This window comes from Eulemur rufifrons, chromosome 7 (assembly GCF_041146395.1).
Source record: "Eulemur rufifrons isolate Redbay chromosome 7, OSU_ERuf_1, whole genome shotgun sequence".
NCBI classification, from domain to species: domain Eukaryota; kingdom Metazoa; phylum Chordata; class Mammalia; order Primates; family Lemuridae; genus Eulemur; species Eulemur rufifrons.
The window spans coordinates 118168620-118312798 of NC_090989.1; the positions used below are offsets into that span (position 1 = coordinate 118168620).

At 38.1% G+C, this 144179-nt stretch overlaps 2 protein-coding genes across 9 annotated transcripts; one reads left to right on the forward strand and one right to left on the reverse strand.

Moving 5' to 3' along the window:
- Positions 1 to 12330: 12330 nt before the first annotated feature.
- Positions 12331 to 117699, reverse strand: ARMC8 (armadillo repeat containing 8). Of its 8 annotated transcripts, XM_069473185.1 has the most exons (23): positions 117363 to 117585; positions 116465 to 116540; positions 96794 to 96870; positions 84807 to 84878; positions 83272 to 83414; positions 83070 to 83167; positions 79236 to 79328; positions 73953 to 74033; positions 71563 to 71638; positions 71375 to 71465; positions 68408 to 68468; positions 66132 to 66332; positions 62905 to 63000; positions 45303 to 45385; positions 44908 to 44989; positions 40311 to 40397; positions 38044 to 38136; positions 35497 to 35646; positions 34402 to 34497; positions 25222 to 25317; positions 20815 to 20887; positions 19307 to 19400; positions 12331 to 14871 (listed from the first exon to the last, which is right to left on the reverse strand). In XM_069473185.1, exons 2-23 carry the CDS (start codon positions 116465 to 116467, stop codon positions 14838 to 14840), a joined length of 1980 nt encoding a protein of 659 aa, XP_069329286.1. In that variant the 5' UTR covers positions 116468 to 116540; positions 117363 to 117585; the 3' UTR covers positions 12331 to 14837. The 8 variants fall into 8 exon arrangements, with proteins under 8 accessions (XP_069329286.1, XP_069329285.1, XP_069329288.1 ...); XM_069473184.1 differs by lacking the exon at positions 116465 to 116540 and having other exon boundaries at positions 117363 to 117661; XM_069473187.1 differs by lacking the exon at positions 96794 to 96870 and having other exon boundaries at positions 116465 to 116604; positions 117363 to 117661.
- A 10057-nt stretch (positions 117700 to 127756) lies between these two features.
- Positions 127757 to 138651, forward strand: DBR1 (debranching RNA lariats 1). Its single transcript, XM_069473193.1, is given in 9 exon segments — positions 127757 to 127943; positions 127946 to 128063; positions 128648 to 128772; positions 130570 to 130650; positions 133023 to 133108; positions 134615 to 134839; positions 136869 to 136949; positions 137193 to 137338; positions 137821 to 138651. Coding segments are annotated over 9 exon segments (1638 nt in total). The 5' UTR covers positions 127757 to 127867; the 3' UTR covers positions 138521 to 138651.
- The last annotated feature ends 5528 nt before the right edge of the window (positions 138652 to 144179 follow it).

The window sequence follows — 144179 nt, forward strand, 5'->3', positions numbered from 1 at the left end:
ATTCTGGAGAAACCTGAACGATATCCCTCCAAAAGGAGAGATTGGAGACTGATAGAATTCAGACAACTCAGGAGAGAGAGGAGATTTAACTCAGCTTGGAATCTAAAACAAGAAATCTCTCTGCAAAGAAATGTCAGCAATTGGCCAGGCGCGGTGGCTCACGCCTATAATCCTAGCACTCTGGGAGGCCGAGGTGGGAGGATCGCTCAAGGTCAGCAGTTCGAGACCAGCCTGAGCGAGAGTGAGACCCCCTCTCCACTAAAAATAGAAAGAAATTATCTGGACAACTAAAAATATATATAGAAAAAATTAGCTGGGCATGGTGGCACATGCCTGTAGTCCCAGCCACTCGAGAGGCTGAGGCAGAAGGATTGCTTAAGCCCAGGAGTTTGAGGTTGCTGTGAGCTAGGCTGATGCCATGGCACTCTAGCCCAGGCAACAGGGCGAGACTCTGTCTCAAAAAAAAAAAAAAAAAAAAAGAAATGTCAGCAATTGGCTTTGATTTGCTTGAGGGCGGGACACATACCTGAGGCTCGTTGTCAGAGAGTGTATTCCGTTCCTCTGGCTGCCCTAACAAATAACCACCAGTGGGGAGGCTTGAAACAACAGAAGTTTATTCTCTCACAGTTCTGGAGGCAAGTCTGAAATCAAGTATCAGCTGGCTGGTGCTGCCCCCTGAGGCTCCGGGGACTTCCTTGCGTCTTCCAGCTTGCAGGGGCCACCTGGCATTCCTTGGTGGCTTGGGTTTGTGGCTGCATCACTCCAGTCCCTGCTTTCGTTCTCGCGTCGCCTTCTCCTCTGCCTCTATCTGTGACGAATCTCCCTCTGTCTCTCTCTTATAACGACACTTGTCACCGGACTTAATCCAGGAGAAGCGCTTCCTCTCAAGATCCTTAACTTAAACATATCTTTTGCCAAATAAAATCATATCCACTCTTTTGGCATTTAAGACACTGTTCATAGATTCTGGGGACCAGGAAGTGAACGTTTCTTTGGAGGGCTGTTTTTTCACCCTGCCACAGTGGGATGCTGTAGCCTGTTCACACTAGCTTGCAAGACCTTATGTTGTAAAACAGCCATATTAAAAATTTAATGACATAAAATTACACTAAATTGCATGAAAACAAAAGTAATAAGTATTCAAAATATATCACTTTAACTATTTTACTACATTTTGCTATCATCTGTGATCCTCGAGGTTACGCTGGAAACGCTATGTCATTGTGCACCACTGCACATGTCTTTCCAACTCTGCCTTCAGTGACGTCACATTGGTGGCTTGGAATCCGCCACAGGAGGGGTGTTTACACTACGGAAATTGGTAAATGCTCCAGCTCAGGGCTTTTTGCTTTGGAGAGCCACTGGAAAGGGTGGTCTCCCTGCAGGGTGACAGAGATGGCCAGTATCTCAGGTCGACTCAGGGAAGAGAGCTGTGGGGAAGCTACGCCCCTGCTCCCTGCAGGAATCCCAGGTAGCAAATGCTGCCCCCTGTGGGTGGAGAGAAATAGGGTCACTGTTCCTTAAATGAGGAGCCTCCACAGAGACGCAGTTGCCAGGAGCTAGGCGTTACCTCACACCCAAGGCTGGCAGGAGACGGGCATGGGCTGGGGGATGCCCAGGCCACGTGGTGTTCCAAAGGGTGTGGCAGGAATGAGAAGCCTGTGAGGAGCCCCGTCCCAGCTGGAACATTTGTCGCCCTGTGTGGCCTTCAGAGGGCAGCACTGAGCTCGTCTGAGGGAGGAGGCTCGCTCCTGGACAGCCATGAAGACCACCTGGCACGTACTCAACACTTACGGTGGCCTCACACTGTGCCAAGAGCTTTAGGTATGCTCCTTACCTCAAACCCCCACAACCCCACAACGCAGGTGTTATTGCTGTCATTTAACAGATAAGGAAACCAAGGCTCAGAGAGGTTGAGTCACTTGCCCGAGGTCACAGAGCAGGTCACTGGTGGAGATGGGATTTGAGGCCAGGTCTGACGCCAGAGCCTCTGCTCCCAACCACTATAACATCCTTCCTTCCTTCTGACATTCATTCATTCGTTCAACAACTAGTGAGCAAATTTCTCACGGAGAACACAGAATTTGGAAGGAATAAGAGTCACGTGCTGTGGTGGCCGCACCCGCGTGCCGGTTGTTTGGAGACAGGCCCAATTTTCCATACTCTGCCTGGCTGTCAGCACGTCTTGGAGTTCCGTCTGGGAAGTGTGGCCCCTGCAACTGAGGGTACGGAAAGCGTGGGGGCAGCCACAGGAGGGTAAAGAAAGCACTGTGAGCAAAAGGGGGTCAAAGGAAGATCTCTGCCTACTGGGAAATGCAGGAGGCGAGACCTCCAAGAATGTATCGAGATACTTTCCCCTTGGCCTGGGCTCTCCATGCTGAGCACCTGCCACCTGGCCCTCTGAGGCTTGCTGGCCAGCTCAGGTAAGACACTTCCTCCATGCCCACCCCTGGACCACTGTTTTCTTGTTGCCTCAGGCAGAAGTTTTGGCTCTGCAGTCTGCCTGGCCAGGACACTGGTCCTTCCTCCCCTTGCAGTCACCTACTCTGCCCCAAGGCCTCTTTAACAGGGTGGAAGCATCAGGATCATTCCGGGGGACTGTGGAGTTCCTCCTCCTCCGTCCCTCTCCTCCCAGGCGCATGGCGCTGTCCCTCCTTCCCACCCTGGACCAGCCAAGGTGCTGCGAGGCCTCTGCTGGCCTGGCTGGGGCTCTGGTTAGCGTTGCTCAGGGGATGCTCATTTGGGGGTCTGGGGTGGTGTGGCATTTGGGTGTGGGGGCTAGAGGCTCTCAGGGAGGCTGAGAGCTGAGGCCGCTTCTGGGGAGGGCTCGAGGGGCGGTTTTGTCTAACCAACTGGGGAAGAGTCACTGAGTCTCCAAGGCAACTTAACCAGAGAGGAAGATGTCTCTAGGTAGAAACTCGGGCTCCACACAGCTCACACAGCAGCAGGGGCAGAGCCCAGTGTTTTCAGGAAAACAGCACTGGGGGTCATAGGCCAGTAGACTTGGAAGGTGGTGGGGTGGGGAGAGCGCTGGGCTACAGGACTGTCCACCCTGGGAGGCCACAGGGTGGAGGAGGTAGAGCCTAGCAGGGAGAGGGTGGAGTGACGCCCAGGGAATCCTGGAGGCTGTGGGTGCTGGGGATGGGAGGAGCTTGGCCTCCGAGAAAGAACCAGGATTGCTTGTAGATGGAGAAGGTAGCCACCCGTGAAGTGTGGCCTGAGAAATGCTGGGAAAGCCTAACTGGGCCCCACTGACCTACTGTTGCTGTCTAAAATTCCACTGCAGGACTCAGCTCCTAGTAAAGATTCCTGGGAAACATCTGGCTTTTTGAGCGGGGTGCTGGAGAGAGATGAAGGTGGAGAGAAGTCCCCGACAGGCATGTCCCCACCGCCCCACCCAGGGCAGGCCGAGGTAGGATGAGCTCTGGAGAGCCCCTGGTGCACCAGGGGAAGTGGGCCAAAGGCACCTTAAGGTGGAAGGTGTAGGTGATGAGATAAACAAAGTTACTTAGAGCTGATGGACATGAGGATATGGACTTTTAGTTTCTTGTGTGTATGTCTTCCCAGGAACAGTTGCCGCAAGGATCACTACATACCACAGATGCTGCATGACACCAGGAAACAGGGCCTCATCTCCTTGTGTCCATGTGCCCAGGTGATGGTGCACTGGGCATCACCTTGGGTACGGAGGCATGGCCGGGGAGGCCATGGATAAAGGGAATTCTAAGTGTGCACAGCTTCTTGGACGTCTGATTGCCTGGTTCTCACGACTGCTGCCCTCATTTAAGACGCAGGCACTCACACACTACGGTGGGGTAGGACCCAGGCATCTTGGATTTTCACATGGAGAATGAATGGATGCCTCCTTTCTCTGCCCTGCCCACATGGAAGTTTTGCCCCCACATGAAGACAAATCTAGTGCTGGTGGGTGACCACGGTGGATGTCAGGGATTGGGCTGCTCAACCTCCGCCCCACCCTCGTAGGGAGCTTTCTTTCCTGCACTGCAGAGACTGAAAGGCCACACATTCTGTTACCCAGACTCCCTTGCAGTCGGGCTTTGGGTGCAGACTGGATTCTACCGTTTGGATGCACTCCTGGAAAGGCTGGAAGGAAGTGGTGGAGGCCGTCTTCCTGCACCTTTTAGCAATCGTATTCCAGTGCACAGGCAAAGAGGTGGAGGTGAGAGGCGTTCTGTAGCAGGCTCCAGCATCCACTTCCTAGCTTCCTGGGTCTGAATGGCTGCTGTGGCAGACGTGGTGGCTGGACTCTGACTCCAATGCCCAGTCACCAGCTTTGTGATGGTTGAGAGGTGGCTGTGACAGTGGAGGCAGCCACAACGGTGACAACATCCTGACCCCTGCTCCAGTTGTGGTTCTTGAACTCACAAACCCGGTGGCAGCCTCCAAGGTCATGGTATTCTAGAATTGTCCCTTGAGGCTCAGCCGGGAGCACACTCCTCCAGCCCTTCCAATATTTTTTCTTTAAGAAACTTTCTACTTTGAAATAATTATAAATTCACAGAAGTTGCAAAGATAGTACAGGGAGGTCTTGTGTAGCCTTCATCCAGTTTTGCCCAGTAGTTACATCTTCCCTAATTGCAGTACAATATAAAAACCAGGAACTTGATGGTACAATGTGTGTGATTCCATAGTCTTTTTATTACATGTGTACATATCAACCTGCATATCAACCACCATGGCAATCAAGATATACTGTTCCATCACCACGAAGCTCTCCTGCACCCCATATAATCACACTCACCCCCTTTACTCCCTCCCATCCGTAACCCCTGGCAACCAGAAATCTGTTCTCCATCTCTGGCATTTGCAAGAATGTCATACAAATGCAATCACACAGCACATAAACTTTTGAGATTGGCTTTTACCCCTACTCTTCACAATGTCCTTGAGATCTGTCCAAGTGGTACTGTATGTCAGTAGTCCATTCCTTTTTATTGCCGAGTAGTGTTCCAGGGTACGGACGTACCACAGTTCAACGACTTACCTACTGAAGGACATTTGGGTCATTTCCATTTCTTGGCTATTGTCAGTAAAGCTGCTTGGAATATTTGTGTACAGGATTTTGTGTGAACATAATTTTCATTTCTCTGGGGTAAATGCCCAGTAGTCCAATTTCTGAGTCATATGGCAAGTACATGTTTAATTTCTTAAGAAACTGCCAAACTATTTCCCAGAGTACCATTTTACATTCCTAGCAGCAATGTATAAAAGATCCAGCTTCTCTGTTTTTCTGGCATTTGGTATCGTTGCTATTTCTTATGTTACCAGAGGCATGACTGAGTCTTCCCTGTCCACCAGTTTCTTTGTATTTCCACTTGGAAAATGCGGGTGCTTTGAGGATGCTGGGGGACTATCAACCTCACGGTTATACAGCAACCCACCCCCCACGCCCATTCTCCATTAGCTGGAAAAGGTAGTGTTGCCAAATATTCATTGTTTAATGGATATTCAAGTTTAAGTGGTGTCCTGTATTTTTGTTGCTAAATTTAGCAACCCTAGATAAAGGTTGAACTACTTGAACCAGTCAAAAGTCTGACAGTACCACACTCAAAAACAGATCATTTGCATACTTTTCCTAGATATAAGCTCCCAGAAGCAAAGATTACATCTTTTTGTACTTTTTATTCCCAGGATCCAGGACAGAATTTCTCAAATTCTAAATTAATTGTGTGTGACTTCATGAAGTTTTTTCTTTTTTGAAAAGAGAAATGAAAATGCTTTGGTTAAAGGACCCGCACAAAACAGCTTATATCACTGTCCAGAGTGGGGTGGGGGGGTTAAAAATGTTAATTAGAATTTATTAGGCTTTTAAAAACTCAAACATAAAAACTAATGAAAACAGAAACAACACAGGAGGCTTCAGGCCATGTCCCTTTAAGGTGACTTACTGTGCCCGCCTGCTTTCCCACGCAGGCTCAGCGTGGCCAGAGCTGACTGCGTGGCCACCGTATTCTGCTGCTGGAGAGGGGCCTGGAGCCTCACAGCCGGCACACAGTGAATACAGTGGATGACAGAGAGTTTCCAAGTCCAGCTTCTGTAGTTTGAGTAGCATTGTTTTTTGCAACATGTGATCTTGCAAGAGGATTGACCTGTGTCTATTGGCCAATCTCGGTTGCTTAATGGCAAGCATCCTCATTATTTTGTCCAGTTGGTTGCAGTAGACATTCACTGTAATCGACTGACCAGGTTTCATGAAGCCGTAGTGGATAATACCAGCGCTGGACCACCAAACACACACCATTAGCTTTTTTTGAGGAATATTCGGTTTTGGACTGTGTTTCAGCACTTCTTTATCCAACCATTGTACGGAATGCTTGCGATTGTCAAAAAGAATCCATTTTTCATCACATGTAACAATACGGTGTAGCAATGGTTTGCCTTTATGTCAGGACAGAAAAGAAAGGCAAGCTTCGAGATGATTTCTCTTCCGATGCTCGTTTAATTCATGCGGAACCCATCTATCCAGCTTCTTGACCTTGCCAATTTGTTTTAAATGGTCCAATATTGTTGGAAGAGTAATGTCAAACCTTGCTGCTAATTCATGTGTAGGTTGAAATGGATTCTCTTCCACCACAGGTTTGAGCTCATCATTATCCACCTTGGTCTCAGGTTGCCCATGTGGCTCATTTTCAAGATTAATATCACCAGAATGGAACTTCTCAAACCATCAAAGTACTTTGTGTTCATTAGCCATGTCCTTCCCAAACACTTCCGTTGTGGAGCTGTCTGCGCTGCATTGGTTCCATGACAGAACTCATATTCAAAAATAACACGAATCTTTGACTTATCCATGTTTTCACAAAAATTGCTCTAAAAAACATTTGAAAGATAATCACAAGCCAAAACATGCATTTAAAAGAATGAGGATGTACCTTCACAATTAAAAAAACAAAACAAAAGAAGTGTCAAAGTGAAATGTCAGAGATATTAACTGTCAAACTTCGTACTTAAGGAAATCAGGCATTCCATACTTAATAACATAACAAATGCCAGCTCCTATTATCATTGCTGCTGTTCTTGGTATTTCCTGCAAAGAGAAAGCGATTTCACAGGAATGCAGAGTGCTGATTGGTAGTTGGTGATCATGTTGCCAGAAAGCAAAACATTTCTTTTCAAATGAAACAATCGTTTCTTTTATATTTTGCCAACGTTCCCAGTCTCCGTGCTCAGTGCGGCCCAGAAACGCCCTTTAATGCTGCCCGTGGAAGCCGGGACAGGGAAGCCGCCCACAGACCACTGGCATTGGGCTTCCACCGTTGGAAGTTTTCAGACAAAGACACACAAGCCCCTCAGGGTAAGTCATCAAGGCAGAGTTGGTGTTTATTAAATCTGAGCTGAAAAGGAGTTTGTGACTGTGTTTGGGTGTGTGGGGGGACTGATAATAATTATTTGGCAAATAATTATTCACTCTAATAAAGTCCTTTTCTGAAAATTTGGGTCATTATATAACTTGAGTATCAATACTAAACTGTTCTGTGTTTTCACAGAATAACAGTGTCGCTTTTTAACACTTCATTAAATTTTTTGCTGCTTCTGATTTTGGAGTCATATATTCATTGCAAAAGAACTTTTGCATTTCCCTATGGAAACCACTGGGAAAACTTAATGAACTTTCCGGAGGCCTGTTTCAAAGCCAGTTGGAGGCCAGATGTGGCTCCCTTACATGCTCCGTGCCTCACAGGCCCCACGCCAAGCCCCTAGAGGGTTGCTGAGAAGCACGGGCTGCACAGAGGGGCCTCTGCCTGGAGCCTGCTGTGACCCTCAAATCCCTCAGCCCCACGTTTGAGGTGATAGTTTAGGACCTTCCCCTTCATGGGGAGCAGCCTCTGGGAAAGGAGGGCTGGGTCATCACTACCTCCAAATCCAGTTGAGAACTCCAAGGGGTCCAGAGCCCACGTGACTCAGCCCATTCCACATCCAGTGGGAGAACTGGGTCTGGCCTGTGCTGTTCCTGTCCCTGGGTTCCATGTCTCTAGTCTGAGCCTGAGGTGAGGTAGAAGGGGTTGGGGATGAATATCCCGGGAAAAACCAAACGATGTGAGAGCTGGATTCTTGGGAGAAGGCCACATGACGCTCTGAAATGGTAATAACCTATGTGTGTCTAAATGTTTGGGTTTTAACCACTACATTTGTCTAAATGTTTGATATGCTCATGGTCTCAAGATCTGAAATCCAGCCAAGTCAGAATAGGCGGACAGAGGGCAAGGCAAGGCGGGCAGGAGCTGACCTGTGCTGGCTCTTGCTTAATCCTTGCCACTGCCAGCTGAGGAACCAGCTGCGGGTGCCACGGAGTTTAGGGAGTCCGGAAACCCTGGGAAGTGTTTCTCCCTGTGGAGACTCTGGAAGGTGAGCCCTACAGAGCCAGCTTTCCTCCGGGCCTGCCCTCAGAGAGAGCCCATGATGCATTTTGCTGTGTCCAGGTTTCACGGGATATCTTCATCCGTTTGGGGTAATTAAAAGCAAATAAGTGTAACTGAGGGTCAAGTCTAAGGCAGGTGACTCTGTTGGGAAATACTGATTGGGACTGTGGGGAAGATTGTGAACCTGACTTTTGGCCTGAGGTGATAACAAGCAAAGGGTCTGAGCCTGGGCCACATCCTGGGAATACGCACACAGCCTCCTAAGGACACTAGTTTAAAGCAGCCTTGTTGGGGTGCGATGTTCTGCCCATTTGTTTTGATGTGTCATGCCCTCTCAGTTTGGGGGGTACTTTCAACATATCCAGTACTTTTCCTGCTAAGAAAAAGGCACTGGGGGAGGAGTCAAGGTCTCTGGAGACAGCAATCCTGGGTTTGAATCCTGGCTCCACTACTCCCCAGCTGAATAGCCTCCAGAAAATTTCTGACCTTTCCTGGGCCTCAGTTTCCTCATCTGTAACATTGGAGATGATAGACCCATTATAACCCCAAACTAACAACTGCAGAATAGTAATCTTCCTCATAGAGCTGTTGTGAAGATGAAAAGAGACAGGACGTAAAGCTCTTGGCCTGGTGCTGACATGTTAGTGCTCAAGGAATGCTACTCTTTCTAATTAATCCCTAGTCCCTAACACATGCCTTCGGCTCCCCTTTGCCGTCCCTCCCACCCTGACCCCTAACTTCACGGGCAGTGGTGTGGTTAGACCTCCCTCTTCCTGTTTCTTTGTGGATATGGGTGGGGCAGGACTGGGACAGGGCATCCTGCAGAGCGTCTGTCATCCCACAGGCGGTGAGGCTGAAGGAGCGGCGGGCCCCACTGAGGCGCTCGGCATCGCCAGGACGTGGAGTGAGATGGCTGTGCTGCTCTTCTGGAGCACGTGACCAGGGTGAGATGGCAGCGCACTCGGCTCTGCTGCACAGAAGGGACCTCCCGAATTGGAACCTATTATTTTAAGCAACAGTACTTTTTTAGTTTAGCTGTCTTTCATGGACAATGAAAATACTAGTATACACTTTCCTGCCTTATTTAAATAGTGTATAGAACACACACTTTTTTTTCGGTCTCTGGGATTTTACAGAATAAATGGACATCAGTTATTACACTTTGCTGTGAGATATGGTGTCATCTCAGAGAATACTGTATTACATGGGACAGTGCTTCCCCAACAATAAATCTACTATATGGGTGAAACGATTTTCTTGCTTAACTTAGTAACAATGACTTGAAAACAGTGCAACAAGACTGACTATGACACTTGCAGGCACACTGATGTGGAGGTAGATACAAATCAGCTTTGAGGACCCGCTCGTGCCGCCTGCCCAAGTCACGTAACAGTCACCGAATGCTGCCGGACACGCCCATCTGTGGTTCTCCACGAGTCAGGGCATGTTCATAAGCAATGCACGGAAGTTACGTTTGGGACCAGGGTTCATCTAATATACTTCATGCTTTCCTCCCCCATTTTTTTGGTTTCTAATTATGGCTGAAGTTTAATTTTAAAACCTGAGAGCTCCTAGTGGGGCCAGGTTGCCTTCAGCTTTCACCAAATTGCCTGGCATAGCCATCCCTCCATGGTTCGTCCCTTAATGGGCACAAGACTTCAGTAGAAAGTAATTATGACCCCCTGGGAATATTATCACACAGTGTCACTACTTGTTACCAGTTCGCTCTTCAGTATGTTTGTAAATTCATCAAGTCCAGGCCTATTCATTCCTTTTGGAGGAAAAGGCCATGTTCTTCTACACCATGAGGCAAATGCCGCCATCTCCTTGTCATTTGCTGGTTTTCTCTAGAAGAGGTCACGCCTATGACTTGAAGCATTCTTAATGGGCAGTTAGCTCCCAGAAGACCTCTTCATGGGTACATTACACTTCCTGTCAGCCTGGCATGAGGCACTGCGTGCTAGGCCCTGTGTTGGTCCTAGGGACAGAAGGATGAGTTAGGCTGTTTAAAGGTGGGAGCCAACGCCCACGACATTGGGTGGGCCCTACTGTTTAAGGCTAGTGTTTACCATGACCTTATGTGACCCCCGCATGGAAACACACATGTCCATAGCACTCATCAAGATCTATACTGGGCCCCCACGAGAAACAATGTGCTCAACAGAGCCCTCATCAACAGGATCTGTCAGAAAAGCTGGGTCCACTGTTTCAGACCCCCAGACACAGCCCATCATGGGGCTGTGCTCTCCTCTTTGTGAGTGGGCTTTGTGCCCACCTCATAGCTGGCAAACAACTTGGAGAAGCACTAGAGGCCTATGTCTGGGCTGCCACATCACAGGAGTTGTGTGGCTCTGAGTGAGCTACTTGGAGGAGGGAGTGCACCCAGCTGACAGCTATCTGATCTCCCCCGCATCCAGGAAGCCAAGGATCTTTCATCACTGGTGATAAGAGATGGAGCCACCAGGGCTTCTGAAAGCAAGAGAGAGGGGAGGAGTAGGTGGGGGAACTGAGCCTGTCAGCAACATGTGTTTGTCAGTGATGGATCTTTAACCCTTCCCAGGAAGCAGCTGGGGTCAGAGCAGGGCAGGTGGAGGGCAGGAGAGGTGCTGGGTGACAGGACCACAGTAGGAAGGGTGATGACATGCCCCTTTCTCTCATTACTGGTAGCTCAGGGATGCTGTGGGCTACAGCAATGTTGGGCATCTCTTTCCTAAGAGTCCAGAAGGTTCACGGCATAAGGAATGCAGGGAGGGTAGGAGGTTTCTTCAGAGTGGCCCAAATGTCAGCTCTCTCTCTGAGGATGGAACGCCTTGGCAGAGACCCTGGGCCTGGTTTCCCACAACAGAAGCAAACCAGGGGCTGCAGGATGGGTGCTGCTTTTGGCTTTAAAAGCTCTCAGCTCCTGGGTGTGAGTGCCTGACAGGAAGGAGGGCAGGCTCAGCCCCACGGAATCAGGGAGAGTGGTTCTATTCTAAAGACTTGCTCTGGCCTGCCACTCAGCGAGAGGATTAACTGCTTGGCAAAGCCACAGCCAGGAGCTACAGAGATGGAGGGAGGAAAGGTGGCTCAGTAGTCTACTCTATGACCCTTGGGAAGCTCCCTTTTAGCTTTCCCTGAAGTCAGATCCTGGACCAAAACTTCTCTCATGCTGCAAATAAACATGTGCCTCTCTGCCCAGTAACCAGGGAAGAGTAGTGTAAAAGGGCAGGAGGGGGCAGCACCAACCCTGATCCCAAGTGACATGGTGTTGGGACCTCTTTTTGTCAGCCCTCCATCAGCACCTGGGGAGGGAATCCCCCTTTCCTTTCCTTTCTTAGGCCTCACCTCCAAGTTCTCCCTGTGGCAGTTATGGAAAAGGTGGGCCTGCACGGCCTTCCTCCTGTTCTCCTGGCCTCACCTTGGGTCCTCTGAGATCCCCTCCACTAGAATTCCCTCCCTTGCTAGCCCCCTATGCTATGGGGGCAGGTGTCCTTGGCTTTCTGTTTCAAGTGAGGTCCTCAGATAGGAGGTACTGTCTACATTTCAGAGCTGGGGGAAAGAAGGCAGTGCACAGTAAATGTCAAGAGCACCTGTGGGTCCTTGCAGAGGGACAGCAGCTGCTCATCCACTGTGCAGCTGGCCATTTGCCAAACGCTGGGTCCCAGTCCAGCAGGAGGTGGCAGTGGACTGTGGCATACCTATGGGAAGGAGAGGATGGAGGGGGTGTCTTGGTGGCTGGGAGTGGCCACTTGCAAAGGGTCTGCTGGCCTTCAGGAGGTCAAAAAGAGAGGGGTTCTCAAACTGCTGTAGCTGCCTCAGGAGCCATAGTTACCTGAAGGCACCAGCCCCCACCCTGAAATGCAAAGCCATTTCCCAGCCCTTCATTCACCAAGAATCACAGTTTTCAAAAGCCAGTACACATTATCTTCTAATGTTTCCTAATGTTTTAGACATTTGGAAAACAGACTCCTTTTTAGAAGTTGCCATGATTTTTCTTGGCTTTTATTAGCATGTGTTAAAATCATATTATCCAAACACTACCAGAAGAACATGTATTGTTCTGAATAAAGTGCTTAAGGAAAAAAATGCAACTTATTAAATTGGACATTCTTTTCTAGTTCATAAATTTTGGGTTACAATCAGGGCACAAAAGGAGAAACAGAATGCAGTATTAGAGAGAGCGAGAAGCTTAGTTAAGAACTTGGGTGTAGACATTAGACCATGTCCCATTCTTCCCACTTCCTTGCTGTCTGAACACTGCACCTGCATAAAGCAGCAAACAGCTTTGTTTTAATAAATACATTTCCCTTCATTCAAATCAGAGAAGTTAATTATAGTAAAGCATTTTTTATTTGACCATCTGTTTATACCCACAGGCAAGATTTATCCACAGAGTTTAAGTGAGAGTGTTATTTCATTGGGCCTTCAACTTTCTAATGCTACTTGGGTTCAAGATTGTCTCAGCAATTAATTATTGGTTTCTTTGTATTTACTGGGTACTTTTTAATACCAACACTATGGTGTTACCCACGCCAACGACGGATATTTTCACAGTACTAGAAATGAGTGGGCCTAAATAAGGCTTTATTCCCAATAAACTAGGTTTCTTTAAATTGTTTTTCTCATATTAGCAGTCTGATATCTGCACAAAACCCAAGTCCTGTTGTGACAGATTTTAAAATAAGTGATATTCTGAAAAAATAATAACTTGGAAATCTCTGTGTTTGAATCTTGGGTGGTCATGTTGAGAACAGGAAAAATTGTATTAAATACATTTTAAAAACATTCACTTGCAATTGAACATATTTAATCTTCCAAGGAAGGTGCAGGTTGGTGATAGGGTGGCTGTGACATGAGCAACCCCATCAGGGGTGGCTGGTAGGCAGGGGTGGGGCCCCGTCACTGGCACACACTCACCACAAGTTTCTGGACTGCGGACCTGGCATCCTGGCCATTATGCCTTTGACTTACTTTTAGCAAAGAGAAAGGAAGGCTGGTTCTACCTCCAAACAGCCAAGAGCAACCTCTGTTGAGTTCACCTTGCAGCTGACCTAGAAGTCGGAGCCGATGCCAGCGCTAAGGGATGCAGAAGGGCCAACAGCACTCACTGTAAAAAGAAGCCATCTTCAGGCACCCTGGGGAGATTTCCTTCCCCACTCTCAACTTGAATGCTTTTAGTTTCATGCAGGAAAAGAGCTTAGCTGCATCTTTTACTAAAATTTCAATCTCATTTTACAGAAGCATACCAACGAGCAATCCTGAGCAACTAGTGTAGATTTTGCTGAATATAGCTAAGAGAAAGACAGCTTTCTAAACTATCCTGTTCTTTGCTTCTTTCTACAGATGTATCTGCAGAACATTCTTTAGTTTCACAGTGATATATGCTGTTTCAGGAAGCACAAGGTGATCTGTTTCCAGGAAGTGATGACCTACTTTTAGTTTGAGCATAAGGTTCCATGACTGGTTCTAATCCAGCCAGATATTGCTACACCAATGGCAGGATTTAGGACAGTTGGAAGGTTCTCAGTCCCCAGTTCCTGTCAAGGGTAGCCTCCCAGAGTCATGGCTGGGCTTTCGCTATCAGTAGTTATATTTCCCTTTGATGGTCCAAAGAACCTACGGTGAATCTGTCACCTCACTATACTCTTCCCTGTACATCTGACTTGGAAGCCTGAGAACGTATTGAATTAGGCTGAAAAAAAGCTCTGTACCTGCTAATATTGACGGCAGTAAGATGCTAGCTTACTATTTTGCACAGCACCATGTATAGTGCCTGTTATTCAGGCCAACTATAGCCAACTTTTTCTTTGTCTTTTTTTTTTTTTTTATAAAGAAAATCTATGTTAAGTTGAGGTTCAGAAATGCATATATTTTTTACTTACAAATATTCATCTGACCAAAATTCAACATAACCTTTATGGAACACTTAACAATTGTTTTGTTTTTAAAATAACATTTCATTCAAACTGTATATAATTCAGTAAAGTTTTTTATACAGCAAGCAATGCTTAAACCCTGGAAAATCTGTAGAAAAGAGATTTTCACACAAAATAAGAAAAGAAAAATCTGAGGTATCCCACACACACACATCCATTCATTCTGGCCCACGTGCACACACGCACAAACACTCTTGCGCATGCCTGTGTGTTCACACAGACATGTTCATTCTCACAAAGTGGCTGCAGCATAGGCAAAAAATTGTAGGTCCAAAGGAAAATGATTGATTGTTCTAATAAAGAGTCCAGGTAGCTCAGGAAAAAAACCAAAACAAAACACAATAGTCCTCTGAGGAAATCACTACCTCAAAAAAAAGTTCTCAAGATGAATTTGAGATCTAAGCCTACTAAATTGCTTTTGCAAAACAGCTCCCTGCAGTCCAAGGTGACTTGTGCAAATAGAAGGAATCAAATGAGGCTAGTTCCTGCACGTCCTTAAACAAGGATGCGGGATGCTCGCAGGTGCCTGGGGGTGCTCCCATCATGCCAGGTATTGCTGCAGTGCTGTCTTTGCCCTGAAATCACAAAGTTCCTGTTAGCCATCATCTCAGCATTATAATGGAGGGAAAAAAATCTGTGGCTATGATGGTAGCTGGGGAGGTCTAAAAAAGTAGATTCCCAGAAGGAACTGGGGTGAGCCCAGGTGGGCACCCACCTCAAGGAGCAGTGAGCAGATATCTCAACCCCACTCTGGCTATATTCTTTCTGTGGTTCTCTCAGAGGGCTCTTCTTGCTCTTAAACCTGCTGTGGTTCAGTGACATTCCACATTCCCTTGTAAGTGCTGACATTCTATAGTTTTCCTTTGTCACTGACATATAGTTGTGATGGATCTGGAATTCTTTACTTTCTCTTACTGCCATTTTACATAGTGGATTTTACATAGTGATGCACAACACTAAGGGAGGACAACGTAGGATTCTGGGAAGCTAAAAGGAAAACTGATCAAGGAAAAAGGTGTTGAGGTGCTGATTAGAAGGTGCATGGCGATGTGGTTCCAATGTCTTAGGACTGTGGAAGAAGGTTACAATCTCATCTTGTTCTTTTCATTATACCTGATGACACCTTAGCTGGTCAATGTGGGATGTAGCCTGTTATGGTGATTGGGGAAGAAAGTGGCTAGGTGGAGGAAAAAAGAGAAAATGTGAACAGTGACTTCACCCAGCAGTCCCCAATCTTTTTGGCACCAGGTACTGGTTTGATGGAAGACAATTTTTCCATGGACCGAGGGTCAGGGGCGTGGGGGGTGTCGTGGGTTTGGGTAGGTAGTGTGGAGCTCAGGAGCTCAGGTGGTAATACATGGCCCACTTCCTAACAGGCCAGGGATCGGTACTGGGCCAAGGCCGGGGATTGGGGACCACAGATTAAGCTATCCTGATCCTTGCAAAAGTGACCTCATTTGAGTTGGGCCCAAGGAGGCCTCCTTTATTACTCCCATCACAAGCTTGGTAAAGTTTCTAAGCATGCTTCAATTATGGGAGTTAAGAAGTCAGGTCTTACCAATGGTCTCCCCTTCTAAGATGCAGAAAGAAAAGGCTAAAATTTTCAGGTACTATTAGCTGATGAAAGTAATACCAAGTAGACTAGGCATGCAATAAGCTGGACTCAAGGGCAGTTTCTACAGTGAAGTAATGGGTATCATCTACAGTTTTTAAAGTAGTATACTAAGGAGTATTCTTGCAATTATGTAAGACTCTCTAAAGAGGATAGGTGTGAATAGTCCAATTCACCAGAACAGAAAGCCCTAGACAGACTGTTACCAAGTTATGAGTGAGCTGGGTTCTACAAGGACATTTTCAGAAGTAAGTTTATGAATGATGCCACAGACCATCCATCTGACTCCCCAAATCCATAAAGAGGCTGAGAAGAGTAGTTCTGATGGAGGTGGGAACCTCAGGCCCCTGCAGTCCTGAGGCCTTCTGAGCCTGGGGTGGAGAGGACTAGTTAGCAATAGCTCCTCATCTGTAAGTGTCTGAAAGTCAAAGGATCACAAGGCCTTCAAGATAGACTGAACCTGACCAATGTCTTCTTTAGGTGACAGACTTCTATTGTGCCATGATGGGAATGTTCACATGAGGGTCTTGATTGACATCTTGTATTACTCTTTAAAGCTGCCAATTCAAATTCCTTCTGGATCTTACTCAGAGGTTGGCTATGTTTGATTATTTTGGGCTTCAGAGACTGTACTTATATTACCTTTCTATTACCATCTAAGGAGTCTTTTAGATGGATGGTTTTGGAGTCAAGATTACCTTTCTTTAGATGGACTTAGGTTGGCTACTTCAGACCTTGATTTTTTTAATGGGGATTTAAGTTTAAGAAGAGCTGAAAACTTATGTGCCACACAAATTTGGGGAAATAGCACCAGACTGGTCTAAGCAACGCAGGCCAAGGCCAAACCTATCCCACCTCAAGCTGGTAAAGCCATTTAGCATTCTAGATCATTCCAGAGATTATTTTAAGTAGAACTGTTTTCACTTCTGAACAAATATGAGAGAAAACCTCCAGTGAACAATTTGGCTCTCAGATAGAAGAGATGGGCTGACAGAGCCCATCATTTAAGCCAGCAGTTGTGGAGGGGGAAGCAGAGTTCCACTCTCAAGGTACAAGCTCAAATCTAGCCTTCAGTATGCAGCTGGACCTGACTTTTATTCAGGGATTTGTCTCTTTAACCTACAGGATGGTAAGCTTCAGGAGGCAGAGGCCCGGTCTGTTTTGTGTGCTGCACAGAATCTGGGACAGCCATTCACTTGAGCAGTAACTAAGTGCCTCTTCCCTTCAGTGGAGAAGCCAGACAAGTTGACAGCTAAGATACAGTGTGATGTGTTCCACAGATGCTGTGGGAGCACAGAAGGAATCTCTGGCAAAGCCTGGGGTGGGGAGGTGCAGAAGGGTTCAGGCAAGGCTTTCTGGAGGAGGTGACAACCTGATCTGAGTTTTGAAGGATGAGTGGCCATTTTCTAGGCATTCTATTCTCTTGCTTTCAGGACACCTTATGTGGCTGGGTCTCTGCCTACCTCACTGTTCCTTCTGCTCCTTTGGTGCATCTTTCTCATTGTCTTCTAAATGTTACAGGGCCCCAGATCTTGGTCCTTAGCCTTCCTCTCTCTTTTTACTCATCCTAGGTGACTTCACCCTGCTCCATGGCTTTAAACACTATCCAAATTTATATCCCAACCCTACTCTCCCCTGAGTCCCATGGATATCAAACAGGCATCCTAAAGTTGGCATACCCAAATAAGAACTCTTGACTCTCCCTAACCCAACACACATCTCCTATATTCCTCACCATCTTGGCAAATGGCAAGTCCCTCTATCAGTTGCTCAGGCTAAAACCCTCGGCATTTTCCTTTCGTCTCTTTAACATCCTATATGGAATCTGTGAGCAAGTCCTGTTGGCTCTATCTTCAGATTAAACTCAGAATCTGACTACTTCTCAATACTTCAACCACTACCACCCTCATACCTTACCTACGTTATTGCGATAGCCTTTAACTGGTCTCCCTGTCTCTATTCTTGCCCTTCTACAGATGATTCTCTACATAGCCACCAGAGCGATCTTTTAAAAATTCAAATTAAATAATGTCTCCTCTGCTAAAAACTCTTCAATGACTTCCTATTAAACTCTGAATAAAAGCCAAAGTCCTTGCCATAGCCTACAAGGCTCTTCATGATCTGGCTCCTCCCACCTATTATCACTTTCCCCCTTATTATTCTTCTCCAGCCCCACTGGTCTTACTGTTCCTTGAATATGCCAAGTTCACTCTTGCCTGAGGGCTTTGAAGCTACTGTCCCCTCCAACTGGGATAATCTTCCTCTAAATGTTGCCGAGATGAAATCTCCCTCATTTCATCCAGGTCTCTGATCACAAGTTACATCCTCAGAAGAGAGGTCTTTATTGACTAACCTATTGAAACTTTCTTTACTCTACATTCCCTTACTTTGCTTTATTTTTCTTCATGGTACCTCTCATTACCTGATATTGTGTTTCATATTCATTTGCTTATTGTCTATCTCCTGCATTAGAATGCAAATTCCATGAAGGAAGGGCATTCATCAATTTTATTTACCATTATATCTCCATGCCTACAACAATGCCTGGTAGAAGGTAGGTGTTAAAAAGAAGTATCTGTTGAATGAATGGAGACCCAGAGAAGAGGGGATTAGGATAGCAAATCAGATGGAACAGAATGTATAAATGCATGAAGGTGTGACACTATACATGGGCGCATACAGCTGGCACACAGGGTGAGCATGTGGGGTGAAGGATAACAAGGGTAGGGCCAGACCATGGGGGTTGAAGGGCTTCTGGGCCATGCTCCAGAGTCTGGAGAATGAACGAGCTGATGTTCCCTGCTTTGTTATTATACACAGAAGTGAGCTGGAAAAGGAAGGCTGTCACAAGGGAGGATGTACAGCTAGGAAAAACATTTTTGGATATTTTGAGGTTAGTAGGGTCTTTGGTTCTAACTCTTGCCTCTCCCAGGAAATGGTGAGCTCTTTGAGGACAGGAACTCCTTCGTGGTCACTGCTGTATTCCTTAGTTACTGCTGTATCGCCCAGCAGGCAGGCCAGGCTGGCACAAGGCAGGTGCTCAGTGAGGTTTTGAGCTAATTAATGTTTTCACTATTGGCTTTTCTACTTTCCAAAAGGCCACATGCATTTCTACTCTAATGATCAAGGGAATGTAAAGGAGTGGCCTCTGGATTCTATCCACTAAGATGGCCCAGACTCACATTAATTCAGAGTAAGGTGAGTGTCTTTAATAACTTGGTAACTATTAGTTTATATCTCACTCAAATGTTACACAGTTGGCTCACAGAAAATTATAAACGAAATCTAAGAACCTAAAAGATTTTAAGTTTGGCCATATGAATCACTAAGCAGCTCAAATCCTTTCATAAAAGACTCCAACACAGCTCAAAGAAAGGCTATTTTATGTTGATACTCACTTGTCACAAAGGTTTGAATCTGGTGACTGACTCAGTTTGTGTAGAATATCTACGATGCCCATGTCTCGTAATTTATCCTGACGTTCTTGTGAACCTAAAAGATTAAAGCTAGCAGGTTACTGGGAATATGTCCCAGGCAGCTGCTCTTTAATGTATAATCAACAACCTAGAGCCTTACCAGTGTCCTTCCCTCCCCACCCCTTCAGCCCCCTTGTTCTCTACCCTCCCCCGATGCAGCTTGATGCTCCTCATGCCTGGACTCTCCAGCAGCCTTCTACCTACTTGCAGTCCATCCTGGGTTCTGCTGCTGGACTAATTTCTCCATGGATTATAGGGTCAAGGTCAGATTCTTCAGCCTGGTACAAGGCCCTGGGCCAATGACTCCCAACTTTAGTCACTTTTTTCAGGACATACCCACAGCCCTGGCATGGCCAGGCTCTTCTTACCCCAAACAGGTCTTGTTTTACCCCTTCTATTCTCTTCTACCCTCCTCTGTCCTCCTAGCACTTTTTGCTATCTCTGAGCTTGCATAATTGGCAGTTCCAATTTCATAGCACTCTGTCCTATCTTCCAATTAGACTAAGACCTCCTTGAGGGTGGCTTTGTCTCCTTGATACACAGCTGGTACGTGGTATCTAGGTCTGTGGGTTGAATACAGTTTCGCCTCCTTGTACTTTGTTTGGGACACAGCTGCTGAGCAGAGTAATCCCCTGGAGTCTTCCCCACTGAAGTGCCTACAGTGACTCACTCATGCACTGGCCCTCTCTAGACCCAGTGAACAAGAATCTCTAAGGATGGAGCCCAGAAAAAAACCTGCATTTTAAAAAGTTTCCCAGGTGATTCTAATGCAGCCAACCCAGCACTGAGACCCACTGGTCTCCTAAATTTGTTTGCTACCTTGGCTGTACACTGGAATCACCTGGGGAGCTTTAAGAAACTCTTAGGCCTTGGTTGGAGCCCAGCCCCAGAGATTCTGATTTAATTGGCCTGGTGATTCTAATATGCAGCCAAAGTGAAGAACCTCTGATCTGTAGAGGACTCCAACTGGCTATTTAATCAGTCATATTGTATGTCCCATTTCTCACCAAGGCACCTTCTTCTCCCCATCATGCTTATCTGCCTTTAGTCCTCAAGTGTGCTTCCTCTGCTCATAATGAAAGGCTCATGCCCCCACTCACTCTCTCCTCTCATCTACATCAAGTGCATCTCACCATCCACCTCATCAGCTCTCTCAAGGTCAGGGACTTTCACTTCTCACTCTCAGCCCCTATAATCTGATATAGTGTTGGCTCCAAAGTAGGGGCTCAGTGTCAGCTGTCCAGCTGCCTCAGGCTAGTCCCATTGATTCTCACACCAGGGCGATCCTGTAGGGTGCTTGGGCCAGGTAGTCTAGTGAGCCAGGCCTCTGCCCAGGATCTCAGGGGCACCTGCTGTCTTCCCTGTGTAACTTTCTTCCAATAACTTTCTTCCAATAACTTTCTTCAAAATAAATCTCACCAATCTCTTACCTTCCTCTTCATTCCATATGAGGTTTGATATACAAAACATAGCGGCAAGCTGCAGTTTCACATGTGAATGACCCTATTGATGCACAAAGGGGAAAAAAAAAATCCAGGTACTCATTTTAGATCATTTTTTTGGTGACCTATCATAGGCAATTTCAATTGTCTGAAAGTTTGAGGCAGAGGCCTTAAACTCACATGTCTTGAGAGGCCATGAAGTTAACACTAATGAGTGAAAGGGTTGGGCTAACGACAATAAAGAATGATGGAGAATGTGGTAAATTGAGGAGTGTAAACCTTGCTAAAAGACGTTCTAATTCAAATTTTAAAAACCATCTGGCTGGCCAAACAAAACATCTCTGGGACCATAGGCACAGTATGCAATTTATGACTCAACCGATGCACACAGAAACACTGGCATATGACAATGCTGTGCTTTTGACTAGGCTATGTTTTCAGGACACTAGTAGGCAACAAATTGGGTGGATGAACATTTGGTGTTTATCTCTTAAGCTACTGATTATCTCATTCAAAGGAACCAATAATTCCTTTGGAGAAGAAAGTGAAGATATGGACAGGAAGTTGCGCAACAACTAGACTTTCACACACAATTTATAAATGGTTTACTCCTCTGACACCACTTGCTGAAAACAAGAATCATTATTTGAGGCCAGGCGTGGTGGCTCATGCTTGTAATCATAGCACTCTGGGAGGCCGAGGCGGGTGGATTGCTCGAAGTCAGGAGTTCAAGACCAGCCTGAGCAAGAGCAAGACCACCCCCCGTCTCACTAAAAATAGAAAGAAATTATCTGGCCAACCAAAAATATATATAGAAAAAATTAGCCAGGCATGGTGGCACATGCCTGTAGTCCCAGCTACTGAGGAGGCTGAGGCAGAAGGATTGCTTAAGCCCAGGAGTTTGAGGTTGCTGTGAGCTAGGCTGACGCCACGGCAGTCACTCTAGCCCGGGCAACAGAGCAAGACTCTGTCTCAAAAAAATAAAAAATAAATAAAAATTTTTAAAAAAAGAATCATTATTTAAAACATTCAGCTTCTGAAATAATTAAATTACTCCTATTTCTATAGAAACATCCTAAAAAACTTGATCAAATCTCTAGTTGATTTATCAAATGTCTTCACTATGGCTGAGTAGCCTCCTATTCTTCTAAACACAATTCTTGTTTATTTTTCTTTGTGTACTGAAAGTACAACCATTTCTGGTTAAGTTGGAACATTTATCCACATAGAGTGCTTTCTCCTAAATGAAAGAGGATCCAATAGTAAAACAATCTTTATAGATGATTTTCCTATTGGCTAATTAAAAAAATTCCCAGTACGTTCAAATAATTTGTGTACATCTGAAGGAATATCAATGGCAAAATATGCTCTATGGTTTCTTCAAGGCTAAGACAGACTTATCTTCTCATGTAGGACTATACCTCAACTAAGCACAGACAAAGAAATGCACATGGCTTCCTCCATTAGAATTCTATGATTAGTGATTTATTCTTCTTTTACTTCCTAACACTTTTAAGAGATGTCCAGTTGGGGCTGCACTAAGACAAAACAGAAAAAACTTATCATCTGCTCCCAGCCTCAGATGATCAAGGAATATTTGTTGAAAAAATGAACTTGTACATACTATAATAAATAAGCACTTACTATATGTAAGTTTATTCATCATTCATTCAAAAAATATTTTTTGAGGAAACAAATTGCTGTGGTAGAGAAAACTGGTGGAGAGGTGGAAACTCCATTTAGGTGGAGAGCACAGAAAAGGTCTCTTTGAAGAAGGCAACATTTAAACAGAGACTTAAAGAATTGGAAGGTGCCAGATGTGCAAAGAGCAAGGGGCTAGGAATTCCAAGGAGGAAAAGTTCTTGAAAAGATCTGAGGTAAGAAGGGGCTGTATGTTCAGAGAAGTAGGCATGGCCAAATTGTGGGCCCTTGTAGGCAGAGTAAGGACTCCAGATTTCATTCGGAGTTGACAGGAAGGCCTTGAAAGATTTCAATCGTGGAGGGACACTCGGGCTGATGGGATTGGAGTGACAGTGCAGAAGTGTCTGGGATGCTAATATTATCATAAACAGGCATGAGATGCTGTGGCTTAGACTAAGGTGGAGGCAGTGGTGACAGACACAAACAGATTCAAGATCAGTTCTGGAGGAAGGGCTGATAGGACTTGCTGATAAATTGGAGGAAGGAGGGGACAGAGCTGGAGAAATCTAGATAGACTCCAGGTTTGAGCAATGGGATAACTGGCAGAGCTAGACTATATTAAACAAGAACAACCAGGAGAGGAGAAATTTAGGTATAGGGGAGATATTTAAGAATTTATATTTAAACATCAACTTCAAAGGCTATCTAGACAGCCACATGAAGATGCTGAGTAGGCAGGAGGATGAGTCCAGACTTCAGAAGAGAGGTCTAGGCTGGGGTACACATTTAGAAATCACCAGCATAGACATGACAGCATAAGGCCCTAGGGGTGACTGAGATTCCCCTAAGCCAGTGGTTCTCAACTATGTCTGTACATAAGAACCACCCAGGGAACTTCAAAAAGTTCTGATGTCAAGGCTACATCCCAGGCCTATTAAATCAGAATATTGAGAGGGAGAAGACAAAGCAACAGCCTTTGAAAGCTCCCTAGGAGGTCCTATTGTGCAATCAATGTTGTGAACCACCGGTCTCAGGAGAGCATGTAGGAGGGAAAAAGAGGGTCCAGGGGTAGGTGGGGAAGTATGGTGTCACAGAAGCCTAGAGAAAAGGACATTTCCAAGCGGAGGAAACAGTCAGCTGTGCTACATGGGGTTAGAGGAGGGGAGAAAAGTATCCTTGGATTTGGCATCATGGAGGTCATTGGTGACCCTGACTAGAACAGTTTCAGCTGAGTGATGGGGGCAGAGGCCAGAAGAAGCAGATTAAAGAGTGAATTTAGAAGTAATGAAGGAGACAGTATATGTAGAAAAGATGCTTTTAAGAAGTAAGGCTTTGAACAGCAACACAGAAATAGGTATACCTTGATGAGTATGAGAAGTTAAGGAAAACTTAAAAGACTACATATACTATGTGGCTCTGGTATTCGAAAGATAAGGGAATTCCTGGTTGAAGCAGTAAGGTTTTCATTTAACAAATATTTATAGAGCATATGCTAAGGGCCAGGCACTGTAAAGGTGCTGGATACAAAATTGTACACAAAAGCGACAAGGTCCTTGTCCTCATGGAGCTTATGCTTTAGTAGAAGAGACAGCCAGTAGGCACACAAAGAAATATATATCACTATAACTGAGCTAAGTGCTCTGAAGGAAGGGAACAGAATGCAGTAATAACAAATAAACCATACAGGTAAGAGCCCAGAGAGGAAGTGTCAGTTCAGTTGAGATCTGAAGTATGAGAAGGAGTGGGGAGAAAAGTCTTCCATTCAGACAAGCCAGCATGTGTGAGGATCCTGAGGCAGGAAAGAGTACAGCCTTTCTGAGGAATTGAAAGAGGCCAGTGTAGTGAACTAAGGGAAGAGAAGAATGAGATGAGTTGGGGATATAGATGGGTTAGGTCACGCAGGACTTGACGGGCCATCATGAGGGAGTATGAACTTAATTCAGGGGGTAAGAGGGAGCCACTGAAGGATTTTAACTTGTATTTTCTCAATAACACAAAAAGTTGAAAGTGATGGAGGAGAGAAGAGGTGAGGTCTAAAGAATGAGGAGCAGGTAAGAACCTGTTCTTGTGGAGCATGAGGGTGCCAGCTTAGTCGAGAATCACTGAAGGACACCAGGCAGGGCTGAGCTGAGTGTCCATTTGGGTTTTGTAAATGTGAGCCACTCAGCTTTGATATGACAGGCAAAGAGAAGACAGATCAGTGTGGCACGGGGAGGAGGAAGGGTTCCTCCATGGTTAGAATTTTGTTAGGAGACATTGACAGAGTGAAAAGAGGAGGGGTGTTTATTAATATACAGATTTTGGCAAGGGGCAGTTTCTGGTGATAAGATGCAAGGTATGGCCATGGCAGTTGGTAGCAGATTGTGTTTGGAAGCAAACACGTCAAGGAACTATGGTACTGGGGGCTAGAGAGTTCATCCACCATGGGACTGAAGCCTTGAGAGGGAAGATGGCAATTGGGGGTACTGCAAGAAAGTCAAGAGCCCAAGAGCCCAAGTCTTCACTGAGTAAGAGGGAGGCAATCAGTACATGACAAGGAATGGGGTGTGGGGTGGCAGGGGATAATATTAACAAATGGTACAAGCTTTAAGGAGTTAGTTTTTTTTTCTTTTTCTTCAGGATGGAAGAGAATTCCTTGAATCTGTCACAGAGTAGTCTATTCTCTTTTTAAAAATTTATGCCTGATTTGTTTTGAGCTAACAATGCTATAGTCTATGTCTTCTAATTCTGCATTGAAAGGAGACAAGGGCTCACCATATAATACTTGATTTTCTGCAGGATATCATCATTGGTCATAATAAGTTCTTTTGCTGTTGTCCCATCTGCTATGTTGGCTAAGATGCACAGTGTCTGGAAAAGAACATAAGGCCAAGGATCAGGAAAGCTCTGAAGTCCCCAGAGTGAAACTCTCTCAAGAGCTTAGGCAATTTCTCACCTGAAGGTACATGGATTCTCACAGGTTACACTCTCAGTGACACCTTGCCTCCTGACATCACTACCAACAACAGTAACCATATCCAAGCAAAATCTACCTTAGGCAAAAGAGAACTCAAACATTTTGGTTGTTTCTTGCTGGGCACTAAATCATAGCTGGGCAAAGGCAGCCATGTTGTATAGGTCATACTATCAAACAAATTAAAGGTAAAACATAATTTATGATAATATTTTTTTCTTGAAAGGTTCATTTCTAAGAGAAGCTCTTGTGACTAACCCAAGGTTTCTTCAAAACTGTAGTCTCTTTGGTGAAAGCTTTGTAGGTGTTGCAATGCCCTTCCCTTCCCTAGGCGTCTACCTGCTACTTGCTCCTAAGCTCATGACCTTCTAGGTGAAGGCCTAGACCCTGTCTCCTAGCCATACTTGGCCATGTGCAATTAGGACTTCATGATTTTTTGGAACCCTGTTAGGGGAAGAGAAAAGAAAGCAAAATATGTGAAGAAGTCCAAGTCGGCCTAATGTAGAGATTGGAGGGAGCCTGTGCCAGCTGGCAGGGCAGGACATCTTCTTTTTTTTTTTTTTTTTTTTAATTTCAGCTCATTACGGGGGTACAAAAGTTCAGGTTATATATATTGCCCATGCCCCCCCATCCCCCCGAGTCTGAGCTTCAAGCGTGTCCATTCCCTAGACAGTGCTCATCGCACTCATCATGTAGGTGTACACCCATCCCCTCCCCCCATCCCCCCAAGTCAGAACTTCAAGCGTATCCATTCCCCAGACAGTGCACATCGCACTCATCAAGTAGGTATACACCCATCCCTTCCCCCCAGCCCCGACCTCTGTCCGATACCCAATTGGTGTTATTCCCAAATGTGCACTTAAGTGATGACCAGGGAAACCAGTTTGCTGGTGAGTACATGTGGTGCTTATTTTTCCATTCTTGGGATACTTCACTTAATAGAATGGGTTCCAACTCTCTCCAGGAGAACCAAAGAGATGCCATATCACCGTTATTTCTTATAGCTGAGTAATATTCCACGGTATACATACACCACATTTTGCTAATCCATTCCTGAATTGATGGGCGTTTGGGTTGTTTCCACATCTTTATGCAAATCAAAACCACAATGAGATATCACTTAACTCTAGTGAGAATGGCCTTTATCAAAAAGTCCCAAAACAATATATGTTGGCGTGGGTGCGGAGAGACAGGAACACTCATACACTGCTGGCAGGACTGTAAACTAGTGCAACCCCTATGGAAAACAATATGGAGATACCTTAAACAGATTCAAGTAGACCTACCATTCGATCCAGCAATCCCATTATTGGGCATCTACCCAGAAGAACAAAAGTCATTCTATAAAAAAGACACCTGCACCCGAATGTTTATAGCAGGACATCTTAGGGATAATCACCGCACCAGTGACTGCAATCTTCTTCTCAGAGGAAGAGACTGTTCCTGTCAGCTGCTCCATACTCACAGCTAGACCAGTAGGAGGCAAGGGTTAAGGTAAAGGTGAAAGGACTGTGGTAGGGATACCAAGCCAGAGGCAGACTCAGCAATTCAGCATTTACTAAGTACCTACCATGGGCATGCCCTCTGCAGGGCTTCAGGGTAAGATAGGGATAAAACACATGCCCTGACTTTGAAACTGTCACACAATTACATCTCACTGTTACCGAAGTAAAAACAGACCCAAGAAAGCACAAAGTAAGAGCACTTGTTGGTTACTACAAGGGTCGGTGAAAGCTTCTTGGAGGAAGTAACAGTCAGTCCTAAAGCACAGTCAGGAATCACCCAAAGGCATGCGAGGGGAGGAGGGGGTATAGATTCAAATAATTCTCTCCAACTTTAACCTTTTATTTTGCAAGACTTAAGCTAATTAAGCTAACTGAAGAGACTGTTTTCTTAAAATGGCCCAAACCCTCAAATATCCTAAAGGGTGTGTAGTTTTATTTCTCCTAGATTACCATACTGCAGTAACTAGATGATTAGGGAGTGAGTCCTGAGATGTGAACTAGAAAGGCTGCCTCTGAGACAGATACAGACAGGGCAAACGAAATTTATAACTCAAGGGCTAAACATGTACTGACAGACTATTTATTCCAGGGCAGTTAGATTATGATGAGGAGACCTCTATATGCCCCAGAAGAGGGATAGAGATAATTTGGAAAAGACGTCAGATTTCAAAGTGATCTGGTTAAATAAGCACTGGTACACTGTGAGCCTGTCAAAAGTCTGCACTTTTTTTGGTTAGTCTCTTGTGGGGAAAGATCCTACGAAGGGACAGACATGAACATGATGAGTGTAATTAACAGGAGTAATTAATTTGGGAAGGAATTGATAGTCACCTGTTTTTAAGGAGACCAAGTTCAAGATGACATCAGAACCAAGTGAGTGACGGTTGCTCCACTCACATTCTAGCCCCACCTGAGCCTACAGTATAAGGTCATTGAATACAATGTGTCCAAGTCCTTTCCTTCACCCCCTTCCCAAGACATCCCAATATATCTTGAGATTCTTACAACCCATATCTGGCAACATCAGACTCACTAACACAGGCAAAAATGAAATTATGTGTGGAACTACCACATACCTTCTAGTTCTTCTTGAATTCCTTCATATGATTATAGAAAGATTTAGCAAGCTTTACAATAACCTCACCTTCCAAGAGCAAGCCAGCAAGATTATATTCATTGGTGGTAGTGATATAATCCTTACCAACTAGGTTCTACCCAGTTTTATTAAGACAAAACCGAAATGCAGAGTGAGACCAATTAATGGGAACAGAAGTAAAACCTGGCTGGGAGGTAGGAAGGAGCAATACATGGAAGAATCAGGTTTTCTCTCTCTTGTTCTCCACCTCCCCGTTACCCCCATCCCATTTCTCACCAGGAAGACTCACTCCTGTGAGTTGGCCAGAGCAGCTTAAGAGGAAATAATGGAAATAACCCTAACCACGAATAAGAATTTTAATAAGGCTTCATAACCAAGGTATTCATGAGGAGAGGAGGAAATGCTAGACATGTTTAGACTCACCTAAGGAAGAGCTACCTCTCTTTTATCTACTAAGCCAGAATATAAAGGGGAATTTCAGAGAAGATTCATCAGAATAAACTAGGTTAGCAAGAGAGGTGAGTGATTTCCCTTTTGGTAGTGTTAGAATATATCCATGCATCCTGAGGCTTGAACAGCATGAGAGGGGAGCTACAGATCTGCTTTGAAGCTCATACAACCCTACTGTAAATATTCCTATAGAGACAAGAAACTACACATTAAAGATACTAGTTATTGGGCAAAGTCAATTCAGTATATGAGCTAAGGAGCAGATAAAAACTATATACACACCCACATTAGTGTATACATATTAGTATACACACTAACTGGAATAACTGGAAATGAACAAAATAGAGGACTGGCAAACTGTGGTCTGTGGGCCAAATCCAATCCACTGTCTGTTTTGGTAAACAAAAGTTTTATTGGAAGACAGCCATGTCTACTTGCTTACATATTGTCTATAGCTGCTTTCATGCTACAACAGCGTAGGTGAGTAGTTGCTAGAGATTAGAGCCTGTAAAAATTAAAATATCTATCTTGCCCTTTTCTGAAGCAGTATGCTAAACCCTGAAATAGAGAATAGAAAAATAAAGAAAGGGAAAAAAATCAATGAAACCAAAAGCTGATTCTTCAAGATCAAAAAAATTGCTAAATCTCTAGTTAGAATGATCAGGAAAAAAGGAATTACCCATATAAAGAACAAGAGAACGGACATTACAAGGGTATACTACAGACTTCAAAAAGATAATCAGAATATTGTGAACAAGTATATTCAATAAATTTGAAAATTTAGATGAAATAAATAAATTCCTTAAAAGACACATAATACCAAAGCTCACTCAAGAAGAAATAGATAACCTGAATAGTTTCTATTCTATTTAAAAAAATTGAATTTGACTGCAGTGAGAATGGTTTATATTAAAAAGTTCCAAAACAACAAATGTTGGTGTGGATGTGGAGAGATAGGAACACTTATACACTGCTGGTGGGACTGCAAACTAGTACAACCTCTATGGAAAGTAGTATGGAGATACCTCAAAGACTAAAAGTAGAGCTACCATTTGATCCAGCAATCCCACTACTGGATATTTACCTGAAGGAAAAAAAGACATTCTATAAAAAAGATACCTGCACTCAAGTGTTTACAGTAGCACAATTCACAACTGCAAAGATGTGGAAACAACCCAAGTGCCCATCAATTCATGAGTGGATTAATAAAATGTGGGATATGTATACCATGGAGTACTACTCAGCCACAAACAAAAAATGGTGAACTAATACCTCTTGTATTAACCTGGATGGAGCTGGAGCCCATTATTCTAAGTGAAGTATCATAAGAATGGAAAAACAAACACCACATGCACTCACCATTAAACTGGAACTAATCAATCAACATCATGTGCACATATGGATATAACATTCATTGGAAATCAAGCAGGTGGGAGGGGGAAGGAGGGGATGGGTAAATTCATACCTAATGAGTACAATGCACACTATCTGGGGGATGGGCATGGTATAAAAGCAATTTATGCAACCAAAATGTTTGTACCCCCATTCTGAAATAAAAGAAAAATTGCATTTGTAGTTAAACATGTTTCCACAAAAGAGACAGTATACCCAGATGGCTTCAAGTGGTACATTCTACCACCATTTAAGAAAAAAATAGCAATTCTTCACAAATTCTTGCAGAAAACTGAAGAGGAGGAAACATCATCACTCCATTCCCCAAGGCAGCATTATCCCAATACCAAAAGCAGACAAAGACATTACAAGAAAACTATTCATCAGTATCCCTCATGAATATAGATGTGAAACACTCCTTACTAAATTTCAGTAAATTGTAGCCAACAACATATGTAAAGGATAATACATAATAACTAAGTAGGGTTTGCCTCAAGTATATAATATTAGTTTAATATATGAAACTCAATCAACAGAATTTACTACATTAATCAGAGGGGAAAAAAGATTTCAATAGATGCAGAATAAATGATTGAAAAAAAATCCAGTATCTATTCATTATAAAAACTCAATAAATTAGGAAGAGAAAGAAATATCTTTCCCTTTACCTAAGAAATATATGAAAAACCTATACCATACATATTCAATGGTGAAAGGCTAAATGCTTTCCTCTAACAGAGTAACAAGGAAACATGTCTACCCTAATCTTATTATACTAGAAGTTCTAGCTAGACACTAAAACAAGAAAAATAAAATAGCATACAGATTGGAAAATAAGAAGTAAAACTGTCTTTATTCACAATGTGATCATCCACAAAAAATTCTAAATAATCCACAAAATAGAAGGAGTTTAGCAAAAATGCTGTCAAAAACCATAAAACATTTATAAGAAGAATTAAAGAAGACCTAAATAATTGGAAAGATATTATGCATTCATGGATTGGAAGACTCAATATTGTTAAGGTGTCACTTCTTCCCAAATTGATGCCCAAATTCAACACAATCCCAATCAAAATCCCAGTTGTTGTTTTGTTTTTTTTTTAAAGAAATTGGGAACACAATTATGAAATACAGTAAAATCCACTCTTTTGGTGTTGGTTTTATTTGACAAATGTAAAATTTGCCAAATTTTTTGTCAAAAAATGTAAACATTCTTATAACCACCACCACAATCAGCATTCAGCATATAAAGCAATTCTATCACCTCCTCCCTCCCCAATATTCCTTTGCTATCCTTTTATAGTAAAATCCTCCTCCCTCCCTACCCCTTTAAGCCCTGGATACCTTTGATTTGTTCCATCTCTATTGTTTTGTCTTTTATAGACTGTCATATAGATGGAATCATATGGTATCTTGCCTTTGAATCTGGCTTCTTTCATGTAACATAATGAATTTGAGATTTATCCACATTGTTACATGGATCTGCAGTTTGTTCTTCTTTATTGCTGACTGGTATCCATTATATGGATGTACTATAATAGTATATATTCATTCCTCAGTTGAAGTTACATATGGTTTGTTTCTAATTTTTGCTAATTACGAATAAAGTTATAAACATTTATATACAGGTTTTTGCATGAACACAGGTTTTCATTTTATGTGAATAGAATTGCTGGGTTATATGGTAAGTATATGTTTAACCTTATAAGAAACTGCCAAACCATTTACAAAGTGTCTCTATCATTTTGTAATCTCCTAGATGCTCTGCATCTTTGCTAGCAATTGAATTGTCAGTTTTTAAACAATTTTAGCCTAGATTCTAAAGGTTGTCTAGTGATATTTTATTGTGGAGTGTCCATTCCTATCTTTTGCTCAGTTTTTTATTTGGTTGTTTTCTTGTGGTTTTGAGTTCTTTATATATTCTGGACAAGTCATCTGTCAGATACCTATCAGATTCACAAATATTCCTTACAGTGGATAGCTTGTTGTTTCATTCTCTTAACAGTGCCTTTCACAAAGCAGAAATTTTACATTTTGATGGAGACCAATTTACCTTTCTTTTCTGGATGATGTTTTTAATGTCATATCTAAGAACTCTTTGCCTAATCTATAAGATCTCAAAGATTTCCTCCTCCATTTTTCTTAAAGTTTTATAGTTTTACCTTTTACGTTAGGTCTATGAGTATATTTTTATTTAAGGTGTGAAATATAGTTCAAAGTTAATTTTTTTGGCAATTGCACTGCACCTTTTCTTGAAAAGATCATTCCTTTTCCATTTAATTCGAGAAAGAATGGTGTTTGTACCTTTGTAAACAATCAACTGGCCACATATGTGTGGGTCTACTTCTGGACTCTCTAATTTGTTCCATTGAAACATGTGCTTTTTGCTAATAGCATTATAGTAAGTCTTCAAATCAGGTACTGTGAATCCTCCAACTTTGTTGTTTTTTTCCTTCAGAATTGTTTTGGCTATTTTATTTCCTTTGCCTTTCTATACAGATTTTAAAATATTAAAATTATATTTTAAAATCCATATCTAATGACAGAAATTTTAGATATTTATATCTATAGTAATATTTATAAAAAATTATAAATATTTTGATTGAGATTGTGTTGAATCTATAAATTCACTTGGGGAGAATTGACATTTTAACATGGTTTATCTCTCCATTCATTTAGGTCTTGGATTTCTTTCACTGTCAGTGTTCTGTAGGATAATTTTCAGTACACAAGATCCCTTAGACTTTTTTCTGAGCTACTGCAAATAGCACTGTTTCAAAAAATATTTCAGCTTCCAACTGTTCACTCCTAGTATATAAAAATATAATTGATTTTTCTATTTTGTGATCTAGCTTATTTATTTGTTCTAGGTTTTTTTGGTGAGCCCATGGCATTTTCTATATAGACATTCAAGTTGTCTGGAAACTTTTATTTCTTCCTTTCCAAACTGTATGCCTTTTATTTCTTTTTCTTGCCATATTGAACTTGGTAGGAATTCTAGTACAATGTTGAACAGGAGTGGTATGAACAGACTTGTCTTGTTCTTGATTTAAGGGCGGTGATAGCTATGTTCACTATCTTGATTGTGGTGATAGTTTCATAGGTGTATACACGTCAAAATTTATCAGACTGTATACTTTCAATATATGTAGCTTACCATATGTCAATTATATCTCAATCAAAAAAATAATTTATCAGATGCTTTTGAGAAGCATTAAACTTCCAACTAACAACCAGATAGTTTAGCCTCCCATACTTGCCTACTTTTGGATCATCTCCAAAATCTGTATGAGAGAGTATAATTTGTGTCCTGCAAAAAATACACTTTGTTGTTGGTCTTTTCTTCTGACCTCATCTAAATATTACCTCACCTGTCTGTCTTTTACATTTCAAGTTTGTGAAATTCTATGCAGGTGAGCTGTCTTCATTGCCAGAATTCATTCCTATGCTCTCACAATACAATGGTTTTTCTGAACAATGTATTTCCTCATTGTTGTGTTCAGTAATGGTTCTCATCTCTTCTAATTTCAGTGATGCTAGTAACACTTTTTTCTGTGTTAAGTTTTTGTTCATCAAAACATAGTGTTTATTATTTAACACAAATCACCTAAAATGTTCATCTTAAAACTACTTTGTCAAATCTACCACCTTTTTGTTCACAAATTCAATTACAGCTCCTAAGTCCTACCATGCTTACTTCTTGGACTGCTCTTACAAAGCCTGGTGAATTACTCTAACTTAGAAACAGAGAGGATGAGCATGAGCTCTGCAATTAGACTCTTTGGGTCCAACTCTCTGCTTATGACCCTGGGCAAATTTCTTTCATAAATATAGATATATTAATAAATGTATAACTCAATGAATTTTGAAAGTGAACACATCCATGTAAGCCAACACCTATATCAGAAAATTGAACTCAGTATTTCAGATTCTATGTTAAAATCTGAAGTTTGCAGGTGACCTTTAGTTTTGTGGCAAAATAGAATATATACATTAAAACTCCCATGATACATCCCAGAAAAACACAGAAAAGTAATTCCCAAACTGTCCCCTGATAAATGCACAGCCTCTGTACTTTTATGACCACCTAAACTTTCCTTACTGAAACTGAATGAAAGTAGGGATATGGGATGGGGAATAAGATGCCTAAGTGTAAAGAGAACAAAACTGTCTTTGGAAAAAGGAATTTACAGCAATTGAAGTTCAGAGCATGGTGGCAGAGAGGGCTAAATATGGTGAATCCTGGAAAAAGGATTGACTCTAGGATTAGGAAAGGTGGATGCTCCTGTAGAGACAGGGACAGGTGTATAGTGCGTGACACAGAGGGCAAATCTACAGACTGGTTGTTTTCCTCTATTCCAGGAAGAAGAATTATTGAAGCGAGTTTAAGGGATGGTGAAGGATCTTTCTTCCGGTCTCTAGATCATGTCCCATCTTATGATCTCATCTTCTGCAGATTTGAATATTTCAGGAGACTTCTAAGAACTTTCCTTGTGCTTATATTCAAAAAATGTCCCCCAAGAAAAAGGAACACATACCTGCTCTTTAACCTCAATGTTATGCTCCCCTTCCAGAATAAGGGTGACGGCTTGCATAATTTGCTTTCCATGAGTACTCATTATTTTATCTATATGCTGTAAAACAATGGGAAATCCATAATTAGCATCTGGGAAACAAAGAAAGGACTATAGGAGAGAATGGAAAGCTTCTAAAAGTTAAAACAATACAATTCACAACTGCTTTAAGCAGAACACCATAGCATACAGAACTAGATGCCAAAGAATAGTGTTTATTGTATTTTGAAGCTGCAGTTTGCCTTCAAATACATATATTTTTATGACTTGAACATAAAGAAAGCATAAAGTTGACCTTACAGAATACAGAATTACAATAATTGGGGGGTCCTCATGCCTAAAGACATATTAAAGTAAAAGGAAGCACAAAAAATGGATAGGGTGGGGTAGCAGGGAAGCCAGAGACATGAAAAATATGGTATCGATTTACTAATACTATCTTGGGGCACAAATGCACAAAGACGACTCAGAAGACAAGTAGAGGCACAAAGAAGGGAACCACCTAGGTTTCCTCATCTACTTGAAGGCCCCTGATGCTGTTGCTCAGGGAACATTAGAGAACAACATCAAAAGGGATCCCACTAGCAAGGCTCAGCCTCTCCTATTCTGATGTGTACCTACTGCTCTCTATACCAACATCTTTGGAGTTCAATCCTGTAAATGTGGACAGGAGGTTGGTCTATGGAATGGCTCTGAGAATCCTTTAAAGGGAAAGAAGTAGAGGCCCCAGAGATAAGTGATTTAGGCAGATGAGAAAACTGATCCTGGCCAGCAAACCAGGTAAGAATAAAGTAACAAACTGAGGCAGGCACATATCCAGCATCGAGGGAGGAGAGGGAGACAGGACAGGCAGTGCAGGAGTGGAGGATGGGGGCTATGTGGTGAAGCTGCTCCCAGAACACCTATGAAGGTGACAGGTTTAGACATCGACTCCTTGCTTCTCTGGGAAGGGGCAGTGTTTGAATCACATTCATGGGCAGATGTTGATGAGAGCAGAGAAACAGCAATGTTTTGCAATGTAGGGCTAGCTAATCTGGAAGCCTGGGTGATTCTACTTACAGGCCGAGTAGAGAGGAGATTTCTAAGAAGTCCCAATGTCTTCATCAGCACATTCAAATCTGAATCTGATAATAACCGGAATAGCTGTTCAGTACTCAAGCTTCGTAAAATATCTGCTTTTATTTTTTGTTCAGCCTGAAATGCCATATTCTGAAAGGATTAAAGAAGTTGCAAGAATCATGTCTACAATTACTTTATTAAATATTTTAATAGTATTCTGATCATTTTCAAAGTACAAACAGAATCTGCAGAAAATCCTTAAGTCACACTATTTTTCTGATTCCTGTTAATTACCTATATTTCTGTCAAGAGAAAGGTAACTGTCACTCCTAGATATACTTTTATATGAGAAATATAATTGCTTTTAGCATTTTGATATCTTAAGATTTCTCAAATAAATACAAAATCCATTTATTACGTGTGAGAATATCTTTATGGTTATCAAGTTGCCTTCTGTGTACTATAATAACAAAATGACTATTAATGACTATATTGTGCCATGCCTTTTGAAAATGGTTTCAAAGTACTCACTTATTACGGATGAAAATAAACAGTGGGTTTTGTTAACTTTTCTATCATGACAATATCTGTTGTGTTCACAATACTGTGCTAGGTCTTGGTCTGGCTGGGCGATATCATACAGGAACCTTTCCAGTGGTTAGGAGGTGTGTCAGAGCTACTAGCAATCCCAGATCCTAGAGATTTATTATAATATTACCCTCCAGGAACTTATTTTAATTAATCAAGGAACAAGTTATCTAATGATGCAAGGCAGCATGGCAGAACAAAAAGAATACTTGCTGGGTATCAAAAGACCCAGGCCAAAGATGATTCCAAGGTTTTATATTTTGTGGACAGAGAACATAGCAAGTGGTAATATAGAGACTGATGAGAGTAAGATAGTTTGTATAGATTTGAGAAGTGGAATAAGTTCAATTTCCAACATTAAAGCTATGTATGTCAGGGAGCTCTCAAATGAAGTCTCACAGGCTGTTTAAGTAGTAAGATCTGGGGAATAGGTAACAGTTACATCTAAATATGTCGATTTCAAAGTAACCTCTTCTGTAAGAGGGAGTTGAAACCCTGACAGTAGATGAAGTCTCTGAAACTGAAGTGTGAAGGAATTGAAAATTGGGAACTGAAACTTGAGGGAATGTCCCCTGAGAAGGTTGAAAGTAGGCTATGTAGAAAGTTAAAAAAAAAAAAAAAAATTAAGTCCTGGGAAAGAGTTTCAAGAAAGAGATGTGCTAAAAGCCATGCAAAGTTAAGGAGAAAAATAACTATAGAACTACTGAATTTAGTGCTTTCTTAGAAGATGATTATTTCTATCCCAACGTTCATACAAAAACACAGCAGATATAGCATGGAACAGGGAGAAGAGTATAGGCTTGACAGGTTTAGAACCCGTATTCCATTATTAGCTGTGAGGCCTTCACCTTCATAATTCATTTGCCCTCCCCAAGTCCTAGTTTTCCACCTGTAAGGTAGATATGTACCAATATAACTTAAAATAAGAATTAGAGATAACAAATATAAAACATCTAGCTTAGTGTCTGGCACACAGACACTAATTTATACCATAAATACTATAATTATATTTTTAAAATCCATGTAGGATTACTCCACTTTCAATTTCAATAAGATTTATTAGAGTAACCTTAAGGAAAAATAGTTCCCTGACCCCACAGTTATAAAGTTCTAGCATCTAGATTATAAATTATTTACTAGAAACTGTTAAGAAATTAAGTGTTATGCACCAATTCCATTACCTTGGGTAAGTTATCTAATCATTCTCTGAAAAATGATAAGTGTGTGAGATAATACATGTTAATTAGCTTGATTTAGCCATTCCACAATGTATACATATTTCAAATCATGTTGTATACCATAAATATACACAACTTTGTTTGCCAATAAAAGAAATAATCATCCTGTGCCTTCGTTTACTCATCTGTAAAGTACGATTTTATGTAATCATACTTTATGTAAATTGTAATAAGTAAAAAATATTCCCTAGCTTATTTCATAGAGTTGCTCTAAAGAGCAAAGGAGATATGAAAGTGCTTTGTAAAGTAGGGAGCTCTTCACAAAAATACCAATACGTTCATGATAAGGAAAATTTGTTTTCCCAAAATTAGATATATTAAGTTTTAACACCTGTTCACTTTTCTTAATAATAAATAGGAGAACCGAGGCATACAGTGGCCAAGCAACTTGCCTACAGTTAAATCTGAAAGCTGAAATCTGAATACTAAGTCTTCTCTGCTGTCCCCAACCCCCGGGTCTGCAGCCTATTAGGGACCAGGCATAGCAGAGCACCCTCCTCCACCCCACCCCCATCCTGGAAAAATTGTCTTGCATGAAACCTGTTCCTGGAGCCAAAAAGGTTGGGGACCACTATTCTAGGTCCTAGGTCATTAGAGAACGTGGCCAAAATAGCAAGATTTACAAAGAAGAAAATTCCAGATATTGCAAATAGTATTTCTAACTTTGAAATAGCTCTATTATCTTTATAAATTATGACATATATAAAGCAGTGAAACGTACCATTAAAGCCCAAATTCCATTCACTCGTAAAGCGGGATTTTCACTCTGGGTTAATCCACACAGTAGTTCTACAGCTCCTGATTCTAAAATCGGCTGTCATTGGAAAGGAAAACAATACAGGATTAAGGCCAGGTTTGCAGACCAAATGTGAATATACCCTAGGGCACTTTGCCTAAGATTTCTTCCTCACTCTTATCCAATTCTAAGCAATTTTCATAAGCAGGGAGTGATGCAATCATAAAAATCACCTTGAAAAGGGCAAGGACAATTATTCTCTCACAAATCAAAAAAACAAAACAAAAACCCAAAAACAAAATAAAACTCTGCCATTTCCTTTCACACATACCCTTATGAACCCATTACCTAGCTCCCAACTCTCATTCTGACTATCCTCTAAGACTCTGCCGCTCTCTGCTTTGTTTATGGATGTATCTTATGTGTTGCTTACAAACTGTGACCATGAAGCAATATAGTTGGTGTTTAGGAAAGAAATACAATGGAACTTAGATAACCAAATTACCTCCTTCCAAACTGTCAATCCTATTCCAAACGTGCAGCAAAATTGATCCTTTAGGACTATTTTCAGGACTACTTGTCAATCATACAAGTAAGACAGTCTTGTCCTTTTATAGTCATGCCACATTTTACACCTAAAATACTGTGTTTTACAATTACTTTATTTATGATACTTGACTGAAAATGGGTTTTGGAAATTTCTAAAGAAAATCTGAACCTTTGAAGGTTAAGATTTACCATCACCAATGAATGCTTAAAGGCCATCTGTCAAGTGGATTCTAAAATGTCATAAGCAATTTAGATTTATATACCTAGAAAAGGGTAGTGCTTTTCAAGATGACATTTTTGAAAAGGGGTACACATGTCTCTATTTGTACAAATTATGTTTTTTTAACTTTTTATTTTGAAATAAGTTCAAACTTCTAAAGCAGCAAGAATACAATGAACTACCATATATTCTTTTCTCAGATCCACCAATTTTTAACATTTTGCCATAGTTGCTTTATCATCATCTCTCTTGTTCTGTACCCACATCATTTATCTTTTTTGAACCATTTGAAAGTGCATACATCATACCCCTTTACCCTTAATACTTCAATGTATATTTCCTACGAATATGGATATTCTCTTAGATAACTGCAGTACAGTTCAAATTCAGAAAAGTTAACATTAAATTAAAACAATATTTTTATTAAATCTATAGTCCAATTTTGTTACTTGGTCCAAAAATGTTTTTATAGCATTTCCCTTTCAGTTCAGAATCCAGTTTTATTTTTAATATAAAAAAACCAATCATATTAGCAATTTCCTAACCAGATCCTAAATATTCTGGAGGTAGACCCAAAGCAACGTAAAAGCTATTTGGGATGATTGATGGTGGTGCATTGACTGCAAACACATTATCATCAGGCCAAGATTGCACTCAGGGCAGAGAACAGATGGAAGCTCTGTTCAGAGTAACAATCAGTCTCTCCCCACTGGTTCAAAGATTTTTGCTTGCTGAATAACTGTCTTGGAACCTCCACCTTGTTAATACTACCTTTCTAATTACAGTCAAAGCCTACAGGTGCTATAACGTAGAAAATAAATTCAACAAAAATTGGACTACTATATGCACAATAAACTTGAGTTCATGATGGAGTAGATTAGAGATATAATAAAACTAACTTTATAAGGTTCTCCCATCATTTATTGAAATTTATTTTAGTCTTCCTTATTAAAACACAATACATGCTCTTTTTGTTACATGAATATATATTTTTAAAAAACCCAAACAACAATACATGTAGAAAAGGGGGGAGGGGATCTTCACATTCAGTCCCTCCCCAAATAACTACCATTAACACTTAACATTAACAGATTTTTTTTTTCTGGTAACAGTAGTTATCTTGCTGAAATGACTTCAAATCCTCGTTTACAAAATTTAGTCTTAATTTATTCTTTAGTAAATATAGTTTCAAAATATTCTATAATTTGTGAGAAAAATTATTTCTTACATTTGCAGTTTTGGGCAGTTTAGACTGACTTTAAGCTGTAATATCTTTTAAATAAGCTGAATATGCTAGGTAGAATAAAAAGAATGGAAAATAACCATATTTAAAATGAATGATTTATCCCCCCAAGCAAGTTAAACAATTCAGAAGTATTTTTTAAACTCAATCCACAAATTTCAATGTCAACTACTCTAAAAAGTATTTGACTAAGCTCTAGATGGACTGGGCAAAGTCTAGGAAGAGAAAATCAATACTAACCTCTTTGCTTGGAGAAAATTCAAGAAGAAGATTACATAGCATGGAAGATGCTACCACTAGGATTTCATCTGGTGCATTCTGTAAAACCTACGGAATTAAAATGGAGATACGATTAATGATTTGAAATCATGAAAATGAGATCATAAAATTACTAAATAAAAACAAAAATAATTATCTTTCAACCTGATTTCTCATATTGGAGAGATAGTTAGGAAAGATCCACTTGATACCGTTATCAGCCTTTACCTAGTGGTATAATTATGACTGACAAAGGCCTTCATATCTATCTTGCTTAGAGAAGTTGCAGCCTCACTGGAGATTGCTGAAGAGGAGGCAGATATAAGTCAGGGAAAGGGTACTCTATATGAAAAGCGTGAAGACCATGGGACTGCTTTGGGGCAAGCTAGCTCATTCTACTCCATCAAATCAGGTCACTTATGAATCTACAGAATTGCCCTAGACCTTGACCAGGAGGATTGGTGGATCAAGCTACTACTCCACAGGCAAGGCAATGTAGAAGACTGGTTCTCAGGACTGGAATCACACAGACCTGGCTCCAACCCTGACTCCTCCACTAACTGGATGTGTGAACCTGAGCACATTTCTTAATCTCTCTAAGCCTGCATTTCCTTCCTCATTTATAAACTGAGAAAAACAACACCTCCTTGATGGAACTAACTAGGATTAAAAGTGACATGGTGAATAATAAGGGAAGCACCATAGCAGTGAAATGAAAAGCAAAGATTGCTTGGATGCAAGTTTCAGCTCAAAAACTAAAGAGGTAAATGAATTCCTCAGCTATAAAATGGGGAAAACAGCACTAGCTCCATAGGATTGTAGTGAGAATTAATATACGGAAAAGATTTTAGAATAGTAACTGGCACATAGTAATAGCTATATAAGTAAGGTTTTAAAATAGGTTATTTACAGCCATAAACTGCTATTGTTATCAGGCACAGTATCAGACACATAACAGGTATACAGTAAATGAATTGCCATGGACTTTTGCTGAACTCAGAAGACAACACAGCATGATGATATATGTTAGTTGCTATTAGCTATTATCAGAACCTGTCATTTCTAGATTGTAAGAGATAAGGCTTCAAAAACACCATTACTTATATGCCATAACCATTTCGACTAAATCTTCTGCATTCAGGATCGGATCAGACTCAGGCTTATGATCCTGAAAGGAGTCCTAGGAGCTTTAGTTATGCAAACTGGAAATGGCTAATCAGAAAAAATTCCAGAGAGTTATATCCCCTTTCCTCAGCTAAACCAAGTCTAAAGTTCCCAAGTTAAGAATAAGCAAGAATTATAAAGTAGAAGCAGCTCTCCTAAAACACTTAACTTTCCTGTGAATTGTTAGCTGATAAAGATCAAATCTCACATATTGGCATGTTGATCCATGTCTGCCACCACCATCTCCTGTTTGCCCTTCCCTTGCCTTGCCCTTCCTACATCTTTTAGGTACATCTCTACCCAAGCTTTAAATTACCCCAGCCCTTCCAGTTAGAAGTTATTCTAACCTCTTCTGAGCTCCCACTGCCACTGTCTGTGACCTCTCTTAGATCCTTATGACTGTTACCTATTGAAATGCTTTATGTAGTTATGCCAAGCTTCCCTTTTATTAATAAAGATTCTTGAAGAAATAATCTGTATATCTATGGAATTTATACTGACCTGTAACAACCCAATGACACTGCACAAAATGGGTGCTCAATAAATGTTTATAGTAGAAATAATCATTTTCCAAAATTATACTACTTAGAATCATTGGCTGAAATAAGTGAGTGCCTACCAAGTCTTCAAAAAGTTGTTTTGGTTGATATGATTCATTTTTTAAAATATTTATTGTTTTATAGAGATTAATTTGTTTTTATCAAGTTTTATTTTCAAATTAGATAATATGTAATGATAAACTAAAACAGAAGAGATGGTATGAACTTTTTAAAAGCATTTATCAGTGTAATGTAAGATGTAACATGTGAAATTCAGAAGTTGACAGCTAACACTGACCAAATAGAATTTCACCAAAATAGGCACACACAAAAAAAATCATAAATAAAAATTTTAATTAAAATCAAATGCTGGCCAGGCGCGGTGGCTCACACCTGTAATCCTAGCATTCTGGGAGGCCGAGGCGGGTGGATCACTCGAGGTCAGGAGTTTGATACCAGCCTAAGCAAGAGCGAGACCCCAACTCTACTAAAAATAGAAAAGAAATTAGTGGCCCAACTAAAAATATATAGAAAAAATTAGCCAGGCATGGTGGCGCATGCCTGTAGTCCCAGCTACTCGGGAGGCTGAGGCAGAAGGATTGCTTGAGCCCAGGAGTTTGAGTTTGCTGTGAGCTAGGCTGACGCCACGGCACTCTAGCCCGGGCAACAGAGGGAGACTCTGTCAAAAGAAAAAAAAAAAAAAAAAAATATATATATATATGTATATATATATATATATATATATATCAAATGCCTATTCTCCTGCAGTTTGCTAACCAACAGTTCTTTAACAGAAAAGCAAAAGGGGGAAAAACATCAATAGATACACAAACAGCCTCTGAACTAGGAACCAAAAAGTATGTGAAATAAGTTATCAGTTTACTTCCAAGCTTTTACTACTATACTTCAACTATCTAACAACATCGTAGTTTGAGAGTAATTTACCCACATGTACCCAAGTACACAAAACCCTTCCAGATTGCTCACCAGAACTTTTCCCAGGGAGAACTATAGAGAAACCACATGTTATTCCACTTCTGATTTGTACGACAGAGGGGTACCGAGCTGAACAATAAGAGAAAATGGCTCTGGATGCAGAGAGAGTTTGGGAAGCAGGAGAGCACTTAAACAAAATTTTGAAAGGATAATCAATAAATCAAGATCAAGTTGCTATGGAAAAGGTGCAATCTAAGAACAAGAAAGAGTGTGAACAGTAAAAGAAAACCCACTTAACTGAAGAGATCCTTAAAAAATCCAGACATGCCAAATCTGGCCCCCATGGTTTTGGATAAGGGATTGTGGACCTGAAATGGACTTTTGTTGGTGGGAGCTGTCCCAGTCCATAAGCTACTGTCTTCTAAGTGTGGAAAGGCACGGATACTGTAGTTTTTGGAGAGTGAAGTAAATAACCATTCTGAGATTTAGGGCTCTTAATGAGGTTCAGGAAGCAAAATCATATCAGGGAATGAGGAATATTCAAAAAAGCTGACATATATCCAACAGGGTGAAAAAAGGCGAAACTCAGGAAGTGTGCCAATGCATGGGAATGGGTCAAGTTAAATGTCACACGCTGCTTAGGTAGGCCCACTGGAAAGGAGAAATTGAAACTTATACTGTCTTAACAAGCCTCACAAGGCCATATCACGACATTCTTTTAGGCTAGAAACCTTTTGGTGTACCCCTGACAGCTCCTGAATAGTGAATCATATACCCAAGCCCATCATTCTTTTCACTGAAGTATCTATCTCCAGGGTTCACATTCTTTCCTAACTCACTCCTACTGTCTTATTTCAGGATTTCAACACACAAATCACATGCTCTGCCATGAAATGAACTTCCCCATGAGATGAACCACTCAGCATGTCAATTCCCAGGGCCTATGGTACTGCTGGTCCTTACCTGTCCACTGGTAAGTCTCACTGTATCTCATACCTCTAATATGGTCATAAAAGTATCACTGCTATTCCCTACACACATAATACATAAAGTATCTTCTCATGCTATTTCTCTCCCTGAAAAATCTTCCTGTCCTATTTTCCTTTTGCCTTTAAAGCCCATTTTATGTTCTTCCTGCCTGAAGCCTCTCCTGACTATTTCTGCCATACTGATGCCCATGCTCTAACCTGAAGCTTTTAGCTGAGGGCAAGAGCTCTGTAGTAAAAATTTTGAGGTAGCTCACTGTGCCTGAAGGCTTTGCTTAGCACACAGTAGGTACTCAAAAACAAAATAAAACAACAAAAACCTAAATAAACAAAAACTCTGTTGACTAACTGCAAGGTATATAATCCCTTAAGGAAAAAAAAAAGATAGATCCAAGACCAAGTTGACCTGTGGTTTTGTAATATATCAGGGGGATAACATTATTAGTAGCAACCTTATACATACTCTAAGTCTTAATTCAGATTAATTTGCCCTGAACCTTTTTTTGGGGAGTTGGGGGGCACTCAAGAGAAGGCTTAACACCAAAAATGTTATGCTAAAAAATATTGAGGGATTGCCAAAAGACTAAGGACAAAATGTCGTATTTGTAAATCTGACCAATTCTTTCCTTTTTATAACTAAAAATTACAAAGACAACTCTGGATATAAGGTTAAAGTGTAATATTGAACACATAGAGAGATCAGATGAGTAACTAAAAGTCTTAGTTAATAAAAGAAAATCAGACCTGCAATTCCCTTTCACACATGAGATGCTGACCTCAGAGACATAGTCTATGGATTTCTAGATGCTTAGAACATCAGATTTGAGGAGATTAATGTTCAAAATGCTCTACACAAAATTTAGACACACTCCTCAACCCAGGTAGTGCTGTCAGCTAGCTCAGCTTACTAAACTCTGTGGGTATGGCTGTTACTTGCTGACCCTTCCTTCTTACCTTCATTAAAGGTTTCCACACAGCGTGATCCTGGAAACTGGTTCGAAGCTGCTGCACAGATCTGGATAAACTGTGCAAACATCTATAAAGAATGATCAAAATTAGCTTCTCAAGAAGCCAAAATTTTCACTTTTCAAACAAACTGCTTGGCATTTCACAATTACTAATGTACAATTCAAGTATATCTACAGACATTGTTAAGTCAATTACATCAGACCACTTCTTGGGGTTTGGAGGCCAGGCTCTCTGTTAGATAATGTTACACACTGTATGAATACTCCTGAACATATTTCCGAGTAACATTTGGATTCTGTGCTTACTCGGTGAAGGACCGGAAAGGAAACAGGTTAAACACACGGCAAAGGACTTTTATTCAGACCATTTAAAGCTCATACCTGACGGCAGCTAACCGCACCTTGACACTAGACTCAGACAAGCCAGTCACAATTCGGTCCATCATATTTTCAGTCTCAATGATCTGGAGAAAAAGGTTAATGCTGCATAAATAACAACATGAAGGTGACAAATTTCACTGCTTGTAAATGCAAGTATGTTAACGACCATTAAAAGTTTAATGTTGTTTTGGCAAGAGTTTTTACCTCTTGAACAATCATCTGCGGTAGGGGCAGACAGCTCATCGGAAAGGCAGGCCTAGCCCACTAAGGACCCGCCAGGCTGAATGACAGGTATAAGGGGCAGGTTATGTTTCTTTATTTTAAAAGACATTTAAAATAAAAATTAAATGGCATTAAGTATTACAAAGGTGTTGAATAAACAATCATGAGAAAAAGTAAAAGAAATAAATGAACAAACACTCATCGGACAGGTTCCTGCCACAGTGAAATTCTAAAGAAATCATAGTTCACACAGCCCTCATCAAATGAATTCTGTGGGTTTCTGACAGAGCCACCCTGTGGCTACTTTCTTACCAAGCAATTAAAACTAAGTTAAATATTTAGAAAACCCTTGCCATCTTTCACTATAGAACCAAGTCTTGCTACATGTAAGCACTATGATCATGAAGCTTTATTGTTGTAACTTAAAAATAAGATGGCCTGTAATGTCCTTTCATTAAGCAATGTCCAGATATGAAATAAACAGTGTGAAGGAAATTAAGTTTGACTTGTATGGGCCTATGGAAAAATAGCCTTTTCATGTTGGAATAAAGTGGTAATGGAATCATAACACAAATGTTAAGAAAAACAACTAATATTTGGTGAGTTCTTCTATGTGCCAGGCATTGTGCTAAGCATTTTATGTTATCTCATTTAACCGTCACTCTTTTGTAGGCAGTATTCTAGATAACACAGAGCTTTCCTGGAATCACAGAGCTGAGACTAGACCCCAGGCATCAGATTCCAGAGTCCACCTGCTTAGCCATACTTGTAATACAGCTCTGGTTAAAATAGTAGTCTTGTATTCATCAGGTAGTTCCCAGTATGGGCAACTCATTAATGGGAGTCATTATTCTCACCAGGGAGAACACCTGGACCAATGGATCTTAATGCTAGCGTCACAGAAAAATGAACTGGCAGCTTTTTAAAAAAAATCCTTATGTCTAGGCCATACAGCAAACCAATTAAATTAGGTTCTCCAGGGTGGGGCCCAGGCACCCATACTTTTTAAAGAAGTTCCTCAGGTGAGGCCAGTGTGAAGCCAAGGTTGAAGATCACTGACCTAGAGTAAAATGAGAGGTTTCGGAAGGCTGACCTCAGAACATGGAGGGTAAGAAATCTCAGGATGTTCTAGCCAAACAGGAAAAGAGAAGATATAGTTGAAATTAACAGTGGCCAGAGAGAAGAATATCAACTATTAAGAACAGGGAACTACACTTTTGCTGTGGGTTAAGAACAGTAATTTTTATACAGTGTTTTACAGTTTCCAAAGTGGCCAAAGAAGATTTATATATTGACTGACCTACTCCAGACTCCAGACCAAACCTAATCCTCCTTACTTTTACACACACCCACTTTCTGCCCTCATTGTCACCTCTATCCCCGAAACTCTTCCCTTTCTCAGTCTACCTACTCTTTTTACCCCTCCTATACCTTTTGCCCTGAAGGATGTCCTGCTCAGACTCTCTACTTAGTAGACAGATGCCCTTTTCTCACTATCCTCCCACCACTTAACTATTCCTGCTCCAAATTACAAGCTGCTGATGTTGGAGTAGAAAAACCACCAAATCTGGCTGACTACTCTCTCAGTGTAAGCCACCCCTCCTCAGTGGGACCCTCAATGCTGGTCCACCAGCCTGGTCCACCTGCAGAAGATGCCCATATTCCTCATGGTGGTTACCTCCTACTTCAAATTCTTTCTACCTTCCTCATGCTTTCCACCCCTCTGAGCTCCTCTCATCTTTGTAGGGACCTTGCTTGCTTTTTGGGATTTAAGTTGTCAACTTCCCATTTCTTACTGCAGTGTCTCCATAATTTCACCATTTTCTTCACTCTTGTTATGCTGAGGTTGGGTACTTCAAGCCCAAAGTTCTTCTACCTTCATCCCCAAACTACCTCCCCATACCTTTCTTGCAGGTATACTCTGCTCCACCCCACTGGATCCTTCCCCTCAACCTGCCCCACCTCCCACCCATTTAAAAGATATGAGTGCCCAAACTTTAACCTCTTAAAACTATAGTCCTCTCTTCCCTTCCCATCCTTAAATGGGCATGTGTCGATTGAAGGCTCTGTCCATACTTTACTCTACACATAAACAATGCTGTGACTTCAAAACTAGCTTGGTATGGGTAATTTCCTAATCTAAAATTCTGTCCTAGTGTTTTTTCCTGACCTCCAGCTCCATATTTCTGACTGCCTAATAAACATAATCTTATTAGGAAGTTCAATGGAACTTCCAACTGATTATGTCCCACACTATATTTATCCCTCCCCCCAACCCCTAGCCAAAGCCCTGGCCAAACCCCCTTATACTCTATGTTTTTCTGTCTTTCTCTGTTAATGATGTTACCATTTTCCCAGCCACCAGACACTAAATCTGCACTAATTCTGACTCCAATTCTTCCTCCCTTAACAACAAAAACACAAGCAATTTCCTTTGTACTATATCTTACATTCATCCCATCACCATTCCCACTCCATTAAACTAGTTGGGACCTTATCACTATTTCCTTGGGGGTAATAGTAATGTGTTTTCCAAGTTACCTAACCTTTTGTGCTACAGCAAAGACTGGCTGGCTGATGGGTTGCTTCAGTCAAGCACTAGTCACTGGTTTTGATAAACAAACAAGGCCAAATCAAGACCTTCAGCATGGGAAGGAAACTAAAACCTGGGGCAAAAGTCTCAGGCACTGGAGGGCTAGAAGCTGATGCCTGAAAGCTCCTGCTTTTGACTTAGGAATGAGGGGTGATAACTTGGGAGAAACAGTTGCCTGGACTGGATATAGAAACATTATCAGAGAACAAGGTGATGGTGGTGGTGGTAGGGGTATGGATGGACAGAACACATGATTACTCTCCAAGAAGAACTGAGAAATACTATTAACGCTGGCTCTAGGTGCTTGCTCTGGTCATGGGTAAGACTTGGAAGAGGATTCTGGATAATGTTTCCTAGCCACATTCAACCGAAGATGTAAATCTACCAAAGGACAGGATCAGTGTACCAATCATGTAGGCATTTAATAAAGTCTATCTCAGTATAGCCATAGGTCACAAATCCCTGAAATTGCTTACCACCATGAAAAATCCTAATTCTATACAAGAGATGGGACAGAAGATTTTACAAGCTTATTGTGGGCTGAAGTCTTGACTGTGGCCCTTCCCATAGTTGGTAAGGCTGACATCTAAGAACCTTGAGAGAGAAAATAAGATGGTGATCAGAAATAAAACGAGTGGATAGCCAACCTAGTTGGTGAAGCAGAGGAATGGAATATTATGGAGTACAGTTGCTGTATAATCTTGAGCAACTCACTTTACCTCTCTGGGCCTTCAGTAAAATGAGGGGGTATAGCAATGATTATTTTACCTCTCGTCCTTTGCAATCAGCAGGTGAACAAAGATCACATTAGTCTGTCTGGGCAAAACTATCCACGTTGTTCAGAAGCAATGCGGGGAGCAAGGTAGGTGAGAAGAGACTGGAGATGGCTCATATCCAGTTAGACAGTATCAAAATCAGGAAGAAGGCAAGGAAGGGCAAAAAGGGCAAAACTCCTATTTGCATTCCCAGGTTTATGTATTTAGCAAATATCTGAGAGCCCACTGAGTACCACACATGGTTTTAAAACTTCAAGATACAATAGTGAGGGAGAGAAAGTCCTTGCTCCCACCAAATTCACAGTGTTGAATAAGTGAGTACAATTAACTTTTGGAGTGCTATGAAGCTTGATTCTATGGCAGCAAGAGCACCATAGAAATGACAGGGGCCAAGGGGCCAAGAAAGTGCAACAAGCATCTACAAAGGGAAGGTAGGAAAGACACCCATTCTCAAGAATGGGAGTTTAACTATCAATTGGGAAATGGTTATTAATGACCTCAGAGAACATCTAGGCTGAAGCTTGGGGATAGCTGAGAAATGTTAGTGCCCAATCACTAACATCAGAGTGTGGTTTTGTGTTTTTCTTTAAATTTTCTAGAGGTGTGTGGTGCCTAATACTGTATGGATGGAGTATAGTTATAAGGTGGCTGGTAAACCCTTCCCAAGAAGGCCACCTCAAGATATAAAACAATAGGACAATCTGGAGGTATCTTCCCTTCAGGCACAAGTTGACCCTTCTTAAATCATAGTCTATTAGAATGTCTATAGTAGGATGCCTGGATTTGTGATTGAACTTGTTACAGAGGGACTTCAATAACCCTGATAGGGTTCTAGAAAGCACAGTACTTGAGTCTCTGGTCTACCTTCTCCATTAAGGTATCAGTCTGGGAGTAAGAGGGTAAAAATAAAAGAATGTAAATCTAGGATTTCAATCAAAAAGGGTATCCTGAGAGGCCATGTAAATGAGCAACATGACCTAACCAAGGTTTTGCAGCCTTGAGGCATCTGTGCATGGATAAAAAGGGCATTATAGTGAACACACTGACCAAAATGAGAATAAAAATGTGATTACAAGACAGGGAAAGGTTTGGAATTGAGTTCTGAGAAAAAATTTTCATGTCAGCAGGGAAGGAGCTGGTAGTGGCTGCTGCCACGGCCCTTAACCAATATGAAGGTTTAACAGAGCACCAGATAGCTTTTCAGACATGCGGTTGGAAAGCCAAGAGTAATGACACATGTTCTCCATGGTGCCTTTTAATGACCCCAATACCGTGCTCCAAAGCCTTGATATGTTGGAGGGTGCCAAGTCCTGGCACCCTGCAAAGGCATCTTAGGTCCTTCCAGGATGTAAGAGCAATGCCAAGTGGAGCTGGAAGTTGTTCTGCCTCATGGTTGTTGTTGGAGATTCCTCAGCCATAGCTCAGCAAATATGCCCTGTGGCATAGCTGGTTGGATCTGCTAAAAAAGAAAAAGAGACAGTGCCCTCTGTTACACAGACACTGTGCCTGGCCAGAAGGGGTACTGGTGGTAGACTGAATCCTCAGAGTAGAAGAGGCCATCTCTTTCTCTGCTCTTCTAGGTGCATGGGCTGTAAATTTAACTATAGAATTAAGTCACATGAAAAATGCTGCATCCTAAACTGATCAAGTTTTATGTCAATGAAGCAGGTGTTGTGCATCTGCCTGCTGGAGTCTTTAGTCACGACTATATGCTTTTGTTAAGCTTTTTGTTTCTGGCATTGCAGCTCTTGCAGGAGTGTACAAGGATCTATGAGAACAAGATCTGAGCCCCCTGTCATTGGTACAAGATTCCTACGATCTCCAGGAGAGAGGGGCAGTCAGACTAGAGGATCGTGGGGAAAATGCAGAACCAAGATAATACTAAGGTGGTACTTTATGGTGTACATGGGAATGCTAACAATTTGAAGATGGGTCTCTGGTTACAAGGGAATTTCTCATCCCTCCATGAGCTCTAGAGCACCTAAAACTTAATTGTGGCCAGGAAATAAACCATCCTTTCCTCAGAGCATATGAAGAACTAGAAGAGTCAGAGAAATAATCTTGAAAAAAAAAACCCAGACCCAACTATTCTTGTTCCAGTATGTTCCAGGATAAAGCATTCTCTAGGTACCAGTAAAACTTCAGCTTGGACTTTGAACTATGCTCAAACCTGGTCAAGCAAAATATGGGGAAACTGAAACCAGATAGGTTCTTAGTGGTGTCAGTAAACTTCTCCGATAATTTAAATTGGGTGGGCTTGGGGACAAGTGAATGGATGGCAAAGTGGGCATTCTCTTAACATTAATCATTTATGCTAACGTGCACAAAAGCCAGGCCAATACAACTTAATTCCAAATGGGCATTTGTGAAAGGTTACAGAAAAAATTCTAATGGAATATGAGTAGCAACAAGACATAACTGGCCAGAAACAGTTAAAACGTGGAATTGATCTTTGAAAGTCAGAAGAGGCAGCCATATAAAATCTAAGCAGATAAGGTATCAAATCCAGAAAGTCTAGCTAAAGCAGGAGGAACTAAGCAGCCAAGCAGGGTGGTCAGGAAGAAAGAGTAGGTCTGGTAAGGTAAAAAGGATTATATAATACAGACTGGACTTGTTGGGTGTGGAAGGTAATGCTTTAGTCTCATAAGTGTAAACACAGATGAGTTCCAGGGCACACACTTTGATCTTTCCTAACAAGATCACTTATTTAAGGTCTAGCCCTTCACCTAACTTGTCTGTTTTTTCATGAGATGAGCACTATGAACACAAGATCTCATGTCAGCGCAGCCAAGAGACTGGTTTTAGAAATGGGGTAGAGGCTGGGGAGGAAAGAGAAGGGTTATGAGGTAACAAAGTAGACACTAGATTGAAATAAGCATGTATTAATACAACCAGTTTATCTCAGTAGACCGAGTAGAACCAACCAGGGTCTGGAGAGATCCATTCCCCCAAATGGAAAACCAATCTTTTCCTAGGTTCTAGGAAGTGACAATGTGATTTGATAAGATGATCACAGAATACTTAACTAAAGGACAAGATGCTATATATATCATGGAAATGTTTGAGCACCTAATATTTTTAATTCCCAAGTACATCCTTATACCATTTCTCCTTTATTAAAACAAAGCAAACAAACAAAACAAAAACTTCCAATTATATACGGTCTTCCATGAATCAAATAAGGGCAGCTGCAGTGCTTGCTCCTTAACAGCTTCAGCTGGGAAACCAATTCTCTTACTGCATTCTTCTGCATGGCGTTAATGGCAGCAGATACAACTGTCTGATAGAGCTAAACACATTTGTGCCTGTTTCAGTTTTGAGTTGAATAATGTTAAAATCGGGAGAGATCTTAGAAATAGTCTCATCTCAAGTCTATTAAGTTCAGAAAGATTAAGTCACTGGTCTAGGTTCTTTAGGCAAATCCAGGCAGAGCTGGGGCTCCCCTGGATTTTATTTCCAGTGTGAGGTCCTTTCTACTCACTGTGCTGTAAGGATGAAATTTCTGCTTGGCCTTAATAACTAAATTGAGGTCTGACTTTGAAAATGGGAAAAGAGGGGAAGAACTGTAAAAGATTATCATTGCCACAGAAACCACAGACTACATACTGACGCCTTAGGCCAATAAAGATTACTATATTATACTAGGTAAGAGAGACATCATTAATAAACTCAACTAACAAGGAAGGAAAAGGACACACTTCACTGGGCCTCCAAGGCAGAAAATGACAAATCAACAATTTGGCTTTGGTTGGGAGTGCACATAACAAAGTGTCAGAGAGGATGCAAGCCAATGAAGAATAGATAAGCCAAGAAGACACTGGGAAGAAACCACAAAATTGAGTTCCACTGACATTTCAATTCAATTCCCTTATGATCTGATCTCCATTCTAGAATCAGGACCTGGCTTCAGCAGATAGTAACCAAATGGAACTAACATTCTACTCAGGCCACAAGCCCTGTCCATCTGTTCTGGATGAGAACTGCAGGCTTTCCCAACCACAACCTATTCTATGTAGTATTTTGCTACTGCTCCAATGTAAGATTTTCTGACATTATCCTCTAAAAAGTATTTTTAAAATAAAGCAGTTTTTACCAAAGGCTCTTTTTCTAGAAGAGAAAAAGCTGCTCAGCTTCTTAGAACAGATCACTGATCAATATATCATATTCTGGAGTCTTAGTAAACATTTGACAAAGTATTTCTTCCCTTCAATCACTCTTTCATTGCTATACACTCCTACATTCATACCAAATTTCTCTAACCATGATCTTGGGTCAAGAGAACAATGTTTGGGAGGCATAGGTGGGGGGGGAGGGGAAAGTGTATCATCTCGCAGCCAGAGACCTAAAAAAACAAAACAAAACAAAACAAAAAAAACCCCGTATCATCAAAGAGATGACCTGCAGTGCCTCCTTTGGGAGCTGGGAGCAATATCACTTAAGGGGTGGAGAATAAAGAGGAGGTGTTCTTATGTTCTTAAGTTTCTATATTTCTATATTTCATTTTTCCTTTTAAGCCTCTTTAAGTGATATTTTGTAATTTCTACCTCAGGACTTTTTTATTTTCTTAATAGCTGGGAATCTCATTTATGTTAAAATGTTCGGAAGAAACATCAGAAGAAAGTTGTAAACTTTTCCATACTTTGGGGAAAAGTGGGAGTTTTCTCTTAGATCAACTTCTTTTCCCAAAACCAAAAGTATAAGCATACTATGTCAGAAATACTTATATTGTATAAAAATAGATCAACACATCTATCAAAAAACCTCTACATATGAATTCAATTTTTAAAGTTCAATCATTAAGCTTAATGTCAGAATAGAACTAACAGTCACTGAATTACATTCTTTTAAGACACAAATAAAACATATACATTATGAGTCAAATAACAGAATTAGAAACTTCCCTCCATCTCCTCCTACTTGCCACCCCAGGGACACTCCCCAGGAATCGTGCAACACATAATGGCTCTGTTCAGCCCTCATTCCTCTATATACATAGTCATGTACCTAACAGTCTTTATTGCACTACAGGTTAGCTAGCTAAATTTTCAGGTCCAGACCTACACAATTTACTCAATAGATACAAGTACAACACCTATGATATACCAGTCACTGCACTTTTATGTAGCTTTCATTCTAGTGACAAACGTTATACCTTGACAACTATTAAAAGATTCAAGGATTTAAAAAATTGTCTCAAATTTAAATCTATTCCATAAGAAAGCTGTCTACAGAATAAAATGCTTAAATTGTAACTCTATGACATCATTAATTCTGGACACTTCCCCTCTAGAATGATAATTTACAACATGATCACATCTAGTTAAGTGCCTTCAGAAAAATATTTAAAATTGATGCAGAAGGAACACAGATATGGAGACTCTCATTCTGTGGGTCAAAACTTCTCAAACAATTGATTTTAGTATTTTAGGAGAAGATGAGAAAGCTTTCAAATAAACTTCTTTATAAGAGATGGACTTTTCCAAACTCATTCAAAATAGGTTATTTAAAAAAAAATAGGTTATTTCAATTACAGTCATATCTTAATTATACCTGGGTGTATCAATCATGGCAAACTGGCTTTCAATGTGGGCAAAACTTTTTTACACATGAGGCTCTGGAATTACTACACAGCAATTTAGTGTCTTAGCTCCCTAACTATTTTAAATTTTAAGCACTCACAAAGTATACACCAGTCTTCTGCTTCATTCCTGGGCATACAGGAGGTATGTCATCAATGTCACATGATGAATGGACAAATGGATTAAAGTGTCTCATTACCCACTTAATACCAAAAACTATGTAAGAGAAATAACATGTTTTCTGAATTTCATGCTTTGCGACCAATTAGCACAAACTACTATGCCATAATACCAAGCTCTCTCAATTCATAGTATTTTCTTTTTCACCCATTTCAGACTAATCATATACTCTCTTGTGAATTTGTCATTCTATGTCATATTTAGGTTCTAATAATGGTATTTAACTTTACATGAGTAAAGTAATACAATGGTTAGGAGTATAGGCTTTGGAGAGTCAGAGAAACTGGGATAAGATGTAGGGTCTACCACTTCCTAGCTGCATGGCCTTGGTCAAACTGCTCATTTCCTAATCTGCAACAGCTATCTCACAAGGTAGTATGAGTTTGAAGGGAGATAATGTGCTAATGCTTAAGCACAAGAGTCCAGCACATAGCGAGTGCTCAACAAATGGTAGTAGTTATATGTTAAATTAAGTTCCCAAACAGGTTATCTTCTGATCTGTCTCAATTATATGATTTTGCAAGTGCCCAAAACATCCAATGCAATGCTTTTGATTTAGCAAAAGCTTAATAGATATTTACTTAATAAGTAAACTAGATCTTTATTTTTCTCTTGAGCATGGTGGAAAATCTTAATCAGGCAACTCTGCTAACCAACACACAGATTCCAGTAACATTTCCTATCAAAATCAAAAGCCAAACTTTTTATCCAATTTGTCTAGGGGCTGTCACATGCCAAAATCATTCAAACAAGAGTATCAGCATGTAGGGAAGTGGCCAGTGACAATGTTATACCATCAACATTTGATAATGACTTTCTTAACTGGCTTCTCCCTCTCCTGGTGAGGGCCCTATTTCTTTCTATAATCTAGTACTAAGGGGCATATGTAAAGTGTAGTTTTTCACCAAACTGCTTTTTGATAGTTTCTATTTAGCTGTGCAGTATTATCACAGGGTGAATAAACTTTTTCTGTAAGGGCCAGGCAGTAAATATTTTAGGCCTTGTGGGCCATGATTCTGTTCCAACTACTTAACTTGCCATGCTAGTGAAAAACAGCCAAAGGCAACATATAAACAAACCAACATGGCTGTACCGCAATAAAACTTCATGGACACAAATTAGAATTTAATTTCCTTTTCATATGTCAGGAAATGCTATTCTTTTGATTTTCCCCCCAATCATTTCAAAATTCAAAAATCATCCTTATCTTGCAGGCTAGAGAATTATTATGTAGGTAAAAGGTAACCACAAGATGTAGTTTGCTGACCCCTGTGCTAGCATTTTAACAGTAGGAAAGAGTGTAGCAGCAATCCTGATTCTTCACCAAAAACTCAATTTTTTCAAGGTCTATTAATCTACAAATATTTACTCCAAACATTTCATTCGTTTCCAGATGGAAATCCAACTAAGTCACTAATTTTAGCTTTACAGATCTAATAGAGATCATATTTTAGCCCATTTCTTGGCTCATAACACATGTGTACCTTTTATTTAGATTACAAACAACAAACAAAAAAACCAACCTTTACTTCATACTTTAAAAATAAAGAATTGTAATTCAACGGTTTAAGCAACTACATATCACAAATAGCATAACACTCAATTTTATATCTCCATTTAATGAAACTCTGAAACAAAAATTTGTTACTTTATTTTATAAATACCTCTCTTATGTATGTAACATTATCACTCCCAGGTTTGCTTCTTTCAGTATGCTGAAGGCCAAGGGTTTCAATACTGTGGGTAAGTGGCAAAACCTGGTTCTGTCATGGTTATCCCTTTAAAAATACTTACCATCATGAATGAATACTGCAAGGTTCATTTAAAATTCTTTGGTACATTACCTTTAAGAAGATAACTAACAATTTAATCACAGTGTAAGTCAAGGAACTATGAATTCTAAATAAATGTACTGCTATTTAGTAGCAGAGCCAAGTTCTGAAGGGTGCTACTTATGTGGTACACCATGGAAAACCCTTCAAAACATTCAAGGTGTTTGTTTCAATATGCACGTTAAGGCTTAGAAATAATTCTTTGTATCTGCCTGATTTCATAGCAGAGACAAATACAGATATTTGATGCTGTGCCTTTTAAATGACCATTTAGAATTATTAAACTTTGCAAAATATTTAAAAATATAAATTCATGGTACATTTATACTGTTACCCAGAAGATCAACTAGTAATAAAATCAAGCTATAACAAATGACAAAAATGCTTACAAAAATAACAAAGTGAATGCTTAGCAAGCTTTTGAGATAGCAGAAAGATATTAAGAAAAAGTAACTTAAATTTACGAATATAATTTAAAATCTTATAGCACTGAAAATACATTAAAAATTTACATTTGTTCAAAATGTGAACATATATATTTGGGATATGGTTTCATATGAATGATGACTCTTTGAAGAAATGACATCCATGATAACCATGGACAGTAATACTTAGGTAATCAAAGTTAAATAGAATTTGGCCTCCTTTTCTCAAGACATCTATCATCTATGATTTTAACCAATTATTGATTTGTATTATATATCCTATTTAATATAGAAATAATTTAATATAGAATATTAATGTAATAAAGAAATATAGAAAAACAACTGAAACTATATTTGGTGCTTTGGAGGGCATGCTATAACAATGAAAAGTTTTTAAAAATCAGTATTTTAAATGTATTAAAATAAAATTATAAGACAAAAAAGACATCTTGTCATTATTAAGAAATACTCTATAGAAAGAACCTATGTTTCTAAAATATAAGTATGCTTTTATTGGATTAAATAACTAACAATTTTGGGAATTTATAGCATAAAATCACTTTCTTCATTGCAAACCTTTCTTGTAAACACCTTCAATGTTGGTCACCTTTTCTCCTAATACACTTAAAAATATATATTTTTAATCTTCCAATGAATCATGGAAATATTCTAATAAATGATTCTATTGATTACCTATTATGTGGCAGACACTGTGCTATTTTAAATACATTGTACCTCATCTTTACAACGACTCTGTAGTTATCAATTCCTGTTCTTTGTTTTCCTTATTTTCTTCTGCCTTAGTTATCAAAAAACAAAAACAAAAACAAAACAACCAACAAAACTATTCAGTCTAAGAAGAAAAAACATCCCACCCTTGGCCACTTTCTTCACATAGGTCATGTAAACTGATTGTGATTGGATGATTATTTTACTTTCAGAGAACAAAACCTTAAGATTTCATGTTTTCAATTCTTGAAAATGTAAGATAAAAGGCATTTAGAAAGCATTAAAAATGACCTCCAAAATTAAGCTATTATATTCCAAATTGATTCAAAGATAGCTCCACAAACATGTCCATTTTAATTAGTTCCAAATAATTCTTTGAGTCCTAAGCAAATTCTTACTGCTCATTCCTTACTTTTCTCTGACTTACTGAGGTTTTATTATAAATGCTAAGTTTTAAGGCTATGTTTTATTGCTCTTTACCACCCCTTCCTGATTGCCTTCCTCCCCCAACCCAGTGAACAATGTTTATATAAAGTAAGTAGTTCAAGCAATCTATGTACAATTGAATTAAATTACTGACCTTAAAAATCAGACATTCATTAATTGGGAAGGTACTATTTTATATAGTTGTACATCATCTTACAGAATAGGTTGATTCCTGAGGTTACTATCTATAAATTAAACCATACTTTTATCCCTAAAAAAACTTAGTCCAAATTCATACTTGTGAATGCTATAATTTTTTTAAATCACACATTTAGAAAGAAAAAAAGAGCCCTATACTTTCTAAGAAATGGTCAAAATTATTTTGAAACAAAGCAAGTACATACTATAAAACATGTTCTCTTTGATCTATATCCAAGTGAGTAAAAGACACATGCTCAGGATTGCCTGCCTCTTGAAAACTGGGAATTTCCTGCATTTTCTCTATGCTGAGTAAGTATAATAGTGAAACCCCTTGACTTTATGACCAGATGTATATTCCCCCCATTTTAAATTTCCTCTCTTTAAATACAGAATTGCTAGTGAGGTTAGAAAAGTTCCTAATGCACAGAAGACCATATATAATTCAATAATGAGTGCTTAATAATGCAATTTTATAATATGGCTCATTCATTCATGTGTTCATTTTTTTCATTCATTCATTCACTCACTCTTCAAATATTTATTAAGTGTCAACTACACAGAGACAGTGTTGTAGGCACTGTGAATACAGTAATGAACAAAACACAAAAAAATCCCTGCCCTCATGGAGCTTACATTCTAGTTCCTCAAATGGGATCTCCAGCTAAAATATAAGTATATTAAAACTTCAGAGACAAGCTTTCTGAAAGGTTCCATTAATCAGCTGCCCCAGAGAAGCAAAGGCTACAATAAGTACTTCATTTAACATTTGTAATATGTTTATTTTTATCAAATATAAAACCAACGTCCTGGTTAGTTTATAATTCCTTGAATTTTAATTTATACTTTACTACCTCTAATTTTCCTCAATTTACACTAACATTTCTAGACAAATTCTACTAGTTCCTTGAAGAGAGTGAAAGAGAGAGAATCCTTTTTCAATTTCCAACCTAACTGATAATGGATAGGTACCAATCAAGTTTCCTTGTTATAAAAGAAGCAGCTTCCAAATTATAGGATTGTTTGTCACTGCTGCCTATGCATGACTTAACCATTGACTGAGGCGGCCAGTTCTTGAAAAAGTTTGTTGATCTATTTTCTTGGTATCCTAACTTCTTTCCTTTTTACTGTCCCATTAACTGGATTTCTGCTTCCTAATAACCATTAATAAAGGCTATCCTTAGAAACTAGACTTTCCAGCCGGGCGCAGCAGCTCACACTGTAATCCCAGTACTTTGGGAGGCCAAGGCAGGAGGATCACTTGAGGCCAGGAGTTCAAGACCAGCCCGAGCAACACAGTGAGACACCCCCCTCTCTATCAAAACAAAACAAAACAAAACAAACCCTAAGAAACTGGACTTTCCTCTTGGGAGAGGTGAGAGCTAACTTTACTTAGAATTGCTGTCAGTGCAGTTACTGCTCATGTGCTTTAGACCCCTCTTCCACAGAGTTCTCCATTCCTGCCTAGGCCCTTAACTCTCTCTAATGAAAATCCATTCAGAGTCTGGGTCAATTATCACAGATAATTTGAATTCTCCTAAGTTTAACATGGCCAGCCCATAACTGTTGCTAAGCTCAGTGATCCTCCATCTTTCCTTGGGCTTCTTCTCCCTCTTCATGTTACAGCCAATGGTAATGATTTTCACTCTCATCTGCAGAACTCTTTCCACCAGTACCACCTTCCTTCACTCTAGCTGACAGGACACCACAGGAAATTAGGAAATTTTCAAGTATGTCATAGAGTAATAAGGATGCAAAGCTAGGAATCAGAATACTAATTTTGCTCCACACAGAAGGACACAAAAAGATCCAGACATATTAAAGGAAATGTCACTCTGTGTATGATTTCTGCATTTTCATTTCTATATTCAACAAATATTTATTGAGTGCTTATTAGGTTCCAGACACTGTTACATAGTTGATTTCTTTTAATAGGAATACACCAACACTGCTCCAAAGCAGGGGTGGTAAATCTCTGAACTACACAGTCACATTGAGTCTTCAGCATTATTTTGTCTGTTCCAAAAAGAAGGCATCAAAAAATGGAAACACAGCAGGCCTTTAGAAGTCTTTAGAAGTGCTGAGAGACAGATATAATTCTATGAAGAGGGAAGGCCAGTGTCCTTCTGCTTTAACTGCTGTGTATACCTCTCATTGTCTATACTTCTTTGCTCTTGTTTTCTTATCTTCATTCTGCCTCCTTTTCTTAACTGGCTGTGATAGGGCACTGGGATACATACTATTTACAGTATTTATTAAATTATATTCCCATTTTCGATTTAAATGGCAGACCAACTGAACATTTCATGTTTTTCTCCTGAATCAAACAAAAAACCTTTTTGTTGTTTTTTGGGAGATGGGGGAGGTAAGAGTGGAGAATAGGTCTACAGTCCTTGAAATCTTTCAGAGATTCTCTATTCATTAACTCATTTAGCTGAAATTCCATCTTGGCAAGCATAAATATTGCATTAAAAAAATGAAACAATAAACACTGTACTTTAAGAATCTACACAAAAAAGGAATACAATCAAAGTTCATAAGGCATAAGTGTAAAGGAGAAATATTTCATAAAGTAAATAAAAATCTATCCAAATAATTACTTCAACAAAAAATGGAATAGAAATAAATGCATTCAAAAGAAAAGAGTTATTTATCATTCTTTGTACACTGAAAATAAGGACTTTCCACTCCTAAGACCAGTATTCAAAGCAGATTTTATCACAAAATTACTTTATATTTTCCATTTTACAATTTCTCTCTTCAGTAGTTACTATGAACTATAAATCATTTAAACACTTAATTTCTCAGAATTTAAATATCTTCCTAAAAATGCTATATAATCCCCATTACATAAGAATGTCACAGTATCTTTTCTTTACCACACAAAAAAACTATTAATTAATAACTTATTCTTTATTTATCATCTTTCTACAGAAACGATCAGGAATTACCTCACCAGGAAATTATACACATTATGAATACAAGTTTTAATAGACTACTGATTAGATTGTTTCAAGTATTTCTAAACATGATATCACAAATTAAGTCATTAATTCCAGAACAATAGTTTATTAACAAAAAAGTACAAAGAAGTACAAATGGACATCCTATTTTACCCCATTATGGCCCATCTATCTATCTCCCTTTAAGTCCATGACATGGCCTTCTGGAGCTGCAAGAATGGGTAAAATACTTCTGTTTCCAGTGGGCCCTAATTACCACCCAAATTATTATATGTTTAAGTTATACAGTTCATATCGATTTTTAAAAAATGTTTATCTACACGAGCTGCCATAAAAGCCTCTTCCCTTGCAATACACCATGTACCTGAACTGAACCAAACATTATCAGCATCAACATCCATAAATCATGTTTAGATACAGGGAAGTATTATATCACTAGTATGTTCGTCTTTAAGTGATAGTTTGTAAGTGAAAGTTTAGAGGTGTCAAAATGATATTCAAAGGCATGTACTAAAAACACTTCAAGTCAAAACATCTTACTGACTGAACTAAATTGAGGTATACGGAAAACATTCAGCTTATTAATTGTGCTTTTTGCACTGATTTTAAATTAAAGCTATTGTCACATCTAATCTTATTACAATTACTTCAATTTCTTCAAAGATGGTTTCTTTTCAATTTATTTCAACAAATTTGAACAAATTTTCTTTTCAATTTATTTCAACAAATTCAAAGTTGTTTCTCTTTCTACAGGCCTGAAGTACTTTTCTGAATCACGGTAAACTCTAATATTTTGTGATTTCTATCACAGTGCTCCTCAAAATACCAACAGAGATGGGGAGATTTAGCAGACTGTCATGTTCAGTAAGTAATGCCCAATTTACTCTTTCTGCTATGGCTCCTCAAAACAGAATATGTGGTTTTGCTCACTGATGCTCCTAAAAGCCTGTGTAGAATTTATTAGATTATAAATGTTTTTGAGTGGTAAGCTCTAGCCTTTTGGTTTGTGGAAGAAGCCAGGTCAGAGATTACCACTATACTTTTTTACTCCTCACTTAGATCTAGTCTCATAAACAACATGAGTTCAGTGTTAAACTAGGCTTTAGTAACACAAGGGTGCTATACCAGTGATACACTCTTTGGGAGCTGGAAAATTCAGATGACCACTCACTAAACATAAAATCATCATTCCACAAAGATTTTATTCACATTAAACTTGCACAGCAGCAAAAAAAAAATCAAAACATAAAACTAAGCCACATATCAAAGAACAATATACAATAGAGATTTGAATTTCTTAATGGCATTGGAAGGTATTTCCATAAATAACATTTACAATTCTAATGTTAGGTTTTTCAAGGTGTCTGAAGCTTCACAGTGCTAAAATTGATTTTTATCAGAACACATGCAAAAATGTGCAACATAATTATTCATATTAATGACACAAAAAAAGCACGCCAGTTATTTATCATTCCAGCACGGCCATGCCACTCTAAGTTCTAAAAACAAACAACCCTACAAATCCAGGTCCCATTCATTCTTCAATTATGCCTTTAAGTCACTCTGCTTTATTATATTCAAACAGTCACTGTTAGTGCTCTTCACCACGACTTTCAGGTTGATGTCACTCCCTGCCTGCTGGCTGTCAGGACTGGGGGACGCCCCTCTCCCAGACTCACCTTCTTCCGGATGTCTTCATCATTTGCTCCAAGAGAGGCATAGAGCTTGAATGCAGCCTGGCGGAGTTCATGAGCATGTTTTAAGTCATGATCAAGCTATGTGAGGGAAAAAAAGATATGTTCCAACTCAGTCCATAAATTAAATTTCCAATTAAATTGAGTAAAGTTGAAGAAAAAAATCATTAACTATAACATACTAGTGAATTTCCCAGTCATTCATTGAATTTTCCAGTTATTTTTGGGTTCTGTTCATGTATAACTGAGCCTTTGCTGTGTTTGTGTCATCATGACCTGAAATGTATAAAGCCTATTTCAGCCTAAAAGTGAATACAACATCTGACACTGATTTATGAACAACCATTGTGAATCTTTGACCCCTAACAATTCAGTGTTCTTAGATAGTAGCTTTAGTGGCACTGATGCTTGCTTGCGGTAGCTCTTTAAAATGCTCTCCTCCAAAAGAAGGCACACCTAGGCCTTTCTAGCCCCAGACTATAGCTGATAACTTGAATGCTATTGCGACAATGTCTTTAGGAGGTTTTTCCCTAGTTTTCTCAAACATTAAGAGTAGTGCTGGCCTAATTTCAGCATTTAAAAAGCTTTTTAGAAATAGGGAACCTTTTGAGAAAACACTTAATAAACAATATACCATAGTAACCATTACAGTCTATTACAGTTATCTGAGACTTACGTTCAGGATGTGGTTTTTTTAAAGAAAATTATTAAAATTATTTATTGGTATAAAGCAATAAACATGCATAACTAGCTTTGTAAGTTATCAATATATCTGATTTATCAACAAACTACCATAAAATTAAAATAGAAGCATATTCTCAGGATACTTTTAACGACTATGAACCAGTAACTATACAAAGCATGTCAATAATATAAATAATTTTATAAGTAAGAGTGGTAACTTAATCATCCAAACGAGTACCACTTTTTCCAAAGGAGTCACCTTGGAAAGGTTTACTTTTATCCAATGACATCAGTATTGTTCATAACATTGAGACCCTCTTGAAACTTCCCAAAGAGCTAACTGGCATATTAGCTAGAAAACCCTGAAAGTGGTATAACTTCAACAACTATGAGAATTTTAAGTTAATTATCACTGATTGTTGCGTGTGAAGATGGGAAATCCAGTGGGGTAATATCATTTAGGGAAAAAAATTCACAAAAAACAAACAAAAAACCCAATAAAAACCAAATACTTATATAGCGCGGCTCTGAAGGCAATTCTTTAGAACAGTTCCAAAAAATGTTTTGATCAAAGCAGGCACTTACGGATTATGGAAGGAATGTCCCAATATACAATAATCATTTTGATAAGTTTTAAAGTATCTACTCTTCAAGTCTTTACATTCCAGTCATAATGTAAGATATTACAATATTGACTTGGACTAACATACCATGAAAATCACACATTTATTAACATGTGAAGGTTTCTCTCTATGGGTCTAGTGTCTATACTTTTGTGGTCAGAAACCTTTGGATAATCCATCATCAAAATTCAAGATGATAAAACAAACTATTACTCAAGTTTGGCATTAGGAGGTCATTTAAAAAAATTATTACAATTTTCCTCTGATGGAAATGAAATGGAAAAATTCTAACAGAAGGGATAATCTTTTATATACCATTTAAATAATTTACACATGTATAACCCAGAAGTTCTTAAAATTATGTTTCCTTACTCTCATGCCCAAAACATTTTATTTGCCTTGCTGGGGTGGTCAACTCAGGGTGTTCATGAGGCCACAGTTAGGGCTTCCTCATGTATCTTTGTATTGGTGAGATTGTAGCTTTGTATAGGTCAGTGTGAACAAATGGCCAGAGGGAAAACAAACAAGGCAAACCATCACCTCTGCTGTAAAAACAACACTACGGAAGAAGAGCAGACACATATCTTCAATACACAGAGGGCAGTGTACATTACTAATGCAAATATCAATGAAGGTTATTTTAGGCCCTTCCAAAGACAAAGAAAAGACATACCCTTAATAGTTTGTTTTATTTTCAACGTCAAATGCCAAATGAACAGTTGCCTGCCAGATGAGGTCTTTTGGAACTCAGAAGCATGGGGGAGAGGTCAAGAGAACAGTTACCATTGGGACCACTGGCATGAAAAATATAGTCACATTCATGAAACAGTACTGGCTACTAATTAAGAGGCAATGCTCTCTCTACCATGACCTTCTTAAATAAACTTTCTCTTACAGTTTGCTTAAAGAAATGGATATTGCAAACAGGCTGAAAAGAAACAAGACAAAAGAAATATCTATCAATTCTAAGAAACTTATATTTTCAGAAAAAGTTAGCACAATTTGGTCCTTGATAGTCCCAAACTAGAGGTTAAATGGTGCTTTAGCTGTCACTAGCAGACCCGAAACACAGTATGAAACTGAGAAAAAGAAAGAGAATATGGGGGCTGGGCACGGTGGCTCACGCCTGTAATCCTAGCACTCTGGGAGGCTGAGGCAGGTGGATCGTTTGAGCTCAGGAGTTCGAGACCAGCCTGAGCAACAGCAAGACCCCCATCTCTACTGAAAAAAATAGAAAGAAATTATATGGACAACTAAAAACATACACAGAAAAAATTAGCCGGGCATGGTGGCGCATGCCTGTAGTCCCAGCTACTCGGGAGGCTGAGGCAGGAGGATTGCTTGAGCCCAGGAGTTGGAGGATGCTGTGAGCTAGGCTGACACCATGGCACTCTAGCCCCAGCAACAGAGTGAGACTCTGTCTCAAAAAAAAAAAAAAAAAAAAAAAAGAAAGAAAGAAAGAGAATACGGGAAAAAGGTAACAAAAAAGAAAGACTGTAAAGTAAAACAAGGCAACTTAGTCACCTGTAACAAAAGATTACCCTTGACCTAAAGAATGAGAATACAGCAACAGAAACGATTCTGTTACCTTGAGTAAGATTAGATGATGTGGATATGTTAATACCCAGCTTAAAGACCCCACTGTTTTGGGGGTTTAGTTGGGAGTTAGGGATGCAATTTTCTTCTTTATTGCTGATCTGCTTAGTAAAAAATTTCTGACAATAAACATTAAATCAGATTCAAAAAAACTCACAAAGCAACATCATCTATGTTCGCAAAGATAAAAGATCCTTTATTTAAAAGGGCTTTGAGTTGTAATTATCAGTTGGTTCAAAATTGTGAGCAGTAAGAAAAACTTTTTTAAAATCCCTGTCTTGATCTGCTAAAAAGGAAAAGAGAACATACCCTTTTAATATCAGTGATGGCACTCACTGAGCTGGGATACTTGAAATAATCAGCAAGCATGGCAATGAGGTGATCAGTTATGCTAGCGATTCTCTGTAGCTCAACATCTGGTTCAATCAGATAGGCAAGTGTCTCAGCTCCTTCAACTCTCTCCTCTAGTAATCTCTCCTTACTGCACATTCGAACCAAACAAGGCAATGTCTGAAAGGTAGTGAGATTAATTATTTGCTTTTTGGTAAAGGCAAAGCTTGATGAAGAGCATACAGTGACTGAATCAACTCCATGGTTTTTACTGGGAATCAATCATGTTTGTGATCAAATATTTCCTTTATTGATTTTCAGAGTATAAACATTTTTTAAAAAAATGCACAATCAAAAGTCAGTGCAGATTAATTATTTGTGCTGGCACACTAAACTCTAATTATACATCAAATATATTAATACAAACTGTAATTAGGCTTTTGTGATCAATAAGATTGAAGCTTTATTGTACAACCTTATAAAAGACATTTAAGAATCCCTAACAAATTATGTCTGATGGTTCTGCCCCATCTATGTATTTATTTACCTAAAAGAGATACAGCAGTTTAATTCAGAATGATTTTGCTTTAGAAAAAGTAAGCTATCTTTTCCTTAGTAAGTAATATTGTCATAATGACTTTTATTTTTTTGGTTTGGGAATTAGGACTGAAGTTGCCAAAACAAAATACAGCTTTAAAAATTCAGTGAGCTTACCATTACTCAGATTCCACCAGTTCTCCCATAATGTGAGCAAAATGCATCAATCACATGTGCTGAGTTTTACCAAGAACTTGCTGGAATGAGTGTGGTGGTATTCACTAGTCCAATTTTACTTCTGAGGTCCTTCAAAAATCTTAGCACTGGTCTTGGTAATTTATTTACATTAGGTTCTCAGTAAAAATATCCCACGTATTTACTATTTCAAAAATCTTGGCACTGGTGTTGGTAATTTATTTACATTAGGTTCTCAGTAAAAATATCCCATGTATTTACTATTTCTAAGACTGATGAATCCACTTGCTAGGAAGCCTTCCTCATATACTGCAGTCAACTGTACTTTGCTCTTTTCTAAGTTCCTATTGTATCTTTACTACAGTTCAGCACTTTATTGTTCACTATTGATTTCCTGTCAGGCTAGTTCAGGCTTTTACAACTCAACCTTAGGCTTCCAAGGGGAAGGCCCTATTCTCTTTTTTCCTAACATTACTAGTTACTACTATTCATCGATACCATAAATTCATAGATTACTGAATTTAATACTCACAACTACTACATGAAGAAGATACTACTAACCTATTTTACCAATGAGGAAGAAAAAGAAGTTTAGAGAAGTAAAAAAACACAAAGGTCACTTGTATGGAAATCCTTAGCACTCTATGTAGAATTTTTACTTGGAGGGGGCAGGTCCTCAGATATCATCAAATTAATTGACTCTCTTCACCAAAGACTAAAGCAAATGTTAGTCTTAATGCTCTTTTATCCTTGGGTTCACCTTTTGAACAATGATAATGAGATTTCATATTCATAAAATAACACATGATCAATTTATTTACTTATTCTTTATAACTAATAAGACATTTTAATGTATTTAATATATTGTTAACCTCACAATAACCTTGTGGAATAGATGAGCAGGAATTATTCACTCTATTTTCATAATCAGGAGTCTGAGACACCAAAAGAATAAAGGACATCAAGTCAGTCAGTGGTGGGAATGCTAAAACCAGAGTCCAGGTCTTAGGATTGTTAGGGTTGGTCTCTTCGCCAGGTTTTCCTAAGTTCGGGTTGCAACTGACATACCACAATACTGACGATGATTGTTTTCAAGTTATTATGCCTTGTGATTATCAGCTATGAGAGTGCCATAAAGTCTTTACCTGCAAAGTAGCAAACTGCTTGCCTATAAAACTATACTGCAAATTTAATAGAAACCAAGGAATAAAATATATTTTCTATTTCAACTGAATTTACACACTTTTACAATTTCCACACCTTCCGCATCTTTTATCATTCCTAAATGAAAAAGTTGTGACAAGGAAAGAATTATCTCACTTGACTTCCAAAACACATCTAATATCAATTTTAAAAAATTATATGGCATCCACTGAAAAGAAAGCCTGGTGTTTTAATATTATTTTACATCATGCACACATACCATAATGATATATGTGTAAAAAGAAACAGTAATACCAGTATGTATGTTCAACACTTATATGACTGAATAATTTTCACATTTCTTAAGACAATTAGCTTACCTTTAATACAATACAGTTGTCATCTGTCCGAATTGCTCCAGCTCTACACATGTAAGTTAAACTGGAATAAGATGGCAGAAAGTAAGTTTCTGCTTGGTGTTTAAAGAAAAATTACTTGCCTTAAGATTTTAGGAAAAAACTGAAAACCAAGTACTATTATTTATATTGAGGGAGAAGATTATGACATTCCCTGATAGGAGGTTCAGTCAATTTAATAGCCAAAGAAAACTGACTGATATAGATTAGATAGATAGACAGCCAGGTAAAAACAAAACAAAACAAAACAAAAAAACTACAAAATAGTTTTTAAAATAAACGACCTAATGAGTAGATACATTTTGAAGCTAGGTGCTGGACATATGTTAGTTCTTTATATTTTTTTATGTTTGAAATTTTCTATAATAAAAAGAGGGAAATGTTAAAAATAAAATATAAGGTTAACAAAACAGCTTAAATGAAGTTAAGTTGGTATATGCCCCTTCCAAAAGCTATAGTAAAAGTATCACAGAAGAGGCATTTAATTTATAACACTTAACAGCAATTCATCAGAAATTAACTATTCAGAGATTAACAGCAGAGGCTGTGGGGATTAGTTAATGATTTAGTTCTACTGAAAAATAATTTACCTTCATAATTATATCTGCTTTGAATAAGAATAAAATTAATTTGTACTCCCAAGGCAGGCACTGAACATTAAGTACTTCAGAAATTTAAATTAAGGAATTTCCTTTTTGAATTAGGTTCCTTTAGTAAGATGGGGGTTAAAACTAAAATATCCCACGTTTGGCATCTACAGAAAGCTATAAACAGATAAGTAAAATTCTTTTACATATATTATAGAGGGTTGAAATCTTTGTAGCTGTTATCATTATTTTGAGACTTATTACCACACTGTTTTTCTGAAACCATTTACATGGGAACATTACCTTACTAACAAAGAGGGAAATGTTCAGTTTTAAAATTAAGATAAAAAGCAAGCAAACAAAAAAGCCAGTACAAGTAAAATAAACAAAAACCAAACAACTCATGATGCATCAGTAATTCACTAAAAATTCCTAATTCTCAACAAAATATTGGAGAGCCACAGCTTCTTAAATACTAAAACTGAACAATTCACTTAGCACACAACCCTACACAACAGATACTCAACATATCTGTTAATGTGTTGATATTAGGTTATTAAATACGAAACGTCCGATTTCCTTAAGTACTACGTTTGATAGTTGATATCTCTGACATTTCACTTTGACACTTGTTTTATGTTTATTGTGAAGGCATACCCTTAGTCTTTCAAATGCACGTTTTGGCTTGTCATTATCTTTCAAATTTTTTTCAGAGCAATTTTTATGAAACCATGGATAAGTCAAAAATTCATGTTATTTTCGAATGTAAGTTCCATTGTTGAACCAATGCAGCGCAGATAACTTGAACTATCAATGAAGTGTGTGGAAAGGATGTGGCTAATGAACGCGCAGTACAGTGATGGTTTGAGAAGTTCTGTTCTAGTGATTTTAATCTTGAAAATAAGTCACATGGGTGATCTGAGACCAAGGTGGAAAATGATGAGCTGAAAGCTACAGTGGAAGTGAATCCATCTCAACCTACGCATGAATTAGCAGCAAGGTCTGATGTTACTATTCCAACAATATTGGACCATTTGAAACAAATTGGTAAGGTCAAGAAGCTGGACAAATGGGTTCCGCATGTATTAAGTGAGTATCAACAGAGAAATCATCTCGAAGCTTGCCTTTCTTTGCTGTCACAACATATAGGCGAATCATTTCTACACTGTATTGTTATGTGCGATGAAAAATGGATTGTTTTTGATAATTGCAAGCATTCGGCACAATGGTTAGATAAAGGTGAAGTGCCATAACACAGTCCAAAACTGAATAGTCATCAAAAAAAGCTAATGGTGTCTGTTTGGTGGTCCAGCGCTGGTATTATCCACTACAGCTTCATGAAACCTGGTCAGTCGATTACAGCAGATGTCTACTACAATCAATGGGATGAAATGATGAGGATGCTTGCGATTTAGCAGCCGAGATCGGTCAACAGAGACATGCCAATTCTCTTGCAAGTTGACCACATGTTGCATAAACAATGCTGCTCAAACTACAGAAGCTGGACTTGGAAACTCTCTGTCATCCACCATATCCACCAGACCTTGCACCAAGAAGTCTACCACTTCTTCCAGGCTTTGGACCACTTTTTGTAAGAAAAATTTTAAATTCTCAACAAACTGTGGAAAACGCCTTTCATCACTACCTACTCTCCAGGCTTCTTTGCAGCTAGCATAAACAAGCTGCCGTTAATATAACAAAATTGCGTCGATAGTTTAGGAGCATACTTTGATTAATTTTACTGCTTCTTGTTTAAGATACAATAAACTATACTTTTGATTCAAAATAGGACATTTCATATTTAATGACCTTATTACAGATTTAACATGCATTGAATGCTTATATGAGCCAGAAATTATGCTAAAATTAACTACCTTATAAACTATCATATCTTTTTGAGGATTGTTTTGTTTGCTTTTTCCTCGAAAAATGAGGAAGCCACATTCTCTGAACATCACTTGGTTATCAACTTCAATTAATTCTTGCTCCACATTTTTATATCTTTACAGTCTCCTGGCTTAATACTTGGCATAATATGTATTGGTTAAATCTGATCTAATGCTGTATTACTTCAACTGAAATACAAGGAGAGTTAAGTTGAAGATGTAGTAATTTTCTATAGATAGTCTTAGATGTTATATGAGAGTTCCTGTTCTGCATACTACTAGTAATAAACTGAATATAAAAAACTCAGAACCATTTAAGAAAATGAGATAGCCTCATGACTTTCAAATTTCAAAATCTCAAAACAAGATGGGGATTGGAAGCAAGGTTGGCTGTCCAAAAATACTCTTAAGATATCGATAAAACACTGTCTTTCTTCCCACATTGTCTTGACTTTTACCATTTTGCTGATGTGAGCTGCATCTCAATAGGCTTATCCCTCTGTAACATCTTCACAAAAATCTGTGGTAACAATTCTCCATCAACCAAAACTAGAAATAAAACAAACAACAACGATTAAGGAAATTCTTTAAATCTACAAAGTTCATAAATTAAATCGTGTAGGTGCCACTGAAAGTTCCAGCCTACCATTTACCAGGGTCATCGATACCTGGGGGTTTTCAAAAGCTAAAACTGAGAAGCATTTCAGTGCTTGCATTCGAACCTGTAAAAATAATGAACAAATAAATAATGCATTTAATTTTGTAAATACGAATTCTAATGTCTCAAAATCTAAACGCCTCTTCTAAAAAAATAACTATGTAAATCTTCTTAAAATATTAAAAGAAGTACTTAGGGGAATAACATCTGTATATCTGAAGAGTATAGTAAAAATTAATTATACAAGTTAAAATTAATTTTGAAGTAATAGAAAAAACAGGAAGTAGCAATTAAAGTTGAACTAGATAAATCCCTAATTAAATTTAAAAGAATACTGTACAAAATACAATGTTGGTAAGACAAAGGGAACTTAATAACAATTAATTACCAAGTCCCTTTCAAGTGGTATGTCTCTTTTTCCCTAACTATAAACCAGAGAACTGAAGGGAAGGGAAGGCATTTAAAAAAAAGGTGGGGGTGGGGGGACTACTTTTGTAGATGTATACGGGATGGAAATGGGGGCAAGAACAACAGGAGAGAAAACAATGTTAGAATAAAAATTTGAGAAGGACTTAATAACTTTTAAAACACCTACAAACTGTGCTAGAAGTCCTTAAAAACTAGGCTACTGGTCTGGGATAATATTATACCAAAGAACCAATCTTTTGACCATACACAATATGTTTTACAATTTGCAGAAGCTCCTATGAGAGCTGTTCATTTTTCATTCTTTCTGTTCAGTTTTCACCAAATAATCAAATCCTCACTTCTTATTCTACGCTTGAGTCTACACGTGATGCTTTTCTGTGGAACGTGAGGTTGGCAAGCACTCACAGGATAGGTAGTTGGGGTGTGAAAAAGTCCTGTCCCTAACCTGGGCAACGCTCTGCAGCACTAGCATGTGCCCACAAGAGGAACCTAGAATATGTTAATGACATTCTGACAGTGGAGTATGCCTTGGCAAACGAGTAGTTATTACCAGGCACTTTTCCTCTTTCACAACTTCAAGGTTTTTATATTTGTTATAACAGATAAGGAAGTCTGGTACAGAAAAGATAAGAAAGAAGAAGAGCAGGAGAAATTAAGGAAGCTAAAGGACGTAAAGTAAAGGGATAATAAATAGCTGCCCCAAAACTGTTTCTTGATGTGCACTGCTGACTGTTTTTTGCCTCTGTATGACACAGGGCAGACAAAGTGGCTTTTGGTACACATTTCCTTCCCCTGCCTTTGGCTAGTTTGAAACTGGCTCCACTTCCCATTCCTACCCTTGTGAGCTCTTTGCCAAGACCAAACTCTGATGTCTTGGTGGGAAAACATACACATTAGCAGACTATACCTGAAAATAAAGCTAAGGACTAAAAGAGCAGACTGGGGTCAGTGCAAGTGAACAGAAGACAAAAATGACTGCTTCCCTGCTCTGCAGAAATCTCCTGCCACATCCAGCTCTAATATGATACAGTAAGGATAATGTTCCAATATTTGCCACAACTTGGTGGATGGACAAAAATGAATGGCCAAAGTTTTAACTCAATGCCTCATAATATATTATGATGCTGCCGACCTATATATAAAAGACAGTAAAGAAAATTTAATTAATAAGCCTGAAAACTCCTGGCTTCTTAACTCAAAATACAAAACAGAACACACTTTAAATGTTGATGTATATGAGGGTAAGTCTTAGTCACTGTGGCTAAATAAAGGTCTCAAATATGAAATCCAAAGTCTTTCCCTATACAGCAAGCCATTGCTTCTATATACTTCAAGGCATCACCTCAAGCAGCAGATTTGGCACTGCTACCTAACCAGAAAAGACCTGAAATACTATTTAACAGGTGCAAATCAATAGGAACTCATGGCACAACTGTACCCTGAAAAAAGAGATGAAAGAGCAGCTTTTCTTTCCTTTTTTTTTTTTAAAGAGCATTCTACAGGTAAAATAATGCCCTATAACATTTTACTGACAAAATATTACCTTGGGGGCCAGGTGTGGTGGCTCTCACCTATAATCCTAGCAGTTTGGAAGGCTAGGCAGGAGGATCGCTTGAGTCCAGGAGTTCAAAACCAGCCTGGGCAATAGCGAGACCCTATCTCTACAAAAATTAAAAAATTAGCTGGATGTGGGGATAGGTGCCTCTAGTCCCATCTACTAAGAAAGCCTGAGGCAGGAGGATTGCTTGAGCCCAGGAGTTGGAGACTACAGTGAGCTATGATGATGCCACTGCACTCCAGCCCGGGTAGCAGAATGAGACTCTGTCTCAAAAGAAAAAAAATACTACTTTCAATCACAATACCTATCAAAGAAGCAATAAAAATGTGGGCCTCTTTCTAGAAACCAAAAACAAGTTATAAAAATCTGGCCATAATTTTTAATATCTTACTTTGTAGGACAATGAGGTTAGTAGGTGAGCAATATTTTGAACTGCACCATGGTTAAATAAAATTGTTTGATGATCTGGCCCCTGTAAGAAAAGAGAATAATACATTAATACGATAATACATTAAGAAGAGTAATCATTCATTCCAATAAAACCACATTTACTTAAATGTAGAAAAACACATTCACTACCATGTAGAATTCTCAGTTACTCTTTGTTTGTATAAACTCAAGCCCAAAAAGCAGGATAGACACTGTTTTTAATCCTGCAAGGGGCTGCCATATCTCACCTCCTCCCTGTTTTAGAACTGCTGCTTCCTTACCTCCCAGAAAAATAAGCAAGGGGATACAGAGCTATTCTAGCACAGCCCCTTGGCAATTATTAAATAGAACACCACCACAGCAACAGAGCCACTATGAAGTTTACATTTTATGTGCACACCCTTGCCCTATGCCACAGGAGACAGTGGCACAGTCATTCTTACAACTTAGGACTAATGAGCTAATAGGGGGTGAGGTGGGGGAATTCTAAAACTAATAAATTGCAAGAGGAACTGAGCCATGACCTAACCTACCTCAACACATCAGGGAGGTCTGAGTAATGCTATAGTGGGAAACATAACAGTCCATAACTGAGAAGTGAATGTACTTTGGTTTCCATAGTTCTATCTCATTTCTCCTTTTAAAATTATCACTTCTTAAGAGTAGGAAGGTAAAGAGATAGGAAAATGAAGGTATTTTATTATTCATCAACTCTGTTTTCTACTAATCAATGTACTGAAGATCTTCAAAGTGACAGAAGCTAAAGGTTAATGAAAGTTTTAAATTTGCCACAATTCTTATTCATTCATTTTATGTCCCACTTTACCCGATCAATTAATACAAAGTCAATGAAAGCCAAGACAGGGATAGTATTTCATGCTTATTGTTATTCAGAAGAGAAAAACATATCACCAAAAAGTAGGCAATCTGTCTGAGTTCACCAGAGTACGCCAGTTCTTGGTCCAGAAAAAGAGCTCTCCAACCTATTATTTAGCCAAGTAACAACTGTCTTGCAGATGCTCAGTCTCTCTTGGGCCAAAACATCCATCATTTCATATTTCTGAATAACACAACAGTCACATTCTATTTTATAGGTAATAATTCTCAAGCATTATATATACTATTAAAAGGGTCCTTTAAAAAAAAAACTTTAGCAATTTCTCTCTTAATTTCTTATTTTTAATCACTATAGAGTATTCTACAGTTTACTCGTGCAACTCCCCTATTATATATTTGGGGTATTTTCTAATGTCTCATTGTCATGAACAGTGTTTTTTTGATTATTATTAAAGCTGCGTCTCAGTGCAGATCCTTAGGTTATGAGGATAAATTCCCAGAGTACATGGCTTGATATATTTATTGTTACATATCCATCCAGAATGGTGCAAACCTGCTTTTGTAATAAATGAAAATACTGACATTCTTAGGGCATAGGTTTTAAGTGTGTTCTCTTTCCTCCCACCTCATCCATGCATCTATAGTTATAATTATAGGTACTACTTACTAGGTACCTGCGATGTGCCAAGCACTGCTCTAAGTGCTTACTTTCATTGTCTCATTTGAAACAAAAGAGTCCCTGGTTTATTCACTATAAAGACAGTGGTGGAGATTGTAAAGGGGGAACCATGGAAAAGAAGGGTCTCCTAAGAATCTGACCTATTATTTCTTACCAAGTTACTAGAATAAATTGTGAAGATTAGCCTAAATTAGCCTCAGCTTATATGTCAGCATACTAAGGTTTTTTGCTTTCCTTATCAATTTTGATATCCCAATTTAAACATAGGCAGAGCTTAGCAAAACGGCTAAGCAGGCAAGGTGCTGCTTCAGCCTCTTGTACCTCATTGTTCTTCCACCTCTGTCTGCAGCCAATCTGTTTCCCTGCTTTGAGGTGACTTAATACTAATAGATTATTTTATATTCAAGCCATTTTACACATATACAAGCAAATACTAAGTATACTCTTTCTTCCATTTTAATACAAATGGTAGCATACTATATACAGTGCTCTAAACCTTTTTATTTCCTTTACAGTTTATCTCAAGGATCATTCATATAAGTAAATAACTCACTTCCTTTTTGGTCTTATTCTATTGTATGAATGTCTCATACTTTATTTAACTAGTACCCTACAGTTAGACATTTAGACTGTTTTCAGTCTTTTACTGTGACAAACTTCACTTCAACATATACCCATGTGCATGTACCCTTTTTTCTAAGATGTGAATCATTTATGGAATATCTTCTCTGATAGAGTTATATTTACAAATGACAGTGAAAAGATCAAGCACACTGCACTTCTCTCTGTACATAACTGCTGCTAACAAGTATCCTACCTTTCATCCCTCAAATTCTTTGCGTCAAAGATGGCAGCAAATATTAATATTTGTAACCAAAAAAGCTCTTCATCCTCTCTAAGGTCACACATAAGATTGTTTAAAACCAAATGCAAGGAAGCAATTAGTGGCTGAACCAACTAGAGAGGAGGCACTATCATTTGATTCTTATCAAGTCTCTTTCAGGCCGGGCGCGGTGGCTCACGCCTGTAATCCTAGTACTCTGGGAGGCCGAGGTGGGAGGATCGTTTGAGCTCAAGAGTTCGAGACCAGCCTGAGCAAGAGCGAGACCCCATCTCTACTAAAAATAGAAAGAAATTATATGGACAGCTAAAAAATATATATAGAAAAAATTAGCCGGGCATGGTGGTGCATGCCTGTAGTCCCAGCTACTCGGGAGGCTGAGACAGGAGGATCGCTTGAGCTCAGGAGTTTGAGGTTGCTGTGAGCTAGGCTGACGCCACGGCACTCACTCTAGCCTGGGCAACAGAGTGAGACTCTGTCTCAAAAAAAAAAAAAAGTCTCTCATTTTTCTTCAAATCAACCTGCATGAACCTGGTGGTTAGTGAGGCAGCATCCACCAGGGGGAAGCACATACGCCCTCATGATCTTAAACTCCAAATGTTAGGTCTCAGAAATGTGAATAACTGCTTAAGAAGTGACAGCAATTTACAAATTAGAATTCCAATAAATATTATTACTAATCTTTTTTTGCTCCTTAATAAATCAGGGAGAATTTCATAGGTATAATTATGATTAGCTTATAATACAAATGCTTTGGTAATCTCTCCCCTTTTTCCTTTCCCCAAAGTATGTAAATTTATTTAATATTGATATCAGTCTATGCAAATTAGTAATTTAAAGTCTTGTCCCATTTAATTTTAGCTAAATGAGCCCCTGTGAATGAATCTTAAAATTCTGTTACAAATTTTGCTCATTTTGAGCCTACATGCAAAAGAATAACATGAAAATAAAAGATTTTTATAATTAATGACAAATACATAGACCAACAGATCAGTTGTTTTCAAAGATACATGTTGTTAGTGTATCAGTAAAGAAGTTAATATTGTATTTCAGGCTATCACTACTGTCATTAGGTTTATAAATGTTATAATGTTTCTTAAGGACTAATTATATTTCAGAATACTTAAATTTGGTCATTTAATTACAGAGGTAAATGTTAATTATCAGGCTAAAAGCTAAGTGAAGGTGACTTTCTCTGATAACACTTTCAGTTCTATCAGTGGCGTGAGGGTGGCTGCAAATCATCCTCAGCCTAAGTTCCTCTCCAGCAAAATAGTGATACAATGATACTATTTCAGCTATGATTTCAGCTAAAACAGCATTTAGAAGTTTCAGCTGAGCAATATTAAAGTGTTGAAAAGTTTCTGGTGAGTAACTCTGAAAACTATTTGGGTAACTTTAGGAATGGGATTATTCAAACTTCTCATAATTCAACAAAATAATCTGACATGTAGTTATTTTTCCAGGTCCAATTTGCAGTAGTACCCTTTTGGGACTACTGTGGTTGTGACTAGTACATGCTATACTCTCTTGAACACTCAGGAACAGATGCTGAAAGATCTTTAATGAGGCATAGAGTTCTGGAGTATCTCCCTCTACTTAATTGCCATGGCTGGCTATAAGACATCTTTTTGTTGTTGGAAAATTCTAGACCTTGTTTTTTTGAGTTCACTTTTAGAAAGTGAATTATAACAAAACCATCATTTTCTTAGAGCCCTTCTTTGCCCACCTCAAAAGATTAAGGGATCGTTTGATATCCCTGGTCCTATGAATTGGTCTACACACTGTCAAAGTAACCCAAGAAGAGAAACTTCAAGGATTTTTGACAAAAATCTTAAATTTTAAATGTCTTAAATAGTATTGAATAGACTGTGATAATCAGCTAGGGTTTGGGAGGGGGTTTGAATGTTTAAATTATAATGTGGAAGGCTCCTGAAACCAAGTGATTTCATTTTCATTTATTTAGGAAGCTGTTCTAAAATAGCATAGTCCTATGATCCTCCTACTTTGGAATGTAGATGTGCTCTTCTCTTATCCTTTCTTACCTATAGTTCCCAAAGCTCCTCATTTGGTGTTTGTATTATAAATGATAACAAAGTGAGTAATGCCACTCTGAAACACAGAATCACCAGAAGATACTCAATTATTTTGTTACAAGTTAGAAAATGTGTAGTGATTAAGAAATATCTCAAATAAATAATCACACATGGTTATCAACAAGAGTACACTCAATATGTAATCTATGAAGCAAAATAAGTAGTACTTCATAGCACTCTTCAGTTTAGTTTTGGGACCTTTTAATAAAAGAAAAACTTAACAATGAGAAGAAAAGAATCTATTTCATTTCTCCTCATATGAGTTCGCTTAAAACAGTTTCCAACAATGTGGACACTGAGGATGTGGGGAAACAGTCATGATAATATGCTGCTGGTAGCACAAAATAGTACAACCTTTATAAAAGACAATGACTCAGAAATTCCATTTCTTATAAAATGTCTTACACACAAGGTATTTGTTGCAGTGTTATTTTATTATATAGTAAGACTGGAAACAAACTAAACATCCAACAATAGAGGAATGGTTAAATAAATTATCTATCTATATAGTAAAGTACTATGTAGTTGATAAAAAAAAAAAGAATGAGGGAGCTCCTTATGTACGGATATGGACTAGCCTTCGAGATACATTAATTGAAAATTTCAAGGCACAGAACAATATATGTGGTATGCTGCCATTTGTATTTTTAAAAAAGGGAAGAAATACATACATAGGTCATAGGTCTACTTGCATATGTATAGATTATCTCTGGGAGGATACACAAAGAATGTACTTCTCTTAAGGGCATAATAAGACTTTATATTATAGAGAACATTTATTCTGGTTCTTACTTTACAGCAATGTGAGAAGATCTGACAGATGTACTCCTGGGTATAACGGGACCTGCTAAGCAGTGCCATGAGGTGCGGTATCACTGTGGCATCCTGGAGTTGAAGGGAAGGAGAGCACAGCAACAACAGAACTTAGACACCATGAGTACATCTGACAAAACATTTCCATGAGCAGATATATAGTCAAGCCTCTTATCTTAATGACAGTAAATCAAGTCTCTTTAAGGAACAGAGGAGAACAAAAGCAACATAACCATCAAAACTGTCCAGGCAAAGGACAAGGAAGGGACTTCAAAATATTCACCCTGATAACAAAATATGAAAACATGAAATTCTCAATATCTCATCCATAAATAGCCTATATCCTTACAATAAAACTAAATCATTTCAATAAGACTTGACAGATATCAGTTCTAAAACCAAAACGTGAGGTAACTAATAAGATACCTACTAAACAAATAGTTTATAAGAAGGAATTATTGTATAAAAATAAAACTTGATAATTTTGATCTCTGAGATGTTATGGTAAGCAATAGGAACTACTAACAATCTCTCATAAAGACTGTAGTAAGCTATCTTCCACCTGCACAAGATAATTTATATTATTAGCAACTTCTCACGTATAGCCCACTCTGCCTATTGGTAACATTTAATGACCTACCCTGTGGTATAGCCAAAAAAAAGAATCAAAGAATCAACCCACCTTGCTGCAGGGCTAATTTCCTTTTAATTAGAGTGCAAAAGGCATTAAAGGTTGAAAGGGGATTTTGCCAGAACCACAGATGGAAAAGGAGAGACTTAGCTCAAGCTTCCTAGTCAATGCTGTCACTAGTCCTAGAGCTATTGCTTCTCAAGTGTGAATGTGCATTTGCAAATTCCCAGGGTATGTTCTTAATGTACAGATTCTGATTCTGTAGGTTTCGGGTAGGACCTAAAAGTCTGCATTCTAACTAGCTCCCAAATGAGGCCAATACCACTGGTCCATAGATCACACTTTGAGAATCCTCACTAAAGACAACAGAGGGCAAGGAAGGAAACTTAAAAGAACATCTTTGTTGGGATGAATAAAACTTGGAGTTTTATTTGGAAAGAAATGAATGCCCAGGATATATATAAACTAAGTAGGAAAACAGAAGGCTGCTGATTCCCTATAAGTAGATTCTCTTCCCCCTGCTTGTTAGTATAACCCTCTGTGTTGTCACAAGCAGTTTAAAAACAAAATGAAAAATTTATTTAGAAAACCTCAAAGAAAGTCAGGTACTAAATGCACAGAAAGAAAAGAAAGAGAGAAGATGAGAATGTCAAGTGGAAGGAGGGGAAATAGTGATTCTACTGGCAGAAGACAGGGAAGCAGGTAACAGCTAAAACAGGACAGGCAAATTGAGAGGTAAATTTAAAAACCTTTATTATGCTCCTAAAGCTATTTCCATCTCTTCCTTTTTTCCATTGGTCTCTCATTCCTCAGTTTTCCTCAGTTACAATAGTCCCATCCCATTTCTTCAAACCCGTCCCCTTTCTGCCAATTGTGTTTATATATCTATGGTTTACAGATAATTAAACAAGGCAAAGAACAATTATATAATTTGCCCAGGCTAGGTACGGTGGTTCACACCTGTAATCCCAGCACTCTGGGAGGCTGAGGCAGGAGGATCACTTGAGGCCAGGAGTTCAAGACTAGCCTGGGCAATCCTATCTCTATAAAAAATAAGAAAAAATTAGCTGGGTGTAGTAGTGCACACCTGCAGTCCTAGCTACTCAGGAGCTGAGCAGGTGGATGTTACAGTGAGCTATGATCGTACCACTGCATTCCAGCCTGGGCAACAGAGCAAGACCCTATCTCTAAAAAAATTAATAAAATAATTTGCCCAAAGTCACCCATCTGATAAACAGGATTTCAAACTAGAAATGGTTTGAAATTTCTGACAGGACTATCTATATCATCTCTATTTTAGTGCCTGAGTTGCTATAACAGCTGGCTTCTACACAATCCAACTCAGAAGTCAGTTAAACACACTGAAAACACTACTCTGTCAGTTATCCAACACTTTTCATAGATTCTTTACTATCTCTGAGTTATAAAATCTCTGAGGCATAAAATTGAGATGTTTCATAATTTAGATTCTCTCATTGTCTAAATTTTAACCTCCCTGGGTCTTAATTTTTCTCATGTAAAAATGTTAAGTTGGGTTAGACCAGAATTTTCCAAACTGTGCAGGTCACGAATCAATTTTGAGAGTGAGGAGAAAGGAATTAAAATAGCTGGCCAGGACCAATTTCTCCCCCTGGTGTGGGATTAGAGGTTGGTGAGAAACTTCCAAGAAGACAGGTGATAGGTTTAACCTCTTTGTAAACATGACAATATGACCTCTAGAAAAATAGTCTGATATTCACTAAGAGAGTCCTCTATGGAATGTTTTGAGCAGGATGCTTACAGTAAACCAGTAATTCTCAAAGAGAGAAGTTTGACCATTGACCAGCAGCATATGAGTTACTGGCAAACTTGTTAGGAACATATTAATAAATTCTCAGGCCTCACCCCAGACTCCCTGAATCAGAAACTCTGAAGGTAGGGTCCAGCAATCCATGTTTAACAAGACTTCCAGGTATTTCCAATGCATGTTCAAGTTTGAGAACCACTGTAGTAAACAATTTATGGATTTACAATTCATGACTCCCTGAAGAATGTCACATAAAACTCTGAGGTACAAAATCAAGATGTTTCATAATTTAGACACTCTCTACTATGGTAGGTGACCCATAGATCTTACCTGCAGATCTTATGAATCATTAAGGGTCACAGTAATGTGTGTCTTATGTAGGAAGGAGTGCCTAGGGAGCCACGTGACATGTCCCCTTTTCATACTTGCTTTGCCTATGCCTCTTGATTACTTATATTCTTGAAATATTCATAAAGTCTGATTCTGGGTAAGACTTCTGATTATGTGTGTACAGTTTAACAATCTGATTCTTTGTGTTGGCTCAGAGAATCACAACCAGCGTTTTTTTAAAAAATCTCACAACAGAAACCAGAGGGCATCACATTTGTGGAATTGTGTCATGAAGCCCGTTTTGGGACACACACACACACACACACACAAATATTCACACATGTGTATAGTGGGGCAATGGAAAATCTATTTCTTACTGTAAATTGTGGATAAGAGTATTTCAAAAATATTGGCCTAGTTTTCAATAAGAAAATCCTATGTAATCAACAGATAAAAAGATCCCCTCATAATTCCTGAGGCTTCTGAAAACCACCAACTGACTCCAAATATCTTTGGATTCTCTCAAACACATCCTCTGCTTCCAGCCTGGCAAGTAAGCCTCTTGCAAGCTGGTTCTGGGTCCAGCTTTCCAGTTGAAACTAACAATGATACCCTTCCCACAGTAGACTATTCTGCCCACCATACTTGCATATTCTCTCTTACACAGATCCTTCCTAGACTGGCCTCCTTCCTCTCTACTTCTCTAAATATTATCCATTATTTAAGGCCCATGTCAAATCTTAGCTTTGCTACAAAATCTACTCTGCTGGACTTTAACATAAAGTAAGCAGAATTCATCACTCACTTAGCATACTTTGTACATAGGAACAGATAAAAATGGGTCTTTTTTTAAAAAAGCTTGTAAATCCCTCAAGGTCTGAGATTATCTTTCACTTTTTTACAAAGCTGAGAACAATTTGATATTTGCAAATAAGCAAGAACTCAAATATTTCTTGACACTTTCTATATAATACAGTTATGATGAGTTTGGAAATGCTAAGCAAATTAGTTAGGAGTAGGCTGTTAGTGAAATGTAACTAATGACTCAAAAACATCTAAAACTCACTGTATACAATAGCTCCTCTGGAGTGACAGGACTGGTGAAGATGGTACGCAGGCATCTGAGGCAAGCTTCAATGAACTTCAGATCTGGGGACAGCAGTCCTATTAAGGGAAATTAGATTTATGACTCATTCTTTCAACCAGTATTTAGAACACTGCAAACTGATTCTAATCTTTAGTTGTACAAAAATGGCTTCCTTACATACCTTGCAGTAAGGCAGGGATAATATGGCAGTCCAGTAGAGACTTGACATTGTTTTCAGTACCCATAGCAAGACTTCCCAACACCACTGCACACTCAGTTTTCAACTCTGTGCTTGAGCTTTCTTGCTGAAGCAAGTACAACAATCTAAAAAGAAGGAACTTGATAAACAAAGAGACTAAAAAACTTTAACAAAAGTAAATTAATGTAACAAAAAAGGGCTATGCATTCCACATACTAAAAATATAGTTGGCTGAGCTTATTTGAATCCCACTGGGAAATGGATATTTGTTTATATCATCTGCTAATTCAATAAAGAAACATCTGAAAAAAACATCTAGAGGGATTTTCTTCATTTTGAACAAAAGGACTATCATATAATCTCATTTTATCAAAACTGTAAATCTGAAAGTTGTCCACAAGTGGTTTCTGTAGAAAGAACAGTTCCACAGTCCATGTCATCTTGCTGCTTCTTAGTTTCTTCAGAATATGAAGACTCTTAATGCCAAGTGCTGCCCCATCTTCAATTCAAACCAGAAACGGATCTGAAGCCAGAGCAGTAGTGCAGAGATTGCAGAGGTCTAGCCAAGGGGAAATATTCAGAGAACTTGTGCAGCTTTTCAAGCCAGGGAAGTTTTCGTTTTTCTCCGATTCTCCCATTTGGGGAATGAAGAGATCCTCCCATTTCCATTCCAGCCCAGCTCGCCAAACTATTATTCCCTAAACTCCAAACCTCCACCACTTAGGACCATCTCCCTTATGTACTAAGGTAAGACCCTCAGACTCCCTAAAGCTCTCTTTATATATATTCAACACAAATCCTCTAAGAAAGGCTTCTGAGACCTTTATAGTTACTAAAGAATATATTTGAGGTCAGTGACATTAAAGACATTAAAACCATTCATCCCATATCAAAAGAGAAAATAAGAGAGGAAAAAACCAAAATATTAAAAAATTCTGAATGAAAAACTTACAGCAATTGCAAATAAAACTTAGTTCTAAGTAGCAGAGTTATAAAGGAAGTCACATAGCTGTCACTGCCTGCCCAAAGGAAGCTTTTTAGGTCATCAGAAGAAGAAATCAGACTTCCTATGTTAACTTAAAAAATAGCACATCGTAAAAATGAGAAGTTGAAAAAAAAAAGGCAGTATTAAAAACCAAGCAGGGTTTTTTCCGCTTTTAAATTCACAAAGGCCCTGGGATGCCTAATAAATTATCCACTCACACAAAAACTGCCAGGGCTCTAAAGAGATAGAGAAGAAAGTATCAGGTTGGTACACATTGTTTATGTACCCAACAAACCCCTTCATTGCCCGGTCAAGGAACTTCCTGAATTTCCAAAAAGTATTAATACATTCACTTCTTATTCCATTCTATTTTACTTCATATGTTTTTTTCCTTAGAGATGGTTCAGATTCTTCAAAATATTTAGTATTTTAAAAATAGGACAGACAATACAGGGTCTTATGATTGAGAGTGAGAAATACATTAGAAACATAGTATGACTGGAAAAGAAAAGGGATGAGATAACAAACAAACCTTGGAACAGCTCCTAAAACAATGAGATTGGCTTTCTGTTTGTTGTTTCCAATTACAGCATTTTTCATGTCTCTGCATTCAGGGGAAGAAAAAAGTAAAATACATTTGAGACATCACTGAAAAAAAAATCAAAGATCAACTCATTCCACTTTATTAGACAACATCTCGGATTGGCAAGTACAGAAGTTAATGACAAAGTGTCAAAGCATTAACCCTTTTGCACCTGGAATACTTAAGAGATAAGTACTTAGAAAGTGTGAGTGATCACATGAGCTGTAAACAGTTAAATAGTACAGAAAGCAGGAGATATTCTGAGTACTAGCAAAAGACTTCCAATATAGAACTGAGTTCTAAAAAGGATATCTACCAATCCTTTGAAATACAGGCCACCTTTACACTCTCAGTTCTGGGAGTGGGGAGTTTAACAAAAGGGAAAAAAAAAAAACAGTCCACAGAACATATCTCCTTGTTTTGGGGATTACTTTGTTTACTTTTTCCCTCTTTTTCTGACTTCTTTTAGACTTTCTTACGATTCTGTTTTATCACCCTTATTGTCTTACCAGCTGTACCTCTCTGGGCTTTGCTATCTTTTTAAATGGTTGCTTCAGAATTTTCAATATAACTTCTTAAATTTATCACAGTCAATCTTCAAGTGATATTATCCCATTTCACATTATTATTTTAAGAGCCTTACAACTGTATATTTCCATTCCCCCACCAATTCTTTGTGCTGCTGTTGTCATACATTTTATTTTTAAATTTGTTAGAAACAACATAATATTTTGTTACTATTTTTGCTTAAGCAGCTAATTATCTTTTAAGGAGATTAAAACATAACAAAGAAATCTTTTATATTTCTCAGATATTCACCAGTATATTTCATTCTAGCTACAGAGTTCTATATTTCACCAGGAGCAAAAATCTACTCCACCAATTCCTGGTTGGTTCCAAAGGACACGTGGAGAAAAAATAAATAGCTCAAAAAGAAACCCAGTACTACTAACAACATGTTTTAAAAAGTACTTCCCCTAATTGGTCAGTACTACTGATTTAATACAGAACATGAGAGCATGGTTCCATACAGCAATGATTCTCAAAGCAGGAAGGAGAGCATTATAACCCCAGAGGGGCATTTCAAAAGTTTATGAGAGTGTCTAGAAATTTCTAGCCACAGTTTTATAGACAAAAAAACTTAATTTTCACATGTGTTTTAAAACTTAATTTTTCAGTATTGTACCTGCCATGTAAACAAAAGGGAGATATACTTTTTATCAAAAAAGCTATAATTCTGGACAATCAGATCACCAGCACAGTGGCACTCACAGTATATGAACTGTCAATACCACATGTCTATATTAGACTACATTTGCAGCTCTTGTACTCACATTAGTTCATTACGTTTTCTAGTGTAGTGAGGCCTAAGCATTTATATACTGAAACATTATAAAGTACCCTCTTTTTTTATTTCTCTTTTATATTACAAGCAGGGAAAACATATTACTTTTGGAATTATGTCTGTGAGTAGGTTATAATTAAGAATTGAATTTCAGGATAGTTATAAGGGGCATTTACAAAATATTTATAACAAGGGAAAGTTAGGTCTGATAGTGCTAAGAATATCGTGACATAGCCTTGAAATTCTTAGCTCATTCATTTCTTTCATATCCCAAAATAAGCTCCCCTAAATACTCCTTTAGCATCTCTTTTGACTTTACCTCTTCTAGGTAGTGGTGCTCTATAATACATAGGAATTCTTTGCCAATCTTGAAAATTAAAATCCTGATAAAGCTATACAGTTGGCAAAACATGATCTTATAGAAAAACAGAGGAGAAAAGTGTTATTTTAAAAAATCAACAAATAAATGTTACAGTCGATATATTTCCAATACTAACCATATTTACTGGCATTAAAAAACCTGGTAATAATTAACCCTTTTCCTCAAATACCTTCCTCAGTTATGCAGAAAAACACTGCAACAACTAGTGATGTGCTAAGCAGATTCTTCCCCACAAGTTTTTGAACAGCATTTTGTAAGTCTTGAGTCAAACACTGAAACTGTCTGGTCTTTTCTTCCATTAGCTCAGTGTCTAAGGGTAGGTACTTTTTTCAAGGCCTGATCTCTCTCTATATATAAACTATCCCTCAGTTCTATATGGTTTAAAAGAAATAAGTAGCAATTTATTTTTGTTTATGGGACTAAATTGATGAAGTTTACTAAGGTTTTTGCCAAGTTCTGACACATGACTATAAAATCATATCAGCACAATGGCTCACACCAGTAATCCCAACACTTTGGAAGGCTGAGGCAGGAGGACTGTTTGAAGCCAAGAGTTTGAGACTAGCCTGGACAACATAGCAAGATACTGTCTCTAAGAAGCATTAAAAAATTAGCCAGACATGGTAGCATGCACCGGTAGATCCAGTTACTCAGGAGGCTGAGGCAGGAAGAAAGCTTGAGCCCAGAAGTTCCAGGCTACAGTGAGCCACTATACTCCAGCCTGGGGGACAGAGTGAGACCCTGTCTCAAAAAACAAAAACAAAAACAAAAACAAACACTATATGATATCAAAGCTTCAGTTAGCAAAGGGGAGTAAGAAATTGTACATCTAAGCTCCTGCCTCCTTATGGATGCCTGCCTACTGTTTTCTTCTTAAAGGCTTAGTTCCTAATCATCAGTTTATAGACCCCAACCTAGCAGCTTATCATTTACTTTCTTTTTTTCAACAAGCCCATTGTTGGGTATTGTCATTTACTTTCTTCATCTTCCCTTCTCTTAACATGTTCTGCCTATACTAATGCAGCACATTCATCTCTCCAACAGCTATTTATTTAGAATCTATTTTGTGCCAGGTGCTGTTCCGGGTATTCTCTCTATTCTGGAACTCCCAACCCTAATATTTTCCCAGTTTTCTTACTCTCCATTCTTCCTAACCTAGGTAGAAATGAGGTGTCCCTACATCACCATAGTAATGCATTCCAAACATCTGAAACCACACCAAACTAAATTTTTTATAGACGAAAGCAAACAAAAACCCCTCCAAAACCAATTTTCTAGTTCTCTTAATAGTTTACAAAAAGGACATGAAGGAGCCAGACTATAGCTACCGTAAATGCACACTACAGAGAACACAATTAATAAAATGGACAAATGTCTAAAGAAAAAGATTCTTGCTCTTGTTTTAATACGTGGATATGCCTATGCTATATAAGGAAAAAAGATGTTCATAAATTCTATTCATCGGTACTATAAAGGAATGCTAGTGTATCATTTCTATGAAGAGTTAAAATTGAAAGAGATGATAATCATCACATATTTCCATCTTTAGCAGAGCTGAGCACAGTATAGGCTGAATTAAGGAATCAATTTCAGAGGCAGCAGGAACTCAATAGTCAGCAAAACAGATGAAGCTTCTTTCAGTTCCCAGAGTGTTCTTTTTCTCTCTCTCTTTGACTCCCTCTCTCCCCACTCCAACCTCTCTCATCTCCTTATCCCCTCCTCCCCCTCATATCTTCCCCTGGCTAACTTTACTCATTCTTCAGGTCTGAGCTTAGATGCCAATGTCACTTCCTCCAGGAAGCATGCCCTGATACCCCCAGGTCTACATTAGGTGCCCTCTATCATAATATACTCATCATGTTGTTAGGAAAAATGTCTGTCTCTTTTTGAGAGGCAAGAAAGCCAATCTGACCTGGAAATATCAGAGAAGTTATTATCAACAGATCATTAATTATAGTGATTCTAGAAAATGAACCACACAGAAATCCATATTTTTGTAAAATCAAACTCACAGCTATCATCCAAGATGGCAGCACAACAAAACTATGCAAGATTTATGTTACCTTAAAGTTTACAAAGCATTCTGTATCTACTACTTTATGTCATCTTCATCACAACCTTAAGTAGTACTAACCCTGTTTACAGATGAGGAGGCTACAACTCAAGTTTAGAACCCCATATTAAATGACAGAGCCATTCACAACCCATGTCTTTTATGCCAAGTGTTTTTCCCATTACCTCCAGCACACCAGGCATTTACAACAAACTCTTGGAAAAGACAAATGAATTTGGTAAATTCATTTTCTTTTTCCTCCTGTTTCAATTTTACATGTTTATACAAAATAAAAGTATTTCTAATTTTTAGTCAAACATCCTTTTCCCAGGAGATCAAAAGAACATAATCTCATGCTTACCAACTTTTAAATGTTGTGGGGGGAATGCCCTACTTACATTCTACTGAAATTCAACTATTAGTTTTTGAGCTCAGCATACAGTGCTAGGCTCTAAGGAGAACACAAAAGCACCACACAATGAGATGCGTGATCTGAAGAGGTCACAATATTCTTGGAGAGACAAAAATAACACTAACAATGTAAGGCAGTGCTATATTATAAATTGAGCACTTATAAGGCTAAGAAAAGTAGACAGTAAATAAGTTTAATAGGTTTAGAGGCAATGATACAAACTAAGATGAACCTTAGAAAATGGCCAGGACTTAGATACGTGGATGGGGAGGGCAAAAGGAAAAGCCATTCATAGAAGACCATACTAGAAATGAAAATGGCATGTTTCTGGGGCAGTAAAAGGAGGCCTGATTGAAAAAAAGGTACACTTTAGGGTGGTATGAAACATAAGTTAAAAAAAATGATAGAAGAGATAAACAAAAGGGGGATAGATTAAGAAACAATTATGGTTTTGATCATAGAAGGAACATGAAGGAAGCAGTTACTAAGAAAGATAGCACTGAATGTGAAATGGATTGGAAAGCTGATAATACAATACTAGAATCAAGAGGGACAACAAAGTGGCTGATGTCCCCCACTCAATGGTCCCAAGATCCCCTATGCTTATCATTATTATAATACTCACTAACCAAATTATAGTAGATTGTCTCTTTAGTTACCTGACACCTTTATTAGACTTTTGGATACTCCAGAGCAATGACATTATTCATCCTTATATACCCCCATACTAGCATAATACCTGGCACTAGGAAGACACACAATAAATGTTTGTTGAAGGAATTAATCAGTCCTCCCAGGTATCTGGTTATGTGAGACTGATTAGGGTAGCAGCCATAGGAATCATTAATACAAAGGACATTTTGAGGAAGCAGTTAACAAGACGATTTATTCAACAGGTATAGGAAATGTGATATGTGACATGTCTTGAGTAACTACTTCATGTCTGGGCACCTAGGTATAGAAACCATTTGGAGGAGAAATCCCTTAGCAAGACAAGGATCTATCTTGACTTTAGACACAACAAATTATCTTTGAGGTGAGATACGAATATCCAGGTAGAAAGGCTAAAAACTAAACCTTGGGGATATCTCATTCTTTGGGGATGGAAGAGGAGAAGTCAAACATGCATTTGTCAAAGAACATTTTAAGCTTAAATCTAGCTAGAATCTTAAATTTGCACACTAATAAATGGACTTTAGAAGTACCAACTTTTACAGAGAGGTTAAACTTTCTACTTCACTTACTTTCTTTGCTTTGAAAGAGAGTAATTTTCATATGGTAGATAAAAAAGACTCAAGCGGTAAAACATGTACAGTGCCGACCACAACATATATCTAAATTAGAGCATTATGAGGGTGATCAAAACCAAGACAGAAAGTAAAAACTAAACATTTCTATTAACACAACATTAATAGGAAAAGTAAAAAAAGAATTGGGATCTAGATCTTCTAGAGAAACAGTTTCTGTCAATCAAGTATGAGTGTAGTTATTTGTATACCGTCAAAAATAGCATGAATTTTAACTGAAAACCTAATATCATCTAAAAATTATCTTTAAAAGTATTAAAAGCTGGAGCCCCGAGCTAAATATCAATTATAGACATGCTTCACTGAACAACAAGGATGTGTTCTGAGAGATGCATCGTTAGGTGATTTAGATGTGTGATCATTACAGAATGTATCTAAGCCTACTATGCACCTAGGCTGTGTGGTCTAGCCTATTGCTCTCTGGCTACAAACTTGTATAGCATGTCACTGTACTGAGTACTATAGGCAATTATAACAGAACGGTAAGCATTTGTGTATCTAAACATAGAAAAAGTACAGTAAAAATAATGGTATTCTAATCATAAGGGACCACTGTGGCAGATGAAGTCTTTGACTGAAATATTGTTATGTAGCGCATAACTGTGTATCATTTTTCATTTTGAACCAGTATTATTTTTTGCTTACCTGAAACAGCTCTTGTTTGGAATGTTCTATATTCATTTTTGGCCTAATTATTGTGAAGTAACCAAAAAACACAATGGATACTGAAAACTTCAATCTGAGTATAAAGTAAGACCCACTTAGGAAAATTCACTGCTCATAAGACATTCATATATAAAATAAGGGAAAAAACACATATTTCGGGTAGCTAGGATAAAGCAACATGGTAAACAACTTATAAAATCATTTGGACTTTGAAAATTACAAATATACTGCTCTGTCCCTATAATTATAATTATTACAATGTTTTTGGAGAACAGAATGTATCCAAATATCCAAATGAAATAAGCTTTTGGTTATCAAGTATGGTCAGGGAATGAGGAATATTCACACTCTAATTAAAGTTACTATTGCCATAATGATGATCTATTATTCAAACTGAAGTTATTTTTAACATAAGGCTCTGATTAAGGAGGCACTTGAGAAATTTATAGTGAATTTCAGCTAAGTCAACTTAGGCATTTACTGGATATCAACTATATGCATAAACTGAAAAGAACTGAGAATTGGCAGTAATTTAGTTCAGTCTTATAAACAAATTACTCTGTGATGTAGATTTTTGGAAAATATGTAGTTTCAAATACAGTTCTGATTTGCATAAATCATGAAAAATTTACTGTAAATATTTAATCTTCTTTCCATAGCATCTTATGGTTCCTTAATAACAAGTGAATACATAATTTTGAAAATTAAACACTGGCTCAGAAATTAGATATTTATTATATTTAACTTTTTGTTTTATCTATATATGATTACAAATCACCTTACATGCTCCAAAAATGATAAAGAGTGCAATGTAATGACTGTATTAACAATAAATGCCAAAATACTTTTGTAGCATACTAATTTTTTTATATATGTAATCTTTCCAAAGAACATAAGAAATGTTAGAATATTATACAACAATATGGAAGCATATAGTTAGGTGGTTTATACATATGAAAAGATATATATACATATGCATACAAATATATACGTATTTTTGATGTTCAAAGTTAATATCACATACACATACATATATAAACAGTTTGCAGGTAAACACTATGTCAATTTGATTTAATAATTTCTGGATAATTCTGTCCTCTGTTTTAATCATATTCTCTGAATTCTGTTTTGGAATATATAGTTTGTTTTTTTTTTTTTTTTGAGACAGAGTCTCTCTCTGTTGCCCAGGCTAGAGTGAGTGCCGTGGCGTCAGCCTAGCTCACAGCAACCTCAAACTCCTGAGCTCAAGCGATCCTCCTGTCTCAGCCTCCCGAGTAGCTGGGACTACAGGCATGCACCACCATGCCCGGCTAATTTTTTCTATATATATTTTTTAGCTGTCCACATAATTTCTTTCTATTTTTAGTAGAGATGGGGTCTCGCTCTTGCTCAGGCTGGTCTCGAATTCCTGAGCTCAAACGATCCTCCCACCTCAGCCTCCCAGAGTGCTAGGATTACAGGCGTGAGCCACCGCGCCCGGCCTGGAATATATAGTTTTAAGAGTCAGATCACTTCATTACATTTGGTATTAAAGTCATCTTTGTATATGTTTTCCCATAACATTTTTTAAAATAATTGATTAAATATCTTTTAAACAGATATTTCTTTTTTAGGATATTTCTTTTGAATTATCCTAAAACTTAACCCTTTAACTTAAAACTTCTTAAAAACCTAAGGCTTTATTTTATGAGAACTCATATCTTTAGCTCATGCAAGACAATGGGACCTGCCTATATTCTACTGAAATCAGAGATACATAATTTCCTGAAACGAGAAAATTAAATAATTACTATCAAAATAAACTCATGTCATCAATACATTAAAATATTTCAAAAGACACTTTAGAAATGAATTCTTGGTGAAAACCATAGAATTCTACAGCATCGACAACTGCCTGACTGAATTCACTAGAAGTCTAGTTCAGCTTTCCGATTCTATTCAACTTTGAAACTACAAAGCCAGCCACATTTGTTTAAATCATCTTCTGCCTTTCAACATAACGATATCAACATAGGACCACATAAGGTTATCTGCTGATCTTTTCATTGAGAATCACTAATGTAAAAAACAGACCAAGTGCTCTAATTTAGATGTGATAACACACACACACACACACACACACACACAATGTTGAAGTAGCTTCATGATTTACAAAAAGAGTTGAAGTTATTCTTCAACTATGAGATTTAATATAGCTGAACCAATACCATAATAACTTCACCAAAAAATGTCCTGCAATTGTTTCTTCAAGTCACACTCAGATCTCCACAATAAAGGAAGCTCAGAATTTGTAATGCAGGGTATTTTATCTGACTCTCTGTTGTTGTAGCTGCAAAGGCTAGTTTATGACCTACACAATGACCTCCCTCCTCTCTCTGCTCATATCTTACTCCATACCTAAGATCCATACCTAATAATCTTCTATTTAGTTATGCATATAAAATTTTGCTCTTTTGGAGAAAAAGATCTGATTTTATATTCAAACCTTTGATACAATAGGATCATTCAAGTTTATGCTAAATATTGTACTACTAACAAAAAAGTTATCTCTAAATAACTCCTCATTCTTCAAGAACTGAAAATCAAGCAGTTCTGATGCTTAACATTATTTTTCAACAGGGGCATACTTACTCACTAGGTAAAATCATCCCTTGTGATGTGAGTTATCTACAAACAAGTTCTCTATTTTTATGGGTGGAGCTATAGCTCTAACTCAGCTGAGTAGACTAGTTATAAACTATGATGAAAATTCATTACTCACTTGTAATTTCTTTGATTTTTTCCTGCTAGTATGTTATATATATTCTTTATCTATCTATTAACATCTATTAGACATGGGGCCTTGCTATGTTGCCTAAGCTGGACTCAATCTCCTGGCCTCAAGTGATCCTCCTACCTCAACTTCCCAAGCAGCTAAATCTGGCATATGTTCACAATCTTTATTGAGAAAAATCAAATTTAATGTAGCTAGAAAAATGATAAAATTATAGTTGGCTTGCAGCCAAAGCTGTAATTCTTGTCAATTATTTTATGTCCCTCCAATTAAATATTTTGTATTTAAAGCTGACTATTTCAGTCTCTGTCTTTTCCTTCTCTAAAATTAGTAGGCTACTTTTGGTTGTTTATACTCTGTGGCCACCTACCTACTTTGGTCTAGTAATGGTCTCTCTGTGACTCAATGGTGACTGTGTAATGTGTATACAAAGGAAAGATTTGGTAACTCTCTTTTCCTAAATACAATTTTGGTCCCCTTTTCTGCTATCAATATTGTATTAAACAAAATTACTTAAAAATAAATAAAATGCTAAAACTAAATTCACTTTTCATTGTCTTGACCATGTACAATTAATTTTCAGACAGTGATAAAGTTCAAGAAAGAATTAAGTCAAAAAGAATAAATACTTCTATCTGGAAAAAAGAAAGCTTTATCAAATCACACTACATATATCTCCATAAGGTTAGCTCTACTCTAACATAAAGTGGAAAAATATTGGGTGATCTGTTCCTCTCAAACTATAAACAGATTTTAGTATTGTAAGTAGCAATAATATTTACCAGAATAAGGTATCACTTGCATTCTCTTGTCGGAGTCAAGAATCCTAGTCCTTCTCCCTCTTCTCCTTCAGTTTAAATTGTTTAATCTGCTTGTTTTTTTTAAATTTGAGTTTTCCATTCTCTTCTTTGAAGAGAATCACCTTATTTTCGAAGTTGTTTCAAGGCTAACAACAACCAACCACTTAAATGTCAGTTGGTGGGTATCTACAACATATCAGGCATTGAATTTTATAATTCTGACTTAATTCTCACAATAAACTGGCAAGATGGGTAGTATTATTGTCTCTTTACAGACGATGAATTTGAGGTTCAAGGAAGTTAAGTAACTTGCCCAAGCACACAACTAGGAAGGGGCCCCACTAGGAAATGTCAGAATGAGGAATTCAACCCACTGTTGTCCAACTTCAAAGCCTGTGCTCTTTCTACTCCACTATCCCTTCACATAAACAATCTTTCTTTCTCTAGCTAACAGCTAATTATGTCTGAGACTTGATAATTTTTCAAGAGGCACTAAGGCTATCAAACTACACCTTAGCTGCTTGGTTTTAATTCAATCTTTCCCAATGTTCTTTTATTGCTTGATATTCTATCAACATTTGAGAAGCTACGGTGTTTTCTGGTAAATGAAAAATTTCTCAAAGTGACAGGTAACACTTGAATCAGCTACTCATATCAGATACAACTCAAGATACATAAGTCTATCACACAGAATCCTAGGTTAATAAATTCAGCTTTCTCCTAAATAACCATAGTAGCAGTAATAATAATAACATCATTTTCTAATATCATTTATTGAACACTTAGTGAGTCTAATATTTTCAACTAAATTACTTATTGAGCACTCTTAAGTGATAATTAGAATTCTCTATATACAAAGCTGTCTGGCTGTGTGGGAAGAATCTGCCTGTCTAAGGAAGAGTGTTAAATTAAACCTACCCCTCAACTAATCTGCATGTGTTTGGTAAAACCCAAACTGATTTATTTAACAGATGGATTTAATACCACTTTTCCTGGTAATAAATTAGGCTAAAAGGGAGTTGACTAAATCATTATAAAGTCTTTAGTTAAGGGGACAGAGGCAAAGTTAACATAATGAGAAAAAAGAAATATTGTATCCTGTTGTTTCTGTAAACTGAGAAGATGTGAACTTAAGTGTCAAGTATCTCCAGTGGGTCCTGACCAGTTCCTCACTTTCCCTTCCAGTTCAACTGAATAGCTGAGCAGCCTTAAACCACTTTTATCTCAGGTCCCTTTATAAATTCACACCACCTCCAAGACATCCCTCCTCCAATGCCTAGGGGGAGGAAGTGTCCGAAGAAACTTGTATAAACAAAGCCTCCTAGGGTTGAGCAAGAGTTAAGGTAGTACTTGGCTGGTAACACTAATAGGGTAGGAGAAGAAGAAAAGGACTCACTTATTTGTGCCCTCACTGCTTCGCCAAATATATTATATCTCATCTTGACCCTTTTGTGTGTCCTTTCTCCCTTGGACATAGTTTAGGCTGGTGGATCCTCCGTGTTAGGTGGATCCTAAGGAGTCTTAGACTGTAACTTCTTCCTTAGAATTAACATGTTAGGAGTATGATAATCCCAAACTCAAAAGGAGAAGAAATTCATCTTTCGGTCACGTGAAATCTTATACCATTCGTCCTGCTTAATTTTTCAAACGCATAATCAGTTTATGCTTCCTCTCGTGTCTCTTCTCATTAAAAATGAGGAAATTTTAGAGGAAAGAAGGACATTTAGGTTATCCAGAGTTTATTTAAATTTTCTAATGACTGCTTTCTAAATTCTGATATTTAAAACATCAACAGGAGACTCAAACCTTGGTGACAGTTAACGAGTTAACCAAAAATGGTACAAAACAAAGCAAAAAAATCCTACTGACCTATTTTCCCACTGCTTTTCACTTATAAAATATCAATTTATTCTCTTGCTTTTGTGAATATTATGGTAGCAAAAGCATTCTGCAAAGGAAAAATTTTTTTAAATGTAAAACAAGTATTCTACAAAAAAATGAAGCTAACCATGTCAGATAACAACTATCCAAAAGACAATTCTTTATAGTAAAATATTAAAAGCCACGAATGTCAAGTAGTCTTTCCAAAAAAGCCAAATGAAAGAAAAAAGTTATAATCCTACATTTTTCAAAATTATAATCTTCATAATGAAAACAAACAAGACTTTTTGATAGACTCTTAAATGCATACTACTTACATGACACCTTGTAGAACTTTCTGGGGATCAGGGTCAAATAGCCTGTCAACATAGTGGCGACTGCTAGCTGTTACTTCCTAGAAAGTGGGGGGAAAAATTATGACATCTGAAGCCATGCAAATCACAAATCACAGTATCACCTACAACATCAAAAATGTTAGATTAGATTAGCTATATAAATCTAACTTAAGGTAAATGCATTAAAATTTCTATGAAATGCTTATTTTTGCCTCTTTATGATATGGGATACTTAATCAGGTGATTTTTCTCTTTCAGATATCACAATAATTGGAAACCGCATGTTCATTTCAAGATGCCAAAGATCAATATTTTTCTAAGAACACCCAATTTCAAAAGTAAGAAAGTCCATGAGATACTACAAATTTTGCAATGCCTTGAAACTGGCAGAAGAATCTGAAAAATCAACATAACTATAAAGCACACAATAACTTTGTTTCATTGGGAAAAATATTAAGTGTATTTTTGTAAATACTTTATAAAATCAGTCTGAGAAAAGCTTGTGACAAGAAGATAAACAGTAAGATAGAGAAGAAAGAAGACATGCAATTCTCATTAACAATTTAACTGGTCAGTAGGTCCTTTGTAGTGAGCCCCGCAAGCTTCACCAACAGAACTGGGTATATGTGTTAAGAAGCAAGCTAAGTTTCTTCATTAACTGCTGCTGCTGGATGTCACACATGTATGAAAGATAGATAGGAATGTTTCTTTTGTTTAGTACACACTAAAGAGGAGAAAATCTGGCTCTCATCTAAGGAAAGGGGTGTGGACTTCACGGAACAGGCTATAAGGTGCAGTCTAGGTATAAGAGGACCGCCTTTAGACTGATGTAGAAGAGTTTAACTGCCAGGGAGCAGAAATAAATGAAAAATAAAAACTGAAATAAAGGAGGTGTCACACTTTCTGTGAAGGAAAATAATTAAGAATTAGGTTGATATGTACGTGCAACAGAGCTGTGTAGTCTGAATTGGATAAGGATGGGCAGAAGTAGAGAGGGTATAAAGAGCAAAGGGAGACACTTACCTCCTTTTATTTGTATTGTGGGGTTGGCTCTATTATGTAACTTGTGTAATACATATTTAGGGGTAATACTTTTTTATATTTAATTTTCAATACTTTAACATTATTTAAAACAGAGAACATATATTTAAGAACCAGAGAAAAGGGAGTTTTGTCCCCTGCTGGATTATCCTTATTTACTGTCACCCATTGACAACAAATTATTATAGGAAGGAAGAAATAACTTTTCTACTTTACTCAGAATGCCAAATCAGTAAGAGTTCACTGCCATGATACAATACCAGCTTAAACTTCTGAGTCATCAAAAATAACTCTGGAGAACTACACAAACTCTAGTTTCCTGATAATATAGTTAACCTAACTCAAAGCATATTTTCATATTCTGAACTTGCTACAAAAATATACTCATAGGCAACTCAAATACCTGCCTTTAGTATGCACTCCATTTACAAAGAACAGTGGCAACAAATAAGCAAAAATGATGAAAACTCTTATGCCCACCATGGTACCATTAAAGCACCTGCTACTGGGGTCTGTTTTCCTCAAAATAATGGAATCACAGAGTTGGAAGGACTCAATAATTATCTGCCCAATCCCTTGGTTTACAAATGAAGCTTCTTATGATCTTTACCTATTTGTCAAATCATCAAAGGTTAATAAGTAAGGACAGAAATAACTCTACAAATACATCAAGAAACAATATATCAAGTGCCAAAGCTAGAGTAAAACTGAAAAAAGCATTTCTGTAATACAAACAGTAAGTTTTACCACTCCATTTGAGTACGTATGTTTTCCTGGCATTCTAACAGAATAAGTAAGATCTTTTGAGCAAATCAGACCCTTAGTCTCCCTCCTATCCAGTGACTGATCTTAGAGAAGTTGGTTGTGGAAAATAGATAAAAGTACACTAAAATGGACAAGGAAAGAAAGAATGAGTCAATACCACAATCACAGCCATAGGCATGTGAAGCCAACACATATAAACCATCAGCAAGTATACCAGTTGCTGGCACTGAAAAAGAACAGAGGGTAGAGAGGCAGCCACAGAATGTAAAACACAAAAGGCTAACCAATAGGTGGCTCATAATTGGAGATTTCAGACTGCCTTTTGGTTAAAGTTCTATGCTAGGTGCCAAAGAAGGTATAAGAGGACACTGAGGCAGAGCCTTGCACTTAAGGAGTTTATAATCTGTAACTGGTTGCCACGTAAACAAAAAATGATCATTTAAGCCAGTGGTCCCTAACATTTTTGGCACCAGGGACCAGTTTCATGGAATACATTTTTCCATGGAGGGGTAGGGGGAGGCGGTGGAGCTCTGTGGCGCAGTCCCCACCAGTCCACAGACCATGGGTTGGGGACTGCAGATCTAAGCTGCCTAGTAGTAGCAAGCAAGCTCAGGGGATATAGTCACTTATTCAACTTTATTTTACTCTGTACTTTTGCCTAACATATTCATTTGTCTGTCTGTATGGGACAATTCTCACATTTCACTACTTTCCCTTGTAGATTAGGTCACTCTTCCCCTCTCAACTCTCTTCTTTCAGAAGCCAGCTTGAAAATTTAAGGGCTAGGGAGAGAGGGCAATCAATTTGGTATAGATATTAAATAGGTTGGTCAAGGAAAGCACTCTCAAAAGGAGACGTGAGTAAAGACTTGAAGAAGATGAAGGAACAAGTTATGCACCTATTTGGGGGCAGAGCTTTTTAGGCAAAGAAAACAGCAAATGCAGAGACTCGATAACGGGAATTGTCTGCCAAGATCAAAGAACAGGAGGCCTTTATAGCTGGAGCAGAATGAGCAAAGGAGAAAGCAGCAGATGAGGTCAGAGATAAAGAACTGCACTATCTGATAGCCAGTAGCCTCATCTGACATTTGAAATGTGGCTAGGAACTGAATTTTGTTTGCTTATTGTTTAACTTTAATTAATTAAAATTAAGAAACCAATACTGGATTCAGTTATTTAAAAACTTTTAAGAATGGTTTGGAACTACTTGGATACATGAGTCTACTTTTTCGACCGTGTGAGTTGGGAAGCTATTAGACGGTTTTGGGAAAATAGAGACATGATCTGATTTATGGTTTTAAAGGACCACTCTGGTTGCAATTAGGAACAGACAAATGTGTGGAAAGGGGGAGGGGTTACAGGACAAAAGCAGGGAGACTAAGTAGGGGGTTATTTCAATCATCAGAAAAGCTGTTATTTCAAAGATGATGGTAGCCTAGAGTAGGGCAAATATTGTGGAGGTAAGATTCCAGATAAATGTTGAACTTAAAAATGACTGTCAAACTGGATATATTGTTAGACTAGATGCAGGGTAGGAGAGAAGGGAGAAGCCAAGGGTAACACTTAAGGTTTTTACCAGAGCACCTAGAAAGATTACGTTGCCAGTTAATGAGATGAGGAAGACTGTGGGAGCTGCAGGTTTGAGTGGGAAAATCAAAAGATCAGTTTTGAGGCCAGGCATGGTAGCTCATTCCCGTAATCCTAGCACTTTGGGAGGCCGAGGTGGAAGAATCACATAAGGACAGGAGTTTGAGATCAGCCTGAACAATACAGTGAGATTCCAGCTCTACAAAAAAATAGAAAAAATTAGCCAGGCATAGTGGCATAAGGCTGGGACTAGAGGATCACTTGAGCCCAGGAGTTTGAAGTTGCAGTGAGCTATGATGATACCACTGCACTCCAGCCTGGGCAACAAAGCAAGACTCTGTCTCAAAAAAAGAAAAAAGAAAAAGAAAAAAGTTCAGTTTTGGACATGTTAGGATTGATAATCCTATTAGACATCCAAATGAGAATGTCAAGCTGGCAGTGGATAGGATAGTCTAGAGTTTAGGAAAAAGTTGTGGGCTGGAGATACAAATCAGGGCGTTGTTGGCATATAAATAGGATAAGCTCACTAAGGAAGTGACCATGGATAGAGCAAGACCTGAAGACTCTGGAGCACCTCAAATAAGCAGCCAGTGTGGTGGGAAGAAATCTGGGAAGTCATATCAGAGAATATTTCGTAAAGGGAATAATCAACTATGTCAAACCCATGGTCTGTGGCATAAAACAATGACTAAGACCTCACCATTGGATTTAGGGACAGGAAGGTCACCAGTGATCTTGACAACAGTAGTATAGTGGGACCAAAGCCTGCTTAGAGAGGACTTAAGAGAGAATGGGCGAAGAGGAACTAGAGAAAGTAAGTACAGACAACTTTCAAGGAATTTCATTGTACAGGGGAGTGAAGAAATAGGGTAGTAGCTAGAGGGAGAAGTAGAGTCAGGAGAAATTCCATTTTTTAAGATGGAATAAATTAGAAATTATTAGTGCTTATTCATTGATAGAAATTTTTTAATAGAAAAGAAAAATTAATGTTGCATGAGGGGAAAAAATTCTGAAACAATGTTCATGAACAATTGAAAAGAATGGGATTTACTGATCAAGTAGAGCATGGGAAGTACAATAACCAGAGGAAATTAATTAGGTGGATATGGTGGTAAGAGCTTATGAAAGTTCTCTTCAGATTACTTCTATTTTTTAAAGTAAAAATGGGGGAAGAAATGTGAGTGGTTTGAAGAAAGAGGGGAAGGAATAAGACACTGAATGGCCAGGAAAATGTACCAGGACTGCCAGGGAACACTAAGGGTCCTCCTGAGGCTCATGATTATAAATTTAAAGTGAAACCAGTCAGCATGGCTGTGTTCTTCTCCAGCTACATTCAAATGCACAGAAGCAGACAGGCATGAAGAAGAGAGCTGGATTTAACTGAAATTTTACAAGGCAAGGATGACAAAGGTAGAGGAAGGGGTCAACTGAGTTGAAGGTATATACAAGGGTATGATTATAATGAAGGCTAGTTAAAAAGCAGAATTAATAGACTATAGGTAACACAGGAACTGAAAGATTATTGGCACTGGGGTAGTAGTAGTAGGGTTGGGAGGAGAGAAGACAGTGACCAGGATGCTTGATATTGTGATTATAAAGGGATTTTAGTCGTTGGTAAGGTCAAGGTCTAGGAAATGACCACTGAAGCAAGTACCTCAAGGCAGGATGGATGATATGATCATCGCAGGAGTCTAGACTTTTAGAAAACTGTTTATGTAAATAATGGAACTTTCATAAATTATCACAGGAGTAGTACTAGAAAGAGTGATCACAAACTAGGAAATGAGGGAATGATCAAGGGGTCTGTCGATGATTACAACAAGGTAGAATCTGATGAGATTCAAAGCTGGAGTTTTTAGAGAAAAGGGAAAGAGAGGGGTATGAAAACACCAATGAGGAGCAAGGGGGACCTCTAATCCCACCTTTAGGCCAAACGATATGAAGGATGTGAGAGGAAAAACAGCCACTAGCTGAGAAGACCACAGGAGAAGGCAGGGGAAAAAGCATCATCAGGTGAAAAGCCCAGTTTCATTCTTAACAAAAAGCTGAAGGAAATGGAGGAGAGGATAAAGGAAGTCCAGTGAAAGAAACAGAAGACACACAAGGGATCCAGATAGAAAAGTAAACAGACAGCTATGTGGGCATGACGAATGACCCTATAGTCCTGGGCTTCTTACAGTTAATGTAAACAGAGATGAAGAGCTTAATCCTGATGACCCCAAGGCAAAGAGTAGAGGTGAGGCTCTGAGTATTAGGGGGAGGTAAATGAATTTTGGGGCCCTTCCTCTCTTTTTTTTTTCTTTCTTTTCTTTTTCTTTTTTTTTGAGACAGAGTCTCACTCTGTTGCCCAGGCTAGAGTGTCGTGGGGTCAGCCTAGCTCACAGCAACCTCAAACTCCTGGGCTCAAGCAATCCTCCTGCCTTAGCCTCCTGAGTAGCTGGGACTACAAGCATGCGCCACCATGCTCGGCTAATTTTTCTATATATATTTTTAGCTGTCCATATAATTTCTTTCTATTTTTAGTACAGATGGGGTCTCGCTGTTGCTCAGGCTAGTCTCGAACTCCTGAGCTCAAACAATCCACCTGCCTTGATCTCCCAGAGTGCTAGGATTACAGGCGTGAGCCACCGCGTCCAGCCCTCATTCTTCATAGTAACAGTATAGATGCCGGGGACAGCCTGTGGGCATTTTTTTTAAATCTGGACACTTTTTGTTTATTCCAGAGAAGCACTGGGGTTCCTTTTTCCCTCCTGCCCATGGAGGCAAGCAGGTTAAGAGGGTTTCCGATGTTCTGTCCTTTCAAAATGTGGCTTCATTCTCACTTCAAAACACCAATGTCCTTTTGAGTTACTTTCTGTAACTTCCAGTAGTTGGTAGGATTTGTATACGTGGTGATTACACCATCCTCCCAATCTACAGAGTCAACGTGTCAAGCAGCCAGCTAAAACTCAAGGTACTGTCTGTGCTCATGGAGAGCAAAGCTAGCCAGGGTCAGACCTATGAACTTTGTCTTCTGGTATAGAGCTTCAAACAAATGAGCTTGCAAGCCCTCAAAACCTAACTCTGAACTCATTTTACATTTTCAAAACTGCAATAAAATCACCACAAATGTATATGTTATTAATAAAAACTTGTTAATTTTTCATTTGAAAATGTACATGGATCCCTTTAGCAGAAAATTTACAGACATCAAATTTGTGAATCAGAGTTAATTAATTCCAAGAAGTTGATTCTACTGTGTGTGCTACATAGGTGCTGATGGTTTAAAAAAAAAAAAAAAAAAAAAGGAGGAAAAGGTGAGGAGAAGTCTGAGGCAAATTTCTTCTTTCAGGAAAACAAAAACAGCAACAAGTAATGAATTACATTCCATTGTGAAGTATTCTGTGGAAGCAATTTTCCTTTTATTAAGGTGACCATCTGTGTCAGGCAGCCTCTAAGATGGCCCTCAATGATCCCTACCTCCTGGTATCCATGCCCTTGTACAATCCCCTCCCCTTGAGTGAGGACTGGACTTAGTGACTTGGTTCCAGGAAATGGAATACAACAGAGACGATGAGATGCCATTTCAGAAATTTCAGCTCTTTTGCTACAAGGGCATGAATACAGTTATCTGTGGCATATGTATCTTGCTCTGTAAACCTTTATCTTGCTTTTACTCTATAATCCTATTTTGCTCCCCCTCAGTAAATTTTACCTCGTGCTTGCCAAAAAAAAAAAAAAAAAAAGGAAGTTTCAGAGTTACCACCCACAAACCCTCCTCTCTCTCTCTCTCTGACAGAAGCTAGTTGCTAGGCTGTGAGTTGCCCTATGGAGAGGCCCACATGGCATGGGCCTAAATCCTGCCAACAACTATATGAGTGAGCTTGGAATTGGATTATCCCTGAACTGACCCTTCAGGTGAGAATGCAGCTCCTGCTGACAGGACAACTGTAATTTCATAAGAGACCTTGGGCCAGAGGCATCAGCTAAACCACACCTGAATTCCCAACCTACAAAAACCATGAGATAATAAATGGCTGTTTTAAGCAGTTAAATTTGGGGGCAATTTGTTACACAGAAATAGAAAATTTATAGGCCTTTAAATTTATGTACATTTATCATCCATATAAGAGTGAAAGAGAGCATTATTAATTATTGTCACAGAATGGTATGCATAAACCAAGAGTGTTGGGGACAAATTGAATTGTAAAATCACCCTACCTTTTGTTCATTTTTAGTAGTACAAAAGAACTGAGGAAAAACTTATAGACAGCTCAGAATAGTGGTCAGATGTCCCGAAAAGGCAAACTAGACAAGGCTCTAATTGCTCCTCTGAATAAACTACCCAGGACTAGAGTGAATTTAAGCCACTTCCCTTTGAAAAGAACTACTTCAGGAAGGGTGTTGGATGGCAAACCGCTAAGTCCCAAACTTGTCACGAATAGGATGTAACTCAAAAATAAGGAGAAATAAGTGTTCAACTGAAGTTTTGGAGTGAAACTGTGAGTTTACTAGACAATGAAGAATGAAAGGTTAAAGGCTAATAAGAAATATCGAACTTATTTTACTCCAATAAAGCCCTGCCCTCTGTATATTTCATTAAAATACAATGCTGTTTATTTCTAACATACACAGGCATTGTGTAGTAGAAAGAACAAAGGATTTGGCATTTGAAAGACTGGGTTTGAGTCCTAGTTTTACCACTTACTAGCTATGTAACTTTGGACAAAAATAACATTTTGAGACTGTTTCTTCAATTATAAAATGGTAATATTATCACATAGCTCAGAGTGTGGCTCAAATGAGATAATATACAGAAAAGCCCCTTGTAAACTATAAAAGCACCCTACAAATAATGATTTCAGGAGAATTCTATTCTTGTAGAAAAACGATAACTGCCTTAACAAGTGTACTAACATCCTTTCAGTTATTCATATTCAAGGGTAAGCCTAATTATTCAAAGAGAACTGTCCTTACCTGATAGCAGCTTACTCTCAGACCAAGCTAAATACTTAGCAAGAAATACACTGGTTTAGTATGTTACAGTTTACAAAGCATTTTCATATCTATTTTCTCATTTAATTCATGTGCTCTTTAAAAATTAAAATAGTATTACAATTCCCAATGGGGTATCCTGACCCCCCCCGCATAAGAAATAAATGTTTAAATCAGTTATTGCTAATTATAATTTTTATATATATATATATATATATATATATTTTTTTTTTTTTTTTTTTTTTTGAGACAGAGTCTCACTTTGTTGCCTAGGCTAGAATGAGTGCCGTGGTGTCAGCCTAGCTCACAGCAACCTCAAACTCCTGGGCTCAAGTGATCCTCCTGCCTCAGCCTCCCAAGTAGCTGAGACTACAGGAGCGAGCCTCCATGCCCGGCTAATTTTTTGTTTCTATTTTTAGTTGACTGGGTAATTTTTTCCATTTTTAGTAGAGATGGGGTCTGGCTCTTGCTCAGGCTGGTCTTGAACTCCTGACCTCCAGCGATCCTCCCACCTCGGCCTACCAGAGTGCTAGAATTACAGGCATGAGCCACCATGCCCGGCCTGCTAATCAGAATTTAATAAGTCAATTAGTACACAAACCACTGGGAACTTCAAGATAAAATTGTTCATAATTTAGCATTGTCAGAGAAAATTCTGGCTTGGGGAAAGATCAAAAATACATACAAAAATAGTATGTTTGAACTCTATTAAGATTCAGTTTTAAATCCATTTCAGGTTGAAATTCAACTTGTATCATTAATTTACCAGGTATTATACTAGGTGTTGCAAATAGAGTCTCTTACCCTCAGCGGTTTGTAGCCCAGAAAGGAAACACATGTATGCAAGTAAATTACAAGCGTAACTTGTAACAAACGATTAAGTATAACCATAAAAGTGAACACAAAGTAAAAAGAGAGTTGAAGACACAATTAACTGAAGTTGGGAGCGGAATGGAAGGTAATGTCTAAGCAGTGGGGATGATTATGCTGAAAAACTAATCTTAATTTGCCAGGTGAAAAAGGGAGGGGGGGGAAATAAGGACTCCAGGCAGAAAGCACAACATATGAGGCAATAGGTGTGTCTGAGAAACAAAATGCAATTTAGTATTATGATGAAATAGTATTTGGATGGGAATACAAAATAATGCTTAAGTTGTATTTTTTAATACAATCAGTCAGCAAATATTTAAACAGCTATGCAGGCACTATTCTAGGCAATGAACAAACAAACAAAAAGCCCACCCTTGCAGCGTTTACAGTTCAGCAAGGGGAGAAAGATAAAAAACAATAAACATAATAAATAAATGATATAGTATATTAGAGGGTTATACACAGTATGGGGAAAATATTTATCAGCACATTTTATTTCCAAGTCTTTATACTGTAACTATACTGTCCCATGCTGGGAGAAGAGAAAGGGAGGGTACACTTAAGATACACACATCACTCAGAAAGCCCCATGCTCTCAGCAGTTCTAAACAGGGGCAGAACTACTCCTTAGAATACATTGTGTAAATCTGAGGAAGTGACTTTGGCTGTCACAGTGACAACAGGTGCTACTGATATCTAGTGGGCAAGGACTAAAGCTATTAGATGAACTGGGACCATGGGCACACATCCCACAACTTTCCTCTATCCAATCATGTAAGCAAAAAACCCATTCATAATTACCGAGCCTAGAATCTAACTCCATTTTACACATAAACACAAAATATGTTTTGTACCATTTTAATGTATAATCAATCTTCCAAGAATGTAACTTCCATATGAATGAAGAAAAGGCCATACTTCGTCTTGTTAGGAACTTTACTAAAAATCTTTAATTATAAAGTCACATAAAAATACCATTTAAATAACCACCACAACATACCTTTATCAGTCTGCAGTGTAGCTGTCACATTCACAGCCAAATTACATACATTTGCAAACATATCACTAATTTATTACTTCTTTTGGTATAGTAGAACCTAAATATGCAATTAAATGATATAAATTAGTATCCTGTCTTTCTCCTTTATTACAGCTGGGGCATTATACCAACTTTTAAAAAGTTACATGTGAGGACAATTAACTTATCTATGAATTTCATTTCAGCATAGCCAAGGAAGTGCCACAAAATATCTATTGTAAGAGGGTGTGAGTCTGATAGAGTTGGAAACCACTAACTGAAACAACTCTTAATGTTTCAGTCAACTAGGAGCCCCAGAACCTCTTTCCTATCCCCAAAATAATGTGAAACCTAAATTTGCTTTTCTGCTACCTCTAAAATCCTCAGTCCAAAAAGTGCTACCTTTTGTCACTGTAACAATTTACTGAAACGCCAAATAAGTGCACTGCTCAGATTAGTCACAAATTCGCAATGGCTCATTTTACAGCCTAGGGACATTCAATGTATTAGTACTTGTCCCTAGAACTGCCACAATCCAGAATATCAGAAACCAGTACTTTGAAAGTAGCACATTACTAAACTGTGCCTTAATTTCAAATCACATGCCTTCCTCTTTGTTCTGGTTGTGTTTTCATGAAATCATGAAAGACACAAAATCTTAAATACTATTTCACTGCTACCTAAAGAGTTCTGGTGATGTATATTATATAATATTTCTCTGCCAGAGAGTTAATTTCACTATTAGACAAACTAATTGCTAGAGAATTCTTTCCTAATTTTGATGGGAAAAAATCTGCCTCCATTTGGAACAAGACAGAAAAGGATATTATCATCAACAAAGATCTTTTACTTGCAGAAAGCTATCATGCCCTTCCTATGTATTCCAAAATTCTTACTTGCCTCTGAAAGGAGAAAAAATTAGAAGAAAACACCCAAATACAACTTGAAATCCAAGATTTGGATGTGAATTTGTTGTTTTGTTTTTGTTTGTTTGCTTTAATTTTGGTTTGCTCTTTGTATTCTAGTAAACTTCCGGCCCCATTAGGACTTGATCAGACTTAAACATTCAAACATCCATCTTTTAGATTTCTCATGTATTATTTTTGCAACTATTTTTATCCTTAAAGTTTTTTCATGGGATTCATTCTTTGGTATTTCTAAAGTGTCACTGCAACCTCCCTCCCAGATTAAAGGTCTGCTTTATTGTAGCCTCTAGTAACTTTGGAAAATTTCTAAAATGTTACTTCACAGTTCAGCTGGTCTCCATCAGTGTAGAATGTAATATACGTATGGCAGTTGAGATTTCTAGAATGTAATCTGCTTTAATTTCACAAACACAATCATTAAAATACTAAAATATACAATTTTAAAATTTAATCTACTTGTATAGTATAAAAGGCAAGCCTGACCTCTCAGTAAATAAAGACTGAAAACCAGATTTTACATGTCAAGAGAATTTATTAAATATAAATAGTAAACTAAGCAGTGCTTATAAAATTGGAAAAGAAAATTCTAAAATACAGGTCTGTGCACACAATTTTGTTTTTAAAAAGTGGGAGTTTGGAGAGCTAACTCTGATACTTTATAAGACCACAGGCAAGTCAGCCTCTCCAGTGCCCAGTTTTCCCCAATAAAAAAATAAGAATGAATTAAAGATTGTCTGCAAGTTTCTTCCAGGCAAGATTTCATAATTTTATACTCAAAGGGGTTCTTTTTGTTTGTTTATTTGTTTTCATAACAGAAAAGCCAGAGCACAGATAGATTAAAGGGAATATGAAGGGTAACCTTTACTTTTTCTGGAATGTGGTGTTTTTTTTTGTTTGTTTTTTGAGATGGGGTCTCACTATGCTGCCCAGGCTGGCCTCAAACCCAAAAGCAATCCTCCCACCTTAGCCTCTGGAGTAGCTGGGACTATAGGCATGCACCACTGCACCCAGCTCTGTAGTGAGTTTTTAATGTAATAAAATATTCTTATCGCCCCTGTAAACCATTAACAATTGGTATAAATATGCTTTGGTGGTTGTAAGAACTGAAAGCAATTTAGTATTGATGCTTCTAGTCAAGTACTATGATGTTTACTCTTTTTAAGTATGGTACAAGTCACAAAAACCTGTCTGAGTCTAGATGATCTTTAACATTTCTTCTCACTATTTAATTCTATTCATTTACTCTTTGGCCAGTGACTCATGCCTGTAATCCTAGCACTTTGGGAGGCTGAGGTGGGAGGATTGCTTGAGGCCAGGAGTTGGAAAACAGCTTGAGCAACATAGTGAGACCCTGTCCCTACAAAAATAGAAAAATCAGCCTGGCATAGTGGTGCATACCTGTAGTCCCACGTACGAGGGAGGCTCAGGCAGGAGAGTCATTTGAGCCGAGGAGTTTGAGATTGCACTGAGCTATTGTGACACCACTGCAGTCTAGCCCAGGCAACAGAGCGAGACCCTGTCTCAAGAAACAAAACAAAAAAACACACACAAAAAACAAACAAACAAACACACACCTCTTCAATGTAGATGAGAATGCCTTAACTGAGGGCCAGGAAGAGATCCCTCTACATAAATGATCTAAGAACTCAGGGTGCAAAATATCATAATCTGGAAGTCCAAGGGAGCAAAAACCATCTTTGGGGAGCACATACAAAGTGGTAAGGGTTGTGAAGAGTTTTACAAAGACTGAGATATTCTCTGGATTGGTTGAGGTTCATTTAGATGCCTTCCAAGATGATAAGATGGCTCAGGAAATCCACTAGAATGCATTCAAATGCCCACTTCTCAATCCTGACAAAACAACAAAGTGAGGCTACTCAGACGTGAGTGCAGTGTTGTCCTGGACCATTTGAGCAGTTTAAATTATTATTCAAGATTGCAATCATGTAATGACTTAGAGATCCTGGGTACTAACTTTCAGGGTACACCTCAGAAATAGTATTATCCAGACAGGCCAGCTGTCTTCCAGATTAAAAAAAAATAAAGGGGCCTTACTGGCTTCAGATTCTTACAGACAATAAAACCCTTGCCTTGGAGCTATCCATGGTGCTTGACTCAGACTCAGGCCATCACTTTCAACAGTTGGTGCATTAGCTTTCCTATTCAGGATCAGTCTGACCTGCCATCCACATTGTGACCTGTGACAATCATGGCAATATCATGGCCAATGCCTATATTATGAATATGCTAGAAAATGTTAACTCTTTCTACTTTTCCTGTGCCCAGACCCACAACTGCCTTACATTGATCTAGACTGGATCTCCAGCTAACCCAGTCCTGCATCCCCGCTCTGCATCCCAGGCCTGCTACATCAACTGCTATGCAAAGTCCTTTTTGTGGACACAATACATCTTGTGAGAGATCACTGGCAAACTCTGGGCCAAAAAAAAAAAAAATCACAGCTCTTCAGAACCAAGTCCCACACATAATATCGTACCTGAATTTTAAAACCTTATTGTTACAATCTTTACCATTCCGAAATAATTTTAAATGACTTTTAAATTTTGCTGTATGTTTTTTGACTGACATTAGGACAACTAAAGGAGTTAACTCAAGATTGACTTGTGGGTTTCAGGGAATCCACCAACCTCTTGAAATTATGTGACTCTTTAGGCATATGCATGTTTTTCTGGGAAAGAGGGTATTGAGATTCTTATCCCTAAAAGATTAAGAATCACTGATCAATATGCTGATAACTCTCAAATAATGATTACTACGCCAAATTTAAGCACTCAACTTTTATATCCATCTGCCTATTGGACATTTCTAAGTGGGTGTCTGGAAAACACCTCAAACTCAGCATGTCCAAAATGAAACTCATTTGTCCCTTATTCCCCTAACATATGCCTGTGCTAACTGTCACTATCTCAGTAGATGATAATACCTAGACAAAAACGTATAAACCCTGGGCATCATGCTTGATCATAATGATCATGACTCTTTCCTTAGCTCCCTCATCCCATCAATCACCATTCAGAACTTTCTGAAAGCCTAATAAATTCTTAAAAACACCCAAGGCAAAAGAAGTATGTGTTCTGTAATCATTTTCCAGGTGGTAACGTCCTCCAAATATTAATAGATCTTATGGGCTGGAAATTCTTCCCACTAGACCACAACTTTTTATTTCTAATATAAAGCATAACATGGTCTCATTCCCCCTCGGCCAATACCTATATTATAAATATGATAGAGAATGTTAACTCTTTATTCTTCTGACATTATGGAATGTGTCAAAATGATTTTCCTTCATCAAAATGACAAGTGGGGAGGACTGTTTCTGCAAAACTGCTCTTATTTGGAATATCTTTAATTTCTATCTAAACAATCCCAGGGATCACAGCATAACCGTTCAGTGAAGGCAGCCATTTTCCAATTCTGAGAAGGCAACAGGAATTTTTTTTGTCAAATAGTACCATATCTTTACCCAGAAGTCAACATGACAGATGGTACTGCAAAACAATTGCCAAATCAGAAATTAAAAACATGCAAGTCAGAATCACTGACATTCCTGGCCCATGGCACTAAGTATTTTAAACTTTAATGAGAATTGAAGGTGACAGGAAGGATACGTTTCCAAGCGAAATCTGAAGACCCTACACAAGGGTGTTTCTGATTCTTGATAGAGTTTAAAAGACGTCCTGAGCACCTGCCGTCTGAATTCAGATAGCAATCTCTCCTTAAAGACACAGTGAGATGTCCAGAAACATACAATGAGCACCTCCCATTTTTCACACGCTGCCACCAAAGATGAGAAAGTTCATATGGATAGATTCTTTTAGGATAACCTACTGACATACCCTGTGCTCACTGGTGCTTTGTAAATCAATGGAAAACTTTAAAATGTGCTGTACAGATTTTATTTTGCATTTATTACTAAAAACCAAGGGAGGCCAAACTTATGTTTATAGGATAGTTTAACTTCACAGAAATTTTTTTTCTAATTACTGTCAGTTGTTCATGTAAGAGAGCAAATCAATAAGCAGCTATAGGCAAGGCAACAAAATGCTTATATCTGTCAAGAACAAAACAAAACAAAGGAACATCCAAACTTGGAATACCCTATACAATTCTAACAATTGCTGTCAAAAAAAAAAAAAAAAAAAAAAAAAGCATGACACTGGGAAAAGATTGTAAAGGAGGCAACTGAAATCAACAAGTATCTCAGCTGTCTATAACAGCCTACAAAGTGATTCAAATGCATTTTATTACCTTGCCTCTCTCAAACAATTACAAAGTGACCAAAGTAAAATGCAATCATCCTCTTAACGGGGTCTTTCATGAAGCATAAATTTTCATTTTGATAAAGTCCAATTTATCAATTTTTTAATAGGTCATGGTTTCAGTGTTGTATCTAAGAATTCTCCAACAAAAATCAAGGTTCCACAAATTTTCTGTTTTATTCTAAAAGTTTTACTTTATGATTTGGAATAAAAATCTATGATCCATCTTGAGTTACTTTTTGGATAAGGTGGAGATCACGGTTCATTTTTTAACCCATGGTTAAGAGGACGAAAAGACAAGTTACAGATTGAGAGAAAATATTTGCAAACACCTGACAAAGGACTCATATCTAAAACATATAAAGGGCTTTCAAACTCCAATAGTCAAAAAGCAAACAGTCCAATTAGAAGTGGACAAAAGAACATGAAGGAATATTTTACCAAGGAGGATATATGGATGGCAAATAAGCAATGAAAAGATTTTCAACACTACTAATCATTAGGGAAATGCAAATTAAGGCCATAATAAGATATCATTCACACCTATTGGAACAGCTAAAAGTAAAAAAATAATAATATCAAATGCTACCGAGGATACAGAGAAATCAGACCTCTCATACATTACTGGTAGGAATGTAAAATGGTACAGCCACTCTGGAAATGTTTGTCAGTTTCTTTTAAAACTAAACATACATTTACCACATGATCCAGCAACTGCATCCTGGGTATTTAGCTCAGAGATATGAAAAGTTACATCCACACAAACCTATACATGATTCTTCATGGTGGGTTATAACAGCCAAAAACAGGAAACAAAAATGCCCAATAGATGAATGGTTAAACTGTGGTACATCCATACCATGAAACATTACTTAGCAATAAAAAGGAATAAACTATTGATACATGTAACAACTTGGATGGATCTCAAAAGCATTATGCTGAATGACAAAACCAACCTCAAAGTCACTGTATAATTCCATATGTGTAACATTACAGAAAGTGACAAAATTATAGAGACAATTGCCAGGGGTTAGGTATAGTGGGAACGGGGGTTGGAGAGGCAGATGCGACGATATGACTGTAAAAAGGTAGCTTGAGGGAGATTTTTGTAGTAATGGAATAATCATATATCTTGACAGTGGTGGTGGTTACACAAATATACACATGTGATAAAATGATACAGAAATATATACACAGTTACACCAATATCAATTTCCTGGTTTTGCTACTGTGCTATAACTATGTAAGATGTAACCAACAGAGGAAACTGGGTGAAGTGTACACAAAGACTGCTCCGTATTACCTTTCCAACTTCCTGTGAATCTATAATTATTTAAAAATAAAAAATGTTTTAAAACGCAATCAATGTAAAATAATCCAGAAGTATGAAAAACACGGGAGAAATTTATAAATTTGTTGGAAAGGGTGAGGTTGTAATGCTAAATGCAAACCAAAGAGGAGCGGTCATGGTTCAGTCTAGAAAGAGTGAGAGCCGGAGAGTTTTTCCAACTCCCTGAAATAGATAGCTCAATCAAACGTTTATTGAGCACTTAGTACTTACAAGATACAGTGTTATAAGTAATAGTGGAATAAAAAAAAGGAGCTGGCATGGTGCTCATGCCTGAAATCCCAGCTACATAGGAGGCTGAGGTGGGAGGAGTACTTTAGGCCAGGAGTCTGAGACCACGCTGGGCAACATAGCAAGATCCTGTCTCTGAAATATAATAATAATTTTTTAAAAAAGGTCAAGCACTTACCTCTGAATTAATTTACTCTCTAAGAAGATAAGATGGAATGATTACTAAAGGCCTCAAGGCCTCTGCAAAAGCAGTTCCCTTTGCCTGGAATGCTCTTCTACCGTCACTTTTTCTAGTTAGTTCTTACTCATCCTTGAACTGTCAACTCAGTGTCATTTCTTCAAGGAAACATTCCCTAGCTCTTCTCAGTGCCCTCTATATTAGATCAGTTTTCTCTATCACATGTTTGAACAGCACCCTATATATTTCATTCATAATACTAATCACCACGCACAAACAACTGTGTGATTATCTGATGTCTATTTTCCCCATTAGGCTAAAACCTCCAAAAGGACAAACATAAGTCTGTATAGCTTACCACTGTATTCCCAAACATAATTCCATGCCTGGCAAATGACAGAAGCTCAAAATATACGTATGGAATATATACATACAAACCTATAATTCATATGTACAGAGAAGTGGACAATAAGATTTACCAGAGTCTGAAAGAACCCAACACCACTTCAACCTGAGAAAGCCAGTTTATACGGAATAGAAGGTTCATGTAGAAGATAAACAATCCTAAAGCCAAAGCTGAATAGGAACCTGTGCCTTTGGCAATAGGAGCCCACTAAAGAACTGAAACAGGAGTGCAGCTGTCCCAAGTGTTCTTTAGGAAAATTAATGTAGAAATGGATTTGAAATAAGAGGATAAGACACTAGAGGCAGTAAAAATAATTAAAAGGACACTGTGGTAGTGCAGGCACAAAACTATAAGGTCCTGAATGAGAGTGGAAATGGGAACAGAAAGATGTGAGAAACACTAAGAATAAAGAAGCAACAGGTCTTAACTGATTAGATGTAGAGGGGCATGAAAGGAGTAACAGTCAAAGATGATTCAGGAGGTTTAATAGTGAGTGAGCAGTGAAAGATAAATACTATTAACAGAAACTGCATGTCATCATTAAGTCCTCTTAGGAGAAGGAATGTGCTCTGTTGGAAGTGATAGGTGACATCCGTACAACTTAAGATATGAGATGTGATGTAGAAAAAAAAGACAAGGCTGGCAATGCAGATGTGTGAATTGATCAGTTAAAGTTAGGAGAGTGAATGAGATCTCTAAGGGAGAAGGTATAAAGGGCCTTAGATGGAAATCCTTTAAAACAATTTGAATTCCTCCTTGCTCAAATTATGTTTATCAAGCTATATGTCATCCAGACTATGAGTGCCTTGAAGGCATTTCTGACTTCATCCTTGCATTCCCTAAAGCTGTGGTCCCCAACCCTCAGACCCATTACTAATCCATGGCCTGTAAGGAAATGGGCAGCGCATCATCACCTGAGCTCCTCACCTCACCCTCCCATCCCCAGTCCGTGGAAAAATTGTCTTCCTTGAAACTGGTCCTTGGTGCCAAAAAGGTTAGGGACTGCTGCCCTAAAGCATACAATATAGGCTTTAGTACGTAACTGGTCCACAGTAAGTAACTTACTAAAGGAATCACACTCAAGATAATTTCTGATTAATATTCCCTATAAAAAGTGGTGCCCTGGGTAGTACTTTGAAAGTTACAGGCTTCACTTTAAATTAGTAAAACCAGCGAGTTTAAACAGCTTACTTAAATCACTTATCCAAAGCTCTGATTTCCCAAGGCTCTAGGACTAAAGATTTAACAGACCAGACCTTGGGACTATGAAAACCTTTAAAAAGTAAGCCCCCAATTAGACTATGGCTAAAGCAAATCCTAACCAGAAAAAGGAAATACTCTTCAAGAAGTTTTTGAATAAAGCAAGCAGAATATATTATTTACTGAGGAAGTGAAATAAATGAAATTTTTCAATCGCATGCATTATACAAGTGAACAATGTACAAAAAGTAAGAAATTTCAGGTAAACTGAATAACTGAAATCTAAACGAGATAATTAAAGGGGAACTGAGAACAACTGAGACATATACTTTTTTTAAAAAACGTAATGAGGGAAAAGTCATCGGCTTGCACTCCCAAAAACCTTCCTGGGTATGTTATATATTACAGTCAGAGGTGCAGTAATAGGCTAATCTGATTCAATACTTAGGTGAACAGTATTTCTCCAGTTGCAATCTAAAAGGAAAAAGAACTGCTAACATGGATCAGGGCACAAGTTTACTGACAGCTTCCCAAAATTAAATTATTATTGTAGCATTAACTTAAGCCTTTTCAAGGGTGCAATCTGCCACATAGTTCTAATGGTGAATCATAAGCAAATGTCCCAGGCGCTTTCAGATAGGTGAATGTGTTTGTAGGAGAAGTCAGGTAAGAGTAAAGAAACGGTTGGAGTTATAAGATTAGAGAACCCAACAAACCATCTATACTCCAACTACTCTCTCAGTATCAAACTGGCTTCCAGAAGTCAAAAAGATGGTCAGTCTTTGCCTGCTTGTTTCCAACAACAGCAAATAAACCATTGGTAAACTGACCATTCTCAGAGTCGGACAGCTCGAATTTGTTGCAAAATCCTTCGAAGTTATGTCCCCGTAACTTTCATTCCCGGTCCTGGTTCAAGAGCAACACAGTAAAAGGCAAAAATTGTCTTTTTTTTTTTTTTTTTTTTAAATAACTTAAAAAAAAAAAAAAACAAAACAAAACCGGGTATTACTTCCTGGCACATCAATACGTTCCCTTCTTTCAATAACAGAGAAAACTCACCTGTCCCCTTCCCTTCAGTGTTTGACTCCCCTTAAAGAAAAAATATCAGGCACAGGGACTATATAGTTCCTTCAGATTCAGAGCCGCGACCTCCTGAGCAGAGCGAAGAAAAGGGACTTAAATAATCGCATACACTAGGAAGAGTTGCAGCTGATATAAAATCTCCATTGCCAAGAAGCTCCCGCTGGTGCCCGGGTGCTGAGACGCGATAGAAGCCACACAGACCTGGCAGCTCTGAGGAAGTGGGGGCCAAAAAGCCTGCACCTTTTCTTGCCAAAGCCCCGGAGAGCTGAGTGAGCGCTCGTTCCCAGGCCGGCGGCGCGCTCCGCCCCGGAGAAGAGGCACCGCTAAGACCAAAGCTCAGTGAAACGCTCGGCAAAGCCCAAGCCGCGCTGCCGGGCTAGCAGCCGGTACGCCCAACCACCCCGCCTGCCAGACGCCATCCTGGGAACCCGCACCCGTGGGAGCTCCCGGAGTTGGAGACGTCTCTGGCTCCGCTGGGGTCCCGTCTATCCCACCCGTCCACCCTCCTTCACTCCCTGGCCCAAGGCTGAGCCGGAGGCCACCACCGGGGGTGGTGCCCAGGAAGCACACCGCGCTTGAGGGAATGTTGCGGACCGGGCTGCGGCGCCCCGGCGGGCGGACTGACGGCCGCGGCGGGTCACTCACCGAGAGGACGCTCATGCGGATTGGGGTCTCCAACAAGCACGCCATCTTGAGCCTTCCCACCCGGCTGCTGCCGGCGCCGGCGCGGGGGCCGGCACTTTCGACAGCCAACTATTGGGCCAACGCAGGCACCTCGGCAGAGAGTCAGCCAGGTAGACGAGAACGGCCCACTCTCTGGACGCCACTCAAGTACAGGAAAGGCCCACAGAAGGGAAAGCAAAGAGCAACCGCGCCAGAGGCCGTCTTACGAATCGTCCCCTCAGAAACAGCAGCTACTCTCAGCCTGGGTTAGAGGTGGGAGCGGGCGGCGGTTTCCGCATGCGCAAAGAAAGATCTGCCGCAGGTGGGGCCTCAGAGGCGGAGTCTCGCGCTGGCGCTACGAGCTCTACAGAGCCATAAATTTCAGTTTATGGGTTCGCGGATTCGCATTCCGAAAAACGAGTACGTGGAGTCACGTATATAGTTTGAGGTTCACTTTCACATTCATTACCTCACTCTGTCTTTGCACTAAACTCCATCATCTTCATTTCATAGGTGGAGAAACTATGATCTCAGAACCAGATCTTCTGCCACCAATAAGAATTGTTTCACGATCCGACGCAGAAGTGTGACCTGCTTTAGTGTTGTGTGCTCGACCCATTTATTCTGGTGTTGTGTTAAGAATAGGTACTCTAGAGCCTGAATGCCGGGGCTTCATCCTTACTACTTCACTTTATCAGCTACATTACCTCGGGCAAGTTAGCCTCCATCTGTTGGTTTATCTGTAAAATAAGGGTTAAGGAGAACAGAGGAGTCAGTAAACGTAAAGCGCTCAGAACAAGCCTTCCTTTGACTTGGTTGACAGGTTTCACCTTCGTACTGCTCAAAACCACTAAAGTTTTCACAGTGTGGTTGCAATGAGCCTGTTCTATTACTTGTCTTCCATTTCTATAGCCACTCCCTAATTCAGGCTGCTATAACCTTTCCCCTGGACTACAGCAGTAGCCTTCCAACTGGTCTTGTAGCTGATAGCCTCTCCTTCATTTGGCTCCTCACTGGTTTCCTGTCTTCCCCAGTACTTGGTTTCCAAACTTACTGTAGCGTTTATCACCCTTGCTTATGGATTTGTGTTCCTTAACAAACATTGAGTTCCTGGAAGACAGGAATTTTATTTTAGACATTGCTTCTGTCATAACACTATTTCCCAAACTTCAGTATGTACATACTACCTACACGATTTTTGCCAATCTATCCCCAGGTGTTATGATTGATTCAATATTTTTCTTTAAAGCCAATGTCAACTCATTTAAAAATTCTAGCCTCGCACAATATTTTGGGAGCCCAAGGCAGGAGGATCACTTAAGGCCAGGAGTTCAAGACCAGCCTGGGCAACATAGTGAGACCCCATTTCTACAAAAATTTTAAAAATTAACTGGGCATGGTGGTGCACACCTGTAGTCCCAGCTCCTCAGGAGGCTGAGGCAGGATTGCTTGAGCCCATGAGTTTGAGGCTGCAGTGAGCTATGATCATGTCACTGCCCTCCAGCCTGGGTGACAGAGTGAGACCCTGTCTCTAAATAAATAAATAGATAAATGAATCAAAATTTTAGCCTCATCTTAAACCATAGTATTCTGTGAAATCAAGTTTGTTGTGCTCCTTATTTTTATTCTAGTACACATTAATGTACATAACTACAAAATGTCTAAATGTCCATCCATGTACCACCTAAAATCACAGCAAGTACTGTATGCTGCAAAGGAGCAGAGTATAACCGTTGCACATAGTATACATAGGTTTCAAATGAGTTTTCAACTGACGTTTGTCTAGTATAGCTGTATTTGATCCACACTCCATCCATTAGCTCAAGCAATATATCCTCCATGAAATTCCCCCCCCCCAAAATATGGGTTAGGTGACCCCTTGCCCCATGTGTTCATACATCATTTTGTTCTTGCCACTAACATATTCTCTGCAACATTATATTGTAATTGTAGGGTTTTTTTTTTGGTAATTGTTTACTTGTTTGTTTCCTCATTATACAATTCAGGGTAGACATTAGCAATTTTATCTTCTAGGTCTTTTATATCAGTGCCTAGTATAGTCATTTAGTAAATATTTGTTGAATGAATTTTTGGTTTAGTTTGAGTCTGAGACAAAGATTTGTGTGCAGGTAGTTTACGTGGAAAGTGCTTCCAAGGAAAAAGAATCGATGGGTCAGGGAGAATGAGAAAAGAAAGAAGAAAAAGTCAATATAAGTGTCTATTATTGAGGCCACTGTTTATTCCTCAAGCACTTCTGCGAAACATACAGAATGCCTTCCTGGATTATCCATCTTGAAACTAGAGACTTTGTCCACCATTCCCACCCTGTATTGGTTGAGGGTTTCCTAAAGGCTGTTAATTCCCTGCCCTCCTAGATGGTATTTCTGCACAGAACAGAGAGGGCTTCCTTAATATAATGTAGAAAACAGAGTGTGGTAGAATATAGGCAGCATAAATTTGAGCTTACACAGAACTGTCACTGCAGTTGTGACTGAAATCAGAGCAGAGAGGAGCTAGGCAATGTGCCTCAAGACATCCAACATCTCTGCTACTCAGGCTTTCCTGATTTATTTCCAGAAGACTGACACGGCCATTTTACAGGAAGGAAACATTGAATAGCTAACTTCTAAGTTTGAAGATTAGGAATCTTGCTTCTAGTTCAACTTTTGCCGCTAAATAACTTTAGGTACACTCTTCGAATCAAAGTAATGAGTAGAAATTGGTGGATAAAAGGAAATTTTGATTTAGCCTCCATGTAACAACAGAACAGTTAAATTTGATGCTGTGTTGAATAAGGAAATATCCCTGCAAACAGAAATGAAATTTCTCCCTATCCTCCCATGGCTCGTAGAGCACTATGAGTTTTTGAAAAAAATAATTACAACAAAGTGTGAGTTTAATGAAGAAAAACAGAAATGCAAAACAGGAAGTAAGTAGCCAGAAAGAAATCTGAAAAATATTTATAAATATCTGTGTAGAACTTCCCAGGATGAGAAACAAAGCCAATTTTTTAAAATAGAGACATATCTATGCAAAAATAGGAAAGCTTAAAGCATAGAAAGATAGGTATAAATCCAAAACTGAATGGTCACAAAAGGAATTTAGAAGAATTTCTTTAAAGATTTGAAAGCAGAAGAGACACTGTAAATAAACAAAAAGAGAAAATGGACTAACAGTGGTATAGAAGAGATATGGTGCAGTTCAGCAGCTTTACTTGTACATGCATGCACTGAACTAGGATTTCAAAGTGGAATAAAGACATGGTTTCTGCTTTCAGCAGACAGGAATAAAAGTGAGAGTGTGAGAGGTTCAAGAATTTGCTTAAGGTTCCTTGGGAGCAAGAGGCTGAATTAATTTGGGCACAGGTTTCTCTGGTTTCAAAATTCTTTCCAGAGCTCCTACAGTCCTCTGGGACCTGAGAGGATTCTCCCAGATGAGACCGCTAAGCATTCACCTAAGCAACCAGCCAATTACAGGAAGTCTACAAAGCCTTTGCAATGGGAAATAATGTATCAGTAATTCATCAGGTCCACAGAGGGTGTGAAATATGTATATGCACAAAGTAGAAGTAGTGAGATGTTTTAAAAGTCTTTTATTAGAAACCACAGCAAAAAAAAAAAAGAAAGAAAGAAAGAAAGAAAATGCTGTTTTTAAAATTGTATTACTGCTATGGTATGATTCCAACTTACAAATGTAGAAGAAACGATGGAAGAAATGTTACCACTTGACAACCTTATGAGTTATAATTAGGCAAGAATCATAAATGCATTTTTACCAATTCGTTGAACTAATTGGTAAAAATATGAGAAACAGGGTATTTTCATAGTCTCAAAGTATCTCTCCACAAGATACCAATGATAGTGGGGAAACGTGGTAAACATCACTTTATTCAAGTAATTATAATTACTATCACCAGTAAGGGGATAAATAAACACTATTATTTGATTCACTGAGAAGCATACAACATCACTTCTGTGGTATTTCTGCCAAAAATACATATGTGTAATCATGAGGAAACATTAGATAAACCCTAACTGAGGGACCGTCTACAAAATAACACACATATGGACATACAACCTTCAAAAATATCATGAAAGACAAAGAAAAACTGAGGAATTGTTTCAGATTAAAGGAGACTAAAGTGATATGACAACTAATTGCAATTTGTGATCTAGGATTGAATCTTGGACAAGGAAGAACCTTTTTTTTTCTTTTACTAAAAAGGACATCAGTGGGACAATTGGCAAAATTTCAATGAAGTTTGTAGATGAGGTACATTGTTAATGTCTTGATTTTGATACTATGTTGATACTATACTACTATCGTCATGAAGAGAATGCGCTTGTTCTTAGGAAATATACAGTGAAGAATTTAAGTGTAAAAAATTGAATTACTGTGGATTAAGCAATTGTTTTTCCTTTAATAATGAAAAAGGAACTCATTTAAAAAATAAAAAAAAGAGTACCTAGCCAAGAATCTTGGAAATTCATTCATTTGAATACATACACACACACATATATACACATACATAAATATTGGGTACCTATATGTGCCAGACACTGTGCCCAGGAGTGGGAATGCAATTATGAACAAGATAGATATATTTCCTATTCTCACAGAGTTTCAGGCAAGAGGTGGAGACAAGTGAACAAATCATTAGATTGCAGGGTGATAAATGAGAGGGTGTGGGACCGTAGTGGGAGGGTGTGGGGCCACGGGAAAGCATAGGAGGGAAACCTCACCAGGACTGAGGTCATAGGAAGTCCTTATAGTGGAGCTGGTACCCAAGCTCTGACCTGAAGTATGAACAGGAACAAACCAGGCAAAGCCCTGTGTGTTATTCCACACAGAGCCTGGCTTGTCCATAAACATTTGTCTAATTGAACAATTAAGATACCACTTCTCTGGATTTAGATGTGGTAACACTGGCAGATCTTCCAAAACCATGGCTTGGACAAAAGCTTCCGTTATTTAAAGAAGAAACACTATAGAACCAACCTGTCTTCAGATGGCTGTATGATCTTCCAGATTGCCTACGTCACAGAAAGACTTCCCACTTCCCTTAAGCAAGAGTGACCACATCAGGCAAAATGTTTCAAAATGGAGAAGAAAAGGTAACAAGTTAGGCAAAGTAAATCTGATCTTTTTATCATTTACAATACAGGAACAGAATTTGGAAGTCATAAAACCTGTACATAAGAGAGATTCCTTATTTTTTTTTTCTTCTGAAATCAGAAAGTCCAACAAAATGTCTGACAAGTTTAAGATTCAGAGATTACAGGCACCACAGAACTCTTTTATTCATTTGTGATGTTTGCCTCTCTTTACAACTTCAGCTTACAGTTTTAACACCACAGGTATGTTCGCGCCTTAACTAGGTTTTCCTGTAGAGTGTGCTGCCCTCAGGTGGTGGTAGGTGCCATAATCACATCATTCAACTATAAGAGATAGATAGCAAGGATAAATGTTTTTTTTTTCTTATGTTTATAACACTTTATTTATAAACTGACTTGAAAACTCATTGCCCATACATCTGCACTCCCTTGCTTCATGGAGGTTTCTTCTCAATATGTCATGCTAATAGTAAGGCCTTCCTGAACCACCATATATTAATTAAGTACCCTACATTTCCAATTCCTTTACTCTGCTCTATTTTTAATTATCCATCTCTTAAACACCACTCTCAACAGTCCTCAATTTTTATCCAACCTTATTTGTCTGGATTGCATTGTCAAGTCATTTTTTTCAAGAAGTGCCATGAGTATTGTCTCCCTGGAGTTCTTTTCATAGTTGCATATCAGCTTGTTGCCTTTTACATGAATGACATATAGGCTGGCACATCATGTAGGAAAACAGAACCCACTCTATGTATTTTATTTTATTATTGTTATTTTTTCAAACAAAAGGTCTCATATATTTATTACTGAGCCAGCTTATTAGTGCAGATCATATAAACAAAGAGAAAAACCATTTTCCCAATGAAAAGTGTCTGTCCACATAGTGGTAACACTTTCAACTTGATATGGTAAGATGATAGTGACCTTGGTATAGCATAAATGTGTGTCATTTTGTGTGCAATTCCTTATGGAACCCAGCTTGGTTCTTCTCCAGTGTCTTCTCTTGGAGTTGTACCTGACTTTATTGCCAGTTTTCATCTGAATTTGCTGGGGAATGGGATGATTTTTGCTTTTGTTTCTCTGCCAGGAATAGCTTGATTCTGAAAGTCTTGTGGAGGTGATAGATGGAGTCAACCACACACACCACAATGGCAGAGAAAGGGAGTGAGCCCACTCTAGGTATTTTAAACAAAAAGATTACAAGTTACTGGGAGGACTGAAGTTGCAAACAGGGAAAGGGGTATTTTACTTAAGATCAAGAACAGCAGAAAGTTCATCATCACTGAAGGACCTTGGGGTGCTGGCCACCACTGTAGAAAGTCAGCCTTGTTTGCTGACACCACAATTGCCAGAGCCAGAAGAGAAAAGAAACAGCTTTTACCTTTCTTCTACCTTCTAATCTCCACAAGTGCCTTCCACTTGTAAAACCCAATTCAGAACGCAGCTGGCAAGGGAGTCCAAGAAATGTGGTTTCTTAGCTTCTAGCTCCTGCAATACAGGAATGAGCAGAGAACTGAAGATATGTGTTTATATAATTTGAAAGTAAGTTGCAGAAATGATAGTCCTTTACCCCTAAATATTTTAATTTGTTTCCTGAAAACAAGGAATTCTCTTATATAACTCAGTAAAATCATCAAAATTTGGAAATTAATAATAATACTGTATTATCTAATCCACAGACCTTATTCAGATTTTGTCAATTGCGCTAATAAATTGTGTTCAGTTGTCATGAATCTTTAGTCTCCTTTAATTTTTAATCTTTCTCAGTCTGTCTTGTATTTCATGACTGTCACATATATTTTTAAAAGACAGGCTAGTTACTTTCCAAAATTCTTCTCAATTTCAATTTGTCTGCTGTTTTTTTTTTTCAAGATTAGATTCAGGTTACGCATTTTTGGCAGGAATACCAAGAAGTAATGTTGTGTCATACCAGCAGGCATTATCATGCGGATTTAACCATTTCTAATGAGGTTAGCTTTGATCACTGTTAAGACAGTGTCTGCCAGGTTTCTCTCGTGTAAAATTCCTATTTTTCTTTTTCTTATTGATAAATATCTTTTGGAAAGATACTTTGAAACTATATAGGTAATCTCAAATAATAGATACTTTGAGACTATGGAAGTATCCTATAACTCTTTAAAGTTTTACGATTTACTTTTGGCATTCGTTGAAGACTCTTGCCTGAAACAATTATGATGATGATGATAATGATGATGATGGTTGTAATATGGTGATTTCTAACTCCAACTTTTCTTCTATACTTATCAGTGAGCATTCTTGTGTAAATAAGGGCTCTTCCTTTTTCTTGTTATTTATTTATATCAGTATGAACTAATAGATTCCTACTTTATCCAATGGGCTGTAGTTTATTACTATGATTGTATATTTTGATAATGAAATTGTTCCACATTTGGCCAGTGGAAATGCCTTCAATCTGGCATGCTTTTGACATCCCCACATTCTTTTTTTTTTTTTGAGACAGAGTCTCACTCTGTTGCCCAGGCTAGAGTGCTGTGGCATTAGCATAACTCATAGCAACCTCAAATTCCTGGGCTTAAGCAATCCTTCTGCCTCAGCCTCCAGAGTAGCTGGAACTACAGGCATGCACCACCATGCCCGGCTAATTTTTTCTATATATTTTTAGTTGTCTAGCTAATTTCTTTCTATTTTTAGTAGAGATGGAGGTCTCGCTCTTGCTCAGGCTGATCTCGAACTCCTGAGCTCAAATGATCCACCCACCTCGGCCTCCCAGAGTGCTCAGATTACAGGCGTGAGCCACCATGCCCGGCACATCCCCACATTCTTTAAGCATTTCCTTGACTTCTGGAATATTAAGATGATTCAGTTTCATTTTGTACTTTCCTTGTCCTAGAATCAGCCATTTCGACCAGCTGAACTCATGTCTTTTAGAGAAGAATGATATTTAGAAATCAGGATCTGGTTGCACCTAAGAAGTTTTAATGAACACTTCTGTTCAGCCTCAATCTAGATGATGCTCTTTTTAAGCATGTTTCCATAGTTGACATGTGGTTTCTTTTCCTCTTGCTCATTGTTGGGTTCCTCTATATAGATACTGTCTTTATTCTGATAGAATCCAGTAACTTCTTTTCTACTGTCAAAAGGCAAAATTACAACACATTTAGTTTAAAGATCTTATTTGGCTTTTATTTGTGATTCTAGAATTGGGCAACACCTCATCCTACAAAATAGAGTAAGTATTCCCACTGGGCAATAGCAGAATGCTGGGTTTTGTAAGGTGGGAACAAGAAAACATAACAATAGGAAAAAAGTTGATTAATTAATATCAATTAACTTCAGATTACTGTTTGTAAGGTTAAAGAAGAGTGGGCTTCCTTATTATTCTCATTAAGGTAGTTTGGAATCTCCTGTTTTCAGGAAAAACTTGTCTGTTTTGGGATTTACCTCCTTTCTTAAAGTTTCAGTTTGATTACGTGGCCCTTAGCATCAGTGACTCCATTTTGGTTTGTTTGGGTCTGTTGGGGCCTAGTGCAGGAGCTCAGTCCAAAACAGTGGCTTCCCATAATTTTTACTTAGCACCAACAAATCTGAGACCCATTTATTTTCCCCATGGGACAACACACAATTTGAGAGTACCTGCCTGTTCAGTGAGCGGCCCTTCACATTTATCAAAGAATTATCTTCATTGTTCACTCAATCTGTTTTTCTCTAACAATGCTCCTATTTCTCGTCATTCAGAATGAGAAAGAGGTGAGGCTTTCTATTTAGTTTGATTCTCTATGGATTTGAGAACATCAGTAAGAATTCTTAAGTTTATTGACTCACTAATATAGCCTCTGGAAATGAGGTTTGAGTGGGGAATAGAGTTAGGAACTGATACTGACTTTTCTATGAAGTTTAAAAACAGGCAAAACTGATCTATGGTGACAGAGGTCAGAATAGTGCTTTTCTTTGTGGGGAAGGGACTTGGGAGGACGCACAAGGGAGTCTTTCAGGACTCCAGAAATATTTAATATCTTGGTATGGGTGGTGGTTATATGGCTGATAACATATGTAAAACTTCATCAAACTATACACTTAAGATTTGATTTGTTTATGTTACTTTAAGTAAGCTGTACCTCAATTAAAATTTTTTACATGCAGAAAAAAATTTCTAGGAAAAAAAAAAATTCCTGTAACTTAAAAATGAAACAGAAAAAGTTAAATTTAACAATGTTGAAAAACGCACCCATTGTTCCATTTCAAAAATCTGATACAGAAGGAAAGGAAAATATTAAAGACTAATTGGAAATATTAGATTTCCATCTTTACCTTCTTGATCAATTTAGATATCTTGCTTGAAAATTTGAAAGAAAGTGCCCCCAAATCACTCTGGGCACAATGCCTTTATATTTATATCTTTTGCCAATTTTTCCAATGTCTTCTATTGCTATTGTTCTGTTTACATGTACTGCTTCGTTTTGAATTAATTTTTGTATATTTCTTCCTAGAATACTTATTTTATCTAGTTTTTAAAAATAGGCAGAGATGGATTTCTCATTCTCTGTATTGCATTGATTAGATTATCTTTTCTTGATTGACTTTTCCAGGTTTTTTTCTGTTTGCTTGTTTCTGTCTTGGTCACTCATTTATCAGTTTGTTCCTTTGCCTTCTTAGAAGTTTTGGAGGCATTCACCTGCTTTCATTGAGCTTGCATTCTAGTTAGGCAAACTATTTGGTAGGAAAATTAAAGTCTCTGGCCCTCTTTACCTTTCTTTTTCGTTTTCTTTTTTGCTGCCTCCGCCCTCCGTCGCGGGGGCGGGGGGTGGGGTCTTGTCCCGTTTAAAAAATAATTGATAATTTTAGAAACTCTTAGGGGGGATAGTTTTAAAAACCCTCCGTGAGTTTTTAAATTTTATTTTAAAATTATACTTATTTTAGGGTGTCTTTGAAAATAATCTTTTGTTTAATTTCTGATTCACTTTCAGGCAACTGTCTTTGCCATGACAGGTTTGTCCTAGGGAATTCGCCAATCGCGTCTGCTCACTCGTTTACCTTGGGTTAATTTTATCAAACTAAATTCCTAATTCTGGGCATTTTATTTACTATTTTGGTTTTGAATTTTAACATCCGTCAGACTGCGAGGTCTCAAACACATGCGAAAACACACAAAGCCCAAGAATCAATTTGAAGGTTCCCTGGTATGCTGGTGGTAGCCGCGCCGTTCCCTTTCCCTCTCTCGCGAGACTTGGAAAACGGAAGTGAGTTATTTCACGGGCGTCCAAACCGGGAGGCGGCTTTATTAATGCTGGCGGGAGCTGATCGATCAGTCTTGGTCTTCAGCGTAGGCAGGCCTGAGCCTCCTGCGTTCTGGGGAGTTGCAAGCAGCGCTCCCGGTCTCGGGCCGGCAGGATGCGGGTTGCTGTGGCCGGCTGCTGCCACGGCGAGCTGGACAAGATCTATGAGACGCTGGCGTTGGCGGAGCGGCGCGGCCCGGTCCGGTGGACCTACTGCTGTGCTGCGGCGACTTCCAGGCAGTGCGCAACGAGGCCGACCTGCGCTGCATGGCCGTGCCGCCCAAGTACCGCCACATGCAGACCTTCTACAGGTGAAGGCTGCGGCCCGGGCGTCGGACCCGGCCGTGCGAGGGGGTATAGCCAGCAGTGGGCAGAGACCCGGGACCGGGTTCGAATCTCCTTCTGCCACTAACCTCCTGTTCTTTTAGGTCCCGTCTTTCTTCACCCTGTGTTTCTAGGACCTGACGCTTAGGAAATGTCACTTTCCTTCTTTCCATACACCTGTCTTAACTGTTTATCAGGGGATCGAAGGGGACAAACTGGAGGGAGAAGCTGACAGGTTTAGATATCTAACTTGTACTTGATAGGATTCTGGGATTAGTTCATTTAATGATCCAGGAGTTTTTCCTGGACGCCTGTTATGGGCTAGTCCCCTTTCTAGAAGTTGAGGTTATAGCAATGAACTCGACAAAGTTCTTGACATCATTGAACGTACGCTGGCTTGAAACCCAAGGTGGCAGCTCTTCATTCATAAGGACAGAATGGATATTGGACAATTCCTTTAGAAAGAGCTTTTTAACTTTTTACGATGAGCTCAGGTTTTTCCTCTGGACCTTATTTTGCTTTTCTGTTATGCCTAATTTTGGTAACTGACAACTTTACTCTTGTGTTCTAGATATTACTCTGGAGAGAAGAAGGCCCCAGTTCTCACAATCTTCATTGGGGGAAACCACGAAGCCTCAAATCATTTGCAAGAGTTACCCTATGGTGGCTGGGTGGCACCGAACATTTATTATTTAGGTATGTGTTCATGGGTAATTTTTTGGTTTGATAGGATGGAAGAGCCTAGTCAGGATTTGTGTCACTTGGACAGCATCTTGAGATATATGGTATGTGGGGCATGTCATGAATTTAAATAACTAGTCATGAAAATTTTAATTAAAATAGTTAATTACTAAATAATGAATGGTGAAAATATGTCCATGCTTCATTTACTGTTTTAAGCAACAGTTAATATGACTACAAAGACCTTACATATTATTTGTAATCCCTTTATTTTATTTTTTATTGGATTAAAAAGCCTTAAACTTTTTATAATGGAAATTGTTAAGCATACACAAAAATAGAGAATAGTGTAATGAATCTCTGTACCTGTTAACCAGCCTCAACAACTATTATCATTCTGCAGTCCTTGTTTTCAACCTGCATCCCCCTAAACTTTTCTCTGGGAGGAGATGATTGGAGGTTTTTTCTTTTCTCTCTCTCTTTTTTTTTTTTTTAATTTCAGAATATTACGGGGATACAAATGTTTTGGTTACATAAATTGCTTTTGTACCATTTGAGTCAAAGTTATAAGTGTGCCCATCACTCAGATAGTGTGCATTGTACCTGTTAGGGGTGAATTTACCCATCCCGTCTTCCCCTCTCCCACCTGATTGATTTCCAAAGAATGTTATTTCCATATGTTCACATAGATGTTGATCATTTAGTTCCAAATTAATGGTAAGTACATGTGGTGGTGGTTTTTCCATTCGATTGGAGTGTTTTAAAGCAAACATCAGCCATTAGATTATTTCAATTATACGTATTTTTAAGTGATAAAGCATTAAAAAATACTTACAACCACACTACTGTTATTATACTTAAGTAATAGTAATTCCTTATTATCTATTACCATGTTCATGGATAAATTTCCCTGCTTACACAAAGATGTCTGCTTTACAGTTGATTTGTTTAAATAGTATCCAAACAAAGCTGTACGTTTTATTTGGTTGTCATGATTCTGAAGTCTGTTAGACTATAATGGTCAGTTTCTCTACCTCTCTCTCTCTTTTTCATGTGATTTGTTGAAGAAAATGGGAAATTTGTCTTGTTGAATTTCCTGCATTCAGGATTTAGCTGATTGGATTCATTGTGTTGTTTAAAATGTTCATTTTATCCTCTGCATTTCCTATAATCTGCATTTAGATTGACAGATCTGATTAGATTCAGTTTCAATTTTAGTCCTTTTAAATATACTATATACCCTTTCATCCCTTTATTTAAATGTATATTTTTTCTAGGACTATTTATAGGTTTTTCCAGTAAGCAAGTCATAACTTCAGAACTTTAGTTTCTCTATTGCTGATTGATCATCTTTTGACAGCTACAATATTGTGAAAAGGTGAAATTGTCAGAAGATGATAAATAAGAAATGAAATGTAGAAACTGCAGGTCCTTTATACATATACCTGTTGACTTTGAGATTTATGACATGTAAATCCATCATTGGACATTTTTCCCTATCTCCCCCTCCTACCACCTCACCCTGTTTTCAGTTAGATGCCAAATGATGTCTGTTTCCCTCTCAACACCCCAGCTCATTTGTTCCTTCCAGAATCTACTTAGTCTCTTGGCTGATCTGCTTCCAGGCTGCTCCCCAGTCTACCTTATATATTGTTGGCATATTACTATGTAAAAAGAGTAACCTCATCATGGTACTTAATTTTCAAATAGTTTTAAAACTGTAGAATTTCAGGCCTCTAAGTGGTTTATTCAGTTAGTGTAAAGAGTTTGCTTTTGCCTATTGTAATTTTATTTAACTGCATGATTTTTCAGGCTTGGCTGGTGTGGTAAAATACCGAGGTGTAAGGATCGGTGGAATCTCCGGTATTTTTAAATCTCATGACTATCGAAAAGGTATTGTTTTGAGAATTATTTTTAAACTTTAGAACTTGCCTATGCCAGTGTAACTTATTCTTAATTTTTTATTATATTTTATACATACAAAAATAGAACACTATAACATATATCCATAGAGGACCTTATAATATGCTTCTGTGTATCTACTATCTAGTTTTATTGTCTAAGTATTTTGCCATTTTTTGATTTTTAAGAAGTAAAACAGTATACTAAGATCTGAGCAGGTGCCTTAAAAAAAAAGAAAGATACAAGTTCACTGTTTACCTGTCTTCAGTCTCATCCTCCTCCTTTCTTCCCTTCCTCTCATCACCAGGCAGTTGTTATTCTGAATTTGCTGTTTATCATTCACTTGATTATTTTACATCATTACACCTATGTAAGAGCTTTAAACAATATACTATATAGCATGTTTTAAACGTCATATAATTATATCATATTGCTTGTATCTTTCTGCAACTTGCTTCTTTAACATGTTTTTGAAATCCATGTTGGTACATATAATCTAATCTGTTTACTTGTGAATAATATTGCATTGTATAAGTATACCACAGTGTACTTATTCAGTTGTATCTGAATGAATTATAGCTTGATTTTAAAGTTGAAGAAATAGCTCGGATTCACATTGATTTCACAAATTTCGTGAATTAAATTGACATCTAAAACTTACATCCTCAGTGTAACTGTTAAATCGCAAGTCTGTTCCCTGCTGCTCTGCTCCCCATTATTCTAAGCTTTTGGGGTGGATGTACAAAAATAGGCTTTCCCCTACATGGCAGGTGTGGGAACAAATTGGAAGCACTCTCAGGATGACCTTTTGTAATATATTAATATGTCTGTAGAAATTATAAAAGTTCTCTGACCCAGCAGTTCTACTTCCAGATATTTATTTATATGTTATATTCCACAAGTACAAAACGATGTGTGTGAAGTTTTTTATTTCAGCCTTGTTTGTAATAGCAAAAGGTAGGAACTGGTTAAATATATCATGATATAACTATATGATATAAGGCTATGAAGCCATTTTTAAAAACAGCAGCTCTGTGTGCAACTGATGTGGAAAAATATCCAAGATAAGTGAAAGACACAAGGCATAGAACATGTATTAAAGTGTACCACCACTGTGTAACATGGGAGATGACGGATATGTTAGTTTGCTTGACTATAGTAATTGTTTCACTATGTACATGAATATCAAAATATCACATAAATAATACATATTATTTTAAAAAATTAGGAAATTAAAAAAAATATATTGTGGGCCTGCATTCTCATGTGAAGGCTCAACTAAGGAATGATTTGCTTCCAAGGTCCTGCACATGGTTATTGGCAAGCTTCAGTTCCTCCCTAGCTGTTGGTTAACGAATAGTTCCTTATGCTCCCAATATTAATAAAACAAAATAATAAATTATTGTTTTAAGCCAAAAAAGAAATATGTGTATTATATGCATAGGTGATATCCTTGGAATAAAATACAAAAACTGATTAACCTCTAGGTAAGATTACTGATGGCAAGGGGACAGGAATGAGAGCGAGCTTTTCTTTCTTCCATACAGCAGCTTTATTGAGCTAAAATTTATGTACTATTATAAGTATGCAATTCAATGATTTCAGTAAATGTATAAAGTTATGCAACCACTATCACCATCCAGATTTAGAACAATCCTTTTTTTTTTTTTTTTTGAGACAGGATCTCACCCTATTGCCCAGGGTAGAGTGCAGTGGTGGCATCATAGCTCACTGCAACCTCAAATGCCTGGGCTCAAGATATCCTCCTGCCTCAGCCTCCCAAGTATCTGGGACCACAGGTGCACAACACTACACCCTACTAAATTTTGTATTTTTTGTAGAGATAGGGTCTCGCCATGTTGCTCAGGCTGGTCTCAAACTCCTTGCCTCAAGCAATCCCCCCACTTCGGCCTCCCAAGGTGCTAGAATTATAGATGTGAGCCACCACATCCAGCCTCAGATTAGAACAATTCTATCACCTCCAAAAGTTTAGTGCCTATTTTCAGTTAATTCCTACTCCTGCCCCCTAGGCAATCATTGATTTACTGTCACTTTTTACTTTTTTTAGGGATACTTTTTACTTTATACCTTTCTGGTGGTTTCTTTTACATTTTCTACTATGTGAATATGCAGTATATTTCATAATTAAATATAATTTCATTTTAAAAATCACAAGCCCCCTACTTTAGATTGTGATTACTTATTAGTAGACAATACCTGCAGATTAAGTGCAATGTTTTAAGTAAAATTCTTAAGAGCCAAAAGCACTGATGACAAACGTCAATTTTGGAGAACTGTGTGTATGTATTTGTATTTGCAGTATTTAAGGGAATTGAATATAGCTTATTTTTTTTCTCTGTAAGGTCATTTTGAGTGCCCTCCTTATAATTCATCTACAATAAGGAGTATATATCATGTAAGAAACATTGAAGTCTATAAGTTAAAACAGGTATGTAAAAAGTACATTACAACAGACTTGAACAATTTTTAAAGTAATTCTGTATCAAAATGTATTTTGATCATATTAGTATGCTACTTCCAAGAAGAATACTTTAGTATTTCTAAAATTTGAATCTTGAGTTGTCTTGGGGAAGTTCACACATGAGCATGTTTTTACTTTAATAGTTATGAATTTATTTTGGTAATAATAAAACATTTAATTCATGATTTCAAAATTTTTGCCTAGGGTAAAGCTAAAGAACAGATATTGAAACAAAGTGATATTTTAAAGAAAATATTAAAGTAAATATATAATAATTAAGTGATGGTATTAAATAGAAAATTAATAGTAAAGAAGATAGAGGATATGGGAAAATTGCTTAAACACTGCTTAAACACTGCTTAAATTGTAGAGTAGGTGAAACTAGGTTTTTGTTTGAGAACCCACTACATGGCTGACACCGGGCTAAGCAGATTTCATACTTGCTATTTCATATAATCTCTACTCAAATTCTGTGAGGGAAGTCTTACTCTAACTTTATTGCTTTAAGGATGAAATGCTAAGGCTCAGACAGGTAAGTAACTGCCCAGGACTTCCCAGGTAGTTTAGTGGTAGAGCCTACCTGACTGCACTCATGCCCTTCTCCTATCCCTAGAGCCTCCACAGGAGCATAAGGGTGCTTACAGGCATTCCTTTTATGCCCTGGTCATACAGTTCCCATGAGTGGCTTTTCCCTTTCTCCTATCTAAATCCTACCAGTCCTTTAAGACCCAACTTAGATACCACTTCTTGATCATGACTTTTCAAGTTTAGAGTTGTCACCCTTCTCTGAATTTTCATTGCACCCGTGGTCCATACTAGTTACTCAGTGGTTAGTCATATCTACCTTATATTTTATTTTACATAGTTATTTAAGTTGTTTTAATTTAGTTTTCTAAGGATTTATTTTAGATTACTTGAAGGTGCTGGGGATAAGTAAAGTGTGGAGTATATTTTGTGTCCTTTAATTATTTAATTAATTAAATACGAATTTGTGTAATAGTTTTTTGGTGTATACTATGTGAGCCCATTAAGAAAAAAAATCTGATAAATCTTTGGGTTTACTGTATTAATTATGTTAGAGATCTCATGAAATCTTGTGTCCCTTGATCTTCAAAATAGTAATTTTTTTACTAAAGGGGAAGTGAACTATGGTTCTTACATACTTTAGAAAGTCAGTGCTAAAGATCTTAGCTGATTGGCAGTCTAGTCAAAGTGTGTCCTCTGCCTTGTCTTGCCTCAGAAGATAGAATGGTTTATGAGGCAGAGAAAAAGCTGCTTCTCTTTGCCTAGATGAATGTGTAGCCTAATATTTTCATGACTCTGTTAAATAAAGTGTCCTTAGAGTGAATTACATGGAAATCTAGAGATCTAAGTGGGTTGAATTGTTATGTGGTGGTGGTGAGCATGGAGGGGATTATTTTTATTAATCTGTTTTTAAGAGTTTTCTTTCTTTTCTTTTTTCTGTTTTTAAAGCTGAAGCAGCCTATAGATATATTCTTATCTCATGACTGGCCAAGAAGTATATATCATTATGGAAATAAGAAGCAACTTCTTAAGACTAAATCTTTTTTCCGACAAGAAGTGGAAAATAACACGTTAGGCAGTCCTGCTGCCTCAGAGCTTTTAGAGCACCTAAAACCTACTTATTGGTTTTCTGCACACCTTCATGTGAAGTTTGCAGCCTTGATGCAGCATCAGGTAAAATGTAACAAATACTTATTGAACATCTATAGACCAGGCACTGTTGGCACAGTTGTAAAATTAGAGAAAGAAATAAATAACTTACCTCTTGTGAGTAGCTCAGTCTCTGATGGGAGAAAGAGACAAGCAAGCAATTTCAAAATAGTATAAGTTTGATAGAATAGTGGGGGCCAGGCATGAAAGCTAACGGCTGTAATCCCAGCGCTTTGGGAATCCAAGACAGGAGGATCACTTTAGCCCAGGAGTTCAAGACCAGCTGGGGCGACGTAGCAAGAGCCCATCTCTACAAAAGTAAAATATTTGCTGGGCGTGATGGCGTGTGCCTGCAGTCCTAGCTACTAAGGAGGCTGAGGTGGGAGGATTGTTTGAGCCCAAGAGTTTGAGGTTACAGTGAGCTATGATGGTCCCTCTCTACTCTAGAGTACAGAGACAGAACAAGACTCTCTCTCTAATTAAAAAAAAAAAAAAAAAAGGAAAAAAGAAAAGTGCTAAGATGCTGTGGGAGCACCTCAGCCAGACTGTGGTGGGATGGGGATGTGGCACAGATAAAGATAGAGAAGGTTTTCCAAAGGATGGTGGTTGCACTGAGTCTTGAAGTATCAGTAAGAAATAGACTGTAAGGGTATTTTAGTTAGAGGGACCAACATGTGCAAGGCCTGTAGGTCTGAGGGCATGGTGCATTTAGGGAACTGTAGTTAGTTTCTGTGGCCGAGGCATAGGGACAGATGAAGCTAAACAAGATCATAACTGCTTTCTGGGCCATGCTCTGGAGTTTAGGTTTTAACCAGAGGGGATGAGGAAATAAGATTTTCATTTTAGAAAGATTAGTTTGGCAACAGTTTTTGTGTGTGGATTGGAATAATGTAAAATGGGGGGCAGAGGAGGCTATTTAAGCAAAAGAGGAGGTTCTGACCTAAGGTAAAGAGAGAATACAGAGAATGAAGCAGGTTCTAGAGAGATTTTGGAAGCAGAAGCAGCAGGATTTGGTGACTAAGGGAGGAGGGAGTCAAGGATGGTGCTTGATGGAAGGTGGAGAATAAATATGTACTAATAATTAGGCTTTTATGGAAGTATGCATTTCTTTCTTTCACCTCTGATTCTGGCTGAACTCTGTCCCATAAAGTATTTTCATAGGAAAACTGTTTAGAAAATGCTTGGTTAACAAAGGAGTTAGAGATTTCTTCTAAAAGAATTTCTGTGAGTCTTTAATGCACCAGTGGGCATTGCTTTTTTCAAGAGTGAAATGTGACGTGTAGGGCTTCCTAAACTTACTTGACTCGCTCCTATTGTAGCATGTATCAGTATTTCATTCTATGGATAGATCACATCTACTTTTGATACTGTATCTAAGAAAGCTTTTCCTAACCCAAGGTTATAAAAATTTTCTCCTATGGTTTCTTGTTAAAACTGTATAGTGTTCTGCCAGTTTACTTTTAAGCTCCTTTGTTATCTTTAATCCTTGTGTTATATGCTTCGATTTGTGTGTGTTATATTCTTTTTTTTCCCGAGACAGAGGCCTGCTCTCTTGCCCAGGCTAGAGTGCCATGGTGTCAGCCTAGCTCACAGCAAACTCAAACTCCAAACTCAAATGATCTTCCTGCATCAGCCTCCCAAGTAGCTGGGACCACACCTGGCTAATTTTTTCTATTTTTAGTAGAGACGGGGTCTCACTCTTGCTCAGGCTGGTCTCTAACTCCTGACCTCAAGCGGTCTTCCTGCCTCGGTCTCCCAGAGTGCTAGGATTATAGGTGTGAGCCACTGTGCCTGGCCTGTGTGTGGTATATTCTTTGATTTAACATCATCATCAGTTTTTGCTTTGAATTTTGTAAGGAAAATTAAGTCTGGAGAGGTTAAGTGTCTTGCCTATCATTGCACAAGAACTAACTTGTTTTGGAAAAGTAATAGTCATTTTTCTGACACACAACTTAGGGGTCTGTGTAATAAAGATTATTTTTATCCTATTCAATGTATGAATTACCTATGATATTTTGACATTCTTTCTTAAATTATGATTCATATTGTCTAGGTGAAGGATAAAGGACAGATAGCCAAAGCAACCAAATTTTTAGCCTTGGACAAATGCTTGCCACATAGAGACTTTCTTCAGGTAAAACTAATTAAGTAACTTTGCAATATAATTTTACTCTTCCAATGATTAAAAATTTATTAATTTTCCTTTCAGAATTTATTTGTGCTCTTTGTAATTTGTGTATTCTGAGAATTCTTTGGGGATGTTTTAGTTAAATAATTTAAGTTTAAAGTGAATTCCTTTTTGATTTCATTGTTATATTAAACTTAGACTATTAAAAATATATATGTATTTCTCAGAATTATTGCTTTTTCCCTGTAGGTGTTAGAAATAGAACATGACCCCAGTGCTCCTAATTACTTGGAGTATGATATTGAATGGCTCACTATTCTCAGGGCTACTAACGATCTTATTAATGTGACTGGGCGCCTGTGGAATATGCCTGAAAATAATGGCCTGCACGCAAGGTGAGTCTGACCTTATTTAGGACTTGCCGCCTTCATTGCGTGCATAACTTTTCTCTCTCCCACTGTTGTTTTTAATCTAGGGAATTGTTGAATGAGTGTCAGAACAATTCAAGTTTTACTGACTGGTAGAGTCTAGAAAACTACAAGTTTTGCATCCAAGGGAGAAAAGAAAATAGACTGTTGAACATTAACTCAAATAAGTTTATAAGTGAATAGTTGTGCATGAAAGTATAATGCAGTAAAGATTTAGTTCATGCGTTAAAATAATTTATACTTGTTTTGGGGTATGAGTTAAAGATGGCTTTTTCTAAGAATTACTTTTATTCCTAAATGCTCCTTTGCTAAATTAACTATAATTTTACTAAATGGAATTTTGATAGATGGCTTATTTTTTATCCTTGTACCTGAAGTCTAAGTTAGAGTTCATCATTTATTATTTGAAGCTGAAAAATGTAAAAAGCTATTGTTTTGAACTTTAACAGGTGGGATTATAGTGCAACAGAAGAAGCTATGAAAGAAGTTTTGGAAAAACTGAATCATGACCTCAAAGTTCCATGTAACTTTAGTATAACGGCTGCTTGTTATGACCCTAGCAAGCCACAGACACAAATGCAGCTGGTTCATAGGATCAATCCTCAGACTACTGAATTTTGTGCCCAACTTGGCATCACAGACATCAATGTCAGACTTCAGAAGGCCAAGGAAGAACATCACTTTTCTGGTGAATATGAAGAGCAGGATGGTGTGGAGAGTAATGACTCTGGAGAAGACAGGAGTGAATATAACACAGACACATCTGCTCTGTCCTCTATTAATCCAGATGAAATAATGTTAGATGAAGAAGATGAAGATGAAGATAGTATTGTAAGTGGACATAGTGACATGAATACACCATCTGTAGAACCTTCTTCTGATCAAGCTTCTGACTTTTCTGAAAGCTTCTCTGATGTGAGGATCTTGCCAAGCTCCATGATTGTATCTTCTGATGATGCATTGGGTTCCCCAGTTGGTAGAGAGGGGAAACCCAGTGAGGCTGTGGAGTCAGGGAATGGAGAGGACTTAACCACAGTGCCATTGAAGAGGCTGAGTGATGAACATGAACCTGAACAAAGAAAGAAAATCAAGAGGAGGAATCAAGCCATCTATGCTGCAGTAGATGATGATGATGATGATGCAACTTAAGACAATTTACTTGTCTTAGTACTATATGTAGATATGTGATTTTTGAAACCATATTTTTAGAGTTGGATTTTTGACTAAAGACTTAATTTTGTAATAATGAAATTGCATAGGAGAATTATAGTTAGGAATTGACTTTAGGCCTTTGTATGTTTCAGATACAAATATATTAAAATTTCATATATTTACATGACTGGATACCTTTTATTCACTTTCACTTTTTTCAGCAAGTACTTATTGAACATCTACTTTGTGCCAAACCCTCTTCTATAATAAGGGACTATAAAGATGAGTAAGACAGGGATTTTTGCCTCCAAGGAGATACTACTGTAAGCATTTTAGTATATAAAATATTTTGTTTTACAAAGTGAAGTCATTATTATATATATAATTATGTATGCTTTCTTTTCATTTACTATAAATATTTTCCCTGGTCAGTTTTTAATGTCTGTCAAATAAAAATTGAAATTGAAGATGGTAGATATCAGGAAATAAATTACTATAAATACTAAACATTGGTAGACATAAAATCTTACACTTAATTGCTGAGATTAGTATAAACTTACTGACTTTTGCATATTGTATTTTAGATTTACCTTTAATTTTTATGTAACTATAGTGACTGTGTACAGGTCATTTTTTGGCGTAATTCACCTTAGTATTAATTACTAGCAGGGATCACGTTGCACAAATTCTGCCCCTCATGCTGCATGATGGAGTGCTAGTAATAAAGCATTTTTGAAGATCCATGTAGAAAAACTACACCTACTGTCTCTAGTTAAAATGCCTGGGCCACCTGAGGAGATTGTTGCTTTGTGCTTTATATCGGGAGTCATGGAATCCAGAGATTGTCCCAGGATCTCATCATCCCACTGCAGTCCAAATCCAGGAGCCAATCTAGGAGAATAATGTAGCGGTTGGCTTCCATCATGTCAGCATTTGACTTGATAAAGGTCTAGAACAATGGGGCTTTTGTCTTTGTTTCTTTCCACTTTTTATTTTCTTTTTTGAGTTGAATATTTAATTCACTTATTTTAATTATTTATCTAAATGATTTAAAGCCATGAATTTCTCCTTTTGCTGATTTAATTGAATTCCACAAATTCTGACATTTAGTGTTTTTCCCCAGACATAATAAAGAAAAGTAGAAAGTGCTTAGATATAAAACAAATATTAGAATTACTGAATGGTGGTTCTCAAAAAAAATAATAAGATAATCATCTAGATTACCTAATGAAAGCACAAATATTAAAAAAAAAAACATGAAAGAATTACACACACACACACAAAACACCTGGTCCAGATGGTTTTAGGAGGAAACTACCAAATCTTTTAAAAGCCAGATAATTCCTACTGTTACATAAACTGTTCCAAAGAAATGAGAGAAAGTTTACAGTTTTTTTATGAAGCAAGTGTGATATTGATATCTAAATCTGAAAAAGATTTACACAAAACACATAAATCAATCTTACATAAGAATATTGATGCAAAAGTCCTAAATAAAATATTAGGAAGCAATCTATAGCACAATTTAAGATCATATAAAGATCATATGGGATGACTGGTACAAAGATTGGTTCAATATTAGGAAGTCCATTCATATAATTCACATATTAATATACCTAAGGACAAATATCTTTGAGAAAATTCAACACCCATTTCTGATTTTACAAAACAAAACAATCTAGCATCTTGCTTAATGGGAAAACACTAAATATTCCCATCAAAGCCAAGAACAAGACAAGGATACCCAATACCTCCATTACATTTTAACATTGTATTGGGAAGAGCAAAACAATCAGAGGATCACAATAAGGGGAGTCAGAATTGCAAAGGAAGAGGCATCTATGTACTGGTGATCTGATAGTTTTGGTGGGAAACACAAGAAAATCAAAACTAAAACTAATACTGTACCTCAGTAAAGTAGTAAGATATAAAATTAGCATACAAATTAACAATTTTCACACAACTACCAGTGACTTAAACACCACCAACAGAAAGAAATAAGAAACATGCAAAACCTATAATAAGGAAAACCTTAAAATACACCTGAAAAATGCAGAAGTAGACTTTATGGAAAAAAATCTTTTATTCTTGGATAATTTAAAAGATATCAATTCTTCTCAAATTAACATATAAATTTAACATAATCCTAGCCAAAATACCAATACTTTTTTTTTTTTTTTTTTTTTGGTTTTGGTTTTTTAAAGCCAGACAAGTTGACTTTAAAGTTCAAATGGAGAAATAAGGACAGCTAAGAAAATCCCCCCCAAATCAATGGAGGGATACTGGCCATCTCAGATATTAAAACATACTATAAAGCCTGTAAAATTAAAACAGTGTAGTACTGGTGCATGAACGGACAGATCAATGGAACAGAAAGACCAGAAATAGTCCCAAACATATATAAAATTTTAGTATATGATTTGAATGGCATCTCAAATTAATGAGGAAAAAATGTTTTTAATAAATAGGGTTGGACATCTGAATATTTGGAAAGAAAGAAACCTGGGGTTATACTTTATATACCATAATAAACTCCAAATGAGAAATCTAAATGTGAAGAATGAAACCCTATAAATACAAGATGAAAAAATGAGTAAATTTCATTATAACCTGGAACTGAGGAAAGTCTTTGTATCTCAAAATGCAAACAGTATAAAGGAAACACTGATACATTTTGACCACATATAAAAATAGATAACTTTTACATGGCAAACAACAAAACACACCATAAACAAAGTTTAAAAGTAAATGACAAACTGGAAAATACATTTGCACCTCCTATCACCACCAAAGAGTTCATCTGCACAAAATGTAAATCTTTATATAGACCTAGTAATCCTAGGAATAGGTTCTAAAGGCACCTCTCCACAAATAAAGCATAAACACAAGATTATTCACTGTAGCATTATTTGTAATAGCAAAAGATTAGAAATAATCTAAATGTTCACCAGGAGAGGATTGGTGGAACAAACACCCAATGGAGTAATAAGAAGCCTTAAAAAAAAAAAAGAATGTGGGACATAAAATTGTATACATGAATGTTCATAACGCATTGTTTATGATAGCCAAAAAGTAGAAATAACCCAAATGTACAACTGATGATAGATAAAATGTGGTATATCCACACAATGGAATATCATTCAGCAATAAAAAGGAATGAAGTACTAATACATGCTGCATGAGTGAATCTCGAAAACATGCTAAATGGAAGAAGCCAGGCACAAGAATCCACATGTATGATACAATTTATGTGAAATGTTCAAAATAGGTAAATCCATACAGAAAGTAAATTGGTTGCCTAGGGTTGAAGGAAGGGAGTGGGGGATAAGAAATGACTGCTAATGGATATGGAGTTTCTTTTGGGGTGATATAAAAGTTCCAAAATTAGATTATGGTGATAATTACACAACTCAATGTATTAAAGACCATTCATTTGTACACTTAAGGAATGTAAGAGATTCTCATGAATTGATATAGAGTGAGTTCTACGTTATTAAGTGAAAAAGCAAGGTGCAGAGCAGTGTATATTTTCTGAGTAAGAAAAAAGTTCATCTTGTGCCTTTTTTTCTTTTAGTTTTGAATCTGTAAAACATTTACATGTTTCCAAAGTCAAAACTATATAAAAATGTATACTCAGAGATGTCTTGCTCCCACTTTGAACCACCTCATCCTGTTAGCTCCTCCCCATCTCTCTTCATTAGTTTCTAGTTTATCCTAGTATTTGAATTGGTAATATCTTAGGTGAACCTTTAAAGTGGTGGAAACTCAAAACTTACAAGTTGTGGAAGTCATTGATTTTTAGACTGCAAGCCTCCATTCCTCTTTCTGGTAGTAGTATTGCATATTAAACTTTTGGGAATCACCTCTACTGCATTGGCATCCAGCCCTTACCTGTCCATAGGCAGTTATATGACTCAAGTTGTAACAATTGGATGTTCCCTCCTTGAAGTATGAATCTTTGTCAGAGAGATAAAAAGATGAAAGTGGTTGGTGCTCATTAGTTCCAGTGGCAGTAGCCTGACAAAACTATTGAGTAGTTTCTACAGTCTGTTCTACACCCTCGGAATTGCCCTTTTCTTAGCCTAGTTTTCCAGCTTTCTTTTCATCTTCTAATCCCAAACCCCCCATTTCTTTATCTCCTTCCAGTAAATTCCCCTCTTGTTTAATTTGGCCAGCATAAGTTTTTGTGTTTGCAATCAAAATACCCTGACTAATACATATATTCCTGAGTACTAATGAGCTTATAGTTGGAGTAGAGAGGTAAGAAAAATAAGCAAGTTAAGAAAAATAAGGCCCTTACCTATTATTATTTCCTTTACTTCTTCCTTATCACCCTAGGCCACTCATTTATTCATCCCAGAAATATGTATTGAAATAGCAGGGTGCAGTGGCTTATACCTGTAATCTCAGGGAGGCTGAGGTGGGAGGATCGCTTGAGGCCTGGAGTTCAAGACCAGCCTGGGCAATATAGCAAGACTTCATCTTAAAAAAAGAAAAGAAAAATATTTCTAGAAATAAATATGTCCCAGGCACCATGCCAGGGATATAATGAGAAAAACCAGGTATAACTCTTCCTTCATGGAGCTTATAGCACAATGAGAGATTAGTATCAATAAAATAATCATACCAATAGTTGTGAAATTTCAACTATAGTAGTGTGACAAATGAGAAGACTATAATATCATAAGAGCACTTCAAATGGATGTTTGATTCACAGGTATTGTTTAATATTATACTTTTTGGAGATCTTGGTCAAAGCTATAAAATAAGAAAAGGAAATGAGATACAAGGGTTGGAAAGGAAACATCACTATTTGCAGACCATCTATTTGTATCTAGACCACCTACATAGAAAAGACAATAGCAAAATAAAGATTCCCCCAAATAAACAAGGTCAACAAATTTGCCAGATATAAAGAGAACCTTAAAAATCAGTGGCATTTTTCTACAACAGCAATAACCAGTGAGGAAAACTGACAGAAAACAACACAGCAACAACAAAAATGATAACATTTCTGAAAACTGATAAAAAATGTGTAAGACTTCAATAAAGAAAGATTTTAAACTGTATTAAAGATAATTTAATATTTACATAAATGAGGACATTGTCCATGGTTCTGGATGTGACAGCTTAACATTGTAAAGTTGTTGTTCTTGCCAAACCAACTACTAGTTATCCCAAACCACCTTGGAGAAAGTGTTGACTCCATTCTGGTAATTTAACAAATCTGTTCTATGAATCCAGCACTTAAAAAAATATATATCATGTAGAAGACTGAAACAGGACCCACAGCTTTCACCTCTCACAAAAATCAATTCACGGTGGATAACAGACTTAAACCTTAGGTGTGAAACGATTAGAATTCTAGAAGAGAATGTAGGAAATACTCTTTCAGACATTGGCCTAGGTAAAGAATTTATGAAGAAGACCCCTAAGGCAATCACAGCAACAACAAAAATCAACGAATGGGACCTGACTAAATTAAAAAGCTTCTGCACAGCCAAAGAAACAGTCACGAGAATAAATAGACAACCTACAGAATGGGAAAAAATCTTCGCATACTACACATCAGATAAAGGACTGATAACAAGAATCTATTTAGAACTCAGGAAAGTCAGTAAGAAAAAAATCAAACAACCCTATCAAACAGTGGGCA

What these genes read in the sequence shown, in the direction of transcription:
- ARMC8 (XM_069473184.1), bottom strand. Translation starts at nt 117,407, where the DNA reads ATGGCGTGCTTGTTGGAGACCCCAATCCGCATGAGCGTCCTCTCG. An exon ending in AAAGTTCTACAAGGTGTCAT is followed by an intron (nt 84,879 to 96,793) that starts GTAAGTAGTATG and finishes CCCTGAATGCAG; the next exon opens with AGACATGAAAAATGCTGTAA. An exon ending in ATGAAGACATCCGGAAGAAG is followed by an intron (nt 45,386 to 62,904) that starts GTGAGTCTGGGA and finishes CTTTTTCTCCAG; the next exon opens with ATCATTGAGACTGAAAATAT.